Source organism: Myodes glareolus, chromosome 10 (genome assembly GCF_982192425.1).
Source record: "Myodes glareolus chromosome 10, mMyoGla1.1, whole genome shotgun sequence".
Classification (NCBI taxonomy): Eukaryota; Metazoa; Chordata; class Mammalia; order Rodentia; family Cricetidae; genus Myodes; species Myodes glareolus.
The window spans coordinates 31,637,678-31,781,856 of record NC_142035.1 but is presented as its reverse complement, the minus strand read 5'-3'; the positions used below and the strand labels follow the sequence as shown (position 1 = coordinate 31,781,856).

General features: G+C 41.3%; 1 protein-coding gene across 2 annotated transcripts; it reads left to right on the top strand.

Annotated features, from left to right (window-relative positions):
- The first annotated feature begins 33,414 nt into the window (after window positions 1-33,414).
- Window positions 33,415-138,702, top strand: Kiz (kizuna centrosomal protein). 2 transcript variants are annotated; one of them, XM_048455528.3, is made up of 14 exons: window positions 33,418-33,562; window positions 38,358-38,420; window positions 40,943-41,105; window positions 48,419-48,499; window positions 63,721-64,366; window positions 65,300-65,594; window positions 89,284-89,365; window positions 110,053-110,218; window positions 110,910-110,972; window positions 118,521-118,586; window positions 121,079-121,165; window positions 123,943-124,039; window positions 137,837-137,880; window positions 138,558-138,702. In XM_048455528.3, exons 1-14 carry the CDS (start codon window positions 33,435-33,437, stop codon window positions 138,659-138,661), a joined length of 2,085 nt encoding a protein of 694 aa, XP_048311485.3. In that variant the 5' UTR covers window positions 33,418-33,434; the 3' UTR covers window positions 138,662-138,702. The 2 variants fall into 2 exon arrangements, with proteins under 2 accessions (XP_048311488.3, XP_048311485.3); XM_048455531.3 differs by lacking the exon at window positions 48,419-48,499 and having other exon boundaries at window positions 33,415-33,562.
- Window positions 138,703-144,179: the final 5,477 nt, after the last annotated feature.

Below are 144,179 nucleotides of genomic sequence, written 5' to 3'. Positions count from 1 at the left end.
CTCTTTCTCTCTCTTTCTCTTCTCCTCTCCTTTCCTCTCCTGCACCCACCTCTACCCGCCCTCAGGAAACCCATACACTCTTCAATCAGTATGCATGGCAGAGAGTCTAAGGCAGCCTGCTCCCAAGCTGCCTCTGCTTGCATATAGGCCCTACGAGAGAGCTGTCATATTTTATTTGGGCAGAGCCACTGCAAACCACTGCACAGGACCATTTTAATCTTTCATTACAGACACTTCTATGGCTCCATAAAAGGAAGAGTGGAATAGCAACTCGATTAAAAACTCAGTGAAGAGATTGTGCAAGCCCTTTACCCCCAAAAGTAGGAATAGAGTCATAGCTTCTGAGTGCCTTCAGAAGGCACACTTGATTCCCTTTCTGGCATTGGTGACTAAGGACAGAACTTCGTAATCATGTTGAGAAGTGACAGCTTTCCTTCATTTTTATGAATACTAGTTAGAGATTTAATGACTGCCACACGCTTGCACCACCTCAAGCCAATAGTATATAAGGGGCTGTTGCCCTTACCTTCCTAGTTGCTATCCAGACCAGCTCTGAGTTTCTCACAGCAGCACACAGAAAAGCGAATTCCAACACGCTTGTCTCTACTTTTCTTGGAAGCATCCATCCTTGGAAGTGGACACATGCAATAAGGATCAAAATGGCACTCAAGACTATAGCTGCCCTCCAGAAGGTTGCATCTCTGAGTGCATTCACTTCTTGCAGTTCTCCAGATAAGTGTGTTATTTATCTTTTTAAAATTAATTTTCTCCAGGCACTTTTTCCCCTCTCCAATTTTTTGAGAGGAGGAGTTGGGGGTTTTTTTGTGTTTTGTTTTTTGTGTGTGTGTGTGTTGTTTTTTTTTTAAAGAGATGGCGTTCCTTTGTCCTTTCTGAAATCTCTCAGTCCTGGCTTTCTGACAAAGGACTCACTGAAAAGGACAAACAAAGGCACCCTCATCAGAGTGCTTCAGGTAAATTGGAGTCAATGGAGAGATGTTTGCGCCACTGGCGTTTAAGCACACTGCAAATTCTGTAGTGTCATCAGCCAACAAATAGCCTTTGGAAGAGGAGGTCTTAGGAAGGATTACTCACGATTTATTTTTGGAGGGATGATTGCACAAGGAGAAGTTTGGCCAAGGGATAATGATGGGACAAGAGGGGGTGTTTACTGAGGTTCCCAGAGAGATGCAAATGTCAGTGTGGGTAGGACTCAGAGAAGGACGAAAACGGTGACTCGAAAGAAAGGGAAGAGTTTCTTTTACAGTCTTAGAGGGAAATGGGGTAGCAGGAAGAGGGCTCAATCCATATGTAATTTGGGTAGTGAATGTTCTAGGCAAAAGGGACAACTCCAAATTTTATATCAGCTCTCATGTTATTTCTCTCGTAAAACAGAATTCCTCTCTGCTACGGTTTAAGAGCTTTGTCTGCTCTATGAATTCCCTCCAATTGGCACCAAAAGGTTTTGCTCAATTAACTGGGTGACCGCTAAGGTTCCTTACTGTGGTTTTCTTTTCTATCTTTGGGAGTCTCAGGTACCTACTTATAATCTACTGGTGGGACCTGTATACACACAAACTGCAAACAGTGATGTAGTGAAATGATCAGAGAATGACAAAAAGACCCTTGTTTTAAAAGTCTTTTATTAAGTACAATTTGGTACCTAGAAACAGTATTATCTACTTAGGTATTACTCTCAATGATCGTGTGAGTCGAGTGTATCTACCCTTACTTTACAGATGAGGAAATGTTTTCATGCAACTAATAGAAGTTTTCCAGTGTACTCAAGATCACACAGCAAGAGACAGAGCAATTTAAACCTAGGTGCGTTCCTTGGTAGATCCAATTCTATTCTACCTCCTTAGAGCAGAGAATCAACTACAAACTTCCAAGAACCCCAAACAGCACATTTTCAGTACTCCAGCTACCAGTGCACAACATGGTTCTAGCTGTGACAGTGAGTGTATCAGAAGCAACATCTTTGACTCAGCTGACTCCCTCAGCCAGGGGATTCGCTGAAGCAATGCCTCTTTGGTTGATATAGTAAATTTTCAGTATAAAATGATTGTTCAAGCCATTTAGTTAGGAAGTAGGGTGGAATTAGCAGGAAGAACATGGTCAAGAAGCTATATAAATATTCCTTGCCCTAGTCAGTTAGAATCAACTGAGGAAGTCCTGTCAATCTTTGGCTCTTTTGGTCATCCAAGTAGTCTGCAGATCTTCCTTTGGTGACTGTACCAAAAAGAGGAGGAAGAAAGGAAGAAAGGAAAGAATGAAAAAAGTAAAGAAAGGCTGAAGAAACCCTGCGTATATCCTAGGGACATGATGGCCTGTTTTTCCACTTACTCTGTCTTTGGAAACCTAGTGATTAAGAGTTGAATCACAGCATAGGAGACTAGGATCCAGAAACTTGAGAGATTTCCATCAACTGGCCGTCAAGCTATACAAACTTTTTCATTTGTTCTGAAATCTTCCCTAGGTTCATATTTCTGTGTTTCTCTGATTTCCAGGGGCAGAGGAGCTACTTTCTACTGCCCAGGATAATAAATAATTCGTTATGTGTCTTGGACCAGCAGCCGGACTGAAGTGAGGCGAGATGATTCATCCATGGAAATAGCTCATTCTCAGCTCTCTGTTCCACTGATCTTCCAGAACATTGATCCTGCTCTACTTTCGTCTGTAAGAGAAAGAAAAACATTATTCTCATCCATTAATTTACACTACGACATAGATATTTAAATTTACACCTTCCCTGACCCAATTTTAGCTCTAACAGTTATTTATTTTTTAAAAGGCTAATTGTTTGACCAGGGACTAGAATATTATGGTGGAGCTACTGGTAACTGGGAAGAAGAAGCTTGGCCCTTCCAGGTAACCCATTCCATTTACAAGCATTTCTGCATGCCTCATCTAGGTCTCATTCATGCTAGGAGGATTTTAAAAAATAATTTTTACAATATAGTTGAATATGCTAGAATAATATACTATGAATGAGTTTTACTGCTCTAGATGTTAATACAAGAGCATATTGATGCTGGTCATTCTCTCTGCTGGCTTTCATTCTGTGTCCTTTGTATGTATACAAATATGTGCTAAGAATTAACCAATTAACCATGTGGCCCTAACTGTTCAAAATGTCTTTGGAATGCTAGCCTCCATTTTCTGTCCCAGAAGATCAGTGATAAGTTGTGACAAAGAATTTCACAAGACAATAAATGTAAATGAAGACTGCTCTTTCATTCCCAGCTGCCAAGACCTAAATAATCACACAGAAACTGTATTAATTACAACACTGCTTGGTCAATAGCTTAAGCATATGCCTAACTAGCTCTTACATCTTAAATTAACCCATTTCTATTATAAAGGGGAAATGATGTGGGATGTCCTCCTGTATATGTGTTGTTCTTCTTGGTTAATGAATAAAGCTGCTTTGGCCTATTGCAGGGAAGAACATATCCAGGCTGGAAAAGATATAGAGAGAGAGTAGACAGAGTCAAGGAGATTCCATGTAGAGCCAAAGGAGAGAGATGCCAGAACCTTACCAGTAAACCACAGCCTTGTGGTAAAATATAAAATAATGAAATGGGTTAGCTTAATATGTAAGAGCTAGCTAGAAATATGTCTAAGCTATTGGCCAAATAGTATTATAATTAATAAAGTTTCTGTGTGATTATTTGGGTCTGGGCAGCCTGGAAACCAAGGCACAGTCTCTGTTTACAAATAAATAATTAAGGAAGACTCAACAAGTAGGGCTAATAAATACCTTAACAGTTTGGGTGGAGACATAGACCAGAAGACACATTTCTACACTGCCTCATATGGGAAGCCATTCCCATTATGCTTCCTATATGATGTAGGATAGAAATGAGTCCTGGGGATTGGGATAAGTGGAAAGGGGAGGGGGTATGAGCAAGGTGGACAGTACCTAAATTCCTCCCATCTCATGAAACTCCTCTCATCAGGGAGAGGAGCCACTTTCTCTGGAAGCTAAACCAACTTTTTAAGTGTTTTGACCTGTAGAAAAAGACTGGAGTAACATTTCTAGATGCTGGACTGTCTGGGCGTTTAAAAGACCTGTGTTTTCCACTGCCTTTCTCATACAGTTCGGTTGCTATACAGGTGAGATGTCTCTGTTAGGCTATAGGATGTTTAGAGACTCTGGGGGGTGAGAGGTCATCGTGGGATTTCTACACAGACTCTGACCCTCCATGAATAAAAATGCCCAGCAAGTTCTGCCTAGATTTCTGACCCACAGAAAGTGTTGCTTTAAGCCATGATGTCGCAGAATAGTTAGTTAAAAAGCAGTAGGCAAGTGATTTATCATTAATAAAAGGAGTTCAAGAGTAAGTAACTGATTTCCCATGAAAAAAAAAAGTAAAGAACAAACTTATATGAGAAACTCTTAAGTTTGCAAACCAATTCAGCTAGAGAGGGCATTTTAGACTAGTAGCTAGAAGAATACACATTAATGTTGAACCTAAAGAACTTTAATACAGGGGAAAGATCTTAAGACAGTCTATCCAAAATCCTCTGTGGTAGGTGCTACTCAGTATCCTGTCTGTTGTCCCTTCCCTTTTATATGTTAGTGTGTACCAGTTCAATGGTCAAGCACCAGTACCTTGTTTTTTCCCTTCTGAAGCTAACCTTGTTGGGGAAGTCATGTTCACAAAGAATAGCCTTCAGTTAATGACAGAGAGTGGTTGGAGCATAAATACTCCAACTCATAAGGGCTCACAGTCTCTCTAGTTCTTCCAAAGAATTAAATTCTAGTTTCCCATAATAATAACTTGCTTTATAACACACTTTAGTGGAACTCCTCTCCCCTGATACCAGAAAGTTGCCTTTCATCCCATCCTTCAACTAATAGTGTTTTCTGGGATCACCTTCTACAACAGAGCTTGCTTTTGAAGAAATCAGAACTAATATATGCTCACTCCATAGTTAAAAAAAAAGCAAGGAAGAAGATTGTTCTGAATACATGCTGTAAAAAAATGAACAAAACTATGGAAGTTTTAAATCAAAATAGAAATTCTTTTCTCCTCATATAATATTCCAGAGTAAAAGAGATGACTCTCGCCAGGAAGATATGATGGGTTCCCAGAGCTTCTGTTAGTCATTCTCAGATAGTAAGAAGAAAGAGAGAAGCATAAGTGAGCTAACGAGTATGCATGCCAATCTGCTTGTGTCTCATGGGGAGAACATGGTCTCCTGGGCCATATATAGCTGCGAAGAAGGCTAAGCAACACGGTTCAGCTGGACAGCTGTGTATATGCTACAGGAGGAAAATAAATGGTGAAAAGTGGCAGACCGTAGTCTGCGACATAGGAAATCAGGCGAATGCCTGCAGTTACTGAGTGGACAAGTAGAACCACGAGCTTTCCTGCCCACAACTTTTCCTTTGTATTCTCACTCTGATGCCAGGTCCGCTATAGAAAGCCTCAAATACCATGTTGATGAATCTGGTACTATGTGGATCCCTCATTCCTCCTAACAGAGTCAGCAAAGTGGAGCATGCTCCTGAACTCCTTCTTGGGTTGGGTTTACTGGATCAGACTTTCAGAGCAACTCAAGCAGCAAAGGAAATGCATAGACCCCATTACCTGTAATTCTTCCTTTGGAGTAGAACCATGTTGACTTTGGCTCTCGATACAGATTCTCTCAGGGGCACCCCTTTACCAAGGAGTGCTATTGACTTATGCAGAATCTGCACTAACAGCTTTACAAAGCCATAGTCACAGTGATGTGAACAGAGCCCTGAAGAGTGAAGCTGGACCTGTCTAACTACAACCCTGGGCAGGAGAGAATGGGAAAGAACCAGGCGTGTAGCAGACGCCCTTGGTGACCAGAAACTTTGGATCATCATCTCTGGAGAGCCCGGGCTTACTTCTGTGGTTTCCACACATCCAAAGCCCACAAAGATGCATCCTTTTGAACCAGTATCTCAGGTGGAGAAACTAATGCAGTTCATTTAGTTATGAAAATAGAAGACAATAACAACAGACCACTTTATTTAGGTGATCCTGTTCATAACTTTTCTGTTTATTGATGTTTTTCAAATTCAAAGTTTTGTAAGTTTTGAGTGTTAAGCTGACTACATACATAAAAATTATATTTACTCACATCAACAGAAGCAAATGCATTAGAGGAATTTGTTTATAGAAAGAATTTCCTGATTATTTGTAGTTTTCAAAAAGAAAGAAAAAACATCCAAGTCAAACGTATCTTAAAGAGCCTGGGTTTGCTTCCCAGCACTGGGGGAAATCCTTTATCTAAATAAAGAGCACATTGAATCATAATTCTGCCTCTTGGCCTTTAAACTTTCCCCAAGACATGGAATTGCATTTCCTTTTCCAACTTCGGTAAGACATTACCAAAGTTTGTGTTTTTAAAATCTTTTTTATTTTAAACTAACTATTCTCATTCGCTCATTTAGAGAAAGAGATAAAGAGAACATGTGTGCCGTGGCATCTGTACGGAGGTCAGAGAACGGTTTGTGGGAGTGAGTTTTCTCTTTCTATCACATGTGACTTGGGAATTGGAACTCAGATGGCCAGGCTTCGTGGCGAGTACCTTTATCTGCTGACCCATCTTGTGGACCCCCAGAGTTTTACCCTTTAAGTTATCAAATATCACTCATTACAACAGCCCCAATATTTTTAAGCACTCATGGTCATGAGGAGAAAGAGTCACCTCTGATTTGAACTCTACGCAGAAAGTTGGTTACCTACAAACATATAGGATCAAGTTCTGGTTATGTTCAAACCTCCCTCCAAAGATATATCTAAATTAGTAGACTGTTGGCAATATGCGTTTCATCACCAAAGAGCCAAGCATTTATGAGGACAAACCTTCCAAACTCATTAACTTCAATGGTGTCCAGAATGCTTTTCTGAACAGAATGCTTTTCATTCGTTAGTAGGAAAAGAATCTCTACTTTTCTTGTTTTGTGTCTTTACTCACAGAGTCAAAAATATAATCAGTTATCTACCTTCTTATACTAACCATTTTTCTGCCCACAGTGCTCTAAAAAAAAAAACCAGTCAAACACATGTAAGGAAGATATATATGGAGTATAAAAGAACCCAAAGGGGGTAAGTTGTGGGCATAAAAATGAGTAACATCAGAGCTAGAGATTAAGCAGTTGAATATGTTGGTGTTTAAAATAGAATGGCTCCCCAAAGAATTGATAATGTTCCATTTAAGAAAAGAAATGTTTTCAAATTACTCTGGGTGACTAGAGAAGTCTGAATCAAAGTCAGAAATTAATAAAACAATATAGACAGATACCCCAATAATAAATAACAGAGATGATTTGTATGCATATAAAAGCCTGCCAGGCCCCACAGTATCTACAGTTCTGTAGAGAAACCTAATGAAATGCAAGAAGAAAATGTTAAAAATAGAAATAAATGTGCCCAGTAGAAATACTATTGTCCTATTTGTGTGACACAATGACTTGTTTTCTGGAAAAGCAATTCTTCAATTGAGCCCAGGCAAGCATAGCATTCAGTGTAAAGTCATATATTTAGACCTATAGCCTGAAGGATTTGCCTGTCTTTAAAGCTCGATGCTACCAGGGGCTCATTAGAGTAGAAGAATAAAGGTCTATCATATTACTACCTCTACACTACTCAGAACTTCTAGGTAGTTTCAGTGACTTCAAGTACTTAGATTGTCAGCAGTGTGGGAAATGAAAAGTAGGATGCTGAATGCATGAGGTGTGTACATCAAACATGTGGGAATGTATAGACAGAGATAAAGACTCTTGCGGAACACCCTGTTATATTAAAGTCACTGCAGAACAGTTCTGGGGTAAATACAGATTCATTGTAAACAGCCACAATGCACAGGTTGCAGGAATTAGAGCAGTCTGAATCTCATTCAAGATCAAATGGTTCCTTCCTAGACTTTATATCAGGAAGAGGCTTTGCTAAGGGTGGCAGGAAGATAATAGAACATAATGACAGCCGTGACATCTTCTGTATTACAGACAGTAACAGTGAGGGGTTAGTGTCTAAATTCAGGTTGGATTTGACGTAGGACAGCATCATTTTATTATGGCTGTTTCACTAGCTGAGCCAACTCAAAGTTTTGTGGGGGCCCTGTCCATCTGTCTTGTATGTACCTGGGCTTTGTGAGAAGCTGCTTTCAGGATACTGGTGAGTGAATCATGGTGGGTTAGAAGTGGTGGTGTCCAAAGAGGAGCATTGGAACAAATTCGTCAAAGCCTACATGAGCCAACATAACTTACCTTCTTTCTGGTCCTGCGACTTTTGTATGCATTTTTAAAACAAATAACACTCATAAGTAGAGGGCAAAAATGAAAGATACCAAAAGCAACACAGTAAATTAATCTCCATTTACTCCTCTGTCACACCTTGGTTTTCTAGTCTGTCATCCCCCTAAAGATCCTTAAGGATTTATTTACGTACAAGTCCAGTCACTCAATTGTAAAGGAGTTAAAGGAAGCATCCTGCAACCTCTCTTTGCTCTCCCCAGCATCTCATCTTTCCTACACACAGTATGTCTTCACTCTCCCAACACCCCATCTTGCTTACACCTAGTATGCCTTCACTCTACCCAACCCCAGCCTGTTTATTACAGGTTCTCTCGTAGATGACCTGCCCTAACCCAGAACACCCAGGCAGTGTCTTTTTATTTTAAGGGGTAGAATTATTACTCAATGATAATGACTTATTCTACACATTGTCTTCTGCTGATGTTTGAAAGATGGGACATTTGTCAGGGCGGAAGCCTGAGCCCCTCAGAGGACTCCCGGAGATCCTGCCAAAACGTTTCCAAACTGAATAGTCATTGGGCAGCCAGATAATTCAGAAACTATTTGTATGAGCTGTTTATCAAATTATTAACCGCACAGATGTTGTTTGGTTGAAGAGCAGCTGAATCCCCTCTCTGGCAGCCGCGGAGACAAAGGTCTCCAGGAATAATTGGAGATGTGCACGGAATATTAAATTAATTTACTGCTCTTAATTCTTATGCAAATTCTGACCTCTGATGGCGCCTATCAATTACCCCGCACGCAGTGAAAGCGAAGGCGACAGTTTCTTTTCTTTACTTTGCTTTTTTTTTTCTTTTAAGAACTCGAAAAAGGAAATATTTGCAATGAGCAGACCGTAGGAGCTCTGCGTAACTGGAATTGTTTAATTGAATCTCCAAGTTTTAGGTATGTCTGTGGAGGATAAAACCCCAGGGCGCAGAGGAGGGGTTCAGGGGGCAGAGGAATTTGGAGGTTTGGTTGCATATCTGCCAGAGGCAGAAAAATACAGCACCTAGTAGGAATCGGTACCCTCAAATAAAATGTGAATTTGCAGACTGATTGGAGCCTTAGAGCTCCCGTCCAGGCGAACCTTGGTAGTGGCTGGCAAGGCAGTTGCAGAACAGCGCCCTTCTGCAAATCCACAAGCAGAAGTATCCGGCGCCTAAGAAGGCGCCTTTGCGCCGCGTTTGCGCTACCGCTGCCCAGAACGGCTCTGGCTTCCTTAACTGATCCTTTGTTTTCTCTTAGCGCCCTCAATCAAAAACACTTTTTAAAAAATTCTTTGTTTAAGAACCCAACCTCTACGCGGCACTCCCACATTTAACTCCACTGAAATCCCGGGTGGGCCGAAATAAGATGTAATTGTTTCCTGCGTGGACACCCAACTCGTTTTCCTGAATTGAGCAAATGCCAGGGCTTTGTCTGCGCCTGTGGCTTAAACGCTGTGTGGTTTCTGCGCCCGGGTGGTGGGCTGTAAAGACTCGGGTCTCCAAGTCTTTCATCATCGTTCTAATAAGGAAAACCAAATCGGGCGCATAATGTCATCAGCCCTGGCCCGACCTTACGGGGACCTCCACAGCCCGAAGATGTCGCCAGCGGCCCCCGGCGCAGCCACAACGCGTCGCCTTTCAGCTCCTAGCGGTCCCCACAAAAGCCAGACAACAATATCAATTAATCATGCAGCGGGCAAACAAGAAGATTTATCCCGCGACAAACAGCCCCACGGAGAGCCGTTGAATGGGCGTGATTAGCATGTGAAAAGACGAGCAAAACTCCGTGGTTCAACAGCTAAAGAGCAATTTGATGGGACTGGGATGGGGAAATTACTTGATTAGCGTTCGTCGGAGAAGAGCACGGTTACGGTTACAGCCCCTCAGCTTGGACTCCAACTGCGGACAAAACGCGCTGGTAAACGCTGCGACCTAGAGGGACAGCGCGCGAGTGAGGGTGGCACGGGGACCGGCACTGACACGCGAGCGACCGTGAGGGGCGGTAATAGTGGGCAAAGGGGCTGACCTACTTAGCCACTCCCCAAAGCAACTGGAGCCGGGACAGCTGTCCCACTGCCCTCACCTAGGCTCGCAGGCCTGGACGGGGCGGGCACGACTCCCCCAGCTGGTATCGCAGGTCGACCCTAATTCACACACTCCGGACTGGCCTGGGAGGAGTGTGTCAAAGGCATGCGTGGAGGGAAAGGTCCTTCCACACCCTCCCAGTAGCCTCCTCCAGGTGCCCCGGGGCTAGGCCGGCTGCCTAGCAGCCTCTGCCAGCCGAGGTCCGCTTATCAGAGTTGCTGCCGCGCGCGGCTGTTCCGTCAGAAGCTCTGAGGTTCGGTTTATACAGGCGTTAAACTTTCGATGCCTTAAGACAGCTTTTCTTGAACCTCGGAATTTAACCGCTTTGTTCCAACCTCTCTTAGGAACGCCGCCCTTGTAGCCTTAGCCCTTGGGGGAAAAAATGGTTCTTGGGTTACGTAGTACACCCGGAAGAGATGGGGTGCTGAAAAGGGTCACTCCTAATTGAGGATGACCGGCCAGGAGGCTATGGGGTGGGTGGGCGAAATGAGGCGCCAGGGACTGCACGACCATCTTAATGTTAAGGATGGTATGGGGCAGACACCAGAACTCTCCCTGGGTTCTAGTGGTCAGTCCCAGTCTGCCCTGGATCCGGATATGCAAAGCCGGATGGGAAAGTGGGCCCACCCAAGGATCATTGCCCAGATTTTTATTTGGGTACATTGGGCCCCCTCGGTAGGCTATTATTGATGAGGAAGAAAAGTAATCTGACAGAATGCTTCGGAGAGGCGAGGCTTAGGGTTCTCAGGGCAGAGCCTACTGCAGAAAGAGAGCACAGTATCTTACCCATTTTAGGTAGACAGCCCACGTTTTCCCAGTCACCGCTGACCCTGCCCCGGGCGCCCGCCCAACAGGGAGAAACTTGGTACTTCTGAACAATTCCTAAGGGCCCACAACTCGCTTCTCCTTGGCTCCTCCCAATCCCACTAGAAGGGAAAGGCTCTCCAGTAGATCACTGAGGGTCGATTCTACTGGCCCACAACGGGTCCCTTCTTGCTCCTGTGGTCAGTTGGTTGCGTCAGAGAGAGCTCCAGGATCCTGTCTTTATTTTATCTAGGAGAGGAAGAATCTAACCCGCCTTCCTGAAGTATTTAAGCACAAATCTAACAAAGAAAGGCTCCAAAGGTCAGATTTGCCAAATCTCTGTGTCTTAAACACACTCTGTCCCTTGGCATGAAGGAGCTAAGGACTCAATTTTTTTAAGCTCGTAGTTTGGGGATGGAACAATTGTCACTCAGTTGAACAGTGTCAGTTAAACCATAGCAAAATAGTCAACTTCGGAGGGCTTAATAGTTCCTAAAATGACTGTAGTGGAGCGTGCACAGCGAACTAATCTAATGTTCTCTGCTGGCTTTTGGTCCTCTCCTCTCTCCCACTCGACTCGGCCCGCGCTGATGCCCCAATGCAGTTTCGCCCCCTCTGCCCTCTAGGCGGACCCTTGGAGTTGTAGATACCCAATTGACTCTAGCTGCGAGGGTAGAAGGAGCAGGGCTAGAGGGCATGTGGTTGTACCCACGGTGTCCGCAGTGGTGGCACTTGGCTCTGGGAGTGGGAGACCCTGGAACGGGAAAGGCGCAGGCAGGAGTAGTAAAGCCCAAACTTGCAACAGTCATCAAGCACGCTAACCATGCAAGGCAGTCTTGCATGATACAGAGAACTCGCTGTCTCCTGCACCACACTATCTTCCTCTGATGAACACTAATGCACTTCGTGGTTCGAAGCGCTTCCTGGGTGACTGAAACTGTGCATTTTAATTCCAAAGTCAAGTGGTTGAGCCGTCTCAAAGTTGGGCGTGGGGGCTGGAGAGAAGCGCGGTGTCGACTGCTCAGGGTTGGCTTTAGAGTTATTTTTGTAAGTTCTGCCCGGTACCCACAGCATTGGCCTGAAAAGCAAAAGAGGCCGTTGCAATTTATTCCAATGGGCGGTTTTTAAGAAGCTGGCAATTTGAACCGGCTGGGTGTTATTTAGTGCAATATGAAATCAAATGATCCTATTTCTCAAATAACAGTGTCTGCGAGGAAAAGTGAATCCTCTGAAAGGGTAATTGTCTGCTGATGGTGTTTCCCATTATACCCGATCTTGGCCTAAATGATGTTGGGCGGCAGGGCGGAGAGTGAGGGGTGAAATCAATGCGCGCCAACTCGCGCTCCGGTAGAAGAAAAGGTCCCTCCAGATCGCTTACCCGCAAGTCCTGCAGAACAAGGCCGCCGGTGGCACCACCAATTTGGACGGCTGTTCTGCAGATCTCTGCCACCACCAAACTGAAGTGATCTTGGGACTCAGGGAATAAAACTAACTCTCCTTTAGAAACTTTCTGAATCCTCAGCATCTTGGCATCACTGAGTCAGAAGATAACCTGGGAAATAAAACCGAGTTTGGCCATGCTTCCAGCTCCCTGCCGCTAGTTAACATTGAAAACACGGATTAGTTCTTCCGGAGGCACGTTCTGTCTAGGGCGCTAGGCCTCTCCCTGTCGGGTCCCCCGGAGAGCCCACATTAGTTCCTGGGAAAGGTCTTGTTCCCACCAGGCACGAGTTAGTTACGCAAAAGTGTGTATGTCTTGTAGAAAGGTTGGCACCCGACTTTAAAAATGACTCTCTGTAGATCCAAGTCACTGTTTCCCAGAGAACCTGATATATAGGGCTAACTGAATAAAGCACCGACAAGAAACAAATTGAAGGACGAGGTTGAGGGACTGAAACTACTTGTTGGCCCGAGGGCGTGTCAGGACCCCAGAGACAAACAAAGGCAATATTCTGGCCCTGCCATCTACTGAGGCAACAGCTTTGACCATAAACCCTCCTCAATTACTACGAATGCACCTTGAGGGGAGTGGCCTCTCTAGAGCCTGAGCCTGGGGTAGTAGAAGGAGCGGCCTTGGAAAGGAAGAGGCGACCAGGTTTTAAGCCACTTAAGACCAAAGACCGAAGCAGTTTTCAGGCTTCCCTTTTCGCCCCTCCCCCCACTTCAGAATTTCTCTTCCCTAAGACAGAATATCCTGAAATTGTAGTCAAAGTCTGCATCTGTTAACTTGGAGGCATTTCAGGTCAAGCCTCTTAACACCAGTGTAGAGGGCTTTTTTCTTTCTTTCTTTCTTTCTTTCTTTCTTTCTTTCTTCTTTTTTGAGGGTTTTTTTCTACTCTAGATGGGTTTCTTTTCATTTTCTTTAGGTATATATAATACCTTGTATAAACATTTGCATGCACAATAAGAGAAACATACATATACATGCATGTATGTAAACATTTTCTATACTGTGACTTCTATTTACAGGCGTGTTTAGTTATTAGTGATTTTTCTCCCCTCTTTGGTGCTGTTTTCAAATGGTCAAAGAAATTAGGTGATACTGGGGGGGGGGGAGATGATTTTTCCATATCCAAGGAACAGCCCTAGAAAGCTTCCAATCTTTCCCCCTCTTCCCGTCCTCTCACCCTCCTCCAGAGCTGAATGAAGGTCGTGGTTTCCACCCGCAGTTCCCCACTGGATACTATTTCTGAGTTGAAAAATTCAGCCTGGCTAGAGGCCTTCCGCAGGTCTGGGCATGGCGCTTTAATTTTTACCCTTCTGCTTTGGCTCTTAACAAATCTCTGGGGTGCAGTTTCTTAGGGTCTGCTTCAGGAGGGCCTGCCCATCCCTGGCTAAATGGTAAAACCTAAAATATGATCATGAAATAAGAGGTGGCTCCACCGGTGGACCACCGGCTGCCTCTCAAGACCCCTCTGAGGCTACAGTCCCCAGCGCAGACCCTCAGCTCGGCTGAACTGCAAAGGCCACTAGCCACCTGCCTCTCTCCAGGCGGAACTGTGTAGCCGCTTCCTCAGCCAAGTGACAGCCCCCCGCCCTTTTACTTAGAGCGGCCCTGCGCTCACTCTTCGGAGGTAGGTGATAGTCACACCGGAATCTCAGCTGAACCTTTTTTTAAAAACCAAAGGAACCCGTTTTCCAACAATTCCGACTCCGCTTCCCCAAACAATTAGAAGCCCCCAGTCATAGTTTTGTGGAGTCTCTGCGCGTCCCCGCATCTCGGTACCGACTGCACACACATTCTGATTGAACACCGGGCTGGCGTGAACCCCTCTCAGCAAGAGACTCCGCCAGGGTCTGCGGGCTCAGGAAGAGTGCTCCCACCCGACGGGCATCAGGCCTATGTACAGGAAAAGCCACTCCAGGTCTAAGTGCGTGGGGTCCAGGGACAGGTGGAGACCCAAAGCTCCAGGCCACCGGTCCCCCCTTTCCAGGAACGTCAGGTCTCTAGAAACACCCTAGACTCCAGTAGAGGGAAGGAGATTTAAGGTCTGACAGTCCCCTGCCTGAGGCTGTTTTCCGGCAGCGAGCTGCTTTGCTGCGGGAAGAGTGGGCGGCTTTGACCTACCCTGCACAGGGTCCACATCTCCCCTCCCCTAGGCAAACGACCCCTTCCCCCCCCCCCCCCCCCGCCACCATCACCTTTTGAGTTCCTCCTTCCCTCCCCTCCCCAGACCCACTGACCTTGAGAAGGCGCCGACCCACGGTGGCGGTGGCGGAGCCCAGCCAGGCGACGTTCGAAGCTGGAGTGCAGGGCTCGCGCGTGCTGCCTGTACCCGCTGGCTGATCCGTGTCCCCCACCGCTGTCGGGAGTGTGCAGAGCTCCCCTCCCCCACGCCTTATAATTTAATCACATGAGATATTAAATGATCAAGCTGCTCATTAATCATCACTGTAGTTATTGGGATTGAGCACGGAGCCTTGTGTTTTGACAGCCCAGGGTGGTTCACCCGGCGCCGGGTGCGTCTGGTTTTGGGGGATGGGGGACTCTCCAGTCACTCTTAAGAAACTCACAAGCCCCACGCGGATTGTTGGGACCGCTTGCCTAGAAAAATATTTGGAAAGGTGCAGTCCCAGCTTTACAGTTCAGCAGAGAGTTTGTCGGAAGTCCAACCACATCCTTCGCGGCCCATTTTCTTGAAATTTAGATTTTAATCTGGGTGATTTACAGTCGATTTTAATCAATAATGTCCTCACTTGCAGTTTTTCAGAAGGCTGAATTTGACTGAATCCCAGCTTCTTTACTCACGATGGAGCCAGGTCAGTGAAGACATTTCCAAGGATGGCTTCCTTAACTCCAGAGCAATGAGGCTGTCTTATTCTTTTTCTGAACACTACAAATTGCGAATAAAGAAAAAAATAAATAAATGTTTTCAGTTGAATGTATTTGGAGGTTTCATTTTAAAAACATAAAGTCATCTTACTTTCTTGATTCCCCCTTTCCTATGTTTACTAACCAGATCTTTTAAAAATGAATAAACCAATCAATGTTACATTATGATTTAATTATACACACAAGAAACAAGCGCCTATTAAAAGTGGTGTTGGTGCAAAGCAGAATGGCCAGTCCCCAGCATTAAGGCTTACATACCAGCAGAAAGAACAATATACAGAAAGGAAGTTATCCCCATCTTAGGAAGGGGTGAGCTTGGGAAGGGGTGACAGGGATACCCACCTGTCAGCCAACATAAGCATTTTAAACTGTCTATTCTGAAATCCGCATTCAGAAGAAATCTAACTCTCGCACCCAGCCAGTCTCCTCTGCTCAGCCTAAACTGAGCCCAGAGTGCCGGGAGGGGCCAGTCTTTCTAGGAAGAGGCTACAGTGAAGCTCGGTTGTTAGTTACAGTTTTCTGAGGAAATCTTAGAGCCAGCCAATTTATTTTCTCTTCAAAAATAGAAAATAGGCTGGATGTTGTGGTGCTTTCCGGTAATCCAGGTAGAGACAAAAGAATCAGGAGTTCAAGGTCATTCTTAGCTGAAAAGCTAGATTGAGGTCAACATGACCTACAGAAGACCTTTTCTCAAACAAACAAACCAAAAAAAAAAATATACCTAAAACAGATCAATAAATAAAAATATAAAATAAAACAAATGTCAAAGAAGGATATGCTCAAAATCCTTAGAAGCTAAATTACATTTAATTCTCCTACCAGGGTATGATGCCAATTTAGTAAGCAAATAAATGTATAAATCCTGATCCTATGGTTCTATTTTATCACAGAATATCATCAATAATATTAAATGTGTCTAAGAGTATTCATGAGATATTTTCTCTGCTGTTAGTCTGTTGTCTGCATTTTTCTGCCCTGCTCACTAACACACAAAGAGATAGGTATCAAAACTCAACACACACACACACACACACACACACACATGCTGCTAGGTGAAATTCATAAATCCTACAGAAGCTAGTGCAGAGGAGAAGAAACGTAATATTGTATGATTTTTTTCATAAGGCCATGGAGGAAAAAAATATCATGACTATCTTTATCCAGGCAGTGATGCCTGTGTCTATTCTGCAATGACAGAGACATGTTGTTGGGGACTAAGAGATCACTTTGTATCTATCCTAGGAGTTAAAGTGGACAAATGCCTGTCCTGGAGACTTTGAACACAGCCTGAATTAGTGAGCTTGATAGCATTCTCTTCTGAAATGTGAATTGAGGAATCATACTACATAAAAAGCTTTCAAAACAATGAAAACACAATGTTTAGTCAACTAGAAACCTAAATGTGGGGAAAATAATTCTACCTATTTGTCTGTGTTGTCATTTTTTGTTTTGTTTTTGTTTTGTTTTGTTGTTGTGTTTGTTTGTTCCTTGTTCCACTTTTTACTTTTTTGAGACAAACTGGTCAGAATTAATGATCCTTCTGCCTCTCTAGTCCTGGAATTAAAAGTCATTGCCACCATGACAGCTTATACTGCTGGTTTTGTACACATTACCAACTGTTCCTGGAATGTTAGAGGTGTTGGGGGGGGACCACACGCTTTGCACAGGGACTTACAGTGCTTGTTCATAGCTCATAGCCAAAGCGGGAACTCAGCGTTTCTCACTTCCTAGCCCAGGGCTCTGGTTTAAGAAAGTCAGTTGTAAATTTCGAATTAGCTCTGTTTCATAAAGCTCTCCGTCACCCACGTTTGTTTTCTGAGCCTCTTTCAAAATGTAGCCTCACTAATATGGATGATCGTAGACCAGTTAAACACCTTGAAAGCAAAAGCAGGTTTTCTGGAACAGTGCTGCCAAGCCAGCTCCTTCCTGAGCTTCTAATGGCCTGCATGGGTCTGATTTCTCAAACTTTGCATTCACAGGCATCAACCCATTTAAATATATATGTGCACCCCACACACAATCATTCTTTTTGTTGTTGCTGTTGTTTTGTTTTTTTTGCAATAGGGTTTCTCTGTGTAACAACCCTGGCTGTTCTGAAAGTTGCTTTGTAGACCAGGCTGGCCTCGAACTCACAGAGATCCTCATGCCTCTGCCACCCAATACTGGATTAAAGGAATGTGCTATCACCGCCTGGCTCACAACCATTCTTTAATACCCATCAGAGATTGATTCTTAGACCACCTAAAGACCCTAAATAAGTAAATAAATAAATAAAAATAAATAAATATCCATGCGTGTTCAAATCCTATGTGAAAAAAATCACAATTTTTATGTATAACCAGTACGTATCTTTCTTATCTCTTTTCTTTCTTTCTTTCTTTCTTTCTTTCTGAATGAATGAATGAATGAATGAATGAAAGGGCTTCAGTATGTGGTTCTTTCTGTCCTGGAACTTGTTATGTAGTCCAGGTTGGCCTTGAACTTACAGTGATTCTCCTACCTGATTCCTAAGTGCTGGAATTGCAGAAGTGTAACCCCCAAACCAACTTCTAACTTATATTTTAAATCACCCCTAGCAACAGTGTTTAAGTGGTTGTTACATTGTACAGTTTAGGGATAGTCAAAAAGAAAAACAGGTCTATATATGTTTAACACAGGGGCCATCTTTGTTGGCCTGACTAAACACAGCAGCAAAGGTGTAACTGTTTTACAGAAATACTCTGCTGACAGTTAAGATTGTTCAGCAGATAAAGACCCTTGCTTCTGAAGCCTGGAAACCTGCGCTTTATCCCCTGACCCCGGGTAAAAGAGGAAAAGAACTTCTCCACAAGGCTGTTCTCTGACCTCCATCCATGTGGGCACTGTGGCATGTACACAATGCCCCCCCACATGTATGAATAAATGATAATTAATGTTAAAGTGTTTTCTATTCTCAATTGGTTAAATCAAAGGATATGACATAAAACCCAAAGATTCAGAGGAATGACTGTGGGGGAGGGGCAGGTCTTAGAAAACAGTTTGCTGGAGTTGATTCTCTCTTTTCACCATTTGGGACCCAAGGTCAAACTCAGGTCATCAGGTTTGGCAGAAAACATTTTTACCTGCTGAGCAATCTCAATAGCCCATCATCTTTTTTGTCCTTTTATTGCTCAAACATCATGGTTTCTAACATTTCTAACATGTTCATTAGAAGCTTATTCTTACAGAGAAATTCATAGCAGAAATATAAAATAAGCTTAAGAAAAAGAAGAAATTAGCCAGGATTGAAGCGCAGGGCTATAATCACCACTACCCAGGAGGCTGTGTCAGTAGAACTACAAGTTCAAGGTCCACCTAGGCAACTTAGCAAGAACCTATCTCAAAAAAAAAAAAAGGGTTTAAAAAAAAAAAAGGCTAGGGTAATAGCTCAGGAATATACCTCTTGGCTGGGATGTGAAAGTCCCCAAGTTTATTTCCCAGTTTTAAAGAAGGGAAGAAGGGAGGCAGGAAGGACAGTTGAGAGAGATAGAAGAGGAAAGGAGGGGAGAGAAGGGTAGAAGGGAGGAAGGGAAGGAGGAAGGAAGGAAGTGTGAGAGGAAGAGGAGAGGAAGGGAAGGAGGAAGGAAGTGTGAGAGGAAGAGGAGAGGAAGAGAAGGAGGAAAGAAAGAAAGGTGAGAGAGATAGAAGAGGAGAGAAGGGGAGAGGAGGGTAGAAGCGGAAAGGAGGAAGGATGGGTCTTGGAGAAGACACTGGATTATAAAGTTGACTTACTGCTCTAGCATTTCCTAGAGACTGAACATGTTCTGTGTGTTTTTCAGCATCTGGTTGGCCTGATGTGGAGGTTTGAAAGACCATGGCCTCCAACGGGAGTGACACTATTATGAGGATTGGCCATGTTGGAGGAAGTGTGTCACTGTTGGGCAGGCTTTGAGGTCTCTTTTTCTCAAGCTCCTCTCAGTGTGACAGTCAGTCGACTTCCTGCCTGCAAGATGTAGCACTCATCACCAACACCACATCTGCCTGCAATGCTGCCAAGCTCCCCTTCATGGTCATAATGGACTGAACCTCTGAAACTGTAAGTGAGCCCCTCAGCTAAATGTTTTCTTCTTAAGAGTTGCCATGGTCATTATGTCTCTTCATAGCAATAAAAAACTAAGACGCCTGAATTTCTCTCATTTTGTATTGTTACTTCTAGAGTATAAAATTATTTTATCTCATCTACTTTTCCTTATATTTATTATCATTATTATTATTAATTATTTTTATAAAACAGGAGCCCATGCAGCTTGGGCTGGCCTCAAACTCATTATGTAGCCAAGGATAGCCTTAACACCTCCCAGGCACTGGGATTACAGGCATGCGCCACTTCACTCTGCTTCCTGTTTTTAGTTCATCCCACATACTTCAGTCTGAGGAAGAGTGCTGCATAGAGTGTTATTTCTGATTTCCAGTCAGAATTCAGCAGATCTATAACATCTCCTAAAGTCACAGGAGTGCACAAATCACAAAGCTGGACCAAGATCTAGGCTCAGGTTAGCATTTCTGGCTTGTGACCAAAAGTCCTCCACTCTCTAGCTTTTGAGTGTATCTACCAAGTTCCTCAACCCAAGTCTTGGGTGTGGAGGACACCTGAGTGGTTTCTTGTTGGTTAAAGCAATACAATATTGAAACCCCATTATAAGTGTTTTAAAAAATACTTATTTTTATTTTCTGTGTATGTGTGTTTTGCCTGCATAAATGCACGTGTGTCACGTGCCTGCTGAGGCCAGAAGAGGGTTGTGGATCCCTCACAACTAGAGTTATGATGATTGTCAGCTTCTGTATGGGTGTTGGGAACAGAACCTGGGATTTCCACAAATGCAGGAAGTGCTTTTAACTGTTCATCTGTCTCTCTAACCCCCGTAAGAAATCTTTTTTTTAAGATTTATTTAATTATTATGTATACAACATTTTGCCTCCATGTATGCCCGCACACCAGGAGGGCACCAGATCTTATTGTAGATGGTTGTGAGCCACCATGTGGTTGCTGGGAACTGAACTCAGGACCTCTGGAAGAGCAGCCAGTGCTCTTAACCACTGAGCCATCTCCTCAGCCCTCCCGTAAGAAATCTTAAAAACAATATTAGTTCTCTGGATTTCTTAAATCCAGATTTAAGTTTAAGATTTTCTTAAACTTTTTTTAAAGTTTGTTTTGTATTTGTTTGTTTTTTTTCTAGGGCTCTGCATTTCTATATGAATTTTTGTTTTCATTTTTTTGAGATAGGATAGCCCTAGCTGTCCTGGAACTCACTCTATAGACCAGACTGGCCTCCAACTCACAGAGATCCACCTGCCTCTGCCTCCCTGAGTGCTGGAATTAAAGGCATGTGCATGTGGGACCACCACCCAGCTTTATATGAATTTTATAATCGTTCCGTCAGTATCTCAAAAGAAACAAAAAACTGCTGGGAATTTTATTGGGATTCCATTGAGTACTGAGTTTAATCTGAGCACATCTGCTCCCTCAGCCATGTTGCATGCCCTGATCAGCATTTTTCTCAATTTACTTACAAATTCTTTAGCTTCTCTCAGCAATAACCACAGTTTTCAGCATAGAAGACCTTTTTCCTCCATTTTACACCAGGTTTATCCTGAAATAACTCATATTTTTAAATGCTCTCATGTCTACTCCATCTAGTGTTGTAACAGTATATCAGAGATTGTGTAGTTTATAAACAAAAGAATTTTATTTGGGTCCTAATTCTGGAAATCCAAGAATAAATGGCTGTATCTGATGAGGGCTCGTGCGCATGGTGGCAAAGCAGAGGACAAGCAGGTCTGTTAAGATGAGGACGACAGGGCTGGAGAGATGACTCAGAGGTTAAGAGCACTGCCTGTTCTTCCAAAGGTTCTGAGTTCAATTCCCAGCAACCACATGGTGGCTCACAACCATCTGTATGAGATCTAGTACCCTCTTCTGGCCTGCAGGCACACATGGAAGGAATGTTGTATACATAATAAATGAATCTTTAAAAAAAAAAGGAAAAAGAAGAAGAAGAAGAGGACGACACAAAGTGGCCTCCCGTTACGACAACCCACTGTCAGGTTAGTTGTCTAATGCCAATCATTTCCTAAAGGTTGTGCAGTCTCTCGGCACTGTTACACCGGGGAGCTAAACGGCTCCGCATATTGTATGTGGCATGATGACCAGTTCTGACTGTCAAGCTAATTGAACCAAGAAGCACCTGAAAGGTTAGTAAAGCTTACTACTGGACTGGGCTGAAAGAGCAATTCCAAAGAGAATTGAGTAAGGGAGAAAGACGCACCTTGAATATGGGTGGTACCACCCAATAGGCTGGGCACCAAGATGACATAAAAGGCAAAGGAACGATCCTACCCAGCATACCACCTCTTCTCCCGTGAGGCAGATGTTCTGCAACTGTGGTTCAAAATCATCCGTCTTCCTTTTAAACCCTCTCAGGTGTCTGCTAGGGAGATGAGAACTTGACTAGCGCAGTGGTATTTAAAACATTTCAACCCCTGGTTACTTCTTGTTGTTATATATAAATACAATTGTTCTTGTGTATTGCTCTTTCATCTTCCCATCTCCTCCGTAAGTTAGGAGAAACCAGAATGATATTGCTTGGTTTTCATGTTCCCCATAAATCTGTAGTTTAATTTTTTAAATTTTATTTACTATTTGTGTGCAAGTACATGCATGCATGTGTGTGTGTGTGTGTGTGTGTGTGTGTGTGTGTGTGTGTGTGTGTAAGCATGCATACCACAGCACTCATGCAGAGGTCAGAGGACACCTTTCAGGAGTTGGTCTCTTCATAATAAGTTCCTAGGATGGAACTCAGGTCATGAGGCTTGCCTGGCAAGCCCTTTTTACCCACTGAGCTATCTTGCTGGCCCTGGAAATGTAATGTAGATTGCAATGGGTTATCCTTGACTTCTGTGTCTTCTGTGAGACTTTAACAAGCATATAAACTCTGAGTGTTTGGAAATACAGACCATGTAATGCTTGGAGCTCTAATTGCGAGGTCCTGTATGCTAAGAATACAACCAGTGAGTGAACCATAGTGAGTACCATGTCTGCATCAGTGTTCTTAGGCTCATAGTCTAAGCTCTCTACAGAAACTTACTTTGTGCCTAGAGCTAAGCACTCTTTAGGCCAAGTACTCAAAAGTCCTTATTTGCTGACCTATCATGAAGTGCTTCATTAAGGACACAAAAGCTAAATTCTGAGCCAGTGTGTATGCTGCTCCTAAACAGCACTCCACCCTTGCCCATTTTCTCTTGGTTCACCCTGGAAATTTCATTCACAGTTTCTGTGTGACCCAGGCCATCCTGCATCTCTGTCCTTGACAGTGTTTTTGGAATGGGACGGCTCTGAGAGTACATGGAAAATGGAAACGCCAGAAAGCTGCTTTAGCCCGCACAGGCTGCAACAACCAAATAGTACAGTTTGGGTACATCATCAACACCAGGAACTTGCTGCTCATAGCCCTGGAGGCTGAGAGACCTGCAAATTTGGCCCCTTGAGACAGATCTCTGCTTCATGGATGATGCCTTCTTGCTATTTCTTCACAAGGAGAAAAGACAAGTGGGGAAAATTGCACAAGGGCTCTTTTAGAAGGGTCTTAATCCTGTTCCCAAGAGATCTGCCCCCATAACCTAGGATTTTCCAAAGACCCTATCTCTTAATACCAAAGTTTTTGTTGGAGATTCTATTTCTATGTGCTATGCATTTTAGACTGGCCTTGAGTCATTATGTAGCCCAGGCTAGCCTCACACTCACAGCAATTAATACTCCTGTCTTGACTTCTCAAGTGCTGGAATGATAGACTTGCACTATCCCACACCCAGTGTTGTGTGGAAGGCTATATTTTAACCTGTAAGCTTTGGAAGGTCCCAAGTGAAAGAGCATAGCTGGAGAAAATTCCCAAGCGCAAGAGTCTCAATGGGTGATGAGGGTGGGTAGGTAGACTGAAAAGCCTGCTTTGAGTTGGGTGTGTAGTTCAGTGATAACATATGCTTAGTGTGCACAGGACCTGGAATCAATCCCCAGCACCAGAAACAGAAATAAAGAAAGCCAGAGCCCACTTCCTCAATCTTCAGTCAAGATGATTCTGTTCAGTTCTACGTAGTCCTTTGGAGGCTGAGCCATAGCTGCCCATGGTAATCATTTGCTTCTGAGCAATGATTACCTGAGCAATGATTACAGGTTCCTAATATCTGCTTCTGTCCCTTGTGTTTCACGTTCTTTCTCTTCCAACCACTTCCTGGCTCTTCACCTAAAGAAATAAATTATGCTCCCAAACCTGGTCTTGAGAGTATGATTTGGGGAACTAAAATAAAGATACCTCTTTGGGAAAATGATCTGTCTGATTAGTGGAAAAACTAGGATAGGAAGCCAGGTCTTCAGACCCTACATTCTGTCTGACACCATGTCCAGAGGCCTATGGTTGATACTAACAATGGGACACTAACTTTGTTGGGCATTATGGGTGCGGTGGTTTTTAAGAAAATGGCCCCCAAATGGAGTGGCACTAATTAAGAGGAGAGGCTTTGTAGGAGTAGGTATGGCCTTGTTGGACGAAGATTGTGGAGGTAGGCTTTGAGGTCTCATATATGCTCAAGGCATGCCCAGTGTCTCAGACCACTTCCTGTTGTCTGTGAGTCAAGATATAAGAACTCTCAGCTCCTTCTCTAGCACCATGTCTGCCTGCATGCTGCCTTGCTTCCTGCCATGATGATAATGAACTAATCCTCTGAACTGTAAGCCGGTCACTCCAGTTAAATATTTTCCTTTATAAGAGTTGCTGTGTTCATGGTGTCTCTTCACAGCAATAGAAATCCTTCCAGCAGCCAAAAAAAAAAAAAAAAATTCAAGAAAAGATTTGGATGTAGGTCTCAAAATCCATTTAAGGATAATGTCTAAAAGATAGAGGAATGAAATGGTATAGGGTGTTAAAAACATCCCATGGAAACAAAGGGAGGACCTTTTGGCAGTGGAATGCAACTGTAAGTAAGCATGATGTAATGTTACAGGTTTCAGAAAGCCCAGAGGTGTTGTTCAGTATCATGTACTAGAATACATGCTTCTGAAGTTGTTAGGGTAAGATCCCGGAACCTGGCAACCCTAACAAACTAAACTTAGCAACCTGTCCTCAATATGCCAGTGAAAGAGACAAGTAATAGTGAAAAGTCGATGAAGGAACTTATTTGATGTGGCCACATCAGGAAGCGGGACAGACCTAGTGTTCTAAAGTCCATCTTTGGGGCACTGACATAAGACTCTGGTTCCAATAGGGGACAAGTGGTATGCAGAACTAAGTATTCCTGGTCAAGGTGTGGTCCTTCCCATCACCAACCCATTATTGCCTCTACTGCAAGTCTCTCTTGAAAGGTGGTCTGACATGTCAGAGTTGCCCTTCTGGTTGGCACCAGGCTTCAAGCCTTTTCTTTCTTCCAGTATGAGATTTATGGGGAAATTCCAACTTCTTGGGGACTAACAACTTAAGAATATGATTCCTAAAGGAAAAGACACAAATGTCTCTTTTTAGATTTTCTTCACTTCTGACACGATGATTACATTGTCACACACAAAGTACCTGCGCATAGTTGACAAATGACCTCCTGAGTAGTATACAATCATGGGCGGGGCGGTGGCATTTTATAAAGATGTCTACCCTGGTGACATTCCAAAGTTCTGTTTAAAAATATAATTTTAACTGCATTAAATGTCACTGTCAATATCATAGTATATGAAGCAAAAACACATCAAAGGAGGACTGATTAGATGAATTGTCTCAGGTAGCACCCATAATAGACAATGCCTCACAGCTATTTAGAATCTTGAGGTGCCGGACTGAAAATATGGCTCAGTAGTCATGAACACTTGTTGCTATTGTAGAGGACATGGTTCAGCTCCTAGTGCCCACATCAGGTGGCTCACAATTATCTGTAACTTCAGTTCTAGGGTATCCAACACCCTCTTTTGACCTCCTCAAGCACCTGCCTATGACACACATACATACACCTAGGTGTACACATATGCACATAAGAAAACAAAAAAGTCTTGATGTAGATGTATAGATAAATGTCTGTTTATCTCTCCAAGACACATTAGCTAAAACACAAGACACAAAACAGTGGGTAAAAAAATAGTGGAACTGGGCTATGGTGACACATGTCTCTAATCCTAGCACTCCGGAGGCAGAGCCAGGCAGATATCTGTAATTTAGAGGCCATCCTGGTCTACAAAGAGAGTTCCAGGATAGCCAGGGTTGTTACACAGAGAAACACTGTCTCATAGTTAGTGGAGCTGACCAGATGGATGGCTCAGCAGGGAAGAGCATTTGCCATCAGGACCAATGCCCTGGGTTTGGTACCCAGGTCCCCACGTGGTGGAAGGAAAGAACCCATAAGTTGTTACCAGACTTCCACAGGCATACTGTAGTTGGTGCTTCCTCTACTCTCAAAGCAAAACACTCTACATAAAAACATTTTTAAAGTGGTATCATATCTACCTATAGATACAGACAGATGCATGTTTTGAATCACTCAAGAAGGCCCAATTAAGAAAGCAGGAGAAGAAATCGGAGGGTTGCTGGCAAGGATAAGAGGAATTTTTTCACGGTATATCCTTTTCCATAACTGAATTTGCATGATTATTGCCTCAGAAACAATAACGAAGAATGGGAACTCCTGGAAGCTAGCCTCCTTAAAAGAAAAGCAAAAAGCAAAACCTGAGCCATTGCATGATACAGGACCTTGAGGTAAGCAAGGCCTACCCCTTTGACCTCACTCTGCCTCCCACAGGATTGTTTTCTTGCCTTCTAAAGAAACAACTTCAGCTTGTGTTGATGGAACAACTATACTAGGTATAATTAAAAAATATCACACGGTTTGCCACATTTAATCTTCTCAACAGCCCTGAGAGAGGAGGGCACTGATACTGCCACCATTTTATAAGTGACAGACCTGGGACATAGCGAAGATAAGCATTCTGCCCGAGGCACCCAGTTTTTAAGAGCAGGAGACAGTTTACCACGTCAACGATGCACCTGATTCAAAATTCTCAACCTCTGTTCAGCCACTTCTCAAGGACACGGTGTAAGTACTTGGAGTAGGGTGAATGCTCTCTGTGGCTTCACCACCGAGGTGCCCCAGGAATGAATGAGGCCTGTGTTTCTACAAAGACTCCTAGATAATTGAACACAATGAGAAGTACAAAAATTCTCCACCGGTGCCATCTCGCCCTGTAAACATGAACACGTAGCTATCAAATTAACTGGCGTTTATTATGCAAAAACTCTTTAGTTTTAACCTTCCTGTGAGTGCACCATCATAAGAGAAGCCTAGAGTGTCTCTTTGTCTCCAGTCCTTCCAGTTAGGAGTACTTGTTGAACCCTGATGAGAAGTGTGTGCAAGTGGCAAACAATTATGAAATCCACCAAATGATGTTTGAGGAGGATCTTGGCCTTGTTACATCAATTCCTGTGTGTTGTCAACACCTACAACCTGCCACTCGTACATCCAGAGCTGCAGACCTGTCCCTGACTGGTGCACAAAGTCACAGTCCAACTCCTCAAGGGGCAAAGTGTACAAGGATAGGATGCTTCAGGGCTAGCTCTTCAGAGGACTCCTATAGAGGCAGTGCTGGAGAACTCAGAGAAGCTGATTCAAGGACTTAATTGTAGGTAGACAGGGGTTATGAGACCAAGTGAGTCTATCTCATTAAGCAGTGCCTCTAACATTTCATTTTCCCATTACTCCTCTTTAGTCTGTATTTTGACTATTATTTAGCTTTCTGGTAGCTCAGGTATTTAGTGGTTGTTGGGTTTTCTGAATTGAAAGAAAATGAGAAAATTTATTCATTGACATTTTTATTTGTCTACTTCCTAATGTTTCCAGGATCCAAACCAGAGCCTCATACATACCGTTTCTGTTCTTTTATTGGACCACCAATATCTTATCATCTCAATGTCTCCCTAAAGAGCTAAAATGCTCTTAGCAATCCCATACCTTTCTGTTTTAGCCAAGATTCACTAGACAAACAAAACCAGTAGGAGTTACATTGGGAGGTGGGGTGGGAATTGTCTTATGAGACTTTAGGGGTTATTAGTCTTATCTCCTAAGTCCTTTAACTGTTAGATCAGACCCATCCAGGTATGTAGATGCTGTAGTTTAGATACGATGACAATGTATCCCTCAAGTGTTCTTGTGCTGGGAGCTAAGTCTTCATCATGGTCTTGGTCTTGAAGTGGTACCATGTTTCTCAGATGGCACGTTGTGCAGAGTAGTTACTTAGTCACTGTGGGTGCTCCTTGATTGACAGCTCTTATGGGACTTTGGGCTATTCTCAGAGTGTGCTGATAGTAAAACTGCCTGGACCCTTATGCTGTCTTGTGACTGAAGGTCTCTCTCCCTCCGGCCAGTTCCCGATTAACCACTCTGAGGCTTAATACTAATTACAAATTGTTTGGCCTATTAGCTCAGGCTTATTGTTAACTAGCTCTTATAACTTAACCCATTTCTATTATTCTATATTTTGCCACGAGGCTTGTGGCCTATTGCCTCACATCTTGTTTCCCTGGTGGCTGCTGGCATCTCTCTGACTCCACCTTCTTTCCCCATCTTTCTGCTTGGATTTCCGGCCTACCTATATTCTACCTGGCTATTGGCCAAATCAGCTTCTTTATTAACTAATGGTAATAAGACATATTCACAGCATACAGAAGGGCATCCCACATCACTTTATCTGGTTTCCGATGTCACCATGTGATCTCTGTCATAATAACTGCTTCATCATTCTATTGTCTTCTGATAGTAGGCCTTGGCCAGAGACCAAACCAAGAGGTCATTTGACCTTGGTCTTACAGCCTTTCAAAATACATGCCAATAAATCTCTTTCATGTATAAAGTACTCAGCCTTACACATTTTGTTATAGCATAGAAAAGAAGCTGAGCGGTAGTGACTCGCGCCTTTAATCTCAGCACTCAGGAGGCAGGGGAGGCGGATCTCTGTGAGTTCGAGATCAGTCTTATCTACAGAGCAAGTTCCAGGATAGTCTCCAAAGCTACACAGATAAACTTTGTCTTGAAAAACAAAAAAACAAACAAACAAAAACAAAAAGAAAGAAAAGAAAAGAGAGAAAGAAAGGAAGGAAGGAAGGAAGGAAGAAAGGAAGAACTAACAGAGGATCATCTGCCTTATTGAAAGTAGCCTGACTTAAATATTAAACACATCTAAGGAAACAACTTCATAGCAACACCTGGACTTGTGATTGATCAAATTAGCACCAAGGCCTAGCCAGGTTCTCATGTAAAATTAATCATCATACCTCCCCTCTGGACCCCATCGCCTTTCACCAAGAATATCTTACCTGCTAGTTCCTGCCTTTCCACTTTCTGGCATCATGTGTCATCTGTCTCTCTACCATATTTATTTATTTTTCCACTTTATGTCTAGATTCATACTGTCCAACATAACAGTTATTAACTACATGTCAAATTATGTATTAATTAATTAATTAATTAATTTTGCCAGGCAATGGTGGCGTGTGCCTTTAATCCCAGCACTTGGGAGACAGAGGCAGGCAGATCTCTGTGAGTTCGAGGCCAGCCTGGTCTACAGAGCAAGTCCCAGGACAGGCTCGAAAAAGCTACAGAGAAACCCTGTCTTTTAAAAAAAAAATCATTACAATTTCAATTCCTCAGTTGTACTAGCCACCTTGAATTGTGGAATAGACATATATAGCGAGTGACCAGCACATGGGATAGAGTTAAAATTTCCATTATTGCTGCAGTCCCATGGGACAGAGTTGCTTTAGATAGTTTTTCACTAGATATAGCCTTGACTTTGACTTTTTTTATTTGAAAGAGGATCTGATTATACAATATGGTTTGTTTCAAATTCAAAAAGATCCTATTTCCACTTCTGGGTACTGGGACTATGGGCACATACCCTTGGCTAAAACTAACTGTTAATCTTTCTGTTCTAGATTTGCAGTCTCCTTACCATCTAGATATAGAAATACTCATTGAGAATTCTATGGGAAAAATAATTTAATGGATTTGTGTATGAGTCAGAAAATGTAATCTGGCTGCTGAAACAAACACCCTCAAAATACCAATGGTGCTCAGAACAAGGGTTTGTTTATTGCTCAGTTTACTTTTCCTGTGGTTTACAATTATTCATTCTTCTTTTAAGGTCTGGGATACGCCACTTGATATTCTGCATCTGCACAGCTAACAAAGAAAAGCTGGGTGGATTGTGCCACTGTGTTGGAGCCAAATCAAGAAGATGTACATCGTTGAGGCCATAGCTCATTAGCCAAACTTGTTCCTAAAGACTTACTTAACTACTAGAAAGGATGTTGTCTTTCTGAGTGGGATGGGGGCGGAGGCGGGAGGGTGAGAAGGGGAATGATTGAAGCAGAATGATGAGCACAGTGTGTTAATACATGTAGAAAATACATTCTATATAAATGCATCTTGTTCACCAACAATAATCTTGACCGCATAAGAAAAACTCTAGGTGACATAGTATATATTTTACACATCAAATGCTATGGCTTGGATATGGTCTGAGTGTGTCATCCAGGGTTTCATTACCAAAGTTTAATGGCCATTGTAAGGTATTGCAGAAGTAGAAAATAAATCTGACTATGGTATTTCAAAGTAGGGCCTGGGGGAAATGATTTGGTTTAAAATCATTAGGATGGGGAAAACTCTAAGTGATTATCAAGACAGAGACTAGGATACAGTGTCTCCCAACCAAGGAATACCAAAAATTGTCTCCAGCACACCAGAATCTACATGAGTCACTGGGATTTTTCTTGTCTAAGGAAGGAACCAACCCTGTAGAGAATTCCATCTTGAACGTCTACCTTCAAGAACGTGACACAATGTATCTATTGCTTTAGTCACCTACACTGGTGCTCTGCTATAGCAGTACTAGTGAGTTTATTTATACAATACCCAACCAGTTACTGAATTAGCTATACAAGACATAGGAAAAAATGGGAGAGGGGGTTGGGGAGATGGTTAAGAGAGCTGGTTACTCTTGCAGAAGACCCCTCGGTTCTGTTCCAAACACCCATAAGCTCACAACTACCTGTAACTCCAGTTTCTCTAGATTCTGAGGAATCCCTCCCCTAACAAACACACACACACACACACACACACGCACACGCACACACACGCACGCACATACACGCGCATGTGTGTACGTGTGTGTGTGTGTGTGTGTACGTGTGTGTGTGTGTGTGTGTGTGTGTGTGTGTGTGTATGCATGTGGAAATTTAGCGGTAGAACATTTACCTAACATACTTAAGGGCTCAATCAAAGAAGGGAGGAGGACATGATATTTATCTTTTAAAGGGTAAAGTTCTAATTTCAACATATCCCCAAAAGCCACGTTATCTTTTCATTCAGTTGCTTTAATTAACAGGTACAATAACTCCATGTAGCTTATTCAAAGACCCATGTGAATGCTGGTTCAGCATACAGGCCGGTGCTGTTGGCTTACTGAGGACACAAATTTTGAATTAAAATTACACAGATTACCAGCTGCAAGGCTTTTTCTTCATCTTTAAAACGAGGAGACCAAAGTTGAAAGTGGTAGAATAAACCTATAATTTTAGTGCTCAAGAGACAGAGGCAAGAGGATTATCATGAGTTTCAGGTCAGTAAGATCTACATAGTGTGTGGTGGGCCACCAGGGCTACATAAAAAAAACTCTTTTATAAAAAATAATTAATTAATTTAATTAAATAAGGGGCTGAAGTCAGAGTCCTTCTCACCTCTAGTTCACCCTTAGACTTGCAGGAACATTAGACAGTGACTCACAGTCCAGGCAGGCTACTAGAGGAAGTAAATAAAAGTATTGAAAGAGAGTGTCTTCTAAATTAAATATTTCAAGTGAAGAATTCTGAAGGTGTTAAATGCTTATCATTATTCCAAATGTATAATTTTGACATAAATACTTTAGAAATATTCTTTCCATTTGCTGTGTGTTACTGTTGATAAAGGAGGCTTCCGTCTAGAATTATTATATGCCATTAATGTGTCAACCATAGCCTGAGCATTTTAATTATTTTGAGTGTTTATTGTTTAACTGTATTTCATTTTAGATTCTTCTAAACTGACCTGATAAAAATTAGGATGCCAGCCAGGTGTGGTGGTATCCAGCACTCAGAAGACAGAGGCAGACTGATCTCTGAGTTTGAGACCAGCCTGGACTACAGAATGAATTCTCTGAAACCATGTCTGGAAAAAAACAAACCGGTGTGGGGGAGTGGTCAGGGGCAGGATGGTAAATGGTAAATGACTGTCTCTCCTGTTTACTCTGTGCCGCTGTGGGACAATGGCCTTTTATTCTGTCACTTATTACTATTGTTAATAAAACGCTGATTGGCCAGTAGCCAGGCAGAAAGTTGAGGAGGGGCAACAAGAATTCTGGGAAGAGGGAAGTTTCAGTCTGCGGTCGTGACCCAGAGGCAAAGGACACAAGATGTGACTGCCTCGCCGAAAAAGGTACCAAGCCATGTGGCTCACACAGACAAGAATTGTGGGCTAATATAATTTATAAGAGTTAATAAGAAGCCTGAGATACTAGGCCAATCAGCTTATAATAAATGTAGACTTCTGTGTGATTTCTTTGGGACTTAACAACTGTGGGAACCGGGCAGGACAGAAAACTATCAACAGAATGATGCTCAGTCAACACTGCTATTTTCTGAATGTAATTATTAAATTGTTATCTTAGAAGAATGTGCAGACATAAGTAAAATATCTTAAAAATAAAAGGTGTAGTGTTACAGCTCTGAGGGAAAGATTTCCTGGCAGTCAGGAGCCAAGGAATACCACAAAGTCACACTGCACAACAAACCTCACATAAGAGATTTATTGGGAAAGACAGAAGAGGATGTCTCCTCTGCTCATGAGAGAAGCAGCAAAGAACCGAGCAGGAGACATACTTAGGATTTCTTGAGGGCATGAGCTTTCCAGGTTGGCCTGGGATTGGTGGGAGTTTGGGGCCTGATCTTAGGCTTTTTTTTACTGTAAGGTGAAGCTTGTTGGCTGCATTTCAAGGGGCTGGAAATGGTCCATTTAGACATTAGTCTGTGGGGTGGATCCTGGTCACTCACCCCACAGACTACTCTAGGGGGCCTAAGAAAAGTTATTTATTTTTGTCAGGATTCTAGCAAAACTTTTGTTTTATATGTATAGGTTGTTTTTCTCATTGTCATGATTAAATACTTAAGAGAGAGAAGCAACTTAAGAAGGATTTTTTTTCTGGTTTCTGGGTTCCAGAGCCACCATGTTAAGAAAGGGATGGCAGAGTCCATGACAGCAAAAGTGCGCAGTTGTCACTCCTCACATCTGGGTAGAGCCAAGAAACAAGGCACAGGGAATTCTGACACTCATCTTGTTTTCCGTTTTTATGTAGTCTGGCCCTGCCTGTAAAAGTTGATGGCAACTGGAGCCATCACGTTCCTAGGACAGCATGGGACTACATATATCTGCTGAGTATTTGGAGTCCTTAATTTTTTTTCTTCTTCTGGCTTTTTGCTTTGCTTTTTAAGTGCTGATAGCAAAACAACTTTGTTACGGTATCTCCCTGCAAATTCTAAAAAGAAAAGAGGCAGGGAAAGGAGTGGAAACAAGAAACTTCATCTGATAAGATGAATACAGTCGGAAGGGATTCTATAGCAGGAGCAGGGAAGAGCAACGCAGCTTTAACAGAGTGACGGTGACACAACTCCCTGGGCTTCTGGTCCCTAAGTAACCGGTACCACTAGGGTTCGCCTCCTTGCCAGGTTCTCAGCCTCCACCCCGCCCCGCCCGGCATACTGCCCCGCCTCCTCGGCGCCCCGCCTCCGTCCCGCCCTCTTCAGGCGGCCTAGCTCCTTGTTTACCCGCGTTGCATGTCGGGGCGGTCTCCTTTGGCAAAGGAGGCCTTCGCGCTGCCCCCATGGAGATGCCGCGAGGGCTCGGTGGCGGTGGCGGTGGCGGGCGCCAGGTGCCCGCCGCGTCCGCGCCCTTGGCGAGCCCCAACTACTACGAAAGGGTGGGCCAGCTCCTGCAGGCACTGCGGGAAAGGTACGGTCGCGGGACGGGGCGGGGAGTCAGCTGCGCCACTGAGACCTTCGGGTACCCTGTCTGGCGTTCCTTCCCATTCCCTGCCAAAGGTTCGCCAGGCCCGGGACCCGCCTGCGACCCTCCACTAGCTCCGGATGGGGTCTGGAGCACAAAGTTCAACACAAATGACCCTATGTTTGAGTTAGGCACAGAGAGAGAGACTAGAATCTCCCATGGCAACTAAAGCCGTGTCTCTCAGCCTGAGGATGCGGCCAGAAGTCAGAGTGGGAGTTCTTTTGCCTGCCAGTCCCCCATCAAGTCGTGTGAATTTCTCTAGTCCTCCTCACCCTCTCTTCAAATTGTCATCCTAGTTTAACACTCACACTGCATCAGTGAAGACGGGTCCAGGAACGCAGACTGGAGTGGGGTGGTGTGCGTGTAAGTGTATATTTAAAACTCACGCGCTCTGTTAAAATGCAGGAGTCATTTGAAGTTATCTGGGGCTGCCTAAATTTTTAGTGAAGGGATGAAATTTTCAACGAGCTCAACTTCGAGGGTTGGCATTGCCTTTAATTAAGGCATGAAAGATGAGAACCATTGGAAACAGCTAGATCTAAGAATGCATAAGTAGAGAAAATTGTAAAGCGATTGACGATAAATAACCACGTGAAAGATAAGTTGTCGGAACACTTATTTAGCTGCCAAATTAATTGGACTTAGAAATCTCATTAGTTGACAAGAAAGGAAATAGATTTTTGGATCTCTTGATAAATAAAACATTTAATGCGTGTTAAAGTTACAGAATCATTCAGATGGAACAGGAGAGCTCTGAGATAACGAGAATTGCAGTGAGGTAAAGTAAGCGATTTTTCAAAGGAACTACATCTCATGCTAGACTTCATTTTTTTCAGTTGTTTGTGAACTATTTACCACAGGCCTTAGGTGTCCTTTCCGTGTTTTTTCTGTTTTCTACATCCTGTTTTCTTTCTGATGCACTCCTGCTCCTAGGGATCTCGTAATCTCCCACTTTAAAAAAAAAAATTAATCAGTTATGGGTGTGCTTGTGGTAGTGTATGCTGAAGAGGCAGAAATAGGAGGATCACAGGTTCAAGGCCAGCCTAGGCTACGTAATGAGTTCCAGGTCACCCAGGACAATCTCTATGTAATATGTATGTATGTATGTATGTATGTATCTATCTATCTATCTATCTATCTATCTATCTATCTATCTATCTATCTATCTATCATTCCCTGTAGAGCATTTCTTTCCCAAACACTTCCTAATGTTTGTACCTTCAGCTTGCTTACTGCTTTCTTGGGGAGCAAAGGTGACATCTTTCCTTTTTTTTTTTTCCTTTGGCCTACATTGAGTATTCTGGGAGGGAAGAAATGACACCTAGCAGACCCTTTGGCTTACAGTGTAGTTCATTTGGTAAAAGGTGTTTGGTAAAATGTTTGAGTTTATGAGTGGAATCCAAGAGTCAGTTAGCTAGTGTCTAGGTGTTATGAATGCCTTATGTAGAACCCAGTGGCCTCGTGTTGTCATGAAATAACGAAACTTTTCTAGTCATCCAAGGTGATATTAAATGTCTTCATATACCAGATAATTAAAAAACAAGACTTTGTTTCTGTGCCTTTAGCTTGTTGCTGTAGTTGAAGAGTTGTCTAATTACCTTGGGCCTTGACTCATTTGTGTTTCATAGCCAAAGATCTGGTCTTAAAATGTGACTGATTTAAATGACATTCTTTTTGAACTAAGTCCGTGGTGAGTTATTTTTGCTTTCTATGCTTGAAACACCTGGCTGTTTATGGCCCTTATGGCACAGTAACTGTAGTGGTTATCCACTTTATGTTTAGCGCTTCTTGCTTTAATTATTAAGCAAGGTGAGGTTGTTGACGTTATATAAGAAATTGGAATCACATTTTATGGCCTGTTCATGGTCCTGCATTTGAAGATTTGTTTTATTTTTAAGTCAGTATAAATCTGTTCCTGTTTGTGATCATTTTTCATTTTAAGACTCTGTAAGTAATTCTAATTAATGCATACTGCACACAAGATAGAGAAGCAAATAACTTTAGAGAGAACACTACAGTAAGAACACAGGAGCATGAGTTCTAGCCATGGCAAGTCCTGAGACCTTGACAAAGGGTCATCTGGCCTTTTTGAACTTTGGTTCTTCAGCAGAATGAGGGAACTAGATTAATACGTAGAATAAGGATTCATTGTCTTTCTTTCTTTCTCCTCTAATTCTTCTTCTTCTTCTTCTTCTTTTTTTTCTTCTTCCTCCTCTTCCTCTTCCTCTTCTTCCTCTTCTTTTTAAACTAGGTAGTAGGCTTTTAAAATATTAAAGCTGTGCTGGTGAAATGGATCCACAGGTGAAGGTGCCTGCTGTCAAACTTAATGCCCTGCGTTTGATCCCACCTCCAGGGTGGGAGGAGAGAAATGATTCATGAAAGTTGTCCTTTGACTGCCACACATGAATGTGTTTGAGGACACACATGCACACGCACGCACACACACATACATACATACAAATAAATGTAATAACATTTTAAGCTAAAAGCCAGTCTCAGCATAGGGAGCGCTGTCTCCTGAACGTCTGTGGTCCTCTCGAATGCTGCTATTTGGATAGCAGTCGGAAATGCTTTATCAATTTGGAAACTTTAGAGAAGCAGGAGATTAACGGCAACAACAAATACAGTTCAGCCTTTCTCACCCCTTTTAGAGGCAGTCATTGAAAGGTTAGCTGAGCTGATAGCTGGGCTTTCCCTTTGAAACTGCCCTGTTTTGAACCCCAGTCATCTTCTCTGTATTCACACATAGGTGTAATTATATAGCTTGAATGTTTTTCTGTGTGTATTTAGTGCTTTCTCTGTATTGTCGTGAAAGTCAATAATTGAATCTAAAAGAGTCTAATGGAGTGACATGGTGCAGTGTGTATAGTGCCCACAAGTGTGGTAGAAACATATAAGTGGGACGGATGCTTAACAATTATTGTATATAAAAACATCCTTTGAAAGGTCCATTAACCAGCCCCAGTTATTTTCAATGGTGATATTGATTCAGGGTAACATATCATAATGGTCCAGAAATTGACACTGAGGCATTAGTTGAGTAGAGCTGAGGGTGATGGAAAATTGTCGTATTGAGGCACAGACAGAACAAGTGCCTTAAAATGCAGAATATCCAGCCTTGTAAGAACAGCCAGCTGTGAAAACCCAGATGAGAGGCACAAGTGACTGAAGTGTGGGCTGTGTAAGCATCTCAGGTTTGGGCATTTCAAAGTCTGAAATAGAGATTTGCTATGTAGACTTCACATAGTGATCCTACCATTAAGCCTTCCCTTTGACTTTCACTGAGGTAAATATCAAGTTTTTAAGCCTTATGTTTAAAACTCACACGAAGGACCACCATTTAGAGATGCAGCAGCATGGAGGAGGGAGTTAGAAGAGAGGAGTTGGCGAGATCAGCACATTTTGCATGGAATAGAGAGCCACAATGTGTCTGACTGCGGTTGCTAAGATATGGAGTGTTTGGAGAGAGGAAGTGTGATTAGCAGGTGTCTGCATCCCCCGAAGAGGGAACTGAGACCAAAGAACTTACAGTTTGGGAGGTGATGGACTTTTGGGGAAATGGTGCCCCCCCCTTCACTAGATACCACAGATTCATTTTAAAATAAAGTCAGGCTTATAGCAAAGTTGCAAACATGGGACAAAGACTTCCAGCATTTTCCTCACCCCGATTCTTCTGAAGCCCCGATACTGTATTTTCATTTTCTCTTTCCATATGCCTATTCAGATCAATGCTCTTCTCTGCAATATTTGAAACTGCAAGTGTGATAGCCTATCACCACTAAAATCTTCAGTGTGCTTAAAAAAAAAATAAGAATACCCTTTTAGATAGCCACGGTACAGCTTTCACAGTTACCTGTCAGCCTTGCTGCGCCAGTCCACACACTCACGCCAGACACCAGTTGTCCTGGCAATGTCCTCTTTTCCTTCTGGTCCTTACTGGTCTAGGGTTTCATTGGGAAACATGGTTTGCACTTTGTGTGCCATATCTCTTCTGTCTTCTTGGAGGGAATTTTTTGGTCCGTCCCTGTTGGTCATGGTTCTGACAATTTAAGTTTTCTGGGTCCTTTTGAGGATTCCTCATGATCAGACTTCAGTCTTTCAGTCCTGGCTGTAATACCATGGCGGCATAGCATTCTAGATGTACTTAAAGATCCATTTAAGTGCAAATTCCCTGTACCATCTAGTCATTCATTTTTCCTGAGTTAAACACCAAATTGGTTATAGAACCCTTGAAGGTTTAATAATCATGATCTCAACACATATTTCTATTGTGGAAATAAATATATGATGTCCTTTCCACATTTATTCTGAGTTCATTCTTCTTTCTTTGTTTGCTTTCAGAGACAAGGTCTCGTGTCTCCAGCTGGCCTCAAACATTTTCTCCTACTTTGAGAATCCTTGTCAGCTAGGTTTTCACTATATAACCCAGGCTGACTTCAATGTCCTGATCCTCTTGCCATAACCTCTCAAGTGCTGGGTTTACAGGCATGCACAACAGAGCTCCACTGATGTTGAGAATCTTGAGTTTTTGCTTCATATTGGTGTTCCCCTTGTTTCTTCTGCTTCCTTGGTGATAGATCTTTGTTTAAACCACTCATAACATTTTCTCTTTTTTCAAATAGATTGATGGAACAGTCTCACAAAGGCGTGATTTGAAAGGTTGTCATGGTCTGAATACAGTAAAAACAGCGTATACAATACAGTGACTGATTCTCTTGTTGTTGTTGTTGTTGTACTACAGTGAAAAGAAGAGATTCGACCTGGAAGACAAGCTTTCTGAATCCAATAAGTCCGCTAAGTGCAGGTGAGAGGTGACAGTGAGGAGTGTCCAGCTTGTTTGCAGCTGCTAGTCGGAATTTCATCCCTACCCTTGTGGTGACTGCACACACCTTTAATATCGGCACTCTAGAGGCACAAACAGGCAGATCTCGTGAGTTTGAGGCCAGCCTGGTCTACATAGTAAGTTCCAAGCCATCTAGGACTACATACCCTGTTTCCAAAAAAAGGAAAAAAAAAAAAAAGAAAAGAAAAAAGAAAAGAGAACCCCTACTATTATATTATAGTTCTTATAGTTGGAATGTTTTTGTCATTATTTTATTTTCAATGCATAATAATTTGAAGTAAATACTATGATTTTATATAGCTATTATAAACATTTTGTTTTAAGTATTTAGTTTTTGTGTTAGCAATATGATTTTACTTAATTTTTTTGTTTTTATTTTTCGAGACAGGGTTGCTCTGTAGCTTTGGAACCTGTCCTAGAACTAGCTCTTACAGACCACGCTGGCCTCCAACTCACAGAGATCCACCTGCCTCTGCCTCCCGAGTGCTGTGATTAAAGGCATGTCCCACCACTGCTCAGCTTGCTTAAATATTTTAAAATAAGGCAGTATCGTCTTCTTTGTTCTTATTTAAACATATTTATTTCCTGTAGTGGTTAAATCATGTTATTGTTGCAGCTGATTTGCTAACTTTTATCCATCTTTCAGGCCTTGCCTGAGAAATTGCCACCCCTGTGAGGGCCTCCTTGCAGGTTCAGCTAGGACAGGTTATTCTGAAAAGTCCCTTCCTTTTCCTCATAGTCTTCAGCACTTGGTAATTACCTGCTTGTTTTTCTGTTGACTGTAGCTAGACAGTTTTCGTACTTGTACTCCTGAATAGAGGTGGGTTTGCTTGGGTGGATGGATGGCTTACATGACCAGTTTTGAAGGCTAATAGCAAGAGTGAGGACTAGAGTTTGAGTGGAGAAGACATGGCTGCTAAGCAGCTTTATTAAGTCTCTAGATATGAGTGTGTGGAGTCACCCTCCATTACCGTCATTTGTGTCAAAAATGCAGGTACAGGTAGTAAAAACAGTGATAGGTTGTTTTATTCAGAAGGAAAAATGAAGACAGACAATCACAGTTAAAGCACGTGTTGTTAATATGATAATCTTCTGGTCTGGGGAGATGGCTCAGTGAGGAAGTCCTTGGCTGGGCATGCCTGAGGACTTAAGTTCAGAGTCCACATAAAGCCTGACATGGTGGTGCTGTCTGAAATCCCATATCAAGATGGTAGGCAGAGACCAAGCTTCCTAGGAATTTGTAAACCAGCTAATCTGGTATATGTTGTGGTGAACAAGAGACCCTGTCTCAAACGAGATAAAAGGTGAGGAATGATACCTGAGGTTGTCCTCTGACTTGCACAGAACACACATTCATACATTAACACCCCTACCACTGCCCCAAAAATGGGAGGGGGCAGGGATTTCAGAAATCTTGTTGACCTAGAGTTAGAGGTTTAAGATCTATTGTTGATTAAGTTTTGAAATTTCTAGGATCTTCAAAAATCTGTCCTGGGAAGGTAAATACATAGTAGATGAGAGAATCTAAAATATCTTACTGGGCCAATAATATAAATGCTCCATAAGGTGCTTCTCTGTGGTTCAGTTCATTGTGAATAAAGAAGAAGATTAGCATATCAGTCTATGAGAAGAAAAGTTTGTGTACTTAGCTGTCTACTATGTCTTTTAGTTTTACAATTTGGATAAGAGTCTCCAAAAGGTTTCTCAGAGTTTAATTTTGCTACTAAATATTTTACTAACATTAACATGTAATACATTTTTACATTATTTAAATGATAGTTTTTGTATTTTAAATTCTCTTAATTTTATGGACTGTAGTTTATAGTTTGATTCTGCTTTTATATGAACGATTAATTTAAAAATTGCCATCATATAGAAACTGGGCTAAGTCTGCATCTGAATGCAGTTCTCTTGAAACCAGATTCCTGTTTAAGAAATAAATCCAGAGCTGGGTGTGGTGGTACACACCTTTAATTCTGGAACTCAGAAGGCAGGGCAGGCAGATCTTTTCGAGGCTAGCCTGGTCTATAGAGTAAGTTCCAGGATAGCCAGGGCTACAAAGAGAAACCCTGTCTCCAAAAACCAAAACCAAAAAACAAAACAAAAGAAAAAGATTCATGTAGCTGGGCATGGTGCCACATACCTGTAATATTCACACGGGGCAAGCCAAGGAAGAGGACCGCAAGTTCCAGCCCATCCTAGGCTGTTTGGTGAGACCTGTCCTAACTACATGAGTCTTTCCTGTGTTGTCCAGTGGCACTGTACATTTCTCATGAGAAGTATGTCATGCTGTTGCCAATGTGATAGCATAACAATTTTCTTTCTCTAAACTTCCATATGCATTCTGTTCCCTGGGCGTCAATGCTTTGAGTAAAATTTCTTAGATTTTTATTGTCTTATTAACACTTTTGTTAAAGAAAATTATTCTTAAGTTTGTTAAATTTGAGTTATATTATTAAAGATCTACTTTTTTTTCCCTTAAGAGCTGAACTGAAACGTACAAAACTAAAGAAATATCTGAAGGAAATCTGTGAATCTGAAAGGAGGGCTCATCTCCGAAACCAAGGATATTTAAAGAAGTTCGAGTGTGTCCAGACTTACATTGAACACTTGACCACTAATTCAGAGAAGCTTCAGAAACTGAAGGTAGCATCTTGTTTTCTACAATGTGTTTTGAAAATCTTTCCCAGATCAGTGGCAGCCACTTTCAGTTGTCTGAACAGGGTTATTTGTTATTGTGTGAATTTAAGCAACAGTAAGGTTCCTTTTAGAAGTCAATTCCCTCTTTGAGTCCTTTTTTTTTTTTTCCTGTTTTTTTGTCTCTTTTGGTCTGGGCTGCTCTCTTCAGGTCAAGAGTCCATTAGGGATGGGGACCACTGAGGAGTGCTCCCTGGGAGTTCACCTTCATGCTCGTGGCCCCGTGGTATAGTGCCTGCTGTTCACGGCTTCCTTTTATTCTGGCGCCTTAGTTCCTTCTAGTGCATGCCTACATGGTGCTCTGAAACTTATGCCAAGGTTGGAGGGCCGGAAGCTTGGCTTTTCCCCCTGCTGTTTGCAGTGGCAGGTGTTGTTGTCCAGGTTAACCCAACAGAATACTGGCTATAGAAGAAGTTGTTTTCAGTGTTTTTTACTTATGGTCTAGCAGTTCTCTAGCCTAATTTTATTGCAAAACCTTCAAATATACAGAAAAATCAAAGGAATTATTCTAGTGGGCACATATTCTCCACTAGATGTAACAGGTGTAAATATTTTGCAGTATTTATTTTGTATATGCATGTGGGCTTCTCAAAATCTTCTGCTTACATCATGATCCTTCTCTCCTAAGTTCTAAGCACAAGAGTAGTCTCTTATATAATTATATTCTTCTTATCATCCTTAAAACTAATTATCCACAGTACCATTTAATATTCAGCTCATATTCAAATCTTTTCAGTTTCCCTGAAAAGCATCTTGTATTTCTAGACCATGAGCCCATTAGAGTTTACATGTAATTTGGATATATATTATCATCGTGACCTTCAAAGTCTATTTTAATCTAATTCCAAAAAATTTTTTTTTTCATGGCATTGGCTATTTTGATGAAAGCAGCCAATTGCTGGTCACTTGAAGTTTGAGTTTTGGTTTCCTTATCCAGAATCTGCCCCCACCTCCCGCTGCATCCACTATGAACTGGAAATGTGGTTGGACTAGCCCTGCCTGGCAGGACTTTGTGCAGTCCCAAGAATGCTCTGTGTCTGTACAGTGTCCTCTGATACAGCCGTACTATGGAGCCATGACATGTGACTTGACATTATACTGCAGTTCTAGTTGATTTTGGTAAGAGTCTCAGGTGAATCATGCTTCCTGAAGTATCCAATAAGGAGTCCCTGATGTCAGTGTCATGTGGTCCCACATGAGTGAGGCAGTCCTTGAGCTGTTGGTTAAGATGGTAACCTCTAGAGACCTGTTTTAAGGTACTTTACCTCCTCCTCCTACAACATAGTAAATAATCTATGGAGTGATGGCTTGACTTCACTGGAAGATCATATTCTTCACTAGCCTTTTATCCGCTGGTTTGGGGATCTATTGATGAACCTTCCTGAGAGAGTTATTGTAATGAAGTTTGTTCAGAGCGTCATTTTCAGATATATCTTCCATTAACTGACCGTCTTGTCAGAGACCAGCTTCAACAAGGATACCACTTACCAGGATCAGGGCATGGGGATTAAAATATAAGTAAAGAGAACGAAGACATGAGTGAAAATAACAAGCAGAAGTATGGGAAATAACGGGAGTGAGTTCCAGGGAATTCTCAGATTGCCCAAGTTTAATTTCCATTTGCTTAAAATACCCCAACCCCAAAAGGTAGGCGTAAGATAAAATACTGCATTCATGTGATACAAGGGATGAACAGACCAGTTGAAGAATGACGGGCTACGTTCTTAGTTAAACATTCTGTTGCCAGAACAAGATAAGTATTGTTCACACCCTAGGCCAAACTACTCCCTGGGTGGAGTCCATAGTTATCTCCCTAAGGGAATAGGAACTTAGTTGGATCCTTAGACTTTTGTTTGAGGTAGAAACAGATCTATTCCTAATACCTGAAATACCAGGTTTGGATAACAGCCACACCTGTTGACAATAACCTTGCAAGAGCAGAACTCTCTGATCTAAATCAGGATGACTTTAGTTTGAGGTAGAATGGACCTATACCTATGGACCCCGTCACTTTCTTCTGTAACAAAGAGGAATTTCCTCTTTGCGCCCTCCCTATTTCTCAATAGCATGATGAACATAATGTTTTTTACTTAATTAGTATATTATAAACAGGTATTTTTGTTCCTGTTTTTACAAAATAGCCAATGTAAGTCTCTATGTTTGGGTGCTGGGATTGAAACTAGTACCTTAAATGGAGCTCAGCACATATACTGAGCTCCACCTGCAGCCACTGGGAGTCATTAGATGGCCCTTGTACGGGAGCCTTTAGATTGTGAGCCTTATTTTCCTTGGGGCATAGCAGGATGCTGTAAATGTGCCTTGTGTCTTCTCTGCCTGTAGCCTTTTGCTCAAAGGGTTGTAGTGGCTTAAGTGGGGCAGCAGAGTTTAGAAACCAAGTTCTGGGATTAGCTGTGTTTAAGCTTTAGCAAGTTTTCCTCTCAGTATTCCAGTCAAGAGCTTAAGGTTCAGAAGCAGTTGCCATTGTTCACATTGTAAACTACTCAGAGATTTCACATAGAAAGTAAAGCAGTGGACAAATCAGGAATAAAGGAAATAATAGAAAATTTTCTCATTTTTATATCATATGACCTTATCCAATGATTTCTTCTTATAATCAAATGTTAGAGAAAGGAATTGGAATCATCCTTTGTAAATAATTTTATATTAGAGTATTATTTACACATAACATATGTTTTAGAAACTTGTATAATGAGCTAGGAAAGAGTATCAGTATAGGAGATCTTTTTTTTTTTCAGAAAAGAACAAACTTTATAAGAATATGGAAAGTTTTATTTACAACATGCTTCAAAAATTACATAGATTATGTTACTTTAAATTTTGGAACAAGAATTCCTTGTTTGAGACAATTCTGTTGATGAAATAAAAGAATAGGTCATGTAGCTGCAGCTGGAAGGACATGAGATACATGTAGCGCTGGATTTAGCAGTCACACAGAATCCACAGCTGCTTGCTGAGCACATGTCCACAGAACCCAGCACTAATGTCAGAAGCCCAGTTTGTGACCATTAGTTTAGCTGTAAGCAGAGGTTTGTCCTAGGAGATGTTGGTCTTCTATGCCAGTGTCTCGTGTTGGCCTTAGTTATGATGGGGTCATCTGTTCCCTCTTAATGCTTTTTTGCTTTGATGCCAGATCTTTACCTCCTTGCTAAAGACCTTGGGTAAATTACTTAAAGATGTTCAGAGCCCATCACCTAGGCCTCCAAATGTTGCAGACTTTGTCCTGAATAGATCATAGTTAATACACATGAACTTAAAATTCGTAGATTCCAGGAAGGAGAACAAGTAGAAACAATTTTTGGGAGATGGAGGTTTTTCTCAGTTACATTTGGTCAGTTTCTCCTCTTTTGTAGAGATGAGTGTGTCCCACCTTTTTGTATATATAATGCTAAAATCCTTTAGAATAGCTTGAGAGCTGAAAAAGAATGAACTGATCGCATGGCTCAGCTTATAATTTTCTGCAGTGGCTCTGGAGCAGTGTGGGCTGAGAATGAATGGGCAGGGGTGCACATGGTACTGGAGAATTAGTCATGTACTCCTATAGACAGAGAAACCTCCCTGGGCTTTGAGAGGCCCTAAACACAGGTACTCAGGTACTGGAACGTTGGAGCACAGAGAAAGGGCCTTAAGACACGTATAGAGTATTTATTTACTAATATATGTGCAGCCTCCCACACTGCACCAGGCATGGCACCAGCATGTCAGAATTCAGGAAGGGTTATCACCAGGGCAAGCCTCACCCAATTATGAGGTGGTAGCCCAGGTATCTTAGGTCAGAGCCCAGGTGCTGGTCTCTACCTGCTCACTACCCCCACCTCAGTCCTATGATGCACCCCTCATACTTATATACACATAGTCTCTCTTCCTGTCTTCCTTCCTCTACCTCTCCCATCCCTGTATCTTCCCACTGTTTCTCTACTTCTGTATCTGCTGGACATGTGCACCCTTTCTCTCATGATCACATATACCCACAGCCCTCTAACCTGCTGAACAAACAGCATTTCCTTGAATGCCCCACATTATCTCATACCTGCCTTTGTCACTTTGCCCTGCCTTAAGTCTGTGTTGTAATTACCTCTGTCCTTCCCTCATGATATTCTATTTATGTATTGGTTGTTCTTATTTCACTGTGGGTTCCTTGTCTTAGGATGTCGGTGTTCTGTGTCCCACCTTGACTGTGATTCCAATAAGCACTCAGTAAGCATTGAGACCTGATTGAAAGTCAGTTCTTCCATATTTGGGATCTGGTTGTTTTAATGAATTGTAGCCACCTATGTGAGAACTAATATGGAGTTAGTTACATCTTATGTTACTATAAGTGCTAGTTGAATAAATGCGTGTTCTCTTGTGTCTTCTAGTGAGATTCTACTCTCTAGGAGAAAGCACGGGTATTGGAAAAAATAGGGGGAGAGAAAACCAAAGATTCACCTGAGAATCAAATTAAACAATTTATCACTGTGCCCATCTTCAGTTATAACATGTGGAAATGGGGCTGCTGACCGTAAATATCGGTTTAGTCTGTAACTGAGAATCAGCTGTGCAATTCCAGAAACCAGGGAGGGAAAGAAAGTAGTAGGGGAGAAAGGTAGTGGGGACATTGTCAGGCAAATGACAGTGGGGGAGGGAAAGGGGAGTGAAAATGAGAAGGCAGAGGAAGCTTAGTAGGAGGGAAGATGTGTTGTGAGTGTAGGGAGAGCCCAGAGACCTAAAATATCTGTAGGACTGCTTGTCTCCTCTTCCCATGGCCCAGCTTATTGTTAACGGTGTCTAGTAATTTAGCTGAAATCAATTGCTTTTGCATATGAGGAAGCGAGTGGAGAGGTTCTCTTAAATTTAGGTGGACAGCATCACCAGTGCCATGTGATAACACCTTCTGTCAGCAGCAGTTCTGCTTCATGGAAGTGCTGTTAGTTTATAAAAACGGTTTCCCAGGTTGGAGAAAATGACAAGAGGGTCATCCTGGGGATTCTGGATTAGGTGATGCTACTGGGACATGAGTTGCCCTGCCCCCCCCAAATCAACAAATCTAACAAATCTAAGTTCGTGTGTCAGAAGGGAAAGGAAGACTGGAGGGGTATACACTAGAGAGAAAGGATCTGTTCCAAGCCCTGATGTTTTAAGGAAACAGAAAAAACTCCTGAGCCTGATCAGAGAGATTAGGGATGAGGCAAGAGAATGAAGATGCAAACAAGGACATGTCCTCTGTCCAACTAGACTTTTTTTTCTTTTTTCTTTTCTTTTCTTTTTTTTTTTCCTTTAGCAAGAACAGTTAGGAAAATTTATCTGTATGCTATTTTAGAACCAAACTTAAAAAAAAACTTTTCAAGACATTTCTTGTGCAGCTCAGGTACACATGATTTCACCATTCTCCTACCTCTGCCTCCTCCCTGAGTGTTGGGATATGTTGGTGTGTATCCATCCTAAATAAACTTATAAAAGTAGTAGAATCCTTTGCTTTTGTTTAATTTCAACTGGAGAGAAGGTAGAACTAGGGAGCTAATAGTCCTGCAGCTGGAAAATTTCTAGCATTCAGAAGGTAGATATGGTAGTTACTAAATGTCCAGAAAGGGCAAAGAAAAAGAACGGAATATTCTAGGTGGTTATCCTTCTAAAGGGTACAAAGATATAGTTTGTATTTGCTATTAATTTATGGTAGTATCACTCTGCTTTCAAAATTTATTAGACAATTTTTCTTTGATCCATACTTTAGAAAGAGTACCTTATTGTTCAGTAAACTTTCAGTGTATTGAGAACAGTCTAGGTCAGGCTCCTGAGAATGCATTTCTTACCGTTTCCTTGAAACCTTATACAGTTATCATTTGCTCTCTGTTTCAACATAATAAACTGAATAAACCCTTGTGCTTCTGTGAGGAGCACTCGATGTCAGGGAGGTAGCTCTGAAATGATCCGTAGTGACCAGACTGGTCCAGTACTCACTGATCATAACAAAAAAGTTATAGTCACAACAGGAGCAGTTTCATGTGTTTTTATTTTATGTCTCTATTGTAACCTGACTCTCGTCCCTTTTAAAGGTACTTCTAGTATCTGACAAGTTTGCAGTTTGAAAGCGTTTGGGCTTAGGAACTGAGTCTGTCAGAGTGCAAACGTGTAGATGCAGAGCAGAAGCGTGGGAACTGCGTTCTGATAGCTGCCTATTCCACTATCTTTGTTCACTTTATCATCTTATTGTATCATTTGCACTGGGCTTATATAAACTTTAGCTACATAGCTCCTTGATAATTATTGCCCTCTGCCATGTTAATAGCACCTGTTAGAAGAAAAAGCATTACTTAAAAGGTGGACATGTATAATATCTTTAAAAATGTTAAGGCAGATGTTCAGTTTGGGTTATTGTCGCTTATGCATTTTTTTTGTCTGTCAAAACAAATTTTAGACCTATTTTTTGTTCAGAATGGGAGCTAAGGAAACAGCCTTTAATTTATTATCTTGGAGGTATGTTTCTAATTGTTTGTATAACTGCTTAATTCAGAAATATCCTGATACTTACCTGTGATGGACTGCAATCAGTGGCTTTTTAAGGCTTTGAGTAGAAATATACTGAATCAAAGTACTTTCATGCTGTGCATTTTAGAGGAATACATTTTGGAACTGAATCATTGTCATATAGTTTCATATATATAGTTATAGTGAGGTGACAATGCAGGCCTCTTGATGCAGCTACTGATGCCCGAGCAAACTTGATTTTGATGGTACTGGTGACTGCCTACAGTATACTCTTATTCTTAGAGAATAAAACTGATTCAAGTTGATGCCCTAGTAAATAATGTACTGAATTTTGTGACTCTGAGGATCCTAGTGATATAAGATAAAATATGTAATAATACAACAAATCCATAGGACTTCTTTTCCTTTTTTTTTAGGCTTTGAAAATAGACATCTAACATATCTAACTTTTAGAATCAAGTAACTGGGTTTTCGTGATAGTTTAAAAAATATGCTATTGCTGTATATTGAGGATTAAGGTTTTCCATAAAAAGGTAGAAAACTAAAAATCCACTAAGTCTTGTTTTACTTTAAAATTATGTAGCATTTTATAGAGTTCAACTTTTGATATATTATTTGTGAAATTGCCTGTTTTCTAAGATAAGCTGAATTTCTCAGCAACGTCAGCTTCTTTCTGCTCCATTGTTCCTTTTTTGTTGCAAAGATGGCAAGCTATAGGTGGCTTTTACTTGTAATAGTGATAGCATCTCCCATAAAAATCAAACTTTGTTTATGTTTAGACTGAATATGAGGCCGAGATGAAGAAGATGCACCTCCTGTTGAAAGACAGCCTGGGGACGGAAGGTGAAGCCAGAGAACAGGTAGCACAGTAAGGCGATGGATTTTATGGTTTTTAGACATAAAATTTAGACAATTTTTAGAGTGTTCATATGTTGAGAGTTTTAAATAAAATCATCTTATTATAAGGAGTTTTTGAGGGAACCATGATTATCTAAAGAATTTTGCTTCTGTGATACTGTTTTAATGTCTAATTTAATTAAATTTGCCAAAAGGTAGTCACTTGGACTTAAGATTTTATAGAAAACTGAAGGGATTGCAAAAGGTAAAACTGTATTTTTATCATTAGTGTTTTGTAGCTGCTTTTTTATTGGATTGAGAAATGTTTTAAATGAAAATAAACTAAGTATGGTGCTTTGATTCTTTCCTTTGAATGTATAATTTTTTACATTTGGACCTTTTCACAGACAAAGTGGAAAGAAAAGATTGCATATCTGAGCAATAGACAAAAAGACTGGCAAGGAATACTTAAATAAATTCTGCTATGTATCTGCCGTAATACAGGCTTCTAATCCTTCTGCCTATCTCCATATAAATGATTCTGCTCAAGACCATAGATGTTTTCTTCACTAAAAGCAGTAAAGCTCTTTTAGATGAAATGTCTAAAAACATCTTGTAATAACTTGGAGCATGCTGGCAAGAGTAGTCACTTGTGACTATGTGTGAAACCCCCTCAGCCAGTCGATATTGTAATAAGCAAAAATGGTAGCATCACTCCATTATTCAGAGAAGCCACCAGCGTGCTTGTTCCTTAGGCTGCAGCATTCATTAAGAAAAGCTTACTGGGCTGAAAGCTGGAAACAGATGATAACGGGATATGATTTTCATATTTAATGCTTTCCTTGGAAGAGTATGTGTGCTACAGATTGATAGAAGAATCAACTGCTACTTTACTAAAAGACTTTCAGGTTTGCCCTATAGCTACCGATGGAATCATTCAGCCAAGAAATTAACTTTTTCTCCTTTTACCTGCTTTATATATCTGCTAAGCAGGCTGCCTGGCTGCCAGTAAATGTTATTATGCAGTTAACTGTTTGGTATTTAAGACTCTTATCAGAAAAGAAACAGAGGCCACACTATTTTGTTTTTATGGTAGGAGGAAGGTTTTAGTTTTCCTTTCTTCCTTGCACTAGCAGGCATTAATCTGAGTTTACAGAAGTTTTAGTTTTCTTTTCCCATAGATTAAAAAGTTAAAAAGCTAGAATTTAGAGTATTCTTTAAACAGTAAGATACAAAACACCAAGCCCCAGCAACCTTGACCTATATAAAAGGCTTTTAATGATAAGTGATTTATACACCATTAGATGTGGGGCAAATGTGGTGTGATGTGATAGACTTCCAGACCAGACTGACATTTCTGTTGGATGTTTGGCCGGGAAATAATTGACATACTTTGAATCTACAAACCAGTTCGTTCTTTCTCTGCTGTTCTTGATGGACATATTCCAGTTTGTTCTTTCTTTGCTATTCCTGATAGACACATTCTTAGTATGACTATATCAATGACACGTAAAATGGAGAGTTTTAACCCCCTGTCTGCACGATTGACTCCTTACCTATAGTTATGGAGTCTCCACTTGATAATTAGAACAGGGCATTTTCTTTGTACTGAAAGCTGTCCTCAAAAGCTTTGACTGTTGACTGTAATAAAAATCAATTAGGCAATATTTTGAGGAACCTGTATCTTGCCTTTTCTAATTTTCTCTTGATGTCTAATCAGTTAAAAGGTAAACACACTGCAGCAAAATCATGACTTAGTTAATCCTCATTAAATGCTAATTTATGAACAAGTCCATATCTTATGAATTATGTTGTACTTTTTATTGAAATCCAAGCTCCTCTCCTTCAGTCATAGGAATTTCTCCCCATGCCCAGTTACTGGTGTCTGGAACTTTCTAGTGCATAGTTCAGTCACTGAGTAACTGTTCTGTTGAGAAGCCACAGTAGGCCTCTCCAAGAATGTCTTAATTCTTCCTCTCGAGATATTTCTCACAAAACGGTGTTCTTCCTGAGGCACAGGGTAGTGTGTGATAAGTGCAGTTAGTTACGGGGATGAACTTGAGCTGCAGGAGAAAGATGAGGCTGCTTCCCCTGTGATGCCTAACACAGGCCTTAGTAGAGGAAGTGGTGCTTGGCAGTCACTAAAGGATGAGTAGAACGATGGGTGGCCTTTGGCAAAGTGTGGACACTGTTGGTAGTCATAGCACTACCAGTAAAGCAGTAGGAGCAGGGAAGCCCAGAAGGTCATTGCATAGTGAGGCTGAAATCTAAAAGAGATCATGGGACACACCATAAAATGAATTTGGACAGATGTATCGTGTGATTCAGTTACCCATAACTAAGGCTCTGTGCTCAAGAACTGAGCTTTCTTTAGAATGTGTGCTTGTGTGCATATCTGTGCTTATTGGAACAAATGAAGACACATAGACTGATTATATCTGCCGTGCACCGTGGCCCCGGTCTGCGCTCTAAGCGCTAGACCCCAGTTCACAAGCTTCGGGAAAGGGGCTGGAGGTTGAGAATACTCACGCAGAGACAGACCGACACACAGACCTTCAATCACTGGTACCAAAAGCCCTCTTTAATAGCACCTTAGAGGCTTAAACCCTGCAGTCAATGGCCAACAGGTGAAAATCCATCCTCAGATCCTCTAGGCAAAGCACAGCTTTTAGTAACTTCAATTAGAAGGCTCTAGACAGGGAAGAGCAGCTGAAGGCCAGGACTCAGTTAGTCCCAACAATATCACAGGAATGAAGCTGGCCAGGGTGAACCTGGAGAAATCAGAGTCGGGATACCCATAGCAGAAGAAGTCATTGATGGAGGAGAGAGGCTAGATCAAAGCAATAAGACTAGATCATAAAAAGATGGTTTTAGGGATGTAGCAGATTGTTAGAGTTCTTCATGTTTCAGTAATAGGGAACATCTGTTCCAGTTGGCTTGGTTGTACAGTAGAAAGGGTTTAAATGGAGAAAGCCTGCACAGGCAGACACCAGAGTCACTGTGAATCTGCTGGTCAGGAAAAAGTTTTGAAACAGCTTTAACCATTGACTTGAGGAAGGTCAGCAGAGGTGACCTACTTGCTACTTGGAGCATCCCCACTGTAGGAGAGGCAGCATCCCAGTGTTAGATGGTGAGGATGGTTTTTCCTTGCCCAAGTGGGGGGTGACAGCTGTTCTCAACCTCTGAGCAGTATTTATAAAACCAGCACAGCCTCTGCATGGCCAAGGTCATCGCCAAGAGGTTAAGGAACAGACCCCTCATAGGAGGGAAACTGAATCCTAAAGCTCAAGTGCCCCTATTGAAAGAGCAAATGACTTGGGAATCCTTTGGAAACAAATCCCAAGCCAAGGATTTATTGCAGGTACTTACTTAAGAGGTAGTCCCAGAAGCACAGTCAAGGAGGGAGGGAAGTGACAGAGACGGGAAAGCAGCCAGTGAGTGTGTGACTGAATGGGTTATGCTGTGAGCACCTGGCACTCAGCCCACTGGGCACTCTCAGAAGACTATACAAAACATATCCCAGAAGTGTCCTACCCTAGGGGGAAGGAAGGACGGTATTTGCCCTCCAGCTTTGCCACTGTCCCCACTTCTGACTGCTCTGTGGCTGTCAACAGAAGGTCACAGATGAAGAGGGACAGGTGTGGTAGGAGAATGCTAGGTGTACGCCAGGATAATGAGGGCCCAGGAAGTTGGTCCTGTCCTCTTCCAGCTGCCATGGGAAATAAGCAGAGAAGGTTGCTGTCAACAGATCTGTAGAAAGGCCAGTTTCTCACCTTACCAGTTCGTGGTGTTGCCCTCACCAATAGCTTCCTTGAGTCATTGCTCAAATGGAAATAGACTCTTCCCAGAATGAGGCTCTGAGCAGTTGCTTTTGCGGGTATGGTGACCTTCCCTTCTGACATCTAAGTAACGATGACATTCGACTCTGAGCCATGAAAGGTAAAACATTCTGTTTTCAGCTCGGTGTCTTTTCATTAATAGGTTTTTCAGTGCCGAGGACTGAATACAAGCCCTTACAAATGTTTTGTAAGATCTCTACCACTGTGTCACATCCCCAGCTCTTTCTATGGCTTTTTAATTTGTATGCTGGTAATTCAGAAAACAATTAGAAACTAAACTGGATTATAGTAGTTTCTCAAGAGGATTGAGTTATTTAAACAAGTTCAAAGCCTTCTGCAGACTAGATGCACACACCCATTTTTCAGGACTGTGTAGGAAATGCTCTTCTCTCTCAGCTCACAGACCCAAAGGGTGCTAATAGCCTGCTCAGAGCAGAGGAGAAAGTGCTGAGAGCTCTGCTCTTTGTGCGAGAGATGTGCCCTATCTGCAGTAACAGGCCGGATGGAGCTTCCTTGTAGGTGTGCCTTCTAAGTATCTAATGGGAAACCGGTCCAATAGTAACTAACATTGGCTTTGGTCTTGCTATATTTTTGCTCTCATTCTAGGGATTTGTGTGGGTGTGTTTGTGTGTGAGTCCACAGCAGCCTTACAAAATCCAGCATGTTTCATGTCTACTTTCTGAATTAAGAAAGAAGTGCTCAAAGAAGTTCTCTGTCTTTCCCGGACCCCACACTGGTGAGCGCTAGAGCCTGGATCCAGATCCTAACAGACAGACTCATTGTCCGGAGTCTTAAAAAATAAACAAACAAAGCAAAAACCGTAGTTTTGCTTTTAAAGTTTATTTTGGTCAGGAGTCTTAATATGTCTATTAACCTACTTTTAGTTAACCGTATAAGAAAATAGTCGGAAAGGGCAAGTCGTCAAAGAACCTTTTTCCCGTAGTCCAAAACACCTTTGATGGGAGCTTTGTGCTAGACAGTTCTCTTCCTTTGGGATTATGGGAAAGCATGTTATGATGCAGAGGCTCTTACAAGTGGGAAACTCATGCACATAGATACAGGGCCATGACTTGTGGACTGAGGGGAAGGTGAAACAGTGAACGAGGAGGACAGGAGAAGCGGGAGCTAGTTTAGCAAAGACAGGTACATTTTATAGGAAATGGTTTCTTTCCCCTATGACATGGCACAGGGGGAATGCCAGAGGAAAACATACATTACTGCTTTTTTTCCTTTGTCATTTTAGGGTCCTCTACAAATCTCAAACCTGCTAATACTCAGTAAAATAATACATCACTATCAAAGCCATTCTCCATGTAACTGAATGCTTGCTCTGACAGCTCCTTTTCCTTTCTCCTTCAACTTTCTGCTTCTGATTCCCCTGGCTGTAGGGGAAAATCACTTAGAAAAATTAAAATGTTCCTATCAGTTTTCAAAATATGAATGCAACATTGTTTAAAGTAGAATAAGGACCAAGACTTATCTACTTTGAAACTGTAGTTCCTGAGTCCTTCAGTTCTAAACTTGTTGATATCTGTACACAGGTTCCTTTTCTCTCCCTCAGTAAAAATAGCTATTAGTGAGACTTCTGATCACCAGTAAGTATGTTCAACCGTGTTCATTTGCTTTGCTCTTACTCTCCTTAGTTCCCCGAAATTTTAAGAGGTAGAAGGTGGATGGTGCAGGAAAAGGAAGAACAAAGCTGAATTCTGAAAGGATGGATTTACTGCCAGGTCATAACTACACAGCAGTAGACGGGCACAGACAAGCTGGTCTTTATGTCAGATTCTTAAACACTGAACACGTGTGCCTTCTTTTGACAGCGTGCCTGTCTCTTAGAAGCCTTTGAATTCCTTACTCTCGTGCAGTACCAACAATAATGAAGACTGGGAGTTCTCCCTGACTCAGAAACTACTCTGAGAAGACTCAGAAGTAGTTTTTCCTGTTTTGAAGATTATTTTTAAAAGAAAAGAAATATGTGTCTTAGAACCTAGTTATAGCAAATGAAAAAGCTGCCAAACAAAGTCCTGACTTTGTATGTATAGGTTGCTTTGTGAAATATGATTAATAAAAACTCAGAGAGAGAGAGAAATTGGGGTTCAACTTGAAGATCACTGGCTCTTACCTCGACCTCAGTTCAAATATGACTATCCTGCCTCCAGGAATCTCAGAATGAGACTGTACCTGAGAGCTGTCTCCTCCCGTCTTATAATCCTCTCTAGTTCTGGGATTAAAGGCATGCACCACTACTGCCTGGCAAACTAGTGTGGCTACTGGGATTAAAGGTGTGTGTCATTGTTGCCAGGTCTGTAAGGCTGGCCAACATTTACTTTTCTGATCCTCAGGCAAGTTTTATTTATTAAAATACAAGTGAAATGCTACTACACTTGTGTGGTGGTCTTTTTTTTCTGTTGGGTTTATTTTCTAATTTATTTACTAGAAGGAAATTAGGCATCAATCAACCCCCCCTCTCCTTTCTCTCATTCTTCTTACTCCTTACAAAGTAGAAGTACTTTTTTGTGATTATACTACCATAAATGAATAATATGAGTGCAATCTTAAGGAAACATCAGTCAAATACATTGAGAGACAACATGTGCAGGCAGATAACCTGTGTTCTCAAAAACTGCCAAGGTCAAGAATGAGAAAGAACGCCTAACCATCTGCTGCAGATTAGTGGGGACTCAGGAAACACAAACCTAAAGAAAACTGTTAAACCTAGAACAAAGGTAACTAGCTATAAAGGACATTATTTGGGCAATTGACAAAAACTGTGAACTACAGAATAGAGAACAAAATTATATCCTCATTAAATTTCATGATTATAGTAATGAAGCCCACCACTGGGACAAAGAGTGTAGTGCCCCAAGCTTAGGAAACATACAGAACTAGTCTACATATATAAGTAAGTGTATTGCAGGCACATGTATAGAACAGGGAAGAATGGCAAAGAAGTGGAGGAAATGCAAACAGTTGGTCAGTCTTGCTAAAGAATGTTATGCTACTTTTTTCTATGATTCTTGCAACTTTTCTGTAAGTTTGAAATTATATCAGATTCTAAGACATGGGTGCATACATGCACTTCCACACATCACTTCAGATAAGCAAGCAGTGACAGCTAGCCAGTGAAGACACCAAACTGAAGACTTAGGAACTCCTTGAATCTTGATGGGTCCTCTAGAGTTGCCTGTATGGGGTTTTAATGAATGATATCCCACTTCATTTGTGTGTGTGTGTGTGTGTGTGTGTGTGTGTGTGTGTGTGTAGTTAGGGCCATCCGATCATAACTCCTGACTAGCGACAGGCCCCTAAAACCTAAAGTCCTCATTCATAAGTACATTGCTCAGTTTTTCAGAGAACTCAGAATTCAGTAGTCTGGGAACTCTGGTCACACCTGGAAGAATCAGAAAGCACTGAACTACTTCCTGTCATGAACTGTTGCTTCTCCTTGCTAGAAGCAAACCTCTGTTAACAGGACATTGTGTCCACTTCCTGTAGGTCTGAAGCATGACTGTAAGTAAGATCCCATTATGTGCTGCTTTCCCTTGTTTGTATGATGAGCATCTTAATTTGTTCCTGGCATTTGCTTCTCTGAGTTTTGTTCAGTGGGGATCTTTTGCTTTCTTTTAGTCAACCAGAGATCTGAGAACTACTGGGGAATAACTCAGATACACGTCATTGGTCTTTTAGTCAATCAGAGATCTGAGAACTACTGGGGAATACTCAGATACACTTCATTGGTCTTTGCCCTATGACTTTCCCACCTGAGATCTACACCTGGCCCTTTGCTTTGTGTCTTTGGTTTTTGCTTAGAACAAAAAAGAGAGAGATCATGAGAGCTGCTGTGTCCTCTGTTTGCTGGGTTAGTAGCCAGTCTGGTACTCCCTAAATTGGTCTTGAAAGTGAAAAACCAAAGGCCTCTGAGACTTCAGTTTTTCATCAGTAATTTGCCTCAGATCTCTATTAAATAACCATGTGAGGTTTCCAGTTGAGCCTTGGCTCAGTCAGCTAGATCAGGCCATAGTTGTAGCCCATTCCTTGGAACCATCTATTTGAACAATTGTTTGTTTGTTTGGAATAAGGAAAGTATTTGTTGAACTAGAGGAATAGGAACAGGTAATTTTTACTTACCAGTGATACTGTCTCTGAAGTAAAAAAATGAAGAACTGAAATTCAAATAGGTCATGGAGGAAGGCTTCTTTCTTCCTCGAGACAGCTTGTCTGTTCCACTGTGTCTTCATATTCTTCTACATCCTCAATAGGCACAAGAATACTTTTTCTAATCTTAAATTAGACATATAACTCATTTTTTAGTAAGACTTTTTTTTGTTTACCATCCAAACTTTTTATCTGAAGTGGCTGCACCTTTTTATATTTCAGTGATGAGTCTACTGTCTTCACATCCCTAGCCACATCTGTTACTGCTTGACTACTTCTCCTCCTCCCCTTTCTTCTTCCTCTCCCTCCTCCTCCTTCTTCCTCACCCCCTCCTCCTCCTCTTTCCAAGGTTTCTCTGTTTAGCCTTGACTGTCCTGGAACTCATTCTGTTGATCAGGCTGGCCTCGAACTCACAGAGATCCACCTGCCTCTGCCTCCTGAGTGCTGGGATTAAAGGCGTACTGTAGATGGAGACTACACTTTTGTTTCCCGGTTGCCCAAACCTGAATAATCACACAGAAACTATATTAATTACAACACTATTTGATCAGTGGCTCAGGCATATTTCTAGCTAACTCTGACATCTTAAATTAACCTATTTCTATTAGTCTGTGTATTGCAACGTGGCCGTGGCATTACTTCATTTTCTACATGTTTTGTTTCCTCTGCAGCTGGCTGGCATGTGCTTCACTCCGCCTATTCTTTCTATATATTTCTGTTCAGATTTCCCACCTGGCTTTACTCTGCTAAGCCATTGGCCTAAACAGCTTTATTCATCAACCAATAAAAGCAGCATAGATACAGAAGGACCTCTCACATCAGCATGCATCACCACCACCTAGCTTCTCTTCTAATTTTTTAATAAAATATTAGTAACACATTACCTACCTACTCACATTTCTATTTTAATGAATTGAGTCCTTGCTCTTTTTTCTTGATGAATCTATTTAAAAGATTTTTTTAAATTTTTGATCATCTTTTGGTTTGTTGCTTCCCTTTTGTGTCTCTAAATATTATCTTTGCTGTAATTTATTGTTTCTTACCTCTGTCAGCTTTGGATTTAATTTTCTTTTAGAAGCTAATGAGTATAGTTTATAGAAGCTAATCAGTTTAGTTTATCCTACTTTACTTTTTTGAACTCTATTATGTAAGTTCATGGTTTTTTTTTTCTTTCTTCCTTTTTCTGTTTCACACACTTTATTTAACAAGAAGTAATAGGCATTCCTCCTTGGACCCAAAGTGGCTGCTGTTGCACTCCTATGAGACCCATTCCCGGCTCCAAATGCCCATACCAGGACTTCTGGCCATGAGAAGCGGTTTCATGCCCATGGGGATCATGGGCATTTTCAGGGGCATCCGGTGCTGAATTGGCCTTTGAACAATTTGTACACGAGCCATCTGGCACTGTGTCTCTGCTGTCCTCTGAATCTGCAAGCTACTTTTACTGCTGCGGTTGGAGGCCCTGAAGGGAGGGCTAAGTGGAGGTGGGGTTGGTGGGGTCACTTGGCCTTACCCTGGGACCCAGGGCTGGTAGTTTGAGCCCTGGACCAGTAGGATGGAATGTTGTTGGGAGGAGTGGACTGAGGTTGAGAGGTGGGTTGGGGCTGGGGTGTTTGTGGGGTTGCTGGCTGTTGGCCAGTGAGGGTGGTTCGAGTAACAGGAGTTGGGAACGGCAGACCCTGCTGTTGGGCCTGTGGTTGTTGGAGTTTTTGCTTGATGCTGAGGGAGAATAGCACTGGGCATTTCTTCTCTTGGCAGTGCTTGGCCTGGTACCAGCAGAGTGTGAAAAGCTGTGTGCAGATGAGGCATCAATCGTTGCTTTCCTGTTTGCTGCCTTTGTTGGTCTGTATGATCCTCTTCATCTTCTGGCAGGAAGGCAGGGAACAGTTGGCATTGCGGCACTGGCGGGCATGCACCAGTGTGTGCAGTGTTGGATGGTCAGGAGGTGAGAATTAACTGGGCCCTGTGTGACTGCTGCTTGCTGGTTATTGCTGTCATCATTCAAGTCAAGGCCTAGTTTTGTGGGAGGTGATACACAGGTCATAACCTCAGTGCCCTGTGATTTCTACTTGATGCCAAATTCAGTTTCCTCAACTGCCACCAGGTACAGGAAAGTATCACAGCTCAGATGGGAAGGGATTTTGGCGGTTGCCAGCCAAGGAATGGATGGAAAAGCCAAAGCGTTACAGCCCTGCCCCTCTCCTCAGCTCCTGTCTTCCTCCAGCTCCTCTCTCCTCTGGTGAAAGAAAGTCATCACCCAACCCTCATTCAAGAGATTTCTTGGGAGGGAAGAATCCAGAAGAATGTCTGTCTCTGCCTGGGTGGAAGAAGAACAGCCAAGTTCATATTTTCATCTAATTTGGGAGATTTTTCTGTTATTTCTTCAGAACTCCTATTGTTAGAAAACATTGTGTGCAGCTGTGCTGCTTGGCCACCTTTAGCATGGTGGGTTTGCCTGCCTCAGCTAAGCCAAGTCTTTTGCCGAATCTGCAAGAAGACTGTTTCAGAGGGAAGTGGCATAGGTTTGCTAACATGCAACAAAGAAGAAAATTCAAGAAGAACTTATTCCTACAGAGATGACTCAGTTTACTTGGCTGTGCAAACATCAGGGCATGAGTTCAGCTCTCTGGCATCGAATGTAAAAAAAAAAAAAAAAAAAAGCCAGCACAGTGATACACATGTGTAATCGCAACACTAATGAAGCAAAGACAATGAAGCTTCCTGGGGTTTGCTGGCCAGACAGCTCCAGGTTCAGACAGACCTTGTCTCAAGAAATAAGAAAAAGCAGAGGAAGACAACTGACATTGACCTCTGGCCTTCATGCATACATACATGCACAAGCATGTACATATATACACATTAGCCCCTCCCCATTTCTGGAGCAATCTTTGGGGCCACCTACCTCCAGCATTTTTTAAAAGCCAAATCCATGCTTGCTTCTCCCAGTTTGGCACTATTCTAAGATTCAGACTGTTCAGAAGTAAAGGGATTTGGAAGTAGCTGCAGCTATGCCTTTGTGGAGTTTGAGAATGAGGATGTTGCCAAGATGGTTGTGGAAATAATGAATGCCGCCATTTTGGTGGAAGACTTCAGCTGTGTTGTTTCATGCCAACAGAGAAAGGACATGGAAAGCTTTTTGAAGAGTAGAATGCTCCATTTCCTTAGCCATCATATCCGACAGTGAAATGGGATAATCAGAATTGGAAATGTAGGCAAAAGATAGAAGAGTGATTTAAAAGGAAACAAAAGTTACTCCAGAAGAGATTAACTGAAGAAAGAATTCATTATAGTTTTCCCCATGTGCTTTACCTTATATGAAGAAGGAGGTTTTAGGCTTACAGAAGAGAGAAAAGATCTTCATGGGGCACTCCTAACATTCCAGAGAAGTTTGGGACCAGCCAGGGCCCCACTTCAGTTTATATAGCATTTTTTGGAAGGGCAGAAAATCATAAGCGGTTAAAGTGAATGATGATAATGATAATGGGATTGTTTTGTTTTTAAACAGCCTGTGTCCATTGTAAAAGAGCATCCAAGATGCTCCAACACCTATCCACTCAGGGAAACAAAGACAAAGAGAAGGCAGTCAGTGATTCTCAGTGCATATGTATAGCATGTATTTGGAACAAAAACAAAACCAAACTTGTGATGACCCCATCATGAGGGCAGGCTAATTTTTTTTAACAATAAAATGCAAGCATTGACAAGACTTTCAGAGGAAAACGTACTGTTTGTTCCTGTGAGTAAGGAGAGCAGTGACTGATTTTGGCTGTTGTGCCCTTTCTGAAGTTTAAAGGTGTGTTCTAGTGCAGTGGTGGGGCTTGCTCTGTCCTTATCCTGGTATCTTCTAGTTTTCAGAGTTTATAGTTTCTGTTAGAGCTTATTCTAGGTGCATGGACGGATCACCATTAACTGTAGTTTGCATCACCAACGAACAAAGATCCCCAGACCCCTTTGACCATCTGTGCAATGGTTGTGCACACTTAACCCCAAAGGCTATTTTATTTGAGATTTCCACATCTGTTGGCTGAAGTTGTAAGTTATATATATGGGAGTGAGAAGACAGTTCAGGTATTAGTTCAGGTTTGTTTTTGTAGTCAAGTACTAATACAGATTCAGAAATGGTCTGTTTTCAATGAAAACATCACTTTGTTTTTTGGTGGGCTAGCCTGATTTGTGATAACTACCATTTTTCATTAATTAGTATCATTGGTGTGAATTTGTGTCCCAGATTCAAACTATGACTGAAAAATAAATCTTTTTGACAGAGTTTCTATACAAGTTAAGCTTCGGGACTGTAGAGAATAATACTTTTGACTTATTTTTAATTTTCTGATACACTTGAAATTTGCTTATTCCAGTTATAAAGATTATCCCCCCATAACCTTTTTCTGTCCCTTTCCTTTCATCTGGGACTTGAATGCATTTGCTATAGTGGTACTCTGAGGCTAATAGTTTTCTTCATTCTTTTTTTCTCTCAGATTGTGCAATCCCAGTGTACCTATCTCAGCATTGCTAATTCATTCTTCTGTCTGTTTCTGCTGCTAAACCCTTCGTTCTAATAATTATTGTTTTCAACTGAAGAATTCCCACTTGGACCTTTTTAACCATTTATATCTCTTGTGCTATGGTTTAAACCTAGGATTTACTCATAGTTGGCATGTGAGCTACACCTCTATTCCTACAATTTGTTTGTTTTGAGACAGAATCTCACTGTGTAGGCCTGGCTGGTCTGGAATTATCTGTGTGGACCAGATTGTCCTCAAATTCATGGGGATCTGCCTGTCTTGCCAGAGTACTGGGAAGGCATGCCCCACCACATCAAACTAGACCTGTACTTTCTGTTAATTCTTTTGCGATAGCATCTCATGTATCTCAGGCTGACTTTGAATTCTCTGTGTAGCAAGACTGGCCTTGAACTACTTACTCTCCTGCCTCTACCTCCGAACTTCTGAGATTATAGGTGTGCTTGGCTTCAGTCCTGTAATTTATATATCTTTATACTATTCTCTATTTGGACATTTTTCTTGTATTTAAAATCTCTCTCCCCCTCCCTCCCTCTCCTGCCCCTCCCACTTTTGAGATCTTGTAAATGCACCTACTGGCTTCAAAGTCATTCATCTGGATGCCTGAAGAGTCAGCCTCTGAGTGTACTCTAGTTCTTTGAACAAGATTTTTTAAAACTGTTTAACTTATTTAGCTAATTATACTTAATTTAATAGCTTTAGTCAGTTTAATACCTGAACTTGCTCAGAGATTGTTTTTACTGGTTGTATATGCTCACTGTCTATATGAGATAAAGTTTATTACTTCTTCTCATTTTTAAGTAATTATATGTGGCCATTTTGAGAACTCTACTCTCAGAATTTGTGTTAATTTCTCTTTGTTTAGCCATTTTATGATTTAGTTATGTGGAATGTGTATTGTTTTTCATGTGTGGTCTCTGAGATTTCTATTAAATTTAGTTAATAACCATCAGCTTCCATTAATGCCTGGTACTAGGAGTCTCACTGTCTTTACTAATAGGTTCTAAGTACATTGGGCTACACCTTGGTCTTCACTTCTTGCTTGGAGCCTCAAAGTGAGCTTCAGGTGAGAGCTCAGGCATTTATTTCCTATTATTGAGCATTCCCACAGCCCAGGGCATACAGGTGGTCATCCAGATTCCCAGGAGTATACTAGAACCTTCCAGAGCCTGCCACCCTATAGGCAGCTCTTTGACCAGCTTTCTCTTTAAAATGTATGTAGCCTTTTGTTTGTTCCAAGTGCTGTCTACTGCCTTAGGCAGCTTCCACATTGAACAACTGCTTCTGATTATTTTCAGCAAACTCAGCTTGGGAACAAGGATATTTGTCAGCTCAAAGCTAGTTCAAGTCAAAATAGTCTTTTGTGTGGAGTCCCCCGAGGAGATACCCGATAGATAGTCCAATCACCATTGTCTAGAAATCATCACTGTTGTCTGAAAATGGGGCCCGTGAAAGAATTCTGCCTCCCCCCATTCTTCTTCTAGTGTCTGAGTTTCCCTGTGACTATAGGTTGTCAACTTGGCCAGCATCTGGCAGCTTAGAAGCTTACTGTTCTTTCCATAATTTAACTGGTTCTCTTAAGTAAATGCTTCCCAGATTTCCTAGAAGGCTGATTAACTCCCAGAGAGCTGAAGAGCTTTGCTGGGTTGTCAGATCTGTTACAGGGCAGAGACTGCTTAGTACTCTATCCCATTGCCTTTCTCTGGTGTCCTTGATTTGTTGACTTCAGAGTTGGGGGTGGGTTGTGTTTTTTGTTTTGTTATTCCAGGATTAGAAGAGACAATGTTTGAAGAGAAATATGACTGGATTCTGTTGTCTCTGACATTTCTTGTCCTGCAATTTGGATGTTGGTATTTCCTTCTGCAGAGGAAGGGTGTAGATACATTTTGCATTTCCCTGTCCACAGTGTAAGGCTCTGGGAAGTGAGCACTCTTGACTGTGACCGTGCTCTGGTCCTTTGGGAAGAAAAGCACTTAGCTTCTAGAAGGCTCCGTGCTTGGCACCGGGCACCCCTGTGCAAGCTGGTTCTCTGCTCAGCTTTGCTTCTGTCTTGTCTCCTTTTCTCTACCCTTCAAAGGACAGGCTCAGATTTCCTATAAACATGCTAGTAAATTTAAATTGCTTAAAAGTTCCTTAAAGATGTTCAGGAAGTTTTGATGTTAATTTGATTACAGATTATGACTATCCTGTGTTTTAATGCCATTATGAAGGTCACCACTGGAAGTTTTTATTTTATATAAAGCACTAGAAATAGAGTTGAATCTGTTCATTTTTCGTTGTCTGCCGTATGTATTCCCTTGTTTGTTTGTTTGTTTGTTTTCCCTTGGTCTTTGGTCAGGTTCCTTTATAGCAGTGCTAAATGAGCTCTGTGTAGAGGGCTTTTATAACTCAGCACTTTCCAGGGAATGTCGCTGGGGTAAAAGACACATAACCTAAAATATAACTAATTTCATTTTATTTGAGCCATGTACTTCACCTGGATTAAATGCATGCATTTCATTTTTCAGAAGTGAGTTCCGTAGTTTTTTTGGCAATAGTTACTTTGTACAGTGACATTGTTATTACAATAATTATCTGAACTGTAGTAGAGTTTGCCAACTCATTAAGTGGGAAGACATGTTTTAGTGGTGGTAGGTGTTGAATTCCATAGTTATGCTTCCTTTACCTCCTTTTCTTTCTGCTTAATTGTTCATATGCAATGTGTTTAACTCACACCTCTTTTTGCAGTGTGCAGTGCAGGCAGGAATTAACTCAGGGACAGCCATGTCAAGAGGATTGTATCAACCAGCAACAATCTTTATGGGCCACCAGATGTCAGCCATCTCAAGCATGGACAATTTCAGTACAGAGCAGAAATCTAAGCAACCCACAAAGAACTTTTCAATTCCTGACCCACATTCACACCAACAGACAGCCCGGAGCAGCTGTGTGACAGACAGCTGTGTAGTACAAACTAATAGTGACACACAGCGCTTAAATCAGTCTGACAAAATAGATGGAAAGACATCTCTTCAGATGGTTGAGAAAACGCCAGTCACAAGCTGTGTATTGTCTGAGGAAGAACAAACTCATTGCTTGGAGATAGGGAGCAGCACACGTCACAGCCAGGGTAATCTTTCTGAAGGCAGGAAGTCTGCTGAGCTCCATGCCTCGTTACAGGAAAGATTAAGTCCAGAGAACAGAACCACTGATTTAAAGTGTGACAGTTCCAGCAGATCAGAGGGATCAAATGGAGAAATACTGACACAAGAACATATTGAAGTCGGGGAAGAAAGAGCTAGCCCGCTGGGCCCCACGCTATCAGTTTCAGAACACCGTGCATCTGCAAATAAGTGGGCTGGAGAGAAGCATTCTGCTTGGGATGATTTCTCAGGTGAGATGAGAGACTGAGTTTGTTTGCTGAGTTTTCTTAGTACCTACCTTTTCTGGTTATGATCTATAATTTTATCTCTGTCTAAAAACAAAGAAATAACTTTGTCAATGAGTTCCATTCTAATGATTTCTTAAATATGTTCAAGGAAATGGTTCAAAATACGAATTTTTAAAGTCATATGCTAAAATATTTTTGAGGATTGAGGATGTTCAGCTCAATGGTAGATATGTACTTGCAATGAGTTTGTTGAGCCTTATCACCACTAAGTTTATACATTTTTTAAAAAAAAGAACACATTTTCGAAAGATTTCAATACTATAATTGTGAATTGCTGCTATATTTTAATGCATTTGTATGTGTGCATATGAGCATATTTATCTTGTGGAGGATACACATGTGTGTGCATATGGAGGGAGGCCAAAGGACAAGCCTGGCTGTCAACTTTAGAAAGGCTACCTACTTCCTTTGAGTTGAGGCTTCTCATTGGCCTAGATTTCGCCAATTTGTCTAGACTGACCAGCCAGTGAACCACAAGAATGCTCTCTCTCTGCCTGCCCAGTATTGGGATTATAAGCACTCCGCTCCAGCCTGCATCTGTGTATGCATCCGGGGTGAACTCATGGCTTCATGCCTCTGAGGCAAGCACTTCATTGAGCTGTCTCCCAGACCTGTGCATGTTTGTTGCTTTTGTTTTTGTCTCTGTTTTATTTTTTGAAACAATCTCACTGTGTAGCCCTGGTAGACCTGGAATTCTCTGTCTAGACCAAGTGGACCCTGAACTCATAGAGATCCTCTTGCCTCTGCCGAGATTACAGACATGTATCACCACACCAGGAGGCTTCTGTACATTTTTTTAAGGATGAAATTCTGTTCTGTGTTATTTGCATTCTCAGAACTTTGCAACCAGTAATGCATTTGTTTCCCCTCTTGCAGATGATCTTGCTCATGGGGACCCAAAGTCACAAAAGGCCTTTCTAAAATTGCAGGAAGAGCAGGAGGATGGAAGTTCATGCAGCAGCAGTGATCTCACAGTTTCTATAAGTGAAGATATGTGCATTCTGGAGTCACTGCCAAATCCAGGAGCCAAGCTGGAGAGTGAAGATAGAAGGCAGGCCTCACAATCAGTCTACACCGAGCAGCAAAGAGATCCACCCTTCACTGGTTACACTTTGCAGACTGAAAGCCCTCCTGATTCAAAAAGGGAGTCCTCCCCAGACTCACCAAGACAGTAAGCCATTCTTTTTCACATTCTGTTTTCAGTTCATGGTTTTTAGAGTCTATTCCACTTGGAAAATGTTATTGAGCACCCAGCAATGATTGTGTGAGCTGCCTTGTCTTGTAAGTAGGCTTTTAGTAAACTCTCACTTGCTTTCTTTACTTTCTTTCTTCCTTTCCTTTTTATAAATTTTAAGGTAGTTTTTGAAAGTCTGAGTGTCATTGAACTGTGGTAATTGGCAGTTTATAATTTTCCCAGGCAATCCCTGGTAATTTTATGCAACCCCTACCCTTATTTTTTCAGTCCCCTACCATTATTCTTTTTTTAAAAAAAATGGTTTTAATATTTTTCTCCCACGGAAGAGAGAAAAAGCTGAACTTATAAGGAGTTCAACTTCGGGAACTCAGAACTTTGTATCTAATAAGTACACATTTAATCCTTGTGTTGCTTTCCAGGGTGTCACTTTTTCCCTCATGCCATGAAATGAGCTAATACTTCTTGCACTGCTAATCCAGGCTTCCTTTTCTGGGGTAAATTTGAGAACATTGGAGCCCCTGGTGTTCAGTAGCGCATTAGCGTGGTACGTTTTGAGCACTTACTGCTGTCCACCTCGTAAAAGTTAAGGTTGATGTTTTTACAATTGATTGGAAATTTTGGGCCAAATAGTTTTTCTATGCCCCCTGAATAGACAACTTACTAGGGAGCCAGGTGGTGGTGGCTCATGCTTTTAATCCCAGCACTCGGGTAGCAGAAGCAAACAGATCTCTGTGAGTTTGAGTCCAGCGTGATCTACAAAGAGAGTTCCAGGACAGGCCCCAAAGCTACACAGAGAAACCCTATCTTGAAAAACCATTAAAAAAGAAAGAAAGAGAGAAAGAAAACTTACTAGGTCTTGAAAACAAATCCTTTGATTAAACAAACCAACCAATTAAATCATGCTAGATCCTTTTAGGAGAAGCCTAAGTAAATAGTTTAAGGTAGGCCTTATCTTTTATAAATAATTAAACTAAGACCAGGAGCACAGTAGTGTCACATAAACCTTTTGGGCAGTGTGTGCGCGCGCGTGTGTGTGACACACACACACGCACGTACATACAACTTGCACACCTAACTCCTGACCCACCCCTCCAAACCCTTCAATTGCACCAAAATGCTGACAGCTTTTCATTCCAGCAGTGAGGGGCAGTGACTGTGGAAGTGGGTGGTCTGCACATGCACACAGGTGCAGAGTGCTTGCCTGTGCACAAGAGTGGCTGATGACTGTCGCAGAAAGTGGATGCCTCTGAGGAAGCCCAGGGGTGTCTGTTATCATGCTTCACTCATTCAAGAGCTGCAGGTGTCCCATCACACAGAAGTACATCAGAAACTCTATGACTAGAGATGGAATGTGTCTATTTTGTGCTTATAGATGTGCTGGATAGTTTTATCAATTTGACACAAGCTAGAGTCATCAGAGGAAGGGTTCTCAGCTGAGGAAATGCTTCAGTGAGACCCAGCTGGAAGGCATTTTTTCATTTAGTGATCCATGGGGGAGGGTCCAGCCCCTGGTGGGTGGTGCAATCCCTGGGATAATGGTTCTGGGTTCTATAAGAAGGTAGGTTGAGCAAGGCAGTAAACAGCTCCCCTCCATGGCCTCTGCATCAGCTCCTGCCTCTGGGATCCTGTCCTGTTTGTGTTCTTGTCCTGACTTCCTTCAGTGATGAATAGCAATGCAGAAATATAAGACAAATAAGACCTTTCCTTCCCAACTTGCTCTTTGGTCATGGTGTTTGGTCTCAGCAATAGACACCCTAATTAAGATAGTATGCTTATTTTTATAACAATATGCTGAACAAGATGGTACCTCTGTAGGCTAAGGACCAGTGTATTTACCTAAGACTTGATGGTTTTCTGAGGTAAAATCTCCTGCATGAATGACTTTTTCCTATAACCCTAAATCTAAATACTTTTGAATTTTCAGCTATTCATTGGAAAATATGGGCATTTAGTAATTTTTCAATATTCACGCTAATAACTTCTCTTCCTCAAAATGAAGAGGTTAGTCAGCAATGGTTATTTGCTGTCTGTGCTGTTAAATTTGAACTTATTGATTTTCTGTGATGAAAGCACTCTCTAGCAATGAGGTTTAAGGAGGGTTTGTTTTTATTACAATTATTTGTTTATTTAGTGTGCCCCTGGCGAGGGTTTGCATATGTGCATGGTGCAAATGTGGTGGCCACAGGACAACTCAGAGTCAGTTCTTTCCTTCTGTCGTGTAGGTCCTGGGGATGAACTCAGGTCATCAGATTTGGCTGCAAGCAAACACTTTTTCCCACTGAGCTTGGTGTGCTGATATATGTACAACTTTAATAAGATACACTTCACATGCTATTCAAGTCTCCTATTTAGAGTATGCAGTTTAGGATTTGAGTATATTACGCCATTAATTTTAAATCGTATAATAAAAACATAGCATGAAATTTGCCATTGTAAAATATACAATTCATTGACACTAATTATATTTAATGTATAGTTCAAATTCATACTCTAAATAATTCTTTCAAATTCATACTCTAAATAATTCTTGAAAGTGGAGTAACACATACCCCTTTTATGTCTAGCTAATTTCAGTTTAAGCATATGGCTTTGAGGTTCATACATATTCTATCATCTATCAAAATTCATTTCTTTTTATGGTTGAATAATATTTCTGTATATGGATATACCACAAATCATTTGTATAGTTACCTGTTAATGATAGTTGACTTGGTAATCCAGAGTCTGGAGAGATGGCTCAGTAATTAAGAGCACATACTGCTCTTGTGGAGGACCTGAGTTCAGTCTCTAGCCCCCGTTTGGGCAGCTCTCAACCACCCATAACTCCAGCTCCAGAGCATCCAATACCCTCTTCTGGTCTCCGAAAGTACAACACCCCCCCCCCCCACACACACACATATGCATGAGTAAAAAATTAAAATCTTGCTGGGTATGGTGGTGTACACCTGTAAATCCAGCGTTCTGGAGATTGAAGCAGGTGTATCTCTAAGTTAGAGACCGTCCTGTTCTACATAGTGAGTTGCAGGCCACTAGGAACTGCATAGTGAAGCCTTGTCTCACAAATAATTAATAAACAAGCAAACAAATAAAATTCTCTCTCTCTCAGCTAAATGCTTGGGTCAATTTCCAGACCCACTCCCATAAATGCTTTCAGATATTGAAAGCCAGTTTATATAATTTCTCTATCAAAAGTATAATAAACTGTTCTTATAAGAAAACATGCCAAGGACTGGACAGATAGCTCAGCATCTAAAGGTGCTTGCTGCACAAGTCTGACAATCAAAGTTCAATCCTTGAAATCCACACAAAGGGGGAAGGAGAGAATCAAGTCCACAAAGTTATCCTCTTACCGCTACATCCACTCTGTATGCTTATGAGTATAAACACACACTTGCACACAGAGTAAATACATTTTTTAAAAAAACAAACTGTATACTATAATGAAGCCATAAAACGTTACTAAAAAGAGTGATTTTTGAATCTCCTTGTTTTAAAGAATAAATAAATTGAAATACAAGTTGATATCCAGCCTCATGGTTTGAAGCACGACCTTTGTTATTTTCCATGTGACAGGTGGTAGTCCATTGTCACTTGGGGGCCACAGGAGTGACTTGGCCTCATGTTTCTCATCATTTGAAAAGTCAGTATGACCTAGCACTAGTGGTGACAGGGCCTCAAGACAGCATGAAGGCAAGTTCTATTTCCCTAGTGCTTGCTTTGTCTTTGTTCTGTGATTTTGGGCTAGAATCCTGGCCTCCTCATGCTAGACAAATACTCTGCCATAGAGTTGCCCTCAGCCCTGTAGGCGTGCTGTGCAGGTATCTCGTTGCATCATGTTTGATGACTTTCCATTGAATAAAGAGAGTCACAGGGCTCTCAAAGTTGTATTGCAAAAGGATGCACACATAGGATGGGAAGCATATGGTCATTTTTGCAGTCTACTCCAGTATTTCAGGAGAAATTCAGATGAAGAAAAATTCAACGTGGGTTCAAAGAGTCAGGAAAGGTTTTGTTGGAGGCTCAGTGCAGCTTCTTGATAGCCTTTAAGTTAGGAGGGAAAGAGCAAAGTGGGTCTGAAGGAAGCAGGCACACTGATCCAAAGGACACTGAGGTGTGGATGGGTCCCAGCCCTTACTCACTGAGGAGGGGTTCTGGGAGTTAAAGGTTCCAGTGGAGAAGGACCTTGAATAATGCATTTGGAGTTCATTTTTTTGTGTCATGTGGAAGTATTGAACATAGTTTTAAGAGATGGGCAGTGTGAGGAGTGGCCTACTTTACAAGGATTAATGTAACAGCATTGACCTCTTCAGGATTAATTTTCCATATGGTAGGAAGAATTCTAAGTTGGATCCAAGATTCCTGCCCCCTACTGAACATCCAATTTCATTTTCCTGACTATTCTATATTATATGGAAGATAAAGGATTCAGCAGATATCATGAAGGCCCTGAGTTAATTGACTTTGGGCTAATCAAGATTATCCAGGTGGACCTAACCTAATCAGATGAGGCTTTAAAAAAGATTGGGACCTTACTGAGGTCAGAGGGATTCTGAGCAGATAAGATAGACTACAAGAAGCAAAATGCCATCTTGGGGCAAGGAATAGTTTTTATACCCTTCAGGGACTGAAGATTTCAGTTCTTCAGAGACAAGAAAAGGAATTCGTAGAATTGGACCTTAGGTGAGATTGTGACCCCGGCAGATGCCTTAATTCCAGGCTGATGAGACTGGAACAAAGGGCCCCATTCACCTGTATCAAGATCCTGATCCATAGAAACTGAGATAATAAATTTGTGTTAGGTGCCAGAGTTGTGATTTACTATGCAGCAGTGGAAGGTGGATACAAGAATTGAAAGTGAGTTTGCATCTCTGCAAGGATTATGTGAGTAGAAGCATCTGTCCATACTGACAGTGAGAAGGTTGAGTCCATATGTTTAGGGTTCAGTATAAGAACCCATAATAACAGTGTACACAGACAAGGGGAGTCCAGTAGCGAAGGTAACCTTTACTTTCCCTCACCTTTCCTCCTCATCTGATCTAAGTGAGTAGAACATGGTAGATGGATAGAAACCAGAAAAGTAGTTGTGCACATCTACGTCAACAAGCAATTTTTCCTCATGTTGTGTTTCTCTGGTTCTCTAGGTGATGTGGCATGTATTGGGGTTCTTTGTCTTTTGTTCTACTTAAAAATGCCTATATCCACATCACAGTAATATGCAGAATAGGATAGAATAGTTTCACTGTCTAGAATCTCCTATGCTCCATTTTCTCCTCCTGAAACCTGAATCATTGGCAAGCACTATCCATTCTTAAATATTTATTTATTTATTTTACTTTTTGAGACTGTAATCACATTATTCCCTTCTTCCTTTCCTGAATCTCCCATGTGCCTCTCCCCTTGCTCTCTTTCAAATTCATAACCTCTTTTTTTTGTTATGCGTGCACGCGCACACACACACACACACACTCCTAAATATACCTTGCTTAGTCTATATAATGTTACTTGTATGTGTATTTTCCGGGATGACCATTTGGTGTTGATAACCAGTTCTTTATGAAAAGGGTTACTGTGTCTTCTCTTGGCCTATGGCTTATTTTTGTTTGTTTGTTATGTTTTGTTTTGCAGAGAAGAGATTGCAGAGACTTGGTATAGCGCTCATTATCTGACTGTCACTAGAATTCACCAATGAAGGTTAAACACTGATTCAGCTTATGCAATAGCTGTAGGCCTCTGTAAATGATCTATTTCTTCTTGTATGTGATAGATCCTTTCCTTCAAGTAATCTGTCAGTTTTATCTAATTATCATATGGGTAGACATATGCTTGTTCGTATTGTTCTTTTAATTGCCATTTGATATTTGTAATATTGGTAATGAAGAACTGTCATTGCTGAATTTTGTGTCCTGATATTTGTTCCCCATTCTAGTCTAGTATAGTGGACTAGTCTAGTATAGTGGACTAAATAAGTACTTGTCTACCCATCTGCCCACACCAATTCCTGTGTCAAAACTCTAACTACCAGTGTGACTGTTTATGGAATAAGGCCTGTGAGAAGGAAGGTACCAAAAGTTACCTGAGGTCATAAATGAGTCACCTTTTATAAAGAATACCAGAGCTTTCCTCTACACTTGAAGACACAGATGGAAGGTGGCCACCTGCAGGCCTTCTCTGGAACTGAATTGGTCATCCTGATCTTGGACTTCATCCCCCAAAACCATGAAAAATACAATTGAATTATTTTACCTACCAAGTCTATGGTATTTCATACTTTTTCTAAAAATCTTACTTCTTAATCATAATAATTAGTTTATTATATTAAATTTGGTAAGGTCTGTGATATTGTTAGAGTGTGCTCTGTGTGAGTTTGAGATGACTGGATTGTGGTGGTAGTGGGTATAGTGGTCTTCGGGGTTCAGTTACGTCTAACTGCTGCTGCTGTCTGCTTTGCACACTTCTTGACTGCTCACTGAGTCAGTCAGCTACTGATAGAGGTAGGTTTAGGTCTCAAGCTGTCATAGTGGATTTATCTCTAAGATTCTATCAGTTAAAACTGCATTCTACTTTCATTAAGAATGTACACATTCCTAGGTGCAGAAATTTGGGGTATTTATCTTGGTATTCTCTGACTTCCAGATTTTGGGTTGGGATATACTTGTTATTTTGGAAGGCAAAGCCATTGTTGTTGCTTTAAATATTTTCTCTATTCCTTTACTCGTTTATTCTCCTCCTATCTCCTCCTATCTACAACAGATAATGTTGTATCCTTGGTGGTATTTTCACAGTACTTGGATAGCCAGTTCTTTTTTTTCTTCTTTCTCTTTACATGCCAATTTTGGGTTTCTTTTGACATAATCTTCAAGTTCTCATGCTTTTCCTCCCTATCTTCTCTATTTTGCCCATGTTGATTCCAAACTCCTATGCTTGAGGAAGAAAGAAAAAAAAGACCTTCGTCTTGACATCTCATCTGGTCAGTGATTGTTTTCTTTCTTTTACTTATTTCTATAATGCTAGGAATCAAACCTGGACATTTTGCATTTTAGGCAAACTGTCACTGAGCTACATCCTCAGCCCCTTTAGTTATTTTCTTTTTAAAATATGTGATATTTCTCTCTCTCTCTCTCTCTCTCTCTCTCTCTCTCTCTCTCTCTCTCTCTGTGTGTGTGTGTGTGTGTGTGTGTGTGTGTGTGTGTGTGTGTGCGCATGCGTACCATGTGTGTGTACCAGTGCCACTTCACACCTGTGGAGGTCAGAGGACAACTTTCAGGCATCAGTTCTCTCTTCGATCATGGAATCCAAGGATTGCGCTCAGGCCATCTCATTGCCCCTCTCTTCCAATTCTTTTTAAAATTTTCTCCTTTCTATTAGTAAGCTCACCACAGACATTTTTTAAAGCTGAGTTGGAGTTTATCACAAAGATTTTAACATAGATTTAAGCATGGAAATGTATAGAAAGAAGCTCAGGAATAGGATAAGGTACACTCAGCCCACAGACCTTCTATATTGAGTTTAACCCTTACCTTTTTTTCTTTTGAAATTATATTGATGAGATGGATATAGTAATCCTACCTTGTCAGCACTTGGGAGGCTGAAGCAGGAAGACTGAGCCAGCCTAGGGTAAAAAGGAGGTCGAGGGCTGCCTAGGCTACTAAGTGCAATCATGTCTCAATAAATAACAACAATAACAAAAAGAAGAGAGTGGTGAGGAGAAGAGGAAGATTGAGAGTTTGGAGGGGCAGTAGTCGCTTATTAGAACCTGAGTTCTGTTCCTAGTGGCTGAATGGCAAGTTGTAGCGTTTTGTCCTCTTCATTCCTGACTTCACTTCTCCTTTTCATTGTCATTCTTCTTCAGTTCCCCACGGTCCATCTTCCCTTTTATTCTCTTTCTAATTTATCACCTTTGAAGAAAAGTCTTTGAAGCTATTGATGGGAGACTCCTTTTAAAGTAATATACCAATTAAACAATGTGCTTTTAGGAATATTTATGTATATGTGCACGCACACTCGTGCACACACACGCATGCAGGTGATAACAATAAAAAGAGACCATAAATTTGAAAGAGTGCAGGGAAGCGTATATAGAAGTCTTTAGAGGGAAAAAAAGGAAGGAAGAAATGTTTTGATTATAATATCCAATCTGTTTTTAAAAAGAAGAATCATGAGCATGGAAAATATTAAAGTTTTAAAAAGGTATTTGAAAAAGAATATTCAAATTTGATGACTGGAATGGGAGCTCCTCTTGAGTTAGAGGCCAGAGTTTGAAGACAGGCCAAGTGGATGGAGAAAATAGAGCGAAGAGTGGGTCCTATTGTGTTTTCTCTCTTTTATACTGAATCGTACTATCCCTGGTAGGGACCGAGCATTGCCCTGATCTGCGGGGAAATATGACGAACAGTTCAGAAGTCCTGTCCTTGGCTTTCATAGGCTGTCTAGATTTTTCTTTCCCTTCTGCAGAGGTAAATCAGTCAGCCTGGCTGTCATAGTCTGAATGATTGAATATGGTAAGAACAATGCTAGATTTGAACTTGGTTCCTTCTTTGTGGTGAATCTTAAATAAAGTCTTAAATTTTAAGGGAAATGAATCTTTGTAATTTGGGTGCTTTTGCCAAAATCACCTTAAGTGGAATCATTGGTTGGTAGTTCTTGGCATGACTTCCTGAGGAGTTGTGAACCCCAGATAAGGCACCAACATAGACCAAAGAAATTATTTCATCCACGTCCAGTTTCATGAACCAATAAGTATATTGGGCTTAGTTACAAGAATATAAGTGATCCCCGAAAAGCTGTACCATTGTAAAGAGACCTGGGTGAAAATGTTCTAAAAGCTCCATAAGTAAAATGCCCTCCTTCAGTAAACCTGTGTCCTTTATACTCTAGCATCTCCCATGGGCCTCTTGCCTCTGGGGCAGGAGGGAAAGTGACCACAACAGTGGTAGAAGAGTGCTTGCCTGGCCTGTGATAGGCTTCCCATTTCAGTCACCTGAAAAATATTTGTACTAAAATTTTGGTACCTGCTCTAGTTGCTTACTAGAAGATAACAAAATAAATGGGAAAATGGAAAGGAATAGCATGTAGAAATAGATGCTTTTGTGGACATTGATTTTTTTTTAAGAAATCGTGGGCATATGTGCCAGTGGTTTGATTTTCATATTATATATACATTTATTGCCTGCTAGCAAATGTTTTCCTAATTTTCGTATTCAGTGTATTTTGCAAAAATTTCTGTGAATTCAAGTGTTCTGCATCTCAGTGATTGAAAACTATTGCTTTCTTAGACAATCGAATCTCCATCCAGTCTGGAGCCTTGACGGCCTGATTGGTGTGTTGGGCGTATGCTGGTCAAGGTTGCTTCAGGAACACCATCCCATGTTCAGCTGAGAGCACACTTGAAATTGGTATCTGCCATTTTGAAAAATGAAAACATTTGGGCTGTGCTCATATTCCCTGAACTCACTGACAAGAGAAGTGTGTTCATCTGGTTACGGAACTCTACCTAGGAAAGCAAGTAGCTTTGGTTGTCTCCTTACAGCCTTTGGCCTGCTGCTCTTTACAATTCATCCATTTGTTAATTCATAATGAGGTGGACTTTCCCACTTGTTCCTTATCTCATCTTTTTGTTGACAGCTTCTTTCAGCAGCTTCTTAGGAGAATGAGTATCTGCATCATAAATTGATTCAGCTCCTTCAGTTTAATACAAGGCTGCCGCTTAGAAGGGGTCAGCTGTAACCCAGCACAGTCTTTTCAGCAGGCCTGCTCTGCTTCTGCCATACTCAACAGCAGGAGGCAAATGGAAATGGCCAGGCATTTAGTACTTTGGAAGGTAGTTTCCCTGTGTGCTCTCACGTCCTTGTCATCCTAAAGGTGGATGTAGAGCCCAGTCAGAGCTATGGGAGGGACTTGTCCCACCTTTCTTTTTTATTTATTTTGTGTCTTTTTACATATATTTTCATCTCATTCATTTCTTCGTCTGCCCCTACATTCACCCTCTGCCCCCACACCTCCTCCCAAATAAGACAAAATTTAAGGGGGGGGGGGGCGGGAGAACAATAGAAAAAAATGGAAAAACTTAAAAAATCTTGTCATGGAAATTGCAGTGTGACTCAGTGAGTCACGCCATGAACCCCTTTGTCCATTTATCTTTACTTGCAAGTGTTAATTGCAAAACGTCATTAGTTTGGTTTAGAGGTCTCTGGTTTCTGTACCCTATTGATGCTAGACCCTTGCTAGGACTCCTGGATATCCTGTTGTTGTTGCCCTGTGCTGTAGAGGTCCTGCAACTTTGGGTCTACAGGTCAGTTCCCATCACATGCTCTAGCATATCATAGATAGGATGGATGTTGGGGCAGACCAAGTCATATCCTTGAATCTAGGCCTGGGCAGCTGTAGGGTTGCTCGGTCCACCAACTGTGAGATGGGGACAACTCTCCCATGCTTACAACTGCAGGGCTGGCTCACCCACACCTGTGCTAACATAGTTGGCTCTGTTGTGCTGTCCTGGTGAGGTGCAGGACCTGCTCTCCCGAATGTTACAGCTGACGGGTCAGAGATAGGTCCCCCACTCTGTGACCAGAGTCACAGGGCCAGCTCTCCCACCTATCCCAGACATTGATGGGCGTGGGGGAGAAGGGCAACTCTTCTCTCCCAATGCCACCAGCAGACAGATGGGTAATGGTTGTCCCACTTTTATCACTACTTCCCCAGTGGGAAACTCTGTGCTGGACCCCATTCTCATTTCTCAGAGTTAATTGCCTACATAGAGAATCATTTATTCTTGGAAAAGTGACATATTTCCAAGACTTGTGAGTTTTGTTTTTGTTTCTTCATTTTGTTTTGTTTGAGACAGTCTCACTTTATAACCCAGTCTGGCATTGAACTCACCGTACTCCTGACTCAGCCTCTGAAAAGCAAGGATTATGGACATGTACCACTGTGCCCATCTTATTTTTGAGTTGTGAATGCTGCCTGAGGCAAACCTACCTGCAATTTCCCTTTCTCATTTAGCAGCCATAACTTTCATGTCTGCTCTGAGTCCCCTGTCTCCTTCCTTATACATACATGCACACATACATATGTATATACACACATATATTGACCTCCATATATATATATATATATATATATAACCTTCTATATATGTGTGTACACTGGTATGTATGTGTTTGTAAATCCAGACACAACTGTAACAACAAAGCAGTCTGTTGTTTTGCTTTTTGCCACTTTTAGATCCTAGCAAAGATGATTCTACCCTGACTGTATCAGTTGTCTTTTTCCCTCAAGGACCTTCTAGAGCAGCAATTCCCAACCTGTGTGTCATGATTTTTTTGGGGTAGAATGACTCTTTCACAGGGGTCACCTAAGATCATCATAAAACAGATATTTATATTATAATTCATAACAGCAGCAAAATTACAGTTATGCAGTAGCAGTGAAAATAATTTTATAGTTAGGGTCACACTACATGAGAAATGTATTAAAGGGTCACAGCATTTAGGAAAGTTGAGAGCAACTGTTCTGGAGCTTACCTATGGACCCACTTAAAATAGTATCTAATAAATACTTAAAAAGAATATTGCCTATAGTGTTTTAAGACTTTTCCAAAATACAAAGTCCAGTTCTGTTAAATTTAGGAACGGTATGGAGTTGTATGATTATGAAACATTTACCCTGGACACTTTGTTTTTCATCAGATGGTAAAGCAAGATAAGCTTAGCCTGTGTCTGCCCTGGAGATCCATTTGGAGGACCATGAGTCTTATTCTGATGGAGAACTCAACTAACACCCTTTTGATTAAACCCCTCTGCCAGTGGGTCAGTGAGGATTTAAAAGAAATTCAGGAAAGTAAGAATACATTTTTTTTTTATGATCTTCATCCCATCTGCAACTGGGAAGATTTTGTGAGCCTATATATTAAGTATGGCATCCACGGTTATCAAAGAGAGAATGGACTGCAAACACTTATTTGCTTCTTAAAAGACATCTACAGCTGTCACTAATGAGTCTTGGCTACTAGAAACAGTGACAGGTCCAGGCTGGTTATCTCTGCTCAGGGGTGGAGGGAAACGTTTATTATGAATTCTCCCAGGCCTTCCAGCTCCTCATTAAGAAACTTTTAAAAAAATGTGGTGACAGGAGGGGCCGAGTTTTAAGTATGGAAATGGAACAGAATGATGAGGTCTGTTGGGAGGCCAAAGGCGGCTAAAGGCAAGAGTGTTGCTTGTGCGGTTTCTGTGACAATGAAGGGGACCTTAGCACAGTCGGACGGCACCCTACAAAAGGTAGCCCATAATTCCAGCTGTCAGCTTAATCACAGTGCTTCCAGGTAAAGAGAAGGAACCCTTGTTTCCTGGGTAAAGGGAAGCAGCGCTGTTTGCTGACCCCTGCTCTTCAGCCTGCCTCAGACCGCCCTGCTCTGTTGGCCTTTGTGTTACTGGCCCCTCCTTCTCTCCTTCTGGGTATTGTGCCCCCTTCAAGTGGCCCCCTGGAAGGGACCACCCAGGGGGCTGTACAATGGGGACCGAGGTAGCCACCAAAACATAGGTTTTGTAAGACAGCCCGTCAAAGAAAAATACTGTTTAACTATGTATGTGTTTGTCTTTCTGCAATCGTTTTGTGTAGCAAACAAAACGCGGTTTTCAAATTTCACAGTTGCTTCACATACAGCAGTTCCCGGTGTCAGGTGTCAGTCAGACTTGAGATAGTCACAACCAGTTTATTTTCCCAGGGCACTAATTGTTACTGTGGTTTTATTTACGTTCTTGTTATGGCCAGGAAATTTGATATCAAAACAAAGAAGTTGCTTTGGCTTTATTTAACTATTTTATCAGGAGGCCTCAGAGCTGGCAGCTGAACACCACTCTCTGATAAAATGTGTCTGTGAGACTCCTTTACAGAAGCCAGCAGCTTGGAATTCAGTTCTCAAAAGCCATTTACACCTCTGTAAAAGGATTAGCTTTGGGCAATTGTTCCACTGTTTAAATCTTAATTTGCATCCTTATGGAGGTAGCACTTGTATACCTGTTGGTGGGAGGTCACTAGACTGTTCTCTGACTAGTGAAGGCGCCAAACAGCTTTGGATGATAGATACTATGCCACACAGAGTAAATTAGTAACTCAGACTTGCTTTGTCTCATTAGTTACGTGTTACAGCAGGTGGGTACCTTGTATGTTTGCTATATGGATGAAATTAATACAAGTATTTAAACCTAAGAACTTTCATGATCTTAAGAGGATTTTAAATGTTGTGAGTTGTAATGAAATTTCTTTGGGACAGAAATGTAAGAAAAGAGAGACAGAACTTGATGGCATGGTGTTTAAAGGTACCCCTAGTTTCTATTGCCCTGTATTTAAAGGCGCCCTTAGTTTAGGTTGCCCTATAAGCAGTAGATGAAATTGTCTTCTCACCAACACAAAGCAGTGGCTCTGAATTGACCTGTAGTGATTCTGAATACAGAAGGCCACAAAGGAAGCTAGGTCATGAGAATAATGGGGATGAAAGAGTTATGACTTACCTGGATTCAGTAAATGGAACAGATACGATACTTGGTGGGAATGGAAATAAACTTGGGGTATTTTAATGGCTACCTCATCACCAATGCCACTATTTCTCCATCATAAAACAATTGGTCACTTATTCACCAAACATGTAATTGTGCCCATAGGAGACTATGTTCTGGCCACTGAAATAAAAAAGAATTGTATGGGTTGTTGACAGTATAGTGTTCAGGATAGAAAATATAATTTAAAACAGTGGTTCTCAACCTTGCTAATGCTGCAGCCCTTTAATACAGTTCATGTTGTGCGACCCCCAGCCATACAATTATTTTTGTTGCTACTTCATGACTGCAATTTTGCTACCATTATGAATTGTAATGTAAACATCTGTATTTTTCAATGGTCTTAAGATGATTCTGTGAAAAGGTCTTTTGACCCCCATAGGGGTCAAGACCCACAGGTTGAGAACCGCTGATTTAAAAGGCTCAGGCACTCACCACAGTTTCCATGTAACACATGGAAGGGAGACAAGGAGAACACATGAGTTGTTTCTAAGTAAGAACATTGTGAGGCATGGTGCTGCTTGCCTACCATCCCAGCACTAGGGAAACTGAGGCAGGAACAATCTAGTTCCAGGCTGGTCCGGAATTTTATGCATGAAGTTAAAGAATGTTGGAGAGCTTAAGAATATTCGGAAGTGAAAACAGTGTCATGATGCATTGAACCTTGATAAAAGCAGAGTGTTTCAGTATTCCAAGAGACTTGGTCAGGCCCAGAGCCTTTTGAGGTTCCAGGGAAAACAAAAATTAAGTTAGTTTTACTTTTTTGTTGTTAACTTGTAGAGTTTGTGAGACAGTGACTGGCCTCACAAAGGCAAGAGATTATGTTTTAGGAATGAATTAATGATAAAGGAAGAATATCTGCTCATCTTGCTTTTATGTATCCGTATATATACGCCAGTTGAGAACAGAATTTCCAGAAAAGAACGCATCTTTGATTTGTATTTAAAAAGGAACTTCTAGTGTTTGAGTTTAGTCAGCAAGTTTATTTTAAACTTATTTATTTATTTATTAAAGAGCAAAAACCAACAACGTAAACACAGAGACCAAAGCTTCTCAACAGGCTTTTGGTCTTCTTGCCTCTGAGAGACTGAATGAAATTTAGTGCAGAAAAGTGAGACAGCCTGCCTCGAGTTCCCAGAGAGAACATGCTAGCTTTCCGTTCCTTACCCTGCTTCTGTGGAGAGCACTGCTGCTTGCTGGTTTGTCCCTCTCACAGGGACAGCCTCAGGGAGGAGACACTTATTTTAGTTCACAATTTTAGTTTGTCATGGTGGAGTCTGTACCTGAAGGCACATATGGTTGAAGGCCTCATGTCATGGTGAATAGGAAGTAAAAAGAACCAAAAGGAAGGTCAGATTTTAACCTTAAAGTCCACCCTTAGTGGCCTGTGTCCCATAGCTAGATCTCAGAGCAGTACCACCTGAAGGGAACATTTCCCATTCAAACTGCTACAGGAACGGTCCTCAGCTCCACAGCAGAGCGCCCCCTTTCCTCAGAACTGCCTGTCAGTGGTTGTGGTAGCTATGGCAGGTAGAGGGAGCAAAACCAGGATTGGAGGAAGGGAGACCTGGGCCCCTAGAACATGAACCAGGAAGAAGGATAGGGCCAAACTGTGATGGAAATTTTCACCAGCCCCTGGGATGGGAAGGTCAGTTGCCCTTTTCCTTTCTTACCTCTGTGGATGTGGGTTGTTTCTAAGTAACTCACTCATCCTTTGCAATCGCCTCTTTGAATGATGACTTTTGTTGTTGTGCATTTGGAAATTGACTTTCCTTCCTGTAGTGATATGACTAAGAATGGCCCCTATAGGTTCATGTATTTGAATGTTTAGTCACCTGGGAGAAGTATTAGAAGGTATGGTACTTGTGGCCTCATTAGAAGAAGTGTGTCACTGGAGGTGGGATTGGAGTGTGGCTCACAAGCTACTTTCCCAGTATGCCACTCCTGCCTGCTGTCCAGCTACCTGCCATGGTAATAGACTAGGCCTCTGAAACTGCAAGCAACCTCCCAATTAAATGCTTTCTTTTTATAAGAGTGGCCTTTTTTTATGGTGTCCCTTCATAGCAGTAGAACACTGGCTAAGACACCTCTCTAAAAGTTTATTCTTTTCGCATACTTTATATCCTGACAGCAGTTTTCCCTTCATCCACTCCTCCCAGCTCCCCCTTCCCCAAGATCCACTGCTCCATTTCCCTTCAGAAAAGAGCAGGCCTCCCAGAGATACCAACCAAACTCATAAATAAGACTAGGCATAAACCCTCACATCAATGTTGCACAAGGCACCACAGTGAGAGGAAAAGGGTCCCAAAAGCAGGCAAGAGAGTCATACACCCCCATCTCCCTCTGTAAAAAGTCCCACAAGAGCATCAAGCTACGCAGCTATAACATATATGCAGGGAACCTAGTATAGACCCTGCAGGCTCTATGATTATCACATCAGTCTCTGTGAGTCCCTGCTTAATTGATTCTGTGGGCCATGTTCTCGTGTCCTCAACCCTTCTGACTCCTACAATCCTTCCCTTTTTCCTCAGGGTTCCCCGAGCTCTGCCTAATGTTTGACTGTGGGTTTCTGCATCCATTCCCATCAGTTGCTGGAAGAAGCCTCTCTGATGACAGTGGGCTGGGCACCTATCTGTTCTTCTGGCTGCTGTAGACTGTACTTCCCTAAAATTTTATTGTATATGTGAACAAATATAGTGTTTTATGATTATTTTATCTTATTTAAAATACAGTAAAATATTTAAAACTTTAAACAAGAAACATTATGTAGTTGAGTTCAACACCCTTTATAACCATTTCAAGCTGCTCTTCCCCATGGAAAATAAAACTACCAGACCAAGCATAGCTCACAGCAACTGAAATATAAGACTGAAGTCTTCCAAAAGATAGCACTCACAGAAACATGAAGAAGTCACCAGATAGAGATGAAGAAGGGTTTTGTTTCTATAGCCCTTCATATCGGAGTTTAGTACCTTCACTACTAAGTAATTCTCAACTTGTAGTACGGAAATAAGAAAACATAGTACCTTTTTTCTTTTCTATGATTAAAATATTATCCCCTAATTTATGTTTAGAATAGCCTGAATTGACATTATTTTCTTTCCAGTTGTCTCCAGGGATCTTTATTTTACCTCCTGATAGTCCATTCATCTGCCTGGTGACACTCACCATTGACTTTGGGTTCCCCTTACTGCTCTGAAACTGGCTTACTTCTGGGGGACCCTCCTCTTCCAGAAGAATAGGGCAGGTATTCTGGAATGAAGTGGCTACTTGATGAAGCCTTCCAAGAAGAGCCAGGGTCCAGATTCTGCCTGGGCAATAAGAAGTTTTCCTGAATTAGACTGGACTGGGAGGTCTGGAAGGGTTAGGGCAACAGACCTCAGTGGTGAAGGACCTGACACAGGAATCAAGAAACCCAGGCTAAAAGCTTGGAACTTGGCTCTAGTTGGAGCACTAATATCACAGATGACTGTCAAAAGGGGACTTGAATCCAGTGGCTCATTTATATTTTCTTTACTGTAAAGACCTGCTTCAGATTTGGGGTGGAAGGTGTCCGTCCTTGTTCTTCCCCCTCTAGCAGCCAGCCCACATCTTCTTTATCTCTGTGCTGTCAGGCATCCAGTCACCACATGAGCTCAGTAGCATGCCTAAGTATGCTAATTACCAACAAGCTTAATAAGTAGTTTTATAAATAATTCTCATTTTCTTTTCTGTGTATGTGTGCTGAATAGTCCCAGCTCACGATGTAATTAGCTGCTTCTAGGTAAAAATACTGTTTTGGCTTTAATATTTTCTCCCATATTAGTTCAGAATCATACTTCCCACCAATACACATTTTTTTTTTTAGGTAATAACTACCCAGCATTATTGGAGGTTTCTTGGTACAGTGACAGAGCTAATCTAAAACAATGGCCAAATTGTTAAATTCCCCCGATGAGTAAAGAAGCTACCTTAACTCTTCCATGCCTTCCAGTTCTTATTAAAATGAAAGAAACATTGCTGCAGTGGGAGCTGAATGGAAAACAATAGTCATTTTCTGCATTAGGAGTAGAAGATGTAACTTACACTTCAGCCAGAAAATTGCAGTTCCTTAGCACGGACAATTTAAATAAATTTTATAGGCTGTAGAGATCTAACTTTGTAATGATTGATAATATAAAATTAGCCTTTTCTGCTGTTAAGATTATCAGTATTCCCATTGCCATTGTGGAATGACATTGCCCAGCTGTGTATTTGAGCACCATTAAAGTCATCAAAGAGTTAAAAGTTACTTCCTCCAGTGGAAGTAAAACTGCTGCAAAAACACAAGTTTTTCAAGTTGCCACATTTTACATCTTCGTGGAGAGACGGTGTAGTTGCTGCATTTTTATGTCTAGATTATATTACAGATATATTTCAATAAACCACCATGAACCACCAGAGCCTGTAGAAACAGGCAGTCTGTGCTTAAATAAACATCTCGGGCAGTACCTGTTTTATTTTATAGGCTCTGTAATCACAGTGACATTCTGAAGGAAGACCTTGAAGTTTACAGAACAGCTGTCCTTCACAACTTCCCAGACTTGAAGCTGGGCAGCAACGATGCAGAACAGGCATGAAATGGCTGCTGTGGTGAGGCATCCGTCGTGTCCCAGGGCTTCAAACTGAAAAGACTGACACATGGTGGAACTGGTGCGCACTGCACATGCTCGCAGCCATCAGTTTAGCCCTTCGACGGACTTCCTCATCTAGTTGTCTATAAATGATTTGTTTTTTTATTATTAGTGAACTTCTTACATTCAGTGCCTTCTTGTAGCAATGTTTCTGAGACAGGTTTGTCCATAAATATACAAAAGTTTACTTTGGTGAGCAGGGGGAGGGAGATGTAACCTTTGACTGATGTACAATCAGGTGAGCAGCTCAGAACTTATCCACCATGGCTACCAACCGACAAGGAGGACCTCAGCAGATCTAAGCACTAGTTGCGTTCCCAGATTTCCAAGTTCACTCTGGATACAGACCCCTTAGTCTAAAGCTGGTTCTTGAAATGTGGTCTCAGGACCAGTAGCACCAATAGAACTGGGAACTTCTTTTGAAAAAGCTCTACAGAAGCTTCTCAGTTTCAGAAGGTTCCATTTATTAATTGTTGCTCTCAGTGTCTGTGCTACTGGGATTATATTTAGGAAGTGGTGTCCTGTGCCAATGTGTCCAAATGTACTTACCACTTTCTCTTCCATGAGGTTCATTATGGTTGATTTTATGTTGAAGTCTTTGATCCATTTGGACTTGAGTTTTGTGCATGGTGATAGATATAGATCTATTTGCATTCTTGTACATGTTGATATCCAGTTATGCCAGCACCATTTGTTGAATTGCTTTCTTTTTTCATTTTATATTTTTAGCTTTTTTGTCAAAAATTAGGTGTTCGTAGGTGTATGGATTGATACCCAGGTCTTCAATTCAATTCCATTGGTCTTCCTGTCAGTTTTTATGCCAATACCAGGCTGTTTTCATTACTGTAACTCTAAGCTTTGGAAATCAGTATGGCAATTTCTCAAAAAATTAGGAAACAATCTACTTCAAGACCCAGCAATACCACTGTTTGGTATATACCCAAAAGACCCTCAATCATACCATAAGGACATGTGCTCAACTGTGTTCATTGCAGCATTATTTGTAATAATCAGAGCCTAGAAACAACCTAGATGCCCCTCAACTGAAGAATGGATAAAGAAAATTGGTACATTTACACAATGGAGTACTACACAGTGGCAAAAAAAATAATGACATTGGTTTAGGAGGTCCTTCTGTCTATGTGTTGCTTTCATTGACTGAATGAAGAAAACTGCCTTGGCCTTTTGATAGGGCAGAACTTAGGTAGGCAGAGAAGACAGAACTGAATTCTGGGAGAAAGAAAGCAGAGTCAGAGAGAGCTGCCATGGAGCTGCCAGGTCAAACATGCTGAATCTTTCCTGGTAAGCCACGACCTCATGGTGACATACAGATTATTAGAAATGGGTTAAATCAAGATGTGAGAGTTAGCCAGTAAGAGGCTAGAGATAATGGTCCAGGCAATGATTTAATTAATACAATTTCTGTGTGGTTATTTTATACATAAGCTAGCCGGGCTGCCGGGAAGACAAACAGCCCGCTCTTCCTGTTACATGACATCTTGAAATTTGCTGGCAAATGGATGGATTTAGAAAAAAAAAAAACATATTGAGTGAAGTGACCCAGACCCAGAAAGATAAATATATGTGTTCATTCATAAGTGGCCTTTAGACATAAAACAAAGAAAACCAGCTTATAGTCCACAGCTCCAGACAACCTAGACAACAAAGGGGATCCTAAGAGAGACATACATGGATCTACATAGGAAGATGAAAAAGACAAGATCTCCTGAGTAAATTGGGAGAGAAGGTAGAAGGGAAAAGGAGAGGAAGAAAAGGGAGTGGAGAAAATGTAGCTCAGTAAAACAGAGAAGGAAGGAAGGAAGGAAGGAAGGAAGGAAGGAAGGAAGGAAGGAAGGAAGGAAGGAAGGAAGAGAGAGAGAGAGAGAGAGAAAGAAAGAAGAAAGAAAGAGAGAGAAAGCTCACTTTTCAGTCCTACCCTAGACTCAGTGACTCAGGAACTCTGAGGGTAGTACCCAGCCATCTGGGCCTAAATGACCTTTCAGTTTAAGAACTTTAAATGAGTATAAAGCTGGGATGAGGGATGGGGTTACTACTGGTTGGTTTCTACAGTGGCTGATTTGTACACCTCTTTGCTGTGTCAGAAACATTCCTCACTGTCCATATACTTTTTAGCTAGTCTGAGTTTCTCTTTGTGGTCTTAGAAGCTCTGTAGAATCCAAACTGTTTTGGTAATATAGTCATGTGTACTGTTTTGGTAATATATTCATGTGTAACGTGTGATATGTATGATGGAGGAGGGTTAACTGTCTATGTGTTACTTTCATTGGTTAATAAAGAAACTGCCTTGGCTTTTGATAGGACAGCAGCTTAAATAGGTGGGGTAGACAGAACAGAATGCTGGGAAGAAGAAGGCAGTGAGGCAGTCACTCACTCTCCTCTCTGAGACAGCTGCAGGTTAGAATCCTCCTGGTAAGCCACCACCTCGTGGTGCTACACAGATTATTAGCAATGGGTTAGATCAATATGTAAGAGTTAGCTAATAAGAGGCTACAGATAATGGGCCAAACAGTGTTTAAAAGAATACAGTTTCCGTGTAATTATTTCAGGGGTAAAGCTAGCTGGGAGGCGGGCGGCGGGAAGCGGCCCACCGCTCCTTCTACATATGTATAGTAGGTACCTAATGCATTTGCCTAAGACTTACTGATGTCACAACTCTGCTTTTGGATTGAGGGTTGCTTATATCTCCTCTTAGAATATATCCTCACTGTTTACTGGTAGAGAAGTAATTACTACACAGGAATTATCAATGCTTGCTTATTAAAGACCATTGATTGGTGGTATGTTAATTACTTTTCTATTGTGATAAGAGAAATGTTATGTGAAACACTAGGACAAGGACAACTTACATAAGGAAGGCTTTATTTGATGCTTATATTTCCAGAGGGATAGGAGCCATCATGGCAGGGAGCATGACAGCAGGCAGGGAGACAGGCATGGAGCAGCAGGAAACAGAAAAGGACACTGGGATGAGAATCTTTGACACCTCAAAGCCCACTCCCACTGACGTATCTCCTCCAACAAGACCACACCAGCTAATCTTTCCCAATAGTTTCATCAACTTGAGACCAAATATGCAAACATATAAGTCTCTAGGGATCATTCTTATTCAAACCGCCAAGATGGGACCCTGTGAAGTGAGAGAAAGCAACTTAATATCTGTTTGACTTCCATCTAATTCTGTCTTCTCTATCTTTCAGGGGTCACTTATATTGTTGTATGTTAGTAAAGTAACTAATGGGAAAGGAAATTTCATTTCCTTAGAGTAGAATTCAACTTACAACTAGTATACATTCCATCATGGGCTAGGTAGAAGTCAGGATTACTGTCTCTGGAGAGATCGTGACACAGAAAGTGTCAATGGATTAGGTGGCCCCAACTTATAATACTTCTACATTTTCATTTATGATCTCTGAACTGGAAGAGGCTGGAAGTGACCTTCCTGTTTGGTAGTTTTTCATCTTCTATCACATTTTTATCTTGCAGAATAAAACCTGCTGTTCAACTTCTCCCACTGCCAACCTGTGGGAGCCCCTTCAGGACAGGCTGAATCCTTCGATAACCCTCAGCGACTGTTGGGGACATCTTAGTTTCTGTTGCTGCTTGATGTTTTGGGTTCAGCTGATGAGTTTCTTGTAACCAGACTGGAAGGGAGCCTCCCTTTGAGGAGCCGCCTTTTACTATAGCAAATACAGCTGGTGCTGTTGCAGCTCACACGTCCTTCTTAACTCTTCCATAACAGTACCTGAATTATTTTCATTTGTAAGTAGGGCATAATAAAAATGGCACAAAAAGCTGTTATTGAGGTAGAGATGTGATTGATGTCATTTACAGACATATTTCATGCTCCCAGGGTACATGGTTGTGCTTTAGAATAATGCAGTGAGTCTAGGTCACCGTATAGACCATTTTGTAAGACTCAGCAGGAGTAGCATTAGGTATCTAGATTTTGCAAAGCTTCCTGGCTATTTCTATATGCAGTCAAACTTGAGAATGCTTATTAGCAATAACATCATAACAAAATAAATTTTTAAAAAGAAGGACTTGGGAAAGATAACTTTTTTATATTGATTTTATTGAGCTATACATTTTTCTCTGCTCCCTTCCCTTCCTCTCCCCTCCCCTTTAACTCTTTCCCATGGTCCCCATGCTCCCAATTTATTCAGGAGATCTTATTTTTTTTCTATTCCCATGTAGATTAGATCCATGTATGTCTCTCATAGGGTCCTCATTGTTGTCTAGGTTCTCTGGGATTGTGATTTATAGGCTGGTTTTCTTCGCTTTATGTTTAAAAGCCACTTATGAGTGAGTACATATGATAATTGTCTTTCTGGGTCTGGGTTACCTTACTTAATATGATGTTTTCTAGCTCCATCTGTTTGCCTGCAGATTTCAAGATCTCATTTTTTTCCCTGCTGTGTAGTACTCCATTGTGTAAATATACCACATTTTTCTTATCCATTCTTCGATTGAGGGGTATTTAGGTTGTTTTCAGGTTCTGGCTATGACAAATAATGCTGCTATGAACATAGTTGAGCACATATCCTTGTGGTACAATTGAGCATCCTTTGGGTATATACCCAAAAGTGATATTGCTGGGTCTTGAGGAAGGTTGTTTCCTAATTTTCTGAGAAATCACCATACTGATATCCAAAGGAGCTGTACCAGCTTGCATTCCCACCAGCAATGCAGGAGTGTTCCCTTTACCCCACAACCTCTCCAGCATAAGTTGTCATCAGTGGTTTTGATCTTAGCCACTCTTACAGGTGTAAGATGAAATCTCAGAGTTGTTTTGATTTACATTTCTCTGATGACCAAGGATGTTGAGCATTTTCTTAAGTGTCTTTTAGCCATTTTAGATTACTCTGTTGAGAGTTCTCTGTTTAGTTCTGTACTCCATTTTTTTTGTTGGATTATTTGTTTGTTTTTTTTTTTGATGATCCAATTTCTTGAGTTCTTTGTATATTTTGGAGATCAGATCTCTGTCTGATGTGGGATTGGTGAAGATCTGGGAAAGATAACTTAATGGGGTCAGATAAAGAGATATGTGGATCCTGGGGACTCACCAGAGAGTTCGTCTATCTTGAACAGCAAGTTTCAGATTCATTGAGAGACCTGTCTAAAAATTAACGTGGGGAGTAATAGAAGACACCCAATGACCTCTGGCCTCCACATGTGTGAGGACAACCAGACATAAGATACATATACACATATAGACACAGATACATGCACTCAAAGACAGACAGACAGACACACACATACACATCACAGGGGACTTTGAACACAGTTTTATTGTCTAAAATATATTAGGTTCTAGACTTTTCTTGATAAATGTTGTTCTAGTAACGTGGCTATAAGGCCTTTAAAAATATGGAAATTTTTTAATTTACCCATTTCTACATATATTTCCAGATCTATAGTGTGTCTCCTATTTCTGTTTTACAGATCTGAACAAGTACCAGATTGGCACTTACTGAAGACACAAGGACAATGTATGAAGGAACATGATAATTCTCTTAAAGAAGAGGTACGTGGTGAGGTTATTTTCTTAGTTACAACCAAGGACTAGGGTTAGTAGTAACTTTTATTTAAATAAGTTCCAAGATTATGCAAGTTATTTGTTTGGAGAAATAGTATATTCTAAATGATAAACATCTTTGAAAAAATGGTAACAGTGGTAAGTGAGGTTTCATGATTGGCAGATAATATTTTTAACTTTCTAATCTTAGACCTTTTACATATTTGTGAAAGGATCTAACTCCAACTTAATGTTGATTCCCAGAGATATCTTAAATATATCCACTACAACATCTTCAGAGTTTAGAAACATCTGTAACATACTGGTTTTCTGTCAGTGTGTCCAATTTTAAAATATTGTAAAGTCATTAAGGTTAAGCCAACAGATCCATTTTTACTACATTATTGTGCACAGGTCCTTTGGAAGGAAAGAAATAAGTGGCATGTGGCCCTCTCTTGCTGAGGACTGGGTACCAGAAAGGGAGGCCAGTTACCTGGAGGAGCAGTGAGGGAAAGCTTTTGATGGAAGTACAGGAACATGTAAGACATGACCCATTAGAAACTGGCTTTTTGACAAAATGAGACCAGGGAAGTGTTTGGGGTGACAGGGAAGAGCTGTTAGAAACCAGCACATATGAGGCAGTAGATCCATTAATTTTTTCAAGATTTATTTTATTTTTAATTGTGTGTATGTGAAAGTAAATGTAGGTGCTTATGAAGGCCAGAAGAGGGTTACATATTTCCTGGAGTTTGGAACACGACTGCAGGCCTTTGGGCAGGCTAAGATGGCTTTTACTTAAAAAGTGGAGTAAACAAACAGTTTCTCAAACATGTAGATGTGGTCAAAGAAATTCACAAATCCAAAGAATAGTATTAGTACCAAAATGACAACATGCCCGTAAACTTCAATACAAAATGCATGTGTGATTTCTGAAGATGATCTGTGCGTGGGTGCATGTGTGACCATGTGCTTGCAAGTGTGTGTGATGCTGGATACTGAACCCAGAGTCTTGTTCATGTTAAATACATGTTTATCTTTACTCTACATCCCCAGCCTTCATCATCCTCCCATGATTAACTAAATAGAGTATCAGAGTTATTTCTGTGTATTGAAAAGGATAGATATTTAGTAGATACAGTGGGTTAAATATCTCGTGCTTAGAGAAAATCTTTAAAGTAAGTGATTTTGAAAATTTAAGAACGCTCCATTGGAAATTTAAAGTCTAATGAAGCCCAGAAGTATTTACTTTGATCTCTTGGGGAAATGGCTAATTAAACAGCCACATGTAAATGATGTTTACCTGTGGGCCCCTGTGCTGTCAGCTCTAGTCAATCCCTTCTCTTGAGTAAACACATGACCAAAGCCATAGAAACTCACTGCCCCTGGAGACCAGGGAAGATCTGTCAGCACTCTCATAACCCGATAGGCAATTATATAATTGAGCTGCATGCTTTTAATTCAGAGAAATTTGTAATTACTTTATGTGGGGGGAAATGAGTTGGGAGTATCATTAAAATACAAAGTGACATAATACTTCTTTTCTCCCAAGTGATGTCTGTTTCAACATGGGCTGACTGTGACACAAAGGAGCAGCTCGCTCAGAATTGGTCTGGTCCTGCCCCCACACATATTTTATTTACCAGTAGAAATGTCCCCTAAATGATGGATTGTTTTCTGATATCTCCTACATATTCATTTCCTGGCTCTTGTGATTATTTCTTCGTCTTTTCAATGATGTGTGAATAAAATCCCTTTCCTTGCTTTAACTCAGGTGTAACTGGCACTGGTGCATGTGTTTCTCTTCTGAAAATTATTTCTCTGTAACCAAGAGGAAGGATTTTGAGGAAGTGATAGTTAAATCTGGGGACTGCCATTGCTGCCGTTGCACCGCTAACTGCTTGTTAGCACTGCTTGTGTGTAGAAGAGAGCTTAATGCCCCAGATGCTTTCCACTTCTTCCTCTCTGGACTCATGGTGCCTGTAAAAAAATTCAGATTCTTTAGACTTGGGTGTGGTTTCTTTGAAGAAACAAGCAGAAAAATAAAATGAAACTTTGAAATGTTGAACAGAAAAGTGCCTCTGTGTTGCCGTAAGTAATATTGTTGACATGAAGTATGACCTTTAATATTTAAAGTGTTTACAAATAGAACTAGGAGGATAACTGAGTGGTAGACTACATGCTTAGCACACAAGAATCTGGTTTCAGTCCACAGTAACACATGCATGCACGCACACACACGTGTTGCACTGTCAGTGTTTAAACCTCCTTTTCCTGCTTGCCACAAAATGAATTTTCTTTAATAACATCCCATATTCTTGTGTTTCACTTTGAATGACTTTAATAGCCCCTGTCCATTATACACAGTCCCCTGTCCCTATATACACAGGCCCCTGTCCCTATACAAAATCCCTGTCCATTATACACAATTCCCTGTCCATTATACACAATTCCCTGTCCCTATACACAGTCCCCTGTCCCTATACACAGTCCCCTGCCCCTATACACAGGCCCCTGTCCCTATACACAGGCCCCTGTCCACTTTACACAGTCTCCTGTCTCTATACACAGGCCCCTGTCCCTATACACAGGCCCCTGCCCACTTTACACAGTCTCCTGTCTTCTTTTAATTGCCTGTTGAACATTTAAGTTTATTTTTCCTCACTAAGAAAGGTTCATAAAATATCTATATAATTCAGGTTTTCAAATATCATATTTCCTTAGAACAAACTCCTATGTTTAGTATGATCAGGTCAAATGTATATATGTATGTATGTATGTGTGTATGTGTGTATACATATTTTTTTTCAGGTTTTTGCTATGCATTACCAGATCTTATTCTGGAAGGGTCGTAAGTTAAAAATAATGGCTAAATAAAATATTTATTTGAGTTCTTTCTAAATTAAATAGTCAATTCTTTTTTGGGAACCATTTAGAGATGTGAAAATGACATTCCATTTCTTTTGTGTTCCCTTGGCCTTTCTGTGGTGTGGTTAACTCTTTTCCTTCTTGTGTATTGTTCGTTTTTCTACTAGATTAGTAATGCATTTTCCTTATTGATTTATAAGAACTTTTAAAATATAAATTTGTACATTTTGCTGCCATATTTTTGGTAGCTGATCTTTGCTTTCATTAAGGGTAATTTGGAGATGATATCTTTTCCACTAATAGTTTCGCCTGTCTACTTACACATTGCATGTATTTGAAAATAGTAATTGATAAATTTGGGGATATATATGAACAGTCATTACTCTTGTAGGTCTAAACATAACAGGATCCATATTTAAACTGAACTCTGATTAAATTTTAAAAGAATTGAGCTGATAGATTTAGGAATACTACTCAGTGAAAATCATAGAAAAGTTTATATACCATTAACTCTGAAATATGGAAATGTCAACATCAGTCATTTTACAGATAGTATGTGCCCTTGCATGTCATTCCCAAACCCTGTTTCCTGGCCCTAGAAGACCAGTGAACCATTTGATGGTGCTAAGTCTTCAGACTGCTGAGGGTAGTGGGACACTGTTGTAGGGAGAGGGGCCCGCTTGTTTGTCCTGGCCGCCCAGCTAGCTTACACCCGAAATAACCACACAGAAACTCTATTAATTAAAACACTGCTTGGCCATTAGCTCTAACTTCTTATTGGCTAACTCTTACACATTAGTTTTACCCGTCTCCATTCATCTGTGTATCGCCACATTGCAGTGGCTTACCAGAAATTCTAACCAGTGTTCATCTCAGGTGGAGGATCCATGACTTCTCTCTGACTCTGCTTTCTTCCTCCCAGCATTCAGTTCTGTTTTCCCTGCCTACCTAAGTTCTGCCCTATCAAAAGGCCAAGGCAGTTTCTTTATTCATTAACCAATGAAAGCAACACATAAACAGAAGGACTTCCTACACCAGGACACCCCCTAGTTTCTTTCATGAATTCCAAAGGTATCTAATCTAAAGAGAGGTTTTGTAGTAACAGAGAAATTTAAAACCTATGCATGGTCTATTCATAAGCATGGCCAATGGAAAAGAAAGGCCAATTCTTGGTTTTAGAAGGTGAGTCTCCAGACTGCATTGAATCCTAGTGTAGGATGTGCAAGACAGCTTGTTGCTCTAACTCTGCTCTGGGCCTTTGCTCCTTTGCAGTTACAAGAGTCTCCTCATCAATAGATAACCTCCTTTAAATTGGGAATTTCTCAGAAAATGCAAATTTCTCGAACATCTGCAAAAGGCATGCCTTAAGAATGTGTTACAGTGCTGGAAGATGGCTCAGTTAGTAAAGACAACCCAAATTTCATCTCTAGCACCCATGTTAAACAAACAAACATATAGCAACAACATCAAAAACAGTCGGAGAATGAGGCTATACACTTGCAGTCTTGGGGTGCTGTGAGATATAGGTGAATCCTTGGTATTGCTGGCCAACTAGTCAAGTTTACTTAGCAAGCTCCAAAAAAAAAAAAATATAGACAAATCTTGAGGAAAGACCATGATTGTCTTCTGACATACGCATGAACGTACATACACTTGCATGCGTGCGTGTGTGCAGGCCCAAACACACATTGTTTGCAGATATTTTTCTATTGCAGGTATTTTTCATGACTCAGCAGATGTTTTGAATTGGAAAGCTTTTACTGGCTCTTTACTGAGGTCTGACATTTGTCTCTGTCAGTTTATATCATTCCTGCTTTTTAGGGGCTCACAGTACAGATAGATCCTTTGCAGATGACCCCACTGGGCAGATCTGCTACTGTCTGTTGGCTCCATGATCTGGTAGAGTTATGCCTTCTATTTTCATGTTACGATTTGACCATCCACCTAAATTCCATAATAATAAAATACTCATCTTTTAGAAATTATTATTTATAAGATTGTCTTCAAATAACAGTTTTTTTAGCATTTCTTTAAAAAAACTAAGAAATCTTAGTGATTAATATTGAGTAGTGAAGGTAAATGAGATAAAATATACAAAATAACTTAAACCAGCCATGCAGTATGTCTACCACATCGTGTGGAAAAGAGGGCTCTCTACACAGTAGCAATGGTGTTTTCGTCAAGCACATAGGAACTTACTAGACAAGTGTTTGCAATATTATTTTAGCATCTTATTCTGTATTCTTTTGAAGCCCAATTCAAACTCATATATGAAATCTGTACATAAAGCAGATCGATGTGTCATCCTTGAAAGATGACCAGTTCTCCAAAGCAAAGTTTATTTGGGCTAGTGGGACTTGCAGTCCTGCCATGCTGTGGTAGACTACAGATACATCTGAAGGGATTGGGGCAAAGGAAACTTTAAAAATAGAAGTTTTTGAGGAAAAAAGAAGGAAAATGGAAGAATCTACTTTAGGTATCTTGAAATAAAGACCATTATTTGTCAGAGTTTGTGGTTGGCTCCTTAGTGGAGACAGCCACTGTTAGTCAAGTGATCTTGTGTAAGCAGCTTACCTGGAATATTGAGGCAGTTAAGCTATAATATTTCAGTTTTGCGGGATTCTTTGCATATGTGCAAGAAGGTTTGCCTTTTATGGTCTCTTGGCTCTGTTTTGTTATTTTGACATAGTGGCTCCACTTTGATCTTAGTAACTTGAATTAGGGAACAGGACAGAACCTGAAACACTGATGGTCCAAAACAGTGTCAGCATTCAGGGTAGGAGAGAAGTTATAAGGCTGCTTATTTTAAATTGCATGAAAACTTACTAATCTTTACAGTCTGCAAGCTTTATTGTAAGATGTACCAAAACTTCAATAATCCTTCAGTAATTTTTTATGTATACTGACAGTATTCTTTTTTATTGTTTTTATTAAGCCATACATTTTCCCACACCCCTTCTTTTGTCTCCTTTCCGCTTCCAGCCCCTACCCCCTACCCCTGCCTCCCACATCTCCCAATTTACTCCTGAGATCTTGTCTTTTTCTCCTTCCTGGGTGGATCTATGTATGTCTCTCATAGGGTCCTCTTTCTCTAGGTTCTCTGGGGTTGACACTTGTAGACTGGTTTTGCTTTGCTCCATGTCTAATACCCACTTATGAGTGGGTAAATATTATATTTGTCTTTCTGGGTCTGGGTTACCTCACTCAGAATGGTTTTTTCTAGTTTCGTCCATTTGCCTGCAAATTTCAAGATATCATTGTTTTTTACTGCTGAGTAGTACTCCATTGTGTAAATGTACCACATTTTCTTTATCCATTCTTCAGTTAAGGGGCTTCTAGGTTGTTTCCAGGTTCTGGCTATTGCAAATAATGCTGCTGTGAACATAGTTGAGCAAATGTCCTTGTGGTATGATTGAGCATCCTTTGGGTATATGCCAAAAAGTGGTATTGCTGGGTCTTGATACGGTAGATTGATTCCTAATTTCCTAATTTTCTGAGAAGTGGCTGCTGTGGGAGTTCCTTCAGCTCCTTCAGCCAATCGCCGCTGAGTTACCAGCCCATTGGGGCGTGGTCTCTCCCTTTAAAAAAAGCAGCGGCTGTCCTCCACTCTCTCTTTGTCTTCCGGCTCCGTTTCCGGCCCCTGGACTCCTTTCCTGTTCGCGCGGAGGGGCTGTTGTCTGGGACGGTAATCTGTAAGTTTTTTCCCCTTTGAATAAATAACCATTCTATTAATCATAATTCCAAACTGGTGTGGGATTGTCTGTGACTTACGCCTTCATCTGGCGCCCCACGTTTGGTTGTAGAACCCCCCCTTCCCCCCCACTCAACTGCTTGCTACCAGCTCGGCTAGTCACGAGACCTCCCTCAGCTGCGGCCTGTGCCCTGTGTGTGGAGCCAGCAGTTCAGTTAAACCCCACGCCTCCCAAGCTCCACAGGCTCGGGACAGTCTCTGCCTGCCTGGTTTGCTCTTTTCTGAGTTGTTTTTAAATTTCCCTTGTAAGTGCGGTGCTTTAGTGGCGTGAATCAGAACGACTCGGTCACGTGGAGGCATACGCGGCTTCCGGGTTGCTCTTTTCTACCCCTGGATTCTGGGTTTCTGGTTCCGTGTATGGAATTGATTTAATTAAACTTTCTTTCTTGAGCAACTTATATTTCCTAGTTTTTAACAAATACTAAGGCAGACACTGAAACAGGACCTGTTTAAGTCACCTTTGCAGTGGTTCTAGTCGCAACTTGGCAACAGCGCCGCCAACTAGACAAGAGGTAATATGGCAGTTTTTGTTTCCAACGCCAATTTTACTGTTTTCTTTATTAATACAATGGATTATGTCATGCAAGGTTTATATGACTATGGGAATATATTAATTTACTTGTTGCTAGGTTTCAGTTTTCTTTTCAATATTTTATCATTAAGAAAGATACGATTTTTACGGACTAATATTGAACAACTAGTTGAAAGGATTAAAATTATTGAAAATCAGGGGTTATCTGAACAAGTGGATACTATGATAGACAAAATTGACTCCATGTCCAAGGGTACTAGGAAGTTACCTGAAAGGGTACAGGCTGTTGAATTTGACGTTCAGATGTTACCACAAAGTTTTGATAAGGTAACAGATAGAATGAACCTCCAGAATGGGAACCAAAAAACTGATACCTTAGTGAAATTACTAGAAACACGGGTAGGTCAGGAGATTCAGGATTTAAGGGATACAATGATAAAAAGATTAGAAATGATTGAAGAAACTATTGGAGCTGGTGAACAGAGTAAGAAGGCACAAGGACAGGATACAATGCCACCACCAGCTGTTAGAACTGGCTTACCCAGGGTCCTAACAACATACCCTGTAATTTATTCTGACAAAGGGTTAACTTCCAAAGGCTCAAAGGGAGTTAAAGAAGCTAGATGGACACCAATAGCAATGAATGATTTAAAAGAAATTAAGCAAGCTGTCGTTAACTTTGGCTTGCACTCTGCATTTGTTAAGGAAATGATAAGGACTTGGGCTTCTAATGTCAGAGCTACCCCCCATGATTTCTCTCAGCTAGTGTCTGCAGTTTTAGATGATGGGCCTTCCTTGATGTTTGGAATTTATTTCAGAGAAGAATCCAAACATATGGAACAGCAAGGAAGAGCAAAAGGTGTGGAGGTTTCCCAAGATCAAATTCTTGGTGTAGGAGCATATGCTGATCCACAGGTCCAAGCTCTTTATGATGAAGAAGTGCTGTCCTTATGTCACAAAGCAGCCTTGAATGCTTTGAATAGAATACAAGATCCAGCAAAAAGGGTCGAATCATATACCAGGGTTAGGCAGGGACAGAGAGAACCCTTTACTGACTTTGTGCAAAGATTAATTAAGGCTCTGGACATAGGGGTAACAGACCCAGAAGCTAGACGAATACTTCTTGAATCTCTAGCTTTTGAAAATGCAAATACTGAATGTAAAAAGATAATTGGGCCTTTAAGATCTAGATCAGCACCAATGGAAGAATGGATACAGCATACAATGAATGTTGAGATGTTTAGCTATAACGATGAATCCTGGGTAGGAGAAGCGATTTCCAAAGCTATGAGGAGACATCAAACTACCAGGTGTTTTAATTGTGGTAAATTAGGACATCTGAAAAGGGATTGCAGGCAAAGAAATCCTAGGAATAATATCTCCTCTGGGAATGACAAAAGTAGGAGATCTCAGCCTTCAGGTATATGCAGAAGATGCGGTAAAGGCCGACATTGGTCCAACGAATGCAGGTCAACAACAGACAGACAAGGCAACCCGATACCATCGGGAAACTCCTTGAGGGGCCTCTCGCAGGCCCCCAAGCCAAAAGTGGCCCAGTCATTCCCAGTTACAGTCGAAAATGTGTCTCACCAAGAAAATTAAAAACTCCAATGTCTGCCGTAAAAAGTAATACTGGTCTAAATGATGAATTACATGTGGAGAATGAGTCAAAAAATTCAGGAGGACAGAGTAAACGTATATTTTGGCAAACGTATATTAACGATCAAAGACCAAAGCTAAGAGTCTGTATAAATGGCATTTTTATTGAAGGCTTATTAGACACAGGTGCGGATGTAAGTATAATTACTCCAGAATCCTGGCATCCGAATTGGCCTCTTCATGAGGTAGATGTTCAGTTCCTGGGAATTGGAACCCTATCTCGTGTAAAACAAAGCACAAGATGGGTGGAATGCATAGGGCCTGAAGGGCAAATAGGAAGATTAAGGCCATATATAGCAAATATTGCAATAAATTTATGGGGCCGTGACCTGCTACAGCAATGGAATACCCAGATTAACATTCCTGTAGTTCCAGGAACTCACAATTCTGGGAAGGATATAATGAGGTATTATGGAAAAAGGTCACCAGCCATTCAGGCTGTACAAGAACACACAGCCAATAGCAAACCTTTAGAGGTACCAACAGCCCTACCTTTAAAATGGCTAACTGAGAAGCCAATATGGATCAAGCAGTGGCCTCTAGCTGAAGATAAGTTACAGGCTTTGGAACAGCTGGTACAAGAGCAACTAGATGCTAACCATATTGAAGAATCAACCAGCCCTTGGAATTCTCCTGTGTTTGTTGTAAAAAAGAAATCTGGTAAATGGAGAATGGTGACAGATCTAAGAGCTGTCAACAAGGTAATTCAGCCTATGGGTCCGCTACAATCTGGAATTCCTTTGCCTTCTCTATTACCAAGAGGATGGCCTCTTATAGTTATTGATTTGAAAGATTGTTTTTTCACTATACCTTTGCAAAAAAAGGATAGAGAAAAATTTGCCTTCACAGTGCCTACTTATAATAATTCTCAGCCTACTAGGAGATATCAATGGACTGTCCTCCCACAGGGGATGCTCAATAGTCCCACATTGTGTCAATATTTTGTTAATAAGCCACTGGAAATAATTCGTAAGCAATTTCCCAAGTCCATAATTTATCATTACATGGATGACATTTTATTATCTGATTCAAATAAAGATATTTTGGAAAGTATGTTTGAAGAAGTAAAGAAAGTTTTGCCTAGGTGGGGATTACAAATTGCCCCTGAAAAGATTCAAAGAGGAGATTCTATTAATTACCTAGGCTACAGAATAGGGTTAGAGAAAATTCGAACACAAAAGGCACAAATTAGGAGAGACCGGTTACGGACTCTTAATGACTTCCAAAGATTGTTAGGAGATATTTCCAGTCTACGACCAGCTGTTGGGATAACACCTGATCTAATAGTTCATTTAAACAAAACCTTAGATGGTGATAAGGATTTGAATAGTCCCAGAAAATTGACAGTTGAAGCAGAAAAGGAACTGACAATGATTGAGGAAAAATTACAGGAGGCACATGTGGATAGGGTCAACCCGAATCTTAGTTCCATCCTAGTCATACTGCCTTCCAGAATTTCTCCTACAGGGATTTTAATGCAGAGGGAAGATATTATTTTAGAGTGGATATTTATACCTCATAAACCAAGTAAAAAATTAAAAACTTATGTAGAAAAGGTTTCAGAATTAATTATAAAAGGTAAACTGAGACTTCGTCAACTAGCAGGTATAGACCCAGCAGAAATTATAGTGCCTTTTACTACTGAGGAAATAAGAAAGTTATGGGAAGATAATGAACCATGGCAAAGAGCTTGTGCTAATTTTTTGGGAGAAATTAGCAGCAACTATCCCAAAAGTGATAGACTTAACCTCATAAAGAGAACTTCTTGGATTCTTCCTAGAATTGTACGTGATGCTCCAATAACTGGAGCTCGGACATTTTATACCGATGCAAATAAATCAGGGAAAGCAGGTTATAAATCAGAAGAATTGAGTAAGGTGGAACAAAGCCCTTATAATTCTGTCCAGAAGGCAGAATTATATGCCATTCTTATGGTGCTAAGGGATTTTAAAGAACCTCTTAATATAGTTACAGATTCACAATATGCAGAAAGAGTTATCTTGCATATTGAAACCGCTGAATTCATACCAGATGACACAGAGTTGACTTCATTGTTTATCGAGGTACAGGACATAATTAGGAATAGGCTTTGTCCAATGTACATAACACACATCCGGTCCCATACCGGTCTGCCTGGGCCTCTAGCACAAGGTAACGCTGAAATTGACCAATTATTGATTGGAAGCGTTCTGCAGGCCTCAGAATTTCATAAAAAACATCATGTCAATAGTAAAGGCTTAAAGAAAGAGTTTTCCATTACATGGCAACAAGCTAAGGACATTATAAAGAGATGTCCTACTTGTTCTTTCTATAATCAAACACCATTGCCTGCAGGGAGTAACCCAAAGGGTACTCAAAGGAATGAAATCTGGCAGATGGATGTGTTCCACTTTATGGAATTTGGTAAATTAAAATATGTACACCACACCATAGACACGTATTCAGGTTTTCAATGGGCAACTGCCCTGAGCTCAGAAAAGGCTGATTCGGTAATCACACATTTATTGGAAGTTATGGCCATCATGGGTATACCTGCACAAATAAAGACAGACAATGGTCCAGCATATGTATCTAAGAAAATGAAACGCTTCTTTGCTTATTATAATATAAAACACGTTACAGGTATACCAAATAATCCTACAGGTCAGGCAGTTATAGAAAGATCAAATCGTACTATAAAGGATATGCTAAACAAACAGAAAGGGATGAAAGATACCCCCAGAAATAGATTGCATAATGCTTTATTAACCTTGAATTTTCTTAATGCTAATGAGAAAGGAACAACAGCAGCAGAGAGGCATTGGATAATGGAAAAAACTTCTGAACTAAACCAACCTGTTTATTTCAAAGACGTGCTGACCTCTCAATGGAAGCCAGGAGATGTGCTACGTTGGGGAAGGGGTTTTGCTCTTGTTTCCACAGGAGAAGAAAAATTGTGGATACCATCAAAATTAATAAAGGTTCGATTTGAAGAGGAGAAACCTCTTGGAAAGGAGAAATGACAGCATCTACAATGATGATAACCATACAGGTGGTAAGAAAAGCATATAGAATGGGGGCAGGGTTCTGTTCTTATCTCCACAGGAAAACACTGATCTTTGAAAAGTTCAAGGGACCCTGGATATTTGAATACTGACAGATGGAAAATAACGGCCCAATAGGGACTATCAAGAAAACTGAATAGGTTCTGTAAGTACCATATACTAAATCATATTTCTAAATTTATAGAGCTGGTTTTAGAGTTGAACTCTGGCTCAGTCCCTCTCTAATTCCAAGCCTGTTGTTTAAAGAAAAACCCAGAGTTTCTGGAGTTTCTGTCTCATGTCAAGAGCCATGATATGGGACAGAAAGAAATATGAGTTTAGAAAACATCTTTACTTTTCTTCATATCTATCATACCTTCATTAAATATATCTATCATGTCTCTCATTGAATATAGGTATTCATGTATATGTCTATATAATTAATGTTTAAGTTTTCCACAATGAACAATGAGTTTTTCCTACAGTGACATTTGAAGTTTCCAGGAAGAAGATGGGGCCCCATAACAACAACTCCACCTGGTTGATATGACGTCATGATACTGATAGCGCTACTACAAGACCTGTTTTGGGTACCAGCTGCACAAGACGGTTCCAACGTGCTGAAATGGTGCACATCTTGTACAACATTCTGGCCAGACCTCCACAAAATACTCAGAGACTATTTGCAATTTTAAAAGACATTGATCTTGAAATTTAACCATCATTTTACTTTCACAGGATCCCCCAGAAAGAACGTCGCCCCCATGACAGCTGGAAGTAATTCTAGAGAACGACGTCCCCTCTCCCAATAAAGTTTGTCCTTGGGTTTAGGGACATCATTTAGGGGTTGGTTATAATTAGTATACGGTTGAGGGTTGGGGGAGGAATTTTATAAGCACAGGAATCTAAAAAAAAAAAAAAAAAAAAAAAAAGGAGGGATAATTGGATTATGGGATAAATAGATTTGTACTTGTGAGTTATTGCTTTTAGACAAACATATTGGTATCGATTCTTATATATTGATACAAAGTTAAATTATGTTGACTATTTTATGCATGCATGCTTCTACCTCTGTTTAAAACATTTTTATGTATTTGTATATATATATTGTATTGATATATGTATATTTACCATATTGCATTGTACACTTCTACCTCTGATTAAGATACTTATATATTGTTTATGTATTGATATATATTTACCATATTGCAATGTATACTTGCACATTGTTTATATTTGGAGGTCTCATTGTCCTCATTTATTGCACACTTGTTTATTATCTCAGTCTTTAAGTTAGATAGATATTGAGAATTATATAGATCAACAGTCATCTAAGTTTGTCATTTATAATTAGACTAATCAGGTTCTTTAGATATATAGAGATTATATTCAGTATAGATAGATAATCTTCAACCTCTTCAAAGAGCTGTAGAAAATGGCCTTTAATCTAATTCAGAGTTCTATGGTAGGGAGACACAATCACTCCTGGCAACACTGATCTATGCCCGAGAGAATGTTGAGCACCAAAGACACTCCACCTGGAGCCTTTCTTCTTGGCAGAACTGGCCTTTGGGTAAAAAAATGCTCATACCTCAACTACTGACAGAGTTACAGAATATCCGTAAATGGATAAAACAAGACTGTCATATCCTGCCAAGACAGGGTAAGATAGTTTTGAAGTTTCTTGCCTTTGAAAATGGTATGTCAGTTACATCAGGCCTTAGCCAAAGTTGGTTGCTTCAACACTGCAAATGTGACTTTGGGTGTTTGTCCAGGTAGCCAGTTGTCTCTGCGATTTGGTACATGTTCTGGAAGTTGTTTGATTGCACTTCCTAATTACTCAGATAACATTATTTCCCTTCTCAGATCTTCGATGGGATTGAAGATTATATAAATGTAGTTACTTTCCTTTCATGACTTGGCCAAGTTATTTGTTATACAAGACTTAAGCTAGTTAGAATAGGATATTTGTATTTATTGTATATAATTTCGTAGGTTTGTACTTATTGTATATAATTGCGTAGTAGGCTTAGAACTCTCTTACTTAAACAAAAGGGGGAGATGCTGTGGGAGTTCCTTCAGCTCCTTCAGCCAATCGCCGCTGAGTTACCAGCCCATTGGGGCGTGGTCTCTCCCTTTAAAAAAAGCAGCGGCTGTCCTCCACTCTCTCTTTGTCTTCCGGCTCCGTTTCCGGCCCCTGGACTCCTTTCCTGTTCGCGCGGAGGGGCTGTTGTCTGGGACGGTAATCTGTAAGTTTTTTCCCCTTTGAATAAATAACCATTCTATTAATCATAATTCCAAACTGGTGTGGGATTGTCTGTGACTTACGCCTTCAAGTGGCTATACAAGTTTGCACTCCTACCAACAAGGAGGAGTGTTCTCCCTTATTCCACACCCTCTCCGGCATAAGTTATCATTGGTGTTTTTTTTTTTTTATCTTAGCCATTCTAACTGGTGTAAGATGGTATCTTAGAGTCATTTTGATTTGTGTTTCCCTAATGGCTAGGGAAGTTGAGCATTTCCTTAAGTATCTTTCCACCATTTGAGATTCCTCTGTCGAGGATTCTCTGTTTAGGCCTATACTCCATTTTTTTTATTAGTTTATCTGTTCTTTTGATGTCTTGTTTCTTGATTTCTTCATATATCTTGGAAATCAGTCCTCTGTCAGATGTGAGGTTGATGAAGATCTTTTCCCATTCTGTAGGCTGCTGTTTTGTCTTGTTGACTGTATCCTTTGCTTTATAGAAGCTTCACAGTTTTAGGAGGTCCCATTTATTAATTGTTTCTCTCAGTGTCTGTGCTACTGGAGTTATATTTAGGAAGTGGTCTCCTGTGTACTTCCCACTTTCTCTTCTATGAGGTTCAGTGTTGATCTTTTGGATTTCTTGAATTTTGTACATGGCGCTACATCTGGATCTACGTGCATTTTTCTACGCGTCAACATCCAGTTGTACCAGCACCATTTGCTGAAGATGCTTTCTGTTTTCTATTTTGTACTTTTAGCTTCTTTGTCAACAATCAGGTGTTCACGTCAATCAGGTATGTGATTGATATCTGTGTCTTCGATTCAATTTCATTAGTCCTACTGTCTGTTTTTATGCCAATACCAAGCTGTTTTCATTATTATAGCTCTATAGTAGTTTGAAGTCAGGGATGGTGATGCCTCCAGAAGTTCATTTATTCTATAGGATTGTTTTGGCTATGCTGGTTTTTTTTGTTTTGTTTTTCTGTTTGAAGTTGAATATTGTTCGTTTGAGGTCTGTGAAGAATTTTGCTGGACATTGCATTGAATCTGTAGATTGCTTTTGGTAAGACTGCCATTTTTAATATGTTAATCCTACCTATCCAGGAGCATGGGAGATCTTTCCATTTTCTGATGTCTTCTTCAATTTTTTTCTTCAAAGATTTAAAGTTCTTCTCATACAGATTCTTCACTTGTTTGAGTAGAGTTACTCCGAGATATTTTATTTTATGTTATTTGTGGCTATTGTGAAGGTGCTGTTTTTCTGATTTTTTTCCTCAGCCCGTTTATCATCTGTACATAGGAGTGCTACTGGTTTTTGTTGTTGTTGTTGTTAGTCTTGTAACATGCTACATTACTGAAGGTGTTTAGCAGTTGGAAGGGTTCCCTGGTAGAATTTTTTGGGATCGCATAATGTATACTATCCTCTCATCAGCAAATAGCTAAAGTTTGACTTCTTCTTTTCCAATTTGTATCCCTTTGATCTCCTTTGTTGTCTTATTGCTCTATCTAGAACTTCAATTACTATATTGACTAGATATGAAAAGAATGGACAACCTTGTTCTGATTTCAGTGTGATCGCTTTGAGTTTCTCTCCATTTGGTTTGATGTTGGCTTCCTGTATATTGCCTTTATTATATTTAGATATGTTCCTTGTATCCCTGCTGTCTCCAAGACATTTATCATGATGGGGTGTTGAATTTTGTCAAAGGCGTTTTTAGTATCTAATGAGATGATCATGTAGGTTTTTTTCTTTCACTTTGTTTATATAGTGTATGACATTGTTAGATTTTCATGTGTTGAACCATCCCTACATCTCTGGGATGAAGCCTACTTGGTCATGGTAGATGATTTTTCTGATGTATTTTTGTATTCAGGTTGCCAGTATTTTATTGAGTATTTCTGCATCAATGTTCATGAGGGAGATTGGTCTGAATTCTCTTTCATAGTTGTGTCTTTGTGTGGTTCAAATATCAGGGTTGATTTTGGAGAAGGATCCATGATGTGCTGAGAAGAAGGTATATTCTTTTGTGTTTGGGTGAAATGTTCCATAGATGTCTGTTAAACCCATTTGAGTCATAACATCTGTTAGTTCCTTTATTTCTCTGTCAAGTTTCTGTCTGGCAGACCTGTCCAGTGATGACAGTTGAAGTCTCCCACTATTAGTCTGTGGGGCTTGGTGTGTGAGTTAAGCTTTAGTAATGTTTCTTTTACAAATGGGGTTGCTGTGTTTATTTGGGGCATAGATGTCCAAAACTGAGACTTCATCCTGATGGATTTTTCCTGTGATGAATATGAAATGACCTTCTTCGTCTTTTTTGACTAACTTTAATTTGAAGTCTATTTTATTAGATATTAGGATAGCTATACCAGCTTGTTTCTCTTGGTCCATTTGATTGGAAATTTTCCCCAACGCTTTACTTTGAGGTAATGTCTGTCTTTGAGGTTGAGGTGTGTTTTTTGTGGGCAGCAGAAAGATGGATTTTGTTTTTGCATCCAACCTGTTAGCCCATGTCTTTTTATAGGTGATTTGAGTCCATTGAGCTTAAGGGATATTAATGGCCAGTAATTGCTAGTTCCTGTTTGTTTTTGTTGGTGGTGGTATTGCGTGTGTGTTTCTCTCTTTGGGTTTGAGTTTTCCTTCTAGTACTTTCTGTAGGGCTGGACTTGTGGATAGGTATTGATTAAATCTAGTTTTGTCATGGAATATCTTTTTTTCTCCATCTATGTTGATTGAAAGCTTTGCTTAGATATAGTAGTCTGGGCTGGCATCTTTGGTCTCTTAGTGCAAGCGTAATACCTGACCAGGACCTTCTGGCTTTCATTGTTTCCATTGAGAAGTTGGGTGTAATTCTGATAGGTCTGCCTTTATATGTTCCCTGGCCTTTTTCCTTTGCAGCTCCTAATATTCTTTATTCTGTATGTTTAGTGTTTTGATTATTATGTGACAAGGGGACTTTTTTTTTGTCCAGTCTGTTTGGTGTTCTGTAAGCTTTTTGCATTTTCATAGGCTTGTCCATCTTTAGGTTAGGAACATTTTCTCCTATGACTTTGTTGAATATATTTTCTGTGCCTTTGAGCTGAACTTCTCCTTCTTCACTTCCTATTATTCTTAGATTTAGTTTTTTCATGGTGTCCCAGATTTCCTGAATATTTTGTGTTAAAAGTTAGAGTTAACATTTTCTTTGACCAATGAATCTATTTCCTCTGTTGTATCTTCAACGCCTGAGATTCTATCTTTTATTTCTTGTATTCTGTTGTTTAAGCTTGCATCTGTAGTTCCTGATCAATTCCCCAGATTTTTCATTTCCGGATTTCCCTCAGTTTGTGTGGTTTTTTTTTTATTGCTTCTATTTTAGTTTTCAATTCTTGAACCATTCACCTGTTTTATTGCCTTTTCTTGCTTTTCTTTAAGGGCTTTGTTGGTTTCTTCCAATTTTTTTGTTTGTCTTTTCTTTCACTTCTTTAAGGGAAATTTTCTTTTCTTCTTTAAGGACCTCAGTCTCCTTTACAAATTTTTAAGGTCAGTTTCTTCTGTTTCATCTGTATGGAGATGCTCAGGACTTCCTGTTGTAGAACCGCTAGTTTCTGGTGGTGCTGTATCGCTCTTTGTGTTGTTGAGTGTATTCTTACCCTGTTGTCTGCCCATCTCTTCTAATTGTGTTTCAGGGGGGTTCCTTTTCTTCCAGTTGATGTAGTTGGGGACTGTGGCTCCCTTGAAGGCTCTTTGAGGTGTAAACAGGGCAGAGGCTGTGGTGATCCATCCTCTAGGTGCTTCCAGGCCCAAGACTCAGATGGTCGCTCCTTCAGGTGCAGGCGGTGCTGAGACCGAGGCTCCTGTGGTCAGATAATTTCTGGAGGCTGCTGCTGTCACCGTAGCCCACCATGCTGCTAGGGCTTCTCCCAGCCACAAGCCCATGCACCACACTGCTGAGGCTTCTCTCTAAGACAGTATTTTTTAAATGAATTAATTAATTAAAAACTATCTTTTCTCATTTTATATACCAATTCCAATTCCCACTTCCTCCCCTCCTCGCACTGCCTCCACGTTCCCTCCAACCTCCCACCCCCATCTTTTCCAGAGAGAGAGAGAGAGAGAGAGAGGCCTCCCATGGGAATTCAATAAAGTTTAGGGCATTGCTTTGAGGCAGGACCAAGGACCTCCCCACTTTATCTAGGTTAAGCAAGATATCCCTCCAAAGAGAATGGGTCCCAAAAAGCCAGTACATGCAATAGGGATAAATCCTGGTGCCACTGCCAGGGCCCCCTAGTCTACCCGACACAAAACTGTCACCCACATTCAGAGGGCCTACTTTGGTCCTATGCTTGTTCCCCCACTGTTAGACCGGAATTGCCGAGCTCAGGTGAACTGTTTCAATGGCTGTCTCCATCATGGTCTTGACTTCTTTGCTCATTATCACTCTTCCTTCTCTTCGATTGGACTTTGGGAGCTCAGCCCAGTGCTCTGCTGTGGATCTCTGCATCTGCTTCCATCAGTTGTTGGATGAAGGTTCTATGATGACATTTAAGATAGTCATCAATCTGATTACAGGGCAAGGCCAGTTCAGGCATCCTCTCCACTATTGCTTAGGGTCTTAGCTGGGGTCATCCTTGTGGATTCCTGGGAATTTCTCTACTGACAGGTTTAAGACAGTATTCTTAAGAGGTTAAAAATTATTATCAATTATATCACATATTATAATTTAGAAATACACATTCTAAATTCTATTAGAATGTATGGATTATTTTAAACCTGAGAACATAACAAGTTATGGATTTCACTGTAAGATTTCTAAAGGTGAGGTTTCTTTTTATTCATACTTTATGATGCTTTAGGATTTCTGGGCACAGGCAGATAGACCAGGATGAGTCCAAAAAGCCCCTTGGGCAGTGTGAGGATGCAGTTCAAGGGGGCTTTCTTTCTTCTTTTCAGATCTAAGGAACATACATAGTAAAGAGGTGCATGTAGGCTGCTGGGCTCTCAGAATGACAGCTGGTGATGGGAGCCATTCTGGGCCTAGCTTCAGGGGCAGAGCTCTATTTCCATACCTCAGTCTAGTGAAGCAGAAGTCCTGAGTAGTTCCTCTACATAGACTGGTCAGAACTGAAGTAAAATCCAGGCACAGTTTATCCAAACAGAGGCAAAGAGCCTACTGCAGCACAAGGCCCTACCCCGAGGCTAACTTAACGTTAGAGCCAAAGGCTATGATCTTGAAGGATTAGCTGAGCTGAATACTCAAGGCTGGGTCTCCCATGCTCTGCTTCAGTGGCTCTCACATGGAGCATCTTTTCCTTCTTCATGCTAATCATGAAGGATTGTGATTTCTTTTTTGTTCACTGAACAATTGCTTGTTACTCGGACACTGAACTGCATAGAACCTGCGGGCCTTTGTCCTATTGGCTTGTGATATCTTGGACCCGTTTCTCACAGATTGGATGCTGCCCCATATTTTCTATAATCATCAGTCGACAGGTCACCAGCACTATGACCAGGATGGAGCAAATCACCACTTCCTAATAGAGTGTGTACTCTGTCAGTGGGACAGTGGGATGGAGGTTGTCTGCTAGATACCGAACTATTGTTAGTAGCAAAGTTGTGTCTTAGGAGCAAAGTGTTTACCTGGAAATGAAAACACTTAGTTAGCTCAGATCCATTCATTGCCATTTTTCTTCACCTTGCTTCTCAGGTAGGCTATGATTAAAAATCGATTTACCTATATAGATAGGCTAGTTAGTGTACTTTGAAAAAGATATGCAGGGTAGCAGGTGAATTTCCACAGCTGCTCAGGAGACTCAAAGGCAAGTGTAGACTTTTATCCTTGGCTAAAGGTTAATACTCAGACAAGTTGGTTATCTTTTTGCTTGGTGCATTTTTTTTCTTTAATTCATTTTTTAGGTATGTGTGCATGTTTGTCTATATGTGCATCACATACCTGCAATGGTCCAAATAGGGCATCAGATCACCAGAAACTGAAATTACAGGCTGCCTGATATGGGTGCAGGGAACCAAACCCAAGTCCCCTGCAAGAACAGCAAGTGCTTTTCAACTGCCGAGACATCTCCAGCCCTAAACCAACTCTCTCTTCCAAGTCTAGAAAACAGGACTTATGCAATGAAAGAATAAATCTTTCCTTCAGAAAGGAGGTCTGAGGGTCTGCTCTTGTGTATACCAAGGGGAAAACAAGCTAGCTCAGATAAACAGAGGTGACCTCATCTCATATACCTAGCTCTTAAGTAGAACATTTGTGTGCACAAGGTTCAGTCTTCAAGAACATATTATTGTGATGAAACTGTTGTATAGAATTAAATTGTACTGGAAAATAACCAGATGTTACTTTTAATTTAAAACCTTTTGATCATGTTTTTTCCTTTCCTCAACTCTTCCAAGAATCTCTGCACCTCCCTGCCCACCCAACTTCATAACTTCATGCAGATTCTCTTTCTCCCCTTCCCCTTCTCTGCTATTTTGATCTCGAGGACATTTTAATGTCAGGAAACAATCTAAATTCTAAGTAAAGATTAACCTAAAATTATATTTTAAATCTGAGCCTTTGAGAGCAAAGAGAATAGGCTTCCAGTTTGTTTGATTTTGTGTGTGTGTGTGCTTTCTTTGAAACACTGTAGGCCACAACATTATTGAAAAACGTCCTTACAGAAGAATGTGACCATAGGTCAGCTATTCACAGCAATGAATCATCTTGCAGCACGCCATCTATTCTGAATGACAATAATGGAATAAAGGAAGCGAAACCCGCTCTGCGGCTCAACAGTGTTCTTACAAGGGAACAAGGTAACCATTGTTAAACAGTGTCCACAGCAAAAAGGCATTCCAAGTCAATGCAGCATCCTCTTTCTCGGGGTATTACTATAAAAGACAACTAACTAAAGCCTAGCTCAGGTTTTAAGTGCATGGTCTGTGTTTGTTCTATGGTACCTTCCAGTTAATATGTATGCATGTTCTCAGTCAGGCAGGAGTGGGAACCCTAAGTGTTGTTCTGTTAAGCTTCTAGTGAAATAAAATGCTCACAAGTTAAAAAAAAAAAAATCTTAATCCATTCACTTATGTGCCCTTTAGACAAATAAATAGACAAGAATTGTAAATGAAGAGACAGTGAAAAAGAAAAGAATGGTTATTAACACTCCACATACAGGGGTTGGAGAGGGGGGGTTAAGAGCACTGGCTGCTCTTTGGGAGAACTCGGGTTTGGTTTCCAGCATCCATATGACAGTTCACAGCTCTCTGTTAACTCCAGCTCTCTTCCAGCATCCAGCAGGCACGAGACACAGCATACATTTATACATGCAGGTGAAACATTCTTGTAACAAAATAAATCTTAAAACACCTATAGGGCTGGGAGTGTAGCTCAGTGTTACAGAGAGTTTGCCTGTCATGTGTGAGGCTCCAGGTTCCACCCCTAGCACTGAAGAGCAAATCTGTTCCATGAATTTGAAATACATCTTTATTATGTTTTTACTTTTAGAAGTTTCGAGTGTCTGTGGAGATGAGAGCAAGGAAGAAAGCATAGCTGCAACTCCAGTCACAGGTAAAGTTGCCAGAACCTAACAGTTCCAGGTCCAGAATGCAGTCTTTGCGTCATCAGAGCATTCAGGGTCAGTCATTGCTGGGTCCAGTGACTCAGTGAGGAGAGAGATATACTAGCTACTGCATGCGGGCTGTGTTAGCACAGCCCAAGGTGGTAAACAACTGTTCAGTGAGCTCTTCGTCTTGATTTAAACATTCAGTCTGTGAATATCCTCCATCATGCAGCTTTTCAGCACCTGTAGCTATTTGAGAAGTATTGGTTGGACAGAGTGAGTGCCCAGTTACTAGATGACAAGCTGTGGATGTTTCTGATTTTGTTTTTTCTTTCCTGTAGTAGTCAGACTGAAAACTGCTTAAAACTAATGTTCTAAAAAAAAAAAATGGGCTAGGTAGAAATTTGCTCATACCTCAGGTTCAAAAGCTTGTCTGGCAATTCAGAAGTCTCAGTAATCATGCTTCGTCTATCAAGACCTATTAAGACTTCTGCACATGTATTAGGTGTGTTTATAGGTAGAATCTGAATTGTATCATTACATTTTTTAGGCTTAAAGTATCAGCAAGCAGCAATTAGTATTCTGAACAGAACCTTATTTGTTGTATATCTAAATTCACTAGATCCTTATTTTCTAAAGTGCTATGTTGCTTCATTATGAATTCAAAGGTCTGACTTTAAATATTTACAAGTAAACACACCATTGCTGAGGTACTGAGGCATGCATCTGTGCATGAGGTAGTTTTGTTTTCATTTACAAGCAAAAATGAATGGCTTGCTCCTATGGTAATATAGTTCACGGCGTGATGATTAATTTTTAAACTCAAGTTTCTGTTATAAACTCTGGTTTTGAAAATGGAGTTTATAGCAGAGAAATTATTATGTATGTGTAACATTTTACTCCCAAATACAAAGATTTTCCTTAGTTTAAATATTTTTTCCCGATTGATATTCATTGTGCTTTTATTTGTCATTTTGAGAAAATGCTGATAGGGCTCCCTCTGGGTTTTGTTTGTTTATTTTTGTTGGTGATATTACTAGAAGTATAGATGATTCATAAGCTGTAGCTGTCCATGGAGTCCTTTGGTTATCTTTTTATTTGGTATATATTTATTGATACCTTTGAGTGCAGAAATATTTAATGACCTCTGGATGTATTTCAGTTAGGACTATAAACCTGTGATCACAAAGGGCCATCTGTAAACTTATTTAAAATAAGTTGTAACTTTAACAGCCCACCCTCCATCTGTCAATAGTTGACAGAGAATACCATGTCATAGTGTACTGAAGTATTAGCTGTATTATAGCACAGGAGAGCTGCATCTGATGGAGATAGAAGCAAGCAGATCTTCCAGTTCAAGGCCAGCCTGGTATAAAGAGCAAATTTCAGGCCAGTTGGTGGTGGTGCATGCCTTTAATCCCAGTACTCGGGAGGCAGAGGCAGGTAGCTCTGTATATTGAAGGCCAACCTGGTCTACAGAGTGAGTTCTAGGACAGCCAGGGATACATAGAGAAGCCCTGTCTCAAAATAAATAAATAGATAAATAATAGTGTTGAAGTCCTGGAAAACTTTATAAAGTTATTTTTCCCAGAGCATTGCTGTTTTGTCCTCTCCACCCATGCTCTTGTCCTGCTAAGCATCCCCCTGCAGCCTCTTAGGATGTTCTTGCTTGAGACAGGGCTTCTCTGTATAACAATACTAGATGTTAGACACTCGAGACCTGCTGTCTGTGGTCCACAGTAATAGTCCAAATGTTGGTAGCAATAAGGTCTTTTGTGCAGGATATCACACCCCCCAACACTTACAAATCAGTTCCTAGCACTGAGTTAAAAGGATTCTTGCAAAACAAGCTCAAAGAGTAAAACAAGCAAACAAAACAATCATAGGAGTGAGAATGCAATGCCTCAGAAAAAGAAGTCCGTAGATGGGCCTGCACTGCGGCTGGCTGCCTCCAGTGTGTTAGGCTGTCACTGCTTAACCTCTCTGAGTTATGATGTGACTGAGGCCCAAGACCAGCCTGAACATGGTGTAGCTGTGGCTCATAGGGGATAGTACTTCCCAGCAGTACTGCTGAGTTAGCTCTTTCAAGACAACTCCACTTGAGAGCACAGCCAATGATTTGACTCCAGAAAGATATTTTTAACTCATCAAGAAAAAATCCTGAAGAATTTTTGGATACTTTTGGAAATTCCAGTGAGTTCCACAAGTGAAACCCTTACAGATGAATTGCAGACTGGCTCCTGGGATCTTACTGATCAGGCTGGGGGTGTCTGGTTCTGCGTGCCTAGAAGCCCTTAGTGACTCGATGCTCACAGATGAATGTACTGCAAGGTATTTGATGGCCATGCAGCAGGCCTTCCCTAATATCCTGTACTGCATTGATGGACAATGCAACATTACCCAAAATGCACTCTGTGCAGAAAATATTTCAATGAATAACATAGTTTGAGGCCAACCGTGCGATATCTTTAGCTTTCTGTTGCATACATAATGTGCATACCATGATGAAGACTCAGAAGGAAACTGAAAGTGAGCTGCCATTTCACAACTGTGTTGTGTAGTTGAAAATGAAGTCCTGGTTATTGTTGCTGGTTTTTTTGTTTGTTTTGTTGTTTTGTTTTGTTTTGTTTTTTGAAGCAGGGTTTTTCTGTGTAGCTCTGGATATCCTAGAATTTGCTGTGTAGACCAGGCTGGATGAAGTCCTTAATGGCCAACAACATTAACTTTGTTTTTTTTTTGTTTTTGTTTGTGTTGTTTTTGTTTGTTTGTTTGTTTGTTTAACATGCCGTGAAACACATACATGGGACCTTTTCTTTTTCTTTTTTAATTTTATGTGTGAGTGCTCTGCATGTACACCTGCAGGCCAGAAGAGAGCATCAGATCCCGTTGTAGATGGTCATGAGCCACCATGTGGGTGCTGGGAATTGAACTCAGGACCTCTGGAAGAGCAGCCAGTGCTCTTAACTGCTGAGCCATCTCTCTTGCCCCTGGGACCTTAATATAGAGATCCAGTTGGGATATCAGCTTTCTCGGTAGAGTAAAATTATCCTCAATTGTTTTTCTATGTGCCATTTGTGGGACCTTCCTAGTGGATGAAACTGCTTTCTAATGAGACTTGGGGCTACTCAAATAAAATCATATTGGGGTGTTAGGATTGAAAACTACTTATAAAACTGTCCCTCAAGTTCACCAGAAGGTAAGAGTAGTAACTTTGGTGTCTGGAAAAGCTCTCCAGTGTGAGTCTTTCTATGTGTACCTATTTGCTTTGCATCCATTTTAGAAGGAAATAGGAAAGCAAGAGGGCAAGGTAAAATCTAGGGCAGGTTCCAGACTGGGTGGAGAACTCTGAAATTACACTGTTCTCAGAATAAGGGTCCTGAGACAGTAACATAAGAAGGGCACACCTGCTCCCTCTCTTTTTCTGTATATTTGAGGAGCTGCTCTGTGCAAAGTAGATCATTTACTGAGCATAGCTAAAGTACAGATCAGTAACAGAGGCACTTTCTAGCTTTCATATCGTAAAACAAAGCTCAGAGTCTTCTAGATATGAGATTCTGGGCTGAAAACCTGAACCACAGCAGGCCCTGTAGAAGGAATTCTCGTTTATAGAACTGTCATTCCTTCATACAAGACTGGGATTCTCCCTGTACACTAAGGGAATTAATGTGTTGTTGTGGGATATTTGTCAACTGTGTGAAGGTGTATTGCTATGATTGGTGTAATAAGAAACTGAACAGCCAAAAGCGAGGCAGGAGGTATAGGTAGGACTTCCAGGCAGAGAGAGGAAGTAGGAGGAGGAATCTAGGCACTCAGGGGAGTTGCCAGCTGGAGATGCAAGGAGACACGGAGGAAGCAGGATGGGCAGTACATAAATTAATAGAAATGGGTTAATTTAAGTTATAAGAGGTAGTTAAAAACAAGCCTAAGGTAAGGCCAAGCTTTCATAATTAATAAGTCTCTGTGTTGTTATTTGTGAGTTGGTGGCCCAAATAAAGTTGACTACAATATGCCAACATTCTAATGTCTTTATTTCCCCTTCTTACTTATGCCATCCCAAACGTAAGTCTTCTTAGCAGAAAGGTTCTCTTAATTTATTATTCCTCTAAAGACATCTGCTCTGTTAGTCGTCATAGAAAAAGTAAGTTTCTTCACCAAGATTTAAATAGAATACCCCTCATGATAGCACTCATTCCCCAGTCAACAAGACCAAGTCTTTCTACAGACTAGTCTGTTGTTAATACAGTCTACCCTTTTTATTTGTCTAGTGTCCTTAATAAAGAATTGAGATAAAACAGATGAATATTACACCTATGAACATATGTTTTTCTTTATATGATAAGTAATAATACCATTTACATGTTTGATGTATTAGCCTATTACTTGGACTGAATCTCGGGATATCAAGGTCAGAAAAGACTGCCTCTGTCCTCAGTAAGCCTCAGTCATTTTGTTTTGTTTTTTCAAGACAAGGTTTCTCTGTAGCTTTGGAGCCTGTCCTGGAACTGGCTCTTGTAGACCAGGCTGGCCTCGAAGCCTCAGTCATTTCTAATATTCACAATAGTCCTACAGGACTCAATTTGAGTAGCTCATCCTAACATCAAACAGAAGCGTAAGGGCTAGCTCAGTGGATGTGGAATCTAAGCCAAACTTGAGGGTTCGATGTTTTCATTCCTCCATCTTGTCTCTTTTATTACAGCAGCAGAAAGGTGGCTGCATTCAGGCATTTGGGTCAATTAGACCTCAGTGTATACCATAGGAAAGATGGACTTACCAAAGAAGTTCTGGGGAGCAATGTTGAGCTTTCCTTTCTTTCTGACTACACCTAGAGAAGTGAGCAGCTTGCAAAAATTTTCCAAGGCCAGACTAAGAGGCTTTCCTTTTCTAAAGTGTGACAGGCCTGAGCACAGCTGGACCATCTTCATCCAGGTGAAGGATGCAGGATATTCTGGTCAGTTTTCCCTGGAAACACTCAAGCCAGGAGGAAAGTGATGCTTAGTAAGATTATGAGAGAACATGTCCCTCTGAAGTACTCACACCCTCAGTGATGGCATTTCAATTTGTATTCACACCAATGTCCCTTTCAGTATCAAGCTTTAGTTTAAGCAAATGATTCAACTTATATTAAATCATGAAAACCAGTCCCTTACATAGTATGTACCACACAGTGGGCCCTTAATTTGTCAAACAAATGAATAAAAATGGGGAATTAAGGAGTTTCCTTAAATGCTTGTTGATTCAGGCCAGAACACTATCTCTTCAATCACTCCCTCCATTGCCACTTTTCCCACCCCACGTGCCCATCCTGGCAAAACTCATCTCCTTAAGCTGCATGTGAAAAGGGCTGTCAGCTTTCATCTCAAGAGGATTAAGCCTCTAAGAATGTCCATTCAGCCCCTCATTCTTTTAACACCAATTCTGTTGGTCAAGCTGTGTTAAAAGTGTCGCTTCCCTGTGCCATTCCTCCTCAACATTCTCTGGCCAGCTGAAATACTCGCCCGCGTCACACGCATCCACAGAGAAGCTGTACAGGTCAGATCTACTTGCAGGGCGCTGCTCGGAGTTCTGGACACTGCCCTCCCAAACATTACAGCTTCTGTTTTATACCAAGCTGAAAGGGAGCTGGACACATACAATGGCCAGGTTGTCACTGGTGACTGGATTTACCCCAGGAGAAAAGAATGCAGTGACAAGTTTGGGCCACCCAAGTGTAATGGCATATAACCTCCAGGACTGCAAGTTCACCAAGAATGCTTTTTTTCTTCCCTTGTCCCAGAAGTGCTTTACTCAGAAGAATTAGGAGAGACAAGTTATCTGCTGTGCCTGGGTCACAGAACTTCAATGAATGCGAAAGCAGGGCATGGTTTGCTGTAGTGTTGTCCATGGTAGTCAGCACCCCGTCTCTAGGCAGCCTCTAGGCCTGCCAGCGCCTCTGCCATTGAGCCTATTACCTGCTGCTTGCAGCTGGGGGACAGACATGTTCAACATAGATGTGAAAGAAAAAAAGAAGACCTTTCTGAGAAGTGTTGTTGATTAGTGTGTCAGCGTTTGAAGACATGAACTTGTAATTGAGAAGACAGTCTCCCAGTGAATATGCAGTAAAATTCCATGTGGGCTTCCTGCGCTGTGCTACAGCAGAACTCAATGTAGACCCCAGGTGTAAGCATTTTATGACACATCCAAGTCAGTCTCCGGGTCTCCGGGTTGAGAATTAAGCGGTGTGAGTCTCAAAGCTGGGAGAGCCTCTATGTTAGATTGTCAAAGGACCTATATTTTACATAGGCAATTCAGATCAAGAGAGGAGGTCAGAATTTAGACATTTTCATAAAATCAGGACTCAGAGACAGCGTCATTTTCCTCGAGCTGATGTGACAGGTGCCATAAGCTGACCAGGTGCAGGGACCTTCACTGTAGTCCCAGGTCCTCACCAGACTGCAGCAGGGGGAGCATTGGTGCTAACGGGAAGCTTCCCTCAGCAACAAAACAGTGCCACAAACCTAAGATAGTAGAACAATTCAAGATGCAAAAAACCAAGGTACCACCAGGGTGGGGCACCAGGGAAGAATTCTTCCCAGCCCCTGTGGTTCTGGTTTGTGGTGGTTTCCCTTCAGTGTTTGCCTCTGCTTTCTTATTTCCTTTTCTGTGTTTGTGTGTCTGCTCCTTTTAGCAAGCAGATGCCAGTCATTGACTTAGGGTCCAGTGAAAATGCAGGGTGATGTCATCTTGCTCTCCTTAGCTAATGTGTCTGCAATAATCTGTTACAAAAAAGATCACGTTCTGAGATTTGAGTGGATTTGAATTTGGGCTGGGGAAGTCAGTGCGATGTTCAATCCACTGTAGGGCTTAAGAAGGGCATTCTTCATATTTTACATTTCTAGCATTTAGGTCAACTCATACCCATTATTCCTGGCCATTTTGTAAGTAGCAAAGATAATGCCAATATTTCTGATTCCTTCCAACGTATAAATTATTTAGTATCAATTGCTAAAAGTGATTTTTCCAGAAATGTGTAGGGCCTGGAGTGCAGCTTAGTGGTAGAGCACCTACTTAGCTTGCATGAGCCCATGAGTTCACTCTCCGGCACTAGGAGAAATGCAAAGCACTGGAATCACTGTTAAAACCCAGCTTTTCACAGAAATCACTCAATCTTTTAAAAGTTAAAGGTTCCCTGAGTTTGAGAGCTGAAAATCTGCTTCCTGTTACTAAACAGTGATAAGCAGCAAGTAGTATGGTGGTTAAGTTTGTAGGAAGTACAGTTGTCATTCAGTATACAAGGAGAATGGGCCCCAGGACCCCCTTGAATACCAAACTGCACACATGCTCAACTTCTGTATATAAAACTGTTTGGTATCTTCATATAGTCTTCATACATCCTTCCATGTACGTTAACTCATCTCTAGATACTTTTAGCACTTAATATGATGTAAATGCTGCATAATATTGTGTCATTTAGGAAGTGATATCAAAAAAAGTCTGTCCATATCCAATACTAATATTTTTTTTTTCAAAATATCTTTAATTCATGTTTGGTTTTTGGACCTGTGGATATGGAACTGAAGGACACAGAGAAGCTGATATAGCACCCTCGGAGCTATTTCAGTTCAGCTTGGGAGCAGCCATGAAAGGTCAGTGACAAACCTGGCATTTATTTTCAGGTTTAATTGTTGAGTTGCTTCACAGACATTAAAACTAGAATGTAAATCTCTTTTCTGAGACTATCCCAGGCCCCCTGTGAATTAGGAGTGTTCCTTGTGCATCAGCAGCACTCCTGGAGAAAGCAGATAGAGAGACCTCACAGTGGATTTGCTGATCTATGTCTCCAGGGGGCCGAGTTTAGCACTGGAAGTCCAGATGTGAGGATTCCCCAGGACCAATGCTGCCCGCATTTGGAGACTTTTGGCCTCTATCTCTGAAGTCTTAAATAAACAAGAATTTTTTATATTTTCATAATTGTAAAAGCACTTGTATCTAAATATTTTTTTTATTTGAGCAGATTACTAGATAGCTGATTTGTGGACTTAAAATGATAATATATATCTTTTGAATTAATTTTAGAAATATATTTTTTGCTTTTAATTTTATTTTGCAGAAGCAACTGAGTTTGATTTCATCGGCAATGCATCTAATATAAATGGAAAAACATTTTTAATGTATAGAAATCCATGAAAAGTAATAAATAGAACCTTAGCATTCTTTATACAGAAAGCGTTTTTCAATTTTAATTTTAGAATTTCTACCCACTTCATATAGGAACAGTACTTAATGCCCTGAGTTAAATGCCCCAGTTCTTTGTGAGTTCAAGGTCTGGTTTCCTCGCAGCGGTGATAGTATTGTTTGTGTTTCCCTTTGTTATTCCTTTCCAGGCCAACTCTTTTTTTTTTTTCATTAAGGATTTCTGCACAAGCAGTGGCAGATCCCTTGCCTCCACACCCCTCAGAGACTGGTGAAACACATGGTATCTTGTAATGGGCTGTTAAAAGCACTTGTTCATCAGATATTTTCTTTTTATTTGTAGATTTAGGAGTATTTTACCAGGTGTACATTTGCATATAAAAGAGAATAAAAGATAAGAAGTTGGGGCTTTTTCTTTCACCTCTCCTCAGCATCATCTCTCTCCTAGCCCCTTTATTCAGTGTGTTTTCACCTTTTTTTCTCTATAGCTGCTTCTATTTTCTAGACCAAAAATGTATATCAAAAAGAAAAAAAAAAATCGCCTCAGTGCTTTGCAGGGAGATGAATGACTGGGCCAGCTGATGTAACAAAGTAGAGGAAATATATTTATCTTATTGTGTCACCAGCCTGGAATTAAAAAACAGGATAGATTTTCATATATTGGGGACTGGATACTACATGGGATGTAGACCTCTTGCCTTGTTGTATGTTTTAAACTGCAACATTTTCTACTTTTAAGTTTAAGTTTGACATAGAGTTGAATATGTAATGGTGTTTAACTGCAGGATTCAGAACCAAAAACTTGAAGATATATGTACATTTGTTTCTATATATGAAAGAAATTGACTTCTTTTAAAAGGTTGGTTTCATCTAATAATTTTTATTACTCCATAATTTTCCGAGTGGTTGACATTACAAATGAGAGAAGTGTTTCCCTGGAGTTCCAAAGCACAAGCTACAGTGTACATAAAGCCCTTAACAGCCACCTAGTCCTCAGATTTTCAGATTTATGCCTTACTTGCAGTCGATTCTTTATCCATTAGTACTTTGTTTGTGGTAGTCTAGCTTTTATTTCTACATGTTAGTTTTTCTTCGCTGGCTTTACAAGGTAGCAGCATACTGCAACTTCAACTGCACGATTCCTTGCTCTCTTTTCTCCTTACAGAGGAGCCTGGGCCCACATTGCCAAAAACTCACATGCATTATTTGGCCTTTTTGCACTGTGAGTTGGCTTCCTGACTAAGTCTTCTAGACTGTTACAGAAGGGGATCTGCATTCTTTGAGAACTTCTTGCAAAAAGTACACTTGCCTGCAAAGACGAAGCTGATCCACAACCACTTAATACATCACAGCTGACACAACCCACTGGATCATGCTGAGGCCTGTGCCTTCTCAGGAGGGCTGCCCCTAGCATCTCACCTGTACCTTTGGCTGCAGCTTTGCTGATCCCTCTGTGCACCTGGCCTTGCTTTCTGCAGGCAGGCTCCCTCTCCTTAGCCCTTGCAATCAGATTTTTTACTGACCCCATCCTACTGCCTCTGCCCCTCCTGAGATCTTTGCGTTCTCCCTCCTCTCTCTCAGAGCCCCACACTCCAGCATAAGAGCCTGAAAACCCAGGCCTGGAGTGCTCTGGAGTTTACCTGCCTACCCAGGATACATCTGCAGGGCTTGTGATGGAGAGCAGCTGTTCACGTGCTAGTGAATCTACCCAGTCCACCAGAAAAGCTGAGTGCAGTTCGCGACCTCAAATAAACTCTTAAAATTCAACCCGAATCTTAAAATTTAGGTTCAACACAATTTTTATTTGTGGCACTCACCTTTTATGCTATCACTTGGGCTCCATAGGGAGACCATGCATCAGTGTTAGCCACATAAGAGGAATTTAAGTAACAGTTAGGAACAGTGGAAATATTTCTGTGTTTTTCTTCATTTTCTTCATCTATAGAGACAAAAGCTTACCAGTTATTGAAGAAGTCTACCCTTCAGGATAATTTGAATCAAACTGAAGAGAGATTTGAAAGTCAATCTTCAAGTAAGTAAGGACAAATTCAACACTTGAATCCTGTTTTGGGATCAGGACAACAACTACACTATGCTGAGAGAAGTGTGGTTTTAGAGTTTGCTTTGTGAGGGAGTGTTACTGAGTCTGAGTGAGCAAGAACTTCGTCATCCTTAGCAAACAAACATTTGGAAAGTCCCTGCCATCTGGATACATGGGGCTGGCCCAGCATGGTAATAGCTCTTACAGACTCTAGGGTTCTACTTGGTGTTTCATGGTGGTGTCTTTTCACCAGCTATCACAGACAGTGCCCCTGTCTTCTCTTCCCGACATCTCCTCATTTCTGAATCATCAAATGAGCAGCTTTGTGCTGCATGTTCCCCCAGTAAGGTAAAATGTAGGCTTACATATAGTTCCTTTGGCATAGGATTTTGTTTCTATTTTAATTTTCTTATATTTTCCCATTTTACATTTATTAATTTAGTGATTTTCATCTTATATCTTATTTTTAGGTATTATTCAATTTAGCACCTTTTATAAAAGATACATACTACAGAAGAAAGTGTATGAGTAGCTTATTTTTATTTTATTTTATGTGCATGAGTGTTTTGCCTGCATATATGAATGTGTGTCATATACATCCCTGATGTTCATGCATATCAGAAGAGCATGTTGGATTCTTTAGAACCGTGGTTACAATTGACAGTGGGCCACCATGAGAATTCTGGGAATTGAACCTCAGGTCAGCCTGTGCTCATAACCACTGAGCCATCTTCCCAGCTCAGAGTGTCTTTAGTTTTCTGTGATCAGAGTTGTAGTGATTTCTTAATGTCATACAATTCTTGGACTACATTCAGATTTCAGGTTGTGTTGAGCATTTCTTCCTCAGACAGACACCTTTTCAAGACACTTGCTTATGCTGCATCAGAACTGTCTATATTTGAAGAATACATGGCTAGGTAATATTAGTGGTAGTATATTTATTTTGGTTGCTTTAAGGATTCAGTGAACCACTTTAGGTTAAAGACCCCTCCTGGGCAGAGCTTTTGGTAGCTATGATTTAACTCTGAAAATACAAAAATCAAAGTCTCTTGGAGTATAAAGCAGGACCTCTTTCCTAAAGGAGATCCTTATTGCTCTGGAAAGATTTTAATGCCTGTCATCTTTCTGTTCACATTTGAGTCATACAATCTGAATCAAGACTGGTCTTAAAAGGTGTTTGTCCAGCCCCCTCAATTTATAAGTAAGGTCTCAAGAGAGCCATGCCTTGTTCCAAGCGAAACTGCTTAGCAGTCCACACGACTGGGAATGGGGTGCAGCAAAGTTTTTGGCAAATGTATTTTGATATCTAATTGGGTGGTGCAAAAGATGGCTGTTTGGCATAAATTGTCATCTTTTGGCTGTCTATAAAAATTATACTACTGTTAAATATATTAATGGCTTATTTCAAATAATACTCTTTGAACAGTTCATAGACAGTGTATTTTGATCATATCCTGTTAAACTTTTCATGCATGAAATGACACATCACAGGTTGTACAGCTAAGCACAGGCAGGTCAGTTTCCTCGGGCCATCTCACAGTGACACTGCATTCCTTGAAAGACCCTGTGGTCTGATGGTAGTATTGGGCAGGAGCTTCTCGTGCTGTTGACCGCCCTCGGGATGATGGAGCTTTGCATCCACTCTCCACTGGCTGTGCACTGTCTTCTCACTTCTGCTGTCCGCAGGTCCCGTGGGCTGCAGAGACGCAGTTGACCATCTGTGGAGGCAAAGGGAGCCTTCCCAGCACTTAAAGGCGGTGTGGATAGGACTCTTGTCCTCACCCCTCACTCCTGAAGGAGCAGTCGTGTTTCAGTTACTTTCCGAGTTAGATGGTTTAGGTCTCTGTCTCCAGCTCTGTTACAGAGGAAAACCACTTAAGTTTTGGATCCCACTTTTCATAGCCCAAAGCCCTGTCCTATATGAAAGTGGAGGCCCTGTTGAGTTGAAGATGGACCGGGTGCTGCCGGAGCTACTCTGCTACAGAGATGGCATGCAGGCAAGCTGTTCACAGGCTGGAAACTCAGCTAGCTGTGCACTCTCATTCTGGGATCTGGGGTAACTGCCCATTGAAATCAGATTGCTGCAGAAATACCCAAGGCTGAGGTCAGTGAGGACCCCCCCCGTCTCCATCCCCAGGGAAGAAAGTGTGTTGTATATCCATGTCCTCAGCACAAGCTGAAAGAGTGGCCTTGGTGGCTTTTAGTGGAAATTTATTCTTTGTGGGATGGGAAACAGGTTTTAGCAAAGGGGCTTCGGAGTAGGCAGCGTGGGTACTTGACATCCAGGAGCTTCACTTGTGTCTGAGACCTGGTTCCCAGCACTTGTCTTGGTGAGCCATCCCTGCCTAAGTCCTAACCAAGGGAATTAGTCAACCCATGTTCCTATGTGTACATCTTGGCCATTTCACCAGACCTTGCTGAGGACTTAGCTCTAGGTCACCTGGTTGCCAAGCACATTTGAGGAGGCCCTGGGTTCAGCCCCCATACCACAAAATAGAATAAGAAATTGAAGTAAAAACAGAACTCTTTGGGTAGTTTTATTGGTTTGGTTTTGGTTTTTGTTTTTTATTTTACGTTTTTTTTTCTATTACAAAGAAAATTCTCATTTCTTTGCAGTGATCTGCAAGTATTTTTCCTGCTTAAAACCTTCTGTGATTTAAACAGAATTTTGCTCTTGATTTTCCAAAATTATCATGGGGCTGTATCTGCGCCTGTTTCGTGGCTGTTTGGTGGCTAGCTCTCACTCTCCTTGTTTGTGCTTGTCACAGGTTTGGATATTGGCAGCAGCACATTCAAGACAAAGACAGCCCACAAAATCGCTTCGGAAGCTAGTTTTTCATCTAGTGAAGGAAGTCCTTTGTCAAGGTAAAGTCGTGAAAGCCTTTTTGAATAGCAGTAACAAGATGAGAAATGTCACTACGCAATGAATTCAGCCCTGGCTGCTTGTTATTTTGTTGTGTGACTTGATGGAGGGTTATGGTTTGGGTTTTTTGTTTATCTAAAATAGCAGTTGAAACTTCAGTCTACCTCTGAAAATATTTGCACCAGAGCCAAGTATTGTTTTGCAGCTGTTGTTTCCTTGGTTTAAGACTCAATTGACACCTCAGTGAACCACAAATTAGCGTCTACAGCTGCTCGCAGTAGGACTGCTTAGAGACCACACAAAGGAGGTTGTCAGGAAAAGGGCAGGGAGAAAACATCAGGCCTTAAAAGAAATAAAGTGGCATGTTCTTTTTTCTGAGGCAACTGATAGACGAACAGGCAATTGCTGTATGTTAGTTTTTGTGTGTGGTTTCTTTTTCTCTTAACAAGTCTTCGGGCCACATTACTCATTCCTTTTCTAATGCGTTCCGGCCTGTTCCCTTTAAAGAGCAGAATTGATATTTTTACATTCATTAGAATATAACACTCCTTATAAGTTTTACGAGTTCTGATAGGTGAGTTGTGTGCTGAATTTGCCATCTGCCTCCAATACGAATCGTGCAGTGACTTCCAGTCACTTAGGAAGCCTTTATAATGTGAATCTGAGCACTTGCCTAATGCAATGCCTACTCTTTTACTTTTGGCCAAATACTATTTCAAGCTGCCTAGCAAGTTTCCTTTGTAATAGCCTACTCATTAAAAAAAATGTCCTTTAGATGATTGCATTACCTTTGAATTTACTACTTGACCCTGCTAAAATGTTAAAACATGACCTTTACATTTCTACTGCTATGTGTAATGTCCAAATAACAAAATGATTTGATCCAGAAATGTCATATTAAAGGGAAATAAAAATGGAAAAAAATCTATTCATTTGTGTTTTACAAAAACATTTCAGTATTTTAGGACCTAGACTCTTTGGATGGGTTAACTTTCTAAAATTCTTGCTTTTAGAAACTTGATGAGTATCCAAAATGCTTCCTCATTTCTGAGACCTCACCTTTAATCCTGGTTTTTGTTCACACTGTTGGGGAAAACAGGAACTAACTGGGTTTGGCAGAGTGTTGAATCTGATACTGTTAGGGTTACGCTGTAAATTCAAGTTCTCAGTCTTTTAAGAGAATTTTAAAAGGTCAATAAATATTATAGGTAGTTCCCAGTCTTAATGTTAGTTACTATTTGGCTTAAAAATTTATTCCTTCAGTTTTTAAGATTGTTAGGAATATTTGTTTCCATTATATTTTAAAGACATAAAAAGTTCTGTGGAAAGTTCTTAAACACACTTAGAAAGCACTAGGATTATATAGGACATTTTTTCTCAACCTGGTCATTCACACTTGGGCACATTTCAAAGATTAAAATTAAACTTTGTTTCCCTACAAATTAAAACAAGAAGCCTCTTGTTATGATATTTCTGCATGAAGCTAATTTCCTAATAAGTTATAGGTAATCTCATCACCCCTTCCCCCTTTAAGAAAAATAAACCTACTAAAAGGTCTTCCAGGAAGCCCTGGTTCTAGACACTTGATAGTAATCGCGTATGAAAGGCTCCGACGGTGCGCGTGCACAGCTTGGTGAGCTGCTCGGCACAGTTTGGTTCCTGTGCTGGGGCTGTGATTGTTAATACCCCACCCTGGGCTTTGGAGAGCTCAGGTTTTGCAGTCTGTGCCTGGCTTCACTGAAATTTCAGGGTCCCACTTACTGCAGTCACTCCTTGTGCTTTATTGCTTTTACAAGTGGTCTCGAAGCCCAGCACTTGAGAATAAACATAACAGTGCTGCGCTGCTGTAGCACTTTTAAAAATTCTTCTTTGCTCTGTTTTGTCAGTGAGCTGATGAGCAACCTCAAAAAAAAAAAAAAAAAAAAAGAACCCTGTTGGACCTTAAAAAAAAATGGCTTCCCCTGATGTCCTAGAGACAATAATTATGATGTGCTAGTTAAGCCCAAACTACAGCTGAGGGATTTTACTTTAAAGCAGGGGCTTGGGCGCAAAAATGCATTTATAGCTCTTTGTCTGCACCTCATTATGTGTGGGCCTGATTCATTAAGTAATTGGTTTGCAGTTGTTTACATGAGTATTAAGGCCTTCTTTTCAGCCGCCTTTGAGAGATACATTGTGCAAATGTTGCCTGTGATGAATGCAGAATGAGGGCCAGAGGGTCCCTCCTATTGGCTAAACAGTGCACTCTGTTGAAAAGCCAGAGAAAGGGATTGGGTGCTGCTTTGCATAGCAATGACTTTCTTAATAAGCGTTACAGATTAATACACACAGCTATAAAAGATGCAAAGAGATACTCTTAGCACATTTATACATGCTCATTTCATTGTGATGATGGCGGGTCCCCGTGCTTTCATATTCGGTTCTTCAGAGCAGAGACTTCAGTGCATGAGCCGTAATAGAATCCGATGTTTATTGTATTATAAATCACGGGCAAGTAGGCCGATCGGCAACAGTTTATTATTAAAGATTCTTTCAGTGTAAATCTTTTTCTACCATTGTATTTGCTTCAGTAAAATCATTTTGTGGTTGAGTGGGGATGAAAGGCATGATGTCCGAAGGAGTGAGTCCTAATAGGAAGCTGTTCTCCGAGTAAAGACCACTTGTTCCCTTTTGTTCCGGGGTGCATGCCGGAGCTTCCTCTCCTCTGCAAACATTGTCTCTCTTTACCTTCCCCAGGAGGCGGCTTCACTCTCCAGGATCCATTTATTTAATGGAGAGTGTATCAGCACAGCTTCCTTGTAACTTCGGCTTACCGGTTCCCTTGTAACTCCAGCCTTCGGGTTGAATCAAGATAAGATTTTTGCCAAAAGAAAAAGAGTGTGTACTTGCAACACAATTGCCTGGGGGAAAGGTACAAAAAGTCACCCGGCCACCCACACCCCTTAGCAGGGCCACCGTGGGTGGCATTGCTTGCCAGCCCTGCAGCGATGGGAGCGGCCAGCGGAGGGCGCCAGCCTGCAGCTGATGCTCAGATGGTGGCTGCAGCTTTCCTTTCTCATCTGATCATTTGTGTTATTTTCCCTGGAATGGTTTAAAGATTCTTAGACACTAGTTATCCACTGAATTAAAAGCAAAAATTCCTCGGCAGTCGTTTATGTACTCTTATAAAATTGCCTACCTCATCGCGAGCTTAGGAAGTCTGCTTTGACCTTCAATTTTACTAAATTAGAAGCTTCTTAAACAGTTCACATTTGCTGTCATAAACTCATACACTTTGTTTTTCTTGCACACAGCACTTTTGCTTAAGAATAATCACTTTGATTATTTGAAGGAAAAAAGTAAACAAGTTGACCCCAGGGCAGCTATAATTACAGCATGTGCTGTAGGAACTCCAACTAGCCATCAGGGGGCGCTCAGGCTTTGTCAAATTTAAGCAGCCTCAGCCGGTGGCCTTTTAAAATTTAAAATTGATATTTGTGGAGATTTGTTGGTCTGGCCATTTATACTTATTTTCCTATCTTTCTGGATTGCTTTTTGCCCTACATTTTTCCAGAGGTATGTTTATTTTGAAGAAAAATCCAATTAAACGTGCTATTTGAAAAATTTTAATACTGATTTCAAGCCCACAGATTTTTTTGTGGTTCACAGACAGATACTACATCTTACATCTTCTCATAGGTTAGTTTTTTAATGTCTTCTGGTTCTATGGGGGGGGGGGTGCATAGTGTGGGGGGGGAGGTTAATGTTGGATGTTTTTGTTGATTGCGCTCTACACCTTATTTTTCAAGATAAGTTCTCTCATGAACCTGAAACTCATTCATTTGTCTAGATTCAGCCACTAAGTTCCAAAGATGTGCCTCCTTCCGCCCCACCCTGTAACATGAGGGCCGGCTTGTTGGGGTATCTATCCCGCCCGGCACCCCAACAAGTCGGCAAACCCCAAAGAAAACCAATCATATAGAGATCTCTATAAGTTATAAAGCTGATTGGTCCATTAGGTCAGGCTACTTATTAGTTCTTATGACTTATCTTAACCCATTATTCTGATCAATGTTAGCCACATGGGCTCAGTACCTTTCTCAGTGAGACAGCTTACATGTTGCTTCTTTGGTGATCTGGACAGGAATGGCAGAGGATCCTCCCTGCTTCCCAGAATTCTCCTGTTCTCATTGCATCACCTCTACTTCCTGTCTGGTTTTCCCGCCTATATTGCCTGCCTGGCCAATCAGCGTTTTATTAAAATATGATTGACAGAATACAGACAATTCTCCTGCATCACATCCCCATGTGAGCTTCTCACTGGCACCCAGGTCACTGCTGCACTTAGAGTGTGCTCTGCCATCCACTCAAGCCTTCTTCTTTAAGCAAAAGTGCCTCCCCTCAGTCTGGCCTTGCATTTCTGAGCTGAAGGGCAGTGTATATTCTATACAGTTATCTGCAAGTGGCATGTATAGGAGAGGTATACACATTTTCAAAGGGAAATCTTAGCTCACCTCAAGTGAGGTCATCTTTCCAGACTGCCCCAGTGCCATCTGCATTCCGTCTCAAGGAACAGGAACTAGGTGGGCATGCTCAAGAAAGCCTTCCTGGGCTCCTTCCTGACTGCCTTTCGGTCTGCTGATAGAAGACTGCTCTTCATCTTGACCTAGATGGGAATGTGTAGACTCTTGACGCATGTCAAGGCCCTGAAACAGCCTTTATTGTGTTGAGATGCATTCCTTCTGTTACTGGTCTGCGGTACTTTTGTCATGAAAGGACATTGGATTTTTGTCCAAAGCCTTTACTGTATCTACCAAGATGGCCTTGTGATTTGTGTCTTTTGATTCTATTTATTGATATGTTAAATTTATTGTTTTTTATAAATAATATTTATTGAACTTTATTAGGGCGAATGTTTTGTTTTTTTTTTCAATCAGTCTCACTGTTTGTAATAAAGCCCCTGTCTTAGTTACTGTTCTATTTCTGTAAAGAGGCCAATGACCAAGGCAAATGTTATGAAAGAAAGCACTTAACTGGGGGCTTGCTTACAGTTTCAGAGGGTTAGTCCATTATGATCATGGCAGAGAGTAAGGTGTCAAGCAGGCACGGTACTGGAAAAGTAGCTGAGACCTACCTCCTGATCTAAAAGCAGAGTACAAGAGAGGAGCCTGGGCCTGGCATGGGCTTTTGAAACCTCAAATCCCACCCCCAGTGGCACACATTTTTTTTTCCAACAAGGCAATACCAACTCCAACAGGGCCACACCCCCAATCCTTCTAATCCTTTCAAACAATTCCACTTCCTGGTGGGTGACTAAGCATTCAAATACATGAGCCTATGGGAGCCATTCTCATTCTAACCACCACCTTCTACTCTCTGGTGCCCTTAGGCTTTTAGCCATGTAACGCCAAAAATGCATTCATTCCAACTACAGAAGCCCCCATAGTGTATCACAGTCTCAGCAGGGTTTTTTTTTATTTTTTTTTTATTTTTATTTTTTTTTTTTTTGAAAGTAATTTTATTAAATTATAAAAAGTTTCCATTTACGCCCCTCCTCCCAACGCCCTCCCACTCCCCCCCTCCCTCTCCTCCTCCCTCTTTGTCCCCAAGGGCAGTCAGGGTCTCCTGCCCTGTGGGAAGTCCAAGTTCCTCCCCCCTCCCTCCAGGTCCAGGGAGGTGAGCATCCAAACAGACTGGATCCCAAAAATCCAGTATATGCAGAGGAAACCAGTCCCAGTGTCATTGTCAATGGCTTCTCAGAAAGACTGCAGGCCAGCCACATTCAGAAAATCCGGCCACATTCAGAGAATCTGGTTGGATCACATGCTCGTTCAGTCACGGTCCATCTGGCCTTGGTAAACTCTCATTAGATCCGACCCCTTGTATCAGTGGGTGATAGTATCCCTCGCAGTCCTTCATCATTTTCTTCCTCCTTCTGCTCCTCATTTGGATCTTGGGGGGCTCAGTTCGGTGCTCCAACGCGGGCCTCCATCTGTATCGCCATCCAACGCCAGATGAAGGATCCCAGGTAGTTTTCCTTTTTAGAATGTATCTCAGAAAATAGATTTTATCTTCTTTAAAAACACTTTGGAACAAAATTTCATGCTGCATCACTTCAATTTATAGTTAGATGAGTTCTGGTTAGATTTAATTTCCACTATGCCTCTTGCTGTATGTCCAATTACACACTGCTTCTCTCGGGCTGGAACCGTCAGAGACAATGGCACTTGGAGGTTAGGAGTAGCTTTGGGAGGTGTATTGCTGGGGATCTTAACCTGAACCTTGCCAGTCTTCTCCTGTGTGACGATGGGTATGAATCTTTGCTTCAGTGCTGTGTCTATAACCTAGGGCCTTGAGAGGATTAAATGAAAGGACATGTGTGAAAACATCATGAGTCTGGCATGTAGTAAGCTCAAAATAAGCACTGCCTATCAGCAAAAGCGTCTCTCCTTGCTCTTCTATCCCTTCCCCCATCTTAGTTGATGTTCTATTGCTGCGAAGAGACGCCATAATCATGGCAACTCTTATAAAGGAAAACATTTAGTTGGGATTTGTTTGCAGTTTCAGAGGTTTAGTCCATTGTCATCATGTCAGGAAGCAGGGCAGCATACACAAAGACACGTAACTTGAGAGTTTTACATCTGATCTACAGGTAGCAGGAAGAGAGACACTGGGTCTGTCTTGGGCTACTGGAACCTCAAATCTCATCCTTAGTGACATACTTCCTCTAACAAGGCCACACCTCATAATCTTGCTCAATAGTGATACTCCCTAATCATTCAAATTCATGAACCTATGGAGGTCATTCTTATTCAAACCACACCCCCATGCTTGACCCCCCCTCCTCAAATTTATGGCCTCCTCTTCTTTAACTATTACGGTTACTTATACATATAAATATAAACTGTTGTATGAATTAACATATAGATACAAACTGCTGTGTCCCTTCAGTGTTGCCTGAATATATATTTTTCTACGGCTGGCCATTCAGTGTTGGATAACCAAGTATGCGATTCATCCTTGGGGAAGCCTAATTGACCACTATCAGCAGTTGTTAACTGTCTTCACTTAGGTCTTTGGTCCTTTGAGAATTCCTCCATCTCCACTAGGGTCTCCTCAGCAGGGTTTAAAAGTCCAAAGTCTCTGTGGGACTCATGGCAGTCTCTTTACTGTAACTCCTATAAATCAAAATCAAAAAGCAGATGACGTATTCTAGCATCCATTGGTACAGAATATACATTACCATTCCAAAAGGAAAGTCAGGGGAGCATAGTGAGGAAATACTGGACGAAAGCAAGAATAAAAAACAGCAGGGCAAAGGCCAGATTCTGCATCTCTATGTGTGATGTAAAAGCTGTCTTCAGATCTCCAACTCCTTTCAGCTTTGTTGACTGTGACATATTCCTCTCTCTTGGGCTGGTCCAACACCCAGTTTGTAGATCTCGTTGGCAGGTATCCCACAAATCTGGCATCTACGTCTTGAGGGTCTCTAACGCAATCCAGGATTCACCTTCACAGCTTCACACAGTGACCTTTCTCCTCCACTCAAGGACACCCCTAATACACACCTGGCCTCAGTGGCTCTCCGTAACTGTGAAGGGAGACTCCACAACCCCTGTCTTGTGTCCTTGACTATAAGTCAGAGGCATGTGACCAAAACTACCAAGTTCTGCTTGCTGGGGCTGGAACTTGTCCCCTCTTTCAGTTACCTTTACCCCAGCTTTCTGTCTTGGTGTTTCCCATTGCTGCCTTAGTGTTCCTTTCATTTCTTTTCACAAGTCGGAAGCTTAGCAAGATCGGGGTCTTTCCCTGGGGTTACCACTCTCTTTATTCCATTTAGCATAGGCTTTTCTTTAATTTTTTTATCTCCTTGAGTACAGGACTTGACTCGGCATCACCTTTCCTTGTGTTCTGTTTCTCCTCACATTGTACATTTTACATTTCTCCTTGTTTCATGTGTTCCTTCTCATTGAAGGTCTGCATGAAAGTGGCCAGTGGTAACTACATAACGTAGTCATTAATTTTAGTAGCCGGCTGTGTCAGGAAACTCATCTGTTTCTGTTAGATTTTGAATCTAGTGAGTGTCCTAGTTTGTTTTGATAATCACCATGACCAAAAGCAACTTAGGGAAGAAAGGGTTTATTTGGTTGCAGCAGTCTATCCCTTAAGGAAATCACGGCTGAATCTCACAGCAGGAATAGGACTGAAGCAGAGACCATGGAGGAATGCAGCTTAGTGAGTTGCTTTGCATGGCTTGCTCTGCTTTCTTATGCGACCAGGAGCATCTGTCCGGCAGCTAGCACTGCCCTTCCACGTCAGTCACTAATGGAGAAGATGTACCATAGACTTGCCTACAGGCTCTAGAACTCAAAACCTTATTCCCACACCCCAGTCTCTGCAGCCCCTGGTGTTAGATTTCTGAAGCATCAGAAAGAGGCAGAAGGAAGAAAGAGACCAGAGTCTGACTTTCAACATACTGTATTTATTAGCACACACAGCAAGGGGAACTGAAGGCTGCAACCCTTTATACAGGTTAGGGACTTGGAAATGAGGAGAGCGCTGCAGCCTTGGTAGCTATATGTGTTCATAGTCTGTAATATGAGGGGAGCCTGCTTGTTTGGGGGTTTCTTTCCCGCCCTGCCCCCCAGCTGTTTAGTCCCAGAGAAAAATCACACACAGATCTCTGTAAGTTATAAAGCTGATTGGCCCGTTAGGTCAGGCTTCTTACTGGCTAACTCTCACATCTTGATTATCCCATTTTTCTGATCTATGTTAGCCATGTGGCTTAGTACCTTCTTCAGTGGGGCAGCTCACATCCTGCTGCTTCAGCAGTCTGGGCAGGAGTGGGAGCAATCAACTTCCTCCTCCCCAGAATTCTCCTGCTCTCCTTGTATCATTTCTACTTCCTGTCTGGTTTTCCCACCTACACCTCCTGCCTGGCCAATCAGCGTTTATTTAAAACATAATTGACAGAATACAGACAATTCTCCCACACCAATAGTCTCTTTCCTGAAACTGTCTGCTTCAAGCGGACAGACTATTTTGGGAGACAGGCTGTCTTTGCAAACATTTCTTTCTGAGCTGACCAGTGATGTCTGATCACAATCATCTCTAATCTAGTAGGAATCCTGCAGGAATCCCGTTTTACCAGGAGGCGCTCTCTGGCCTGGTCTTTGTGTTGCTGTGTCCTCTTAGACTTTTATTGCTCTGGTTTCTCTCTGTCTTCTTTGGAGCACATGCTTCTTATCTTTGGAGTTTTCTAGCCTTCTATGTTTTCAGCATCTTACAGTGTTGAGTGTTTATGAAACTTAGGAGATAATATGAAGAGCTAGGTGAGGTCTTGCCCATGTGGATCCTTACAGTATGTTGTTTCCACCTCCTTTCCTACTTTAGTATTGCAACTTATACCTTTCCTTAATGAGATAGTCTACATGTACATTGCAACAATGCTAGGATTGTCTCAGAATCCTCAGCATTGCAACTTTCAATAACAGCAAAACTGTGGTCTGCATTATTCATCTTGGACTAGTTCCCAGTGAGTCTCGTTCTCTTCTTGGAAGGTGACTAGAATTTTGTTTTCTGCTGCCCAAGCTCAGAATCCAACTTATGGTTTCCACAACATTTATTTATTTGTTCTTGATTAGAGAATGACTGAATGAGTGAACAAACTCAGACTAGGTGCCATGTCCACACTGGAGGAGGGCGGCTGGAGCTGTTTCCCACCTCTTGGAGGAAGTCCGACGGGTCACCTTCAGTGCTCCTGCCTACTGAGCAGCTAAAGGAAATGTATGTCAACATGTCAGGCCTGCCTCCACTGTCCCAAGCCTTAGTTTGCCTTTGCTCTATGCCTGATTTGTCATCTCTAGTTAGAACTCATACCTGCACACCAGAATATCCAGGGGCTTTTGTTCATTCAAATGTGTCCAAAGTGCTCTGCCTCTGCTTCAAAGTCCACCCCATGAGATCATTTATAAGTTTGCCAGAATACTAAAAGAAAGGCATTGTTGACCCGTTTTTTAGGCAAGCAGACTGATGCTCAGAAAGGTAGGGAACTGGTCCAGGGCACATGGCGAGCAGAGTTGGGTACTGCAGCCTCTAAGATGATATACCTCAGATATGTAAACGGCTCTGTAAATGACAAGCAGGCGTGATCTGTACTCTGAGCTGAGTGGCTTTTATAATTCTACTTTTTGCTTGCTTGTGTGTCCTTCTTTGAGACAGAATCTCTCTGTGTAGCCCTGGCTGTTCTAGACTCAGTATGTAAACCAGGCTGGTCTTGAACTCACAGAGATCTGCCTACCTCTGCCTCCCAAGTGTTGGGATTAACCACTGTGTCCAACAGTCTTTATACTTCTTTTTTTGTTTGTTTTGCTTTGTTTTGTTTTGTTTTTCGAGACAGGACTTCCCTGTAGCTTTGGAGCCTGTCCTGGAAGTAGCTTGTGTGTACCACCACTGCCTGGCTAATTTTTATACTTCTAATTGGTTGTTTAAAAGGGCCCAAAGTAAAGTTCTGTTTCATGACATGTGAAAGTACATGAGATTCAAGTGCCAATCTCTCTTCATGAAGTTTCATTGAGGTACAACCATATTCATTTATAAACACTTTGATGGACTGATGGCCCAAGTGTATGGCCTGGAACGTAAAACCCAGTTTCTTACTCTGAAAAGGGGAGTTCATGTCTACTTTTCTCTCCATAGCTAAACTAATTGACTCTGTCCAGGATTCCATAGACAGTCATTCCCCTGTGCCTTTCTTTTTTTAAAAAAAAAATTGTTTATTTATTATGTCCACAATATTCAGCCTCCATGTATGCCTGCAGGCCAGAAGAGGGCACCAGATCAGATCTCATTACAGATGGTTGTGAGCCATCATGTGGTTGCTGGGAATTGAACTCAGGACCTCTGGAAGAGCAGTCAGTGCTCTTAACCTCTGAGCCATCTCTCCAGCCTCCTCCCACCCATACCTTTCTTTACATGCTTAGTGAGACCCTTGAAAGAAATGTTGACCCTAGGAATTGTACGTAATAAAAGTATCACATTGATTTTTGGAGATGGGTTCCTGCCGAGAGAAAAAAGTTATTGTTCCTAAGATACCAGGGTAGAGTGAAGAATACTTGAGAGCATCCGCTATCTTTCTCAGTGATGAACTGTGACATATGTAGTTCTTAAATAGGTTTCTTGTAAGAAGTCTAATAATTAAGAGTCACTGTACAATTAATTAATATTTCACTGATATTGTTTCCTGCTCCCAATGGTTTAAATGATTCAAAATCATGCAGCTTAACCACGGAGCAAACAGAAAAAGTAAGTTCGAGTGGCCGCATGGAGAGATGATATGCCTAAACTACCTTGGACAAAGCAAGAGGGTCCCTGGCATGCTCAGTGAGTCACCTCCACGCAGTGGGACCTGACCTTGCTGCTGGCTCAGTTCACTTGATTTTGAGGAGTTGGGTGATTACAAACATTCACTTGCATGGAGGATAGTCACACAGCCATAGCCACATTTGCAGCATTGTGTGAGGTATTCTTTTTTTCTTTTTCTTTCCTCTTTTTTCCCCCCCTGGATATTTTTCCCTTGCTGAGAAGACAAAGAAACTCAATCTGCTACTGGAGTCACATCTTAATTATAAACATGTAGATCACATTTTGTGTCATTGAACATTGATCATGAGCCTTTCAGTAGGGCCTGGTGCTTTTAAAAGGTCATTTACTCATCCACCCTAAGCACCTGCTAATTGCTAAGCACCCGGTTATCCACGTAAGCAGCCTAGGGGGTAAGGAGTAGCCTATCGGTTAGCAGAGGGAATGGGTGGAAAACAGCAGTTTGATGAGGACTGCAGTGGAAAGGGAATGGGGATACAGTCAGGAAGCTCAGCATCGTTTGGGAGCCCACCTTGGGAAGTACCATTCAGCATTTAGGCTTTATGCCAAAAACAGTGGGGAAGACATTAAAGAGTTTTTCATCAGAAAATGTTAAGATTTATGTGTCAAGCATCTCACTCTTGTTGCCAAGTAGAAGTTGGATAATAAGAGAAGAAATTAGGTACGGTGTCATCCGTGAAGCCATTGCAAACATTAAGGCAGAAGTTGCTGGTTAGCTTGCCAGTGTGGTGAAAGTACATAAGAAATTAGTCAGGGCCTTGGGAATTACCAGGAAGTCAAGTTGGCAGGGCATAGTTATTGGCTGTTTGGTAAGGGACATTGGGGGAATCAGAAAGTTGGGATTGCTACTTTCTGTAGTGGGAGAAAGGACTATCCTGTTGGAGTGGAGACCACACTTAAAGGCTGGTAAGCTTGACTACAAATTGTTTTGGAGGAGGACAAGTAGAGCTACCGGATGTGGGCTGGACATGTTTCTGGAGCCCATAGTAGTCACTGAAGCTGTAGAGACCTGGCCTGGGCATGGCTGCCTCTATGGTTTTACTCTTGCATCAAAATATTCAGCTGCCACATCCCACCACATCCCATTCCTGAGTCTGGGCCTGCAATGTCCTCTTCCTCAACTAGAAGCACCTTGCCATCTGGGGACCCTGCAGCTCTCAGCCCTCTCTGTCACCAAGTTCTTTGTCCTCTCAATCCCATCCAGCAATAGACTTGACCCTCTTCCTATGCCTCTTACTATCCACACCACAGCTGTCTGAAGACTACCAGTTTCCCAGAGCTTTTATAATCTACCTCTGCCTCCCTGCACCTAGCCCAGCTATCTAGCTCCTCGGTAATGGGAGTAGGTAAATAATTTCACAATGCACATGGAGTTCATTGTGTATGTTCATACCTTACATAAAAGGATTTTTGAGGCTCACCTTGTTGATGCCCACCCCCGTGGTAGCTTGACTATTGACTATCTGTTGGCCCCTTTCTGATGTGTTCTTTATGAAGAATGGGCTCTACTGCTAGATTCTGGTCAGCAGCAGATACAAAGTGCAAAGGAGTACTGTAAGGTACTGTAGATCGTAGAAGATGGACCCTTAGTAGAGCCTGCTTTGCTGATTGTATGTATTAGAAGGCTATGTGTAAACTGCAGGTTGTCAAGACTTGTCCAAGTGGGGGATGAATTCGAAAAGTTCTTCCATCAAGGTGAACAGGGTCCTGGCCATGAGAGGGAAATGGCGATATCTTGTATAGAAAAAGTGTGTTTCTTCCCTAATGTCACCATTGCTCACTTGTCCTTCAGCATGACACTTGGAGAATTTAGGTACAATACAGAGTGTGATGCTCCCAGAAGGGCTCTTTAAGTTAATAAAATTGCATACAGCCCTGGAAAGGCATACTGAGAAATCCCACTCCAAAGAGCCTCTATCCTGCCCTCCTACATTCACCAGAGGAGGCCAGTAGGTACCAAAGGCCATAGCCGCAAGTATTTCTATCAGTGGATATCTAGAAAGCTAAACTTGGGTGCTCAAAACACCTGCTATTTCTCTACTACACAGTGTGTCTACTGTGACTGCCTTTGTTAAACTGTTGGCATTGTTGTTGCTGATTTGACTGAGGTATTTCTACTTCCTCCCCAACATCTTGAATTCTCTTCAGGTATTCCACTTTGCATTTTCTCCAAAGTGCTGACACTTTGTACATAGTGTTTTGCAGAGGACTATTGAACGGAAATCATCCTCTGCCGACTACTGCTGTGTCTCCCTCCAGTAGGAGGACCCCCCAACAAATGCCTCTGGCCACCCCGATCCTTGACACTTTTATGCTTTTAGAGCCGGGGAAGGAAATATAAAATTTCTCTCCTTACCATAAACACCACCGCTTCTTCCCAAGCAGCTCCCTGTGAAACTATTAGGCCAGCTGTCAATTTTCGCTTTCTTATTTTATAGGCATGAAAGCAAAAGGGACCCCGTGACCACTATAAAGTCAAATGGTAAGAAATAAACGGACACCAATTGTCATTTCTCATCTTAACCAAAATAGCTATGTTGTGTCTTTGTCTTCTGTGTCCTTGTGTGAGGACTGTGACATGTCCTGTGAGTCCAGGGACAGCACACACAGGTGCCCATGAACAAGGCCTTCAGTGAAAGGATAGTGAAGGTGCCATGGGCCACAGTGGTAGTACAGTTTATCTGGAATTGACTGTCAGAATTGGTGCCTTCTACCTACAGAGTGTTTTGCCTCTCTTTCCCTGCCCCCAAGGCAAGGGCCCATGAGTATGTATTGCCCATGTCTGGTAGGACTCTTGCAGTAGCCCTAACTGGCTTCTCCATACCCAGTTCCTCCTATCCCTACCAGCTACTAGCATTTAACCCGGATATACTTTCTTCACTTGCTTTCCAATTCCACTATCTCTCACTAATTGTGGCACAGAAGATGTCTGCCCTATAATAAAGCATTGGACATAATGAAAGATAAAAGAAGGATTCTTCAAGGATTGCTCTGGAACAATGTGAAGACCATAGCATGAAATACGTAAATTTGTACAGGTGACACAGTACTATTAGACCTTTAGCAGGCCAGTGCTTCAACTAAGCGGTTGCCTTGCTATTTTGAAAACTCTCTATTAGAGTACAAAATGCTAATGAGCCGTGTCCTGTTCTCTTCCAGCCTTCTGGGGGGAGTCTGATGACAGCAACTCTGACATCGAAGCTGCTCTTCGTCCTAGAGACCATAACATGTCTGATGACTTCGATGATTTTTATGACACGTAAGCTGTTACATGCCGGAAATAAAGTCTTTAAACAAACTGTCACTCTGTGTTTATGTATAATTCCCAACATGAAAATATCCTTCAAAGCTTGCTAGTTGTTAAAGGGGAAAACTGAGACTATTATCAAGTGAGATTGCATGATAGAAATGTGAACAAGGGCTGGGGAGTAGTTCTGTCGTACAGCTCTTGCCTAGCGTGATAGAGGCTCAGGGGCATTAATCCCTAGCACCAGGGAGTTCTATGGGGAGCCAATGTAACTGCACATCTCTCTGTTTCATGGTTGTTATGTCAACATATAAGCTTTCAGCTAGTGCTCCAGGACTGATGGGGAGCCTCAGCCAATCACATTCTGCTTAGGGTGTGTCCCCCCTGGGGTCACACAAAACAAATAAAAGATCGAAGCGTGCTTGCCGCTTACTCTCTTTGCCCCTGCGTTCTCGGATTGTTGGAACCCTGGTGTAAGTTTTCCTTTCTTCTGTTTATTAAAGCTATATCTTTTATATTAAGCTAGTCTGGTTAATTTTTAACTGCCGATCGACCTCGCCCCTTCACAGGACCTTGCCTGCCTGCTTGCTGGCATCCATACTTCCAGTCATGATGGTCATAGACTCTACTGCCCTCTGGAACCATGAGTCCGAAATTAAATGCTTTCTTTTACAAGTTGTTTTGAGCATGATGTTTTGACATAGCAGTAGAAAAGTAACTAAGACAGACCCTGTCTCAAATGGACATGGCATGTGACTAGACATCTCTCCAAAGATATAGTTGGCCAGTAAGCACACTAAAAAGCTTTTAGTCTTTGAAAATGCAAGTCAAAACCACAAAGAGATACCACTGGGCTCTAAAGAGACAATCCAAGTGTAGATGCAGATGTGAAGAAATCACACAGGCTGCTGGAAGGGTTGGATAGAATATGGTACAGAGGTTTTGGAAAACAGCCCTCAAAGGGTTAAACACAACTTGCCCTGCCGTCTGTCTGTTCCACTCCAGGAGAAATTATATCTACCCCAAAGTGTGTTTGAAATGTCCATAGAAATGTTATTCATAGCAAGTATAATGTGGAAAAAATGTCCATCACCTGGTAAGTGATTAACAGTGAGATCTATCCACATAGTGAAATAAAAAGGAATGGAAACTGATGTGTACTACATGGGTAAACCTTGAAAATACCACGCTAAATGAAAGCAAGCCACAGAATACTGCATGGTTTATAATCTGTTTATATGAAATGTGTTCAAGGCTGCCCTGGTCTACATAGGGAATTCCTGGTTAGGTGGGACTATATATATATACAAATATGTGTGCTTATATAATAATTTTAAAATTAAATTATCTGGTGGTGGTTCTTGGTTGCCATTTTGAGGACATTTAGAATTAACTAAAACTAAAGCAGCTGGGTACACCTGTGTGGGTTTTTAATTAAGTAATTTGAAGTGGGTTGACCCACTTTTAATCCAGATCTTTTGAGGTGGGAAGATACATGTTTAATATGGACCACACCTGAGGCAGCCTCTAAAGAACATGAAAGAAGGAAGCTCTCTCTGTGCCTGCTTGCTCTCACTAACAAGTTCACTCCTTCACTGGCATTAGAATCTGCTTCTTTGGGATTACAGCTGAGTCATCCAGCCTCGTAGACTGAACAACTACTGGATTCTTGAATCTTCAGTTGGTTGACAGCCTTTGTTGGACTAGTTGGACCACAGCCTGCAAGCCATGCAAATAAGTAGTGTGTGTGTGTGTGTGTGTGTGTGTGTGTGTGTGTGTGTGTGTGTGTTGTTTATTCTATCAGTTCTGTTCCTCCAGAGACCCTAACTAATATAGTATATTATTATTCAGAATATTTTAGTTTGATGTTCCAACATTTTTTTAAATGTTTGCTATCATGAGAAAGAGAGTTATGTCTTCATAATTGTTGGAATAGTTTGCATGTTATCTCTAAACCTTGTGTTGAGATTTGATATCATTGAAATAAATTTAAGAGGGTAGGTCATAGATGAATGAATGACATTTTCTTGGAAATGAGTTCTCAGTTAAAGGATTAAGTTTGGCCCCACTCCCCTCTCTGACTCACTGCTTAGTTGCTCTACATTTGATAAAGCATGAAGACCTTGCCAAATGCTGGCACCTTCAGAACTAAGAATTCCTGTTCTACTTGTTACCTCACGTCAGGTATTCTGTGATAGCAGCAGAAAAGGCCTAAGACAATCCAACAAATAAAGTGCATTATGGCCTAACATACACAGTGGAAAGAGTTGGGATGCTTTAGGGCTGGAAAAGCTTTCTAGAAGTTATCTTCTCGAGGTTTTTGAGTCAAAAGGGGACCAAATCATCAAACCTCTCATTTTAGAAACAGAAGTAGTCTTTGTGTGTACTGGCTAGGTTTTTGTCACCTGTCACAAGCTACAGTGATCTTGGAAGAGGAATCTCAATTGAGAAAAGGCCTCCATCAGATTGCCTGTAGGCAAGTTTGTGGGGCATTTTCTTTATTAACATTGATTTGGAAGGGCACATCCCACTGTGGATAGAGTGGATAGGATCCCACAGAGGTGGCATGTGGGATGCTGCCTCTTTTCCCATGGTCCTGGATGGTATAAGAAAATTTAACTGGATGATGATGGCGTACACCTTTAATCCCAGCACTCAGGGAGGCAGAGGCAGGTGGATCTCTGTGAGTTCGAGGCCAGCCTGGTCTCCAGAGTGAGTTCCAGGACAGCCAGAGCTACACGGAGAAACCCTGAAGAAAGGAAGGAAGGAAGGAAGGAAAGAAAGAAAAAAAGAAATTCTTTCCATGAGAAAGCCATGGGGAATAATAAATCCGTAGAGTTCTTCAGGTGCTAGCATATGGCAAGGTCTTTATACTGTGTCATATAGTAGAGCAACTGAGAGGTAAGCTGAGGAGGGGAATAAGGCCAGACTCAATCTTTTAACCAAGCAACGTTCCTCCATTACTTCTGATTCCACCCCTGCCTCCACATTCCTGCCCTGGCTCCCCTGGATGATGGACTAGAAGCTGTAAGATGAAATAAACCCTTTTCCCCCATTTGGTCATGGTGTTTTATCACTCTGAGACAGAAACTGGTACCAGATCTATGGGATATTACTGTGACAGGCCTGACCTTGGTTTGGGGAGGATTGTGGAAGTATTTTGGAACTTGGAGCTAGAAAAGGGTTTAATGGGCTATTCTGTGGGGGCTTGGAAGATAAGAATGTTCAGAGTGATGCAGGTGGTAGTGGCCTGACTTAGGTGTTTTGGAGGGAAACAAAGATCATTTGTGTGGTATTTTGTATTAAGAATATGTGGTTCTAGGTAGTAAGGGTTGGATAATCTGCTGATTTGCACAAGAGCAGACTCACTAAAATGAAACCTTTGCAATGGATGCTGCTAAGCTCAGCCGGAAGAATCGTCTATGATTAAGAAGAGACCATCATTATTGATGATGGCACAGTCTTTGGGGAAGTATTTCCTCAGGGTCAGCACACAGAATCCGTAGTCCAGAGAGTGAGCCAAGGCTGTACCTAGTGCTGGCAGCCAAACAAAGTCATGTCATAGACTCCCAGGTGGTACTGGTTTAAAGGTATGAATAGGTCATGGAGAGCAGCTGAGGTTTGGCACAGGGTCAGGAGGTCACTGGTGAAGGTGCAGTAGAAGCCCCAGGAGAGAGGTTGAGCCTGGGCACCATGTGGCAAGGTCAGAGTTCCTGCAGAGAACCCAGAAGAGTCTGGTGGTGACAGTGCAGCCCAGTTGGAGCAGAGTTGACCCTGCACCCTCTCATCTGCCATGTGGTGGCACGGGTGAGGGAAGGATGCTTCCCCCCCTCCCCCTTACCCCTTGTCACATACAGCAAGCGAGAGAGCTGGTCCCAGGGTCATGAGAGTGAGAATTAAAGCTCTGCCCCTCACCAGCTGCAACACACAGGAAAACAGGGTCTAGCACACTATAGCTGACCCTGTTGTGGGGTGAGGCACAGGTGAGCCAGCCCTGGGGGGATGATAACAGGAGAGTGGACACCCCTCGTATACCCCTTACAGCAATCAGGAGAGAGGGCCCTGCACCTTCCCTAGGCAAAACAGTAGAGCTGGCCCTGGTGCTGTGGGTGTGGGTGACCTGGATCTGAGGACCTGAGAGCAGAACTGGCCCTGCTCCTTGCTGAAGACTGCACTGGGTGAGCTTACCATGGTAGTGATGATGAGGGAAAGCTGGCAGAGTGACAATCCAGCTACCACCCAGACCCAGAACCAGGGCCATGTTGGCCTGCCCCAACATCTGCCTTATCACCCACAGATCCAAAACTACAGGACAAGCGACACAGGACAACAGGATATCCAAGAGGAGCCCTAGCAAGAGCTCATTATCAATAGTGTAGCCTCGAGCCAGACCAATGACTCATAGCAATGAACACTTACAAGATGAATGGATTAAAGGGTAAACTAACTCAACTGACCACACTACAGCTTCCATGACAAGATTCTTTATTTTTGTTGTTGTTTTGTTTGGCTTTGGTTTTTCTTTTAAATGTTGTTTTGTTTTGGTGGAGGAGGTTGAAAGGGCAGAGGGCAGATGTGAGGGGATGGGGAAATAAGTGGGATCAGGATGCATCATGTGAAATCCACAAAGAATAAAAGTTAAAAGAATTTTTTAGAAAAGAAAAAGGGAAAAAAAAAACAACTGTGGACAGCCATGCTTCCCATTCCTCATGTACATGCTAGAGCAATGGTTCTCAACCTGTGGGTCTCAACCCCACAGGGGTTGTATATCTGATATTTACATTATGATTCATAACAGTAGCAAAAATTACCGTTATGAAGTAGCAATAAAAATAATTTTGTGGCTGGGAGGTCACCATAGCATGAGGAACTGCATTAAAGGGTCACAGTATTAGGAAGGCTGAGAAGGACTTTTCTAGAGTTACTGTCCCATATGGTTGTCACCAACCAAGAGTAACTTTTGACTACTTGAAATGTGACTAATCCACCTTAAGAAAGACATAACAGATTCATTGAAATCCATATTTATATAAGAAATAAGATAGTTCATTAACTTTATATTGGTTCTATATTAAAACGGGTATGTTGAATATCTCAGGTTAAAATAGCATTCTAAGGACCAGTGAAGGCCGGGCAGTGGATGCCAGACCCTGGTGGTGCACACCTTTAATCTCAGCACTCAGAAAGCAGAATCAGGTGGATTTCTGAATCTACAGCCTGGTGTACTGAGTGAGTTTCAGGACAGCCAGGCTACACAAAGAAACCCTGCCTAGATAGATAGATAGATGATAGATAGATAGATAGATAGATAGATAGATAGATAGATAGATAGATAGATAGATAGATAATTAAAGGCCAGTGGGATAGCTCAGCAGGTAAAGGCTCTTGGTACCTGACCTTGTGACCTGAGTTTGATCCAAACCGTTTCAGAAAGGTTGTCCTCTGGCCTCTACCCATACATCTCTACACATATGCCATTGCACATGTGCAGTGATTTCCCACCACACAAAATAATGTGTGTGTATGTGTGTGTC

Bases quoted from the DNA above. Each gene is read 5' to 3' on its own strand.
- Kiz (XM_048455528.3), top strand. From the start codon at position 33,435: ATGGAGATGCCGCGAGGGCTCGGTGGCGGTGGCGGTGGCGGGCGCCAG. The intron at 41,106-48,418 runs GTAGCATCTTGT...GTTTATGTTTAG, and splicing joins AGAAGCTTCAGAAACTGAAG to ACTGAATATGAGGCCGAGAT. The intron at 110,973-118,520 runs GTAAAGTTGCCA...ATGGAACTGAAG, and splicing joins AGCTGCAACTCCAGTCACAG to GACACAGAGAAGCTGATATA.